The sequence below is a fragment of the Scyliorhinus torazame genome, chromosome 16, assembly GCF_047496885.1.
Source record: "Scyliorhinus torazame isolate Kashiwa2021f chromosome 16, sScyTor2.1, whole genome shotgun sequence".
Lineage (NCBI taxonomy): Eukaryota > Metazoa > Chordata > Chondrichthyes > Carcharhiniformes > Scyliorhinidae > Scyliorhinus > Scyliorhinus torazame.
In genome coordinates this window covers 105332312-105476490 of record NC_092722.1, presented here as the reverse complement: position 1 = coordinate 105476490, position 144179 = coordinate 105332312, and the positions used below count along the sequence as shown (strand labels likewise).

The 144179-nt window shown below is 50.8% G+C and overlaps 1 long non-coding RNA gene across 1 annotated transcript; it reads right to left on the bottom strand.

Annotated features, from left to right (window-relative positions):
• Positions 1 to 43083: 43083 nt before the first annotated feature.
• Positions 43084 to 92438, bottom strand: LOC140392399 (uncharacterized). Its single transcript, XR_011935331.1, has 2 exons — positions 92243 to 92438; positions 43084 to 44562 (listed from the first exon to the last, which is right to left on the bottom strand). It is a non-coding gene; the product is annotated as an uncharacterized lncRNA (long non-coding RNA).
• Positions 92439 to 144179: the final 51741 nt, after the last annotated feature.

Sequence of the window (144179 nt, the reverse complement as noted above, 5' to 3'; positions counted from 1 at the left end):
CGGACAGTGATCCAGGGCTGGGATCGAACCTGGGTCTTTGGCGCTGTGAGGCAGCAGTGCTAACCACTGCACCACCGTGTCGCCCCGTGTTTTAGTTCTTAGTCACTATTAGTACCATGTAATCCAACACTTGTAGCCAGAATGAACAACATCAATAAGGACTCCTTTCTCAGTATAAGGTAGGAATGTGATGTCATGAGAATGTCGCTTTAAGAAATGTTTGGCTGCTTATATTACTGCAGTGGTGTTAGAGTATGGGTGGAGCTGGGCTGTCTATCAGCTTTTTATTTTCGTTTTTCAGCAGGCTGCAGGGTGTGTTTTAGTTTTGTTTTCAGTGTTGGAGCTGAAGCCAGACCAAGCAGGTGTACTGCTGTTCTCTCTGCCATCAAAAGACTATCACTTGATCATTTGGTGAACTCACAATTATAAATATTCTCAGGAGTGAGTGTCAACCTAATGTGCTTCTGTTAAAAGGTGTTTTTAAGTCGTATGGATGTTAAAAGGAAAGCTTAAAGGATTACTTAATGTTGTATTCTTTGTGGGTTGTATTTGAATTAATGGTTGCTAAGATGTTCACTGTATGTTTTAAAAAGGTTAACTTGAGTTCATAGAATAAACATTGTTTTGCTTTAAAAAATACTTTTCCATTTCTGCTGTACCACACCTGTAGAGTGGGCCGTGTGCTCCCCATACCACAATCTATGAAAAGTTGTGGGTCAGGTGAACTCCATGATACACTTTGGGGTTCTCTAAACCCTGGCCCATAACAGTGATCAATAATTTTGAAGGGATTACATACCCCATGAGCTACATTGGCTGAGGGTTAGAGAATGCACCTAACATAACATAAAATAGGGTGTGTGTGTGGTTAGAACACAACTGAAAAGCTGACTTCTATCAGCCACCAGCAGAACAGGTCCAAAACTAATCAATAAAAATCATATTTTTTTAACGCAGAAAATTTACTTCAGAAACTCAGCACTTTCCATCTCTGTTCATCAAAATCCACACAAAGCAATGAATTCCTTTATTCGCTTGGGCGGTTACTTAAACCTCATCGTTCTGCACAGGACCAAATGGGACAGCTGTTTCCCCATCACAGCAGATGTACAGCTCTGGAATAAATCAGGTATTCTCTCCAGAAAAGTCTAAGGCACAATTACAAGGCAATCCTTCATACATAGAGCTTGAAATACTAATTTTCTAATTATTTTTAATTTGCTTCACTGCGTTTGCTAATCAGTGGCTTGTGTACATATTACACATTATCAACACACTGAAAGTTTCATCGAATCACTGAATCGTACAGTGCTGAAGGAGGCCATTCAACCCTTCGTGCCTGTGCCAGCTCCATGAAGGGGCTTTCCCATTAGTCTCACTCCCCTGCTCTTTACCTACAGCCCCACTATTCATCCCCCTGCAGGTATGCATCCAATTTCTCTTTGGGAGTTCCGACTGAATCATGGTTTCTCTACTCTTTTGGACAATGTATTCCAGATACATAGCAACTTATTATGGAAAATAATTTTGCCCCAATGCCCCCTCTGGTTTCTTTGCCAATTGCCTTAAATCTACATTCTCTGGTGATTATGGGCAAGACTTTCACCCCCCCTCCCGTCCTTTGGTGGTGGAGGCGGCCCACAGTTGATTGGCGGCAGGATCTTTCAGTCTCGCCAATGTCTACGGGTTTTGCGTGCCCTGCAGGTGGCCACCGTCGGCAGGACCAGAAGATCATGCCGGTGGGAAGATCCCAAACATTTCGGCCACCCGTTCTGTAGTGGAGGCAAGACAATCAGCAACTCATGTTACTTCTTATGATGTCAATGATGATGAACTACTGTCCAGAAAAACATATACTGTGCGAAAAGCATTGAACTGTTTTGCAACCGGTCTGATTGGAAGTTTGCTGTAGTCATTCAGTTAGGGGATCTGTGCTGGCCTTGGAAAGGGTCCAGAGGAGGTTCACAAGAATGATCCTTGGAATGAAGAGCTTGTCGTATGAGGAACGGTTGAGGATTCTGGGTCTGTACTCGTCGGAGTTTGAAAGGATGAGGGGGGATCTTATTGAACCTTACAGGATACTACGAGGCCTGGATAAAGTGGACGTGGAGAGGATGTTTCCACTAGTTGGAGAAACTAGAACCAGATGTCACGATCTCAGACTAAAGGGCGACCCTTTAAAATAGAGATGAAGAGGAATTTCTTCAGCCAGAGGTTGAAGAATCTATGGAACTCTTTGCCGCAGAAGGCTGTGGAGGCCAAATCACTGAGTGTCTTTAAGACAGAGATAGATAGGTTCTTGATTAATAAGGGGATCAGGGGTTATGGGGAGAAGGCAGGAGAATGGGGATGAGAAAAATATCAGCGATCATTGAATGGCGGAGCAGATCAGATGTCTTATGGTATTATGGTCTTATGGTGTGATTTTGTGAAGAAAACGAATTAGAATCTGTGTGAGTTTTCCTTCCACCGTGAGGTGTCACTGCTGCTGAGGTCGCCCGTTCCAACTTACTGCTTATCTTGATTTCTTGCAAGCTTAAATTCTGGGCAGAGCTCCCTTCAACCAAAGAGCATTCTGTTTCACCAGGACACCTTGTATCATAAACTGAATGTGTAAATAGATGAGAAAGATTAGCAAGAATTCAATACCATATAAACTGCTCACTTTTAATACCATCATTTCCGAGGGGATGCAGCAAGCCAATAATCATCTTTCTTGGTACAACAGGAACAGGCAAACTCTTCAATTAAAACTGATTGCTGATGCTCAGTATTTCTGTCAGGGTAAGGGCAAGTGGGGAAGACCCTAATAATTCTACTGACTTTATTAAACATTTCTCATTATTAAAGACACTTAAAAATAAGAATCTGAAATAAAGAGGCACCATGGTAGCACAGTGGTTAGAACTGTCGCTTCACAGCTCCAGGTTCAATTCCCGGCTTGGGTCACTGTCTGTGCGGAGTCTGCACATTCTCCCCGTGTCTGCGTGGGTTTCCTCCGGGTGCTCCGGTTTCCTCCAGTCCAAAGATGTGCAGGTTTGATGGATTGGCCATGCTAAATTGTTCTTAGTGTCCAAAAAGGATGCTGGGGTTACTGGTTTACGGGGAGCTGTGGGCTTAAGTAGGGGTGCTCTTTCCAAAGGCGGTGCAGACGTGAAGGGCTGAATGGCCTCCTTCTGCACTGTAAATTCTATGATTCTATGGTTCTATTTGGGGGAAGCACGGTGGTGCAGTGGTTAGCACTACTGCTGAGGTGCAAAAAGAGTCTGAAATATATGCAGATTCATAGAATTCTTACAGTGCAGAAGGAGGCCATTCAGCCCATCACATCTGCACCAACACTCTGACAGAGCACCTGAACCCTGCCCTATCCTTGCAACCCCGTAACCCCACCTAACCTGCACAACCCTGGCCACGAAGGGCAATTTAGCATGGCCAATCTACAGAACGTGCACATCTTTGGACTTGCGGGCGGAAACCAGATCACCCGGAGAAAACACAGAGCAGACGCGGGGAGATCGTGCAAACTCCACACAGACAGTTTCCCAAGGCTGGAATTGAACTGGGTCCCTGGCGCTGAGAGGCAGCAGTGCTAACCACTTTGCCACTCCGCCGCTTCTGAGCGGTCATCCACAGGACAAGATTGGAACCTGCGAACAGACAGCAACGAACTAATAATCTGTAAAAACAGACACAGAGGCCTGAATTTTTCCGATGACAAAGGCCTCGCTTCACACCATCCGAAGAGTCGGCGGGAAAATGCAGGGAAAACGAGAAGAAGTTGCGCCCCCATTCCCATCGTCGATAATTTTGAGCAGCCTTGAGAAACAAGGCAGTTCCCAAGCCTGCACCCAGCAGCCCCGACCTTGCCAGCTCCATTGTGGGAGTGGGCATTTTAGATAACCCACAATCTTGATGAAATCAGGCTGGCATCTGAACGTGACATACTTCGCATCATTTCTGAGGTATCGCGTGTGAACAATGGGGGAGCACTTGTCTGGAGTCAGGAACCTTTCGACAGGTAAGTTCAAATGAAATTGTTTTTTTTAATGGTTTTTGAACTGACTGTTTATTTTGACAGTTTTATCATCACTTAACAGGATTTTTCCCCAGTGAACGTTGAATGTATGCTTGTTTACCTTGGTAGTTTAATAAACCTCTCAAAGACTGCTATCATACGGTTCAAGAGTTATGTGTAATGAGGATACTGGATGCATGGGCACAGTGGCGAAGAGGTGAGGGGACATGGAGTATCGATGGTGAGAGGGTATGAGAGCTGATATGGAATGGTGGACTGGGTGAATGGACATGGGGTGAGGGGGGCATGCAGGGCATGGGGGCACGTGAGCATCGAAATGCCATGAATGGGAGGGTCTCCTATACTTCCCCGCTGCGTGTAAAATTGTAGGGGGAGTGTGCAGGTAAGCACCAGGAATGGCACTCGTGAAATTGTGCACAAGTTATTGCTCCTCGCCCACCTGAAAACCTGCTTCCATGGCAGTGTCAAATTCAGCCTGCAATGTCATTGCAACATTGAAGCTTCTGATGCACTTCGCAGAGAAGACATTGAGAGTTTGTTTCTGCTGGCTGGGGAATCTACAACATGGGGGCACAGATTCAGGACAAGGGCCTGATCATTTAGGACTGAGATGAAGAGAAATTACTTCACTGAAAAGGTTGTTAACATTTTTGAACTCTGCATAAGAACATAAAAAAATAAGAGTTGGTCATTCAGCCCTTCGAGTTGCTCCCCCATTCAATGAGATCATGGCTAATCTTCTACTTCAAAACCACTTTCTTGAATTATCCCTGTATCCCTTGATTTATTTAATATGTGGAAATCTACCCATCTCTGTGTTGATCATGTTTTTTATTCATTTACGGGATATGGGAATCGCTGGTTAGGAGACCATCTGTTGCCCACTCCTAGTTGCCCTTCAGAAGTTGGTAGTGAACTGCCTTCTTGAACCACTGCAGGTGTAGATACACCCACAATGCTGTTAGGGAGGGAATTCCAGGATTTTGACTCATCAACAGTGAGGAACAACAATATATTTCTAAGTCAGGATGATAAGTGACTTGGAGGGAAACCTTCAGGTGATGGGATTCACATGTATCTGCTACCCTTGTCTTTCTAAATGGTTGTGGTTGTGGGTTCAGAAGCTTTGGTGAGTTGCTGTCGTGCATCTTGTAGGTGGTACACATTGCTGTCACTGTGACTTGGTGGTGGAGGGATTGCATGTTGGTGGAAGGGGTGCCAATCAAGCGGCCTGCTTTGTCCTGGATGGTGCCGAGCTTCTTGAGCGTTGTTGGAGCTGCACTCATCCAAGCAAGTGGAGAGTATTCCATTATATTCCTGAGTTGTGCCTTGTAGAATGTGGACAGGCTTTGGGTAGTCAGGAGGTGAGTTACTCGCCGTAGGATTCCTAGCCTCTGACCTGCTGTTGTAGCCACAGTGTTAATATGGCTGGTCCAGTTGAGTTTCTGGTCAATGACAATCTCCGGGATGTTGATAATGTGGGTTTTAGCAATGGTAATGCCATTGGTTGTCAAGAGGGGAGCGTTAATTCCTCTTCTCTTCAAGAAATTGTGCAATGATCAGCGAACATCCCCGCTTCTGGGGCGAGATTCTCCAACCCCCCGCCGGGTCGGAGAATCGCCGGGGGTTGGCGTGAATCCCGCCCCCGCCGGTTGCTGAAGTCTCCACCACCGGATATTCGGCGGGGGCGGGTATCGCGCCGCGCCGGTTGGCGGGCCCCCCCGCTCGATTCTCCGGCCCGGATGGGCCGAAGTCCCGCCGCTAAAATGCCTGTCCCGCCGGCGTAAATTAAACCACCTACCTTACCGGCGGGACAAGGCGGTGCGGGCGGGCTCCGTGGTCCTGGGGGGGTGCCCCCACGGTGGCCTGGCCCACGATCGGGCCCCACTGATCCGCGGGCGGGCCTGTGCCGTGGGGGCACTCTTTCCCTTCCGCCTCTGCCACGGTCTCCACCATGGCGGAGGCGGAAGAGACTCCCTCCACTGCGCATGCGTGGGAATGTCGTCAGCGGCCACTGACGCTCCTGCACATGCGTCACCCGGAGATGTCATTTCCGCGCCAGCTGGCGGGGCACCAAAGGCCTTTTCCGCCAGCTGGCGGGGTGGATATTCGTCCGGCGCCGACCTAGCCCCACAATGTTGGGGCTCGGCCCCCAAAGATGCGGAGCATTCCGCACCTTTGGGGCGGCGCGATGCCCGTCTGATTTGCGCCGTTTTGGGCGCCGGTCGGCGGACATCGCGCCGTTTCCGGAGAATTTCGCCCCTGATCTTTTGTGGAACAAAGGTCATTGATGAAGCAGCTGAAGATGGTTGTGCCTTGGACACTCACCCGAGGAACTCCTGGAGCTGGGATAATTGACCCCCAATCACCACAACCATCTGGCTTTGTGTCAAGTATGACACCAACCAGTGGACAGTTTCCCAGAGTCCCATTGGCCCCAGTTTTTCTTGGGGTCCTTGATGCCATAACTTGATTTCAAGGGCAGCCATTCTCACCTCTCATGCTCAATGGCTGAGCTTCCACTGTCCTCTGAGGAAAATAATTCCAAAGATTCACCACCCTTTGATTGAAGAAATTCTTCCTCATCTCAGTCCTAAATGACCTACCCCTGGATCTAGATCTCCCAGCCATGGGAAACATCCTTCCTGCATCAATCCTGTCGATTCCTGTAAAAATTTCATAGTTGGGATTCTCCTCCCCGCGCCGGGTCGGAGAATCGCCGGGTGGGGAGCGAATCACATGATGCCCGTCTGACGCCGGTCCGCTGATTCTCCGTCGTAAAACGATCCGGCGTTCACGACGGCGCCAAAAGATCGGAGAATCCCGCCCCACATCTTTCATTGGTACCACCTCTCATTATTCTAAACTCCAGAGAATAAAGGCCCAATCTATTAAATGTTCCTCATAGGACAATCCCTCCATCCCAGGAATTAATTTGGAAAACCCTTTGTTACACTCCCTCAATGGCAAGTAAATCTTTCCTTAGATAAGGAGACTAAAGTTGTAAACAATCCTCCAGATGTGGCACCACCAATGTTCTATAGAAATACTTTACATAATTGTACCTCAGAAGGTTATGGATGCCCCATTATTGAATATGCTTAAAGCTGAGATAGACAGATTTTTGGCCCATTAGGGAATGAAGGAATATGGGGAATGGACGGGAAAGTGGAATCCAGGCAGAAGATCCGCCATGATCATACTGACTGGTAAGCAGACTCGAGGGGCCAAACAGTCTACTGCTCTAATTTGTATATTTTTTTTGTCTATGCTGAATCTCTGCATGGACAACTTCTTTCCCCATTGCCCAGCAATATTTGTTTCTTCAGATAGTTATCCAATTCTCTTTTGAAAGCCATTATCAAAAGTGCCTCCTCCACACTCTCAGGGAGCACGTTCCTGATCCTAACCACTCGCTGTCTTAAAATGCTTCTCCTCATTTGCCATTCATCTGGTTCTCAAACCTTCCGCCAATGGGAATGGTTTCTCCCTATCTATTGTGTTCAGGTCCCCTCATGATTTTGAATGCTTCCATTGAAGCTTGACTCTTCTTCAAGGAAACTGACCCAGCTCTGCCAATCTAACCTTGTAACTAAGTCCATCATCCTTGGGTCTATCAAAATCCTTTCCTGCGATGTCTTCATATCCCTCCTAAGGTATGGTGCCCAGAATTGGACACAATGGGAGGGATTCTCTGTCGGCAGGATTCTCCGCTCACTGGCTGCGCACCCATGCCTGCGGGTTTCCTGGCGGTGTGGGGTGGCCACAATGGGAGAATCTCATTGGCAGGTAGTGGGAACGGAGAATCACACTGCTGGCGAGGGCGCGCCGCCAAGGAACACGTGGCTGGCGGACTGAAGCATCCAGCCCAGTATTCTAGCTAGTGCTTTATAAAGGTTCACCATAACATACTTGCTTTATGCATCTGGAGTATTGTTGGCAGTTTTGATCTCCTTATTTAAGGGAGGACTTACTTGCCACAGGGGGAAGTACAACAAAGGTTCACCAAACTGATTACTGGGGTGGTGGGTGTGGTGATGTGCATCACTGTAAATACATGTAAGCTAGACAGACACTAGAGGGAGTACCAGAAACATCACACACACACACTCAACCAATAGATAAGTTAGATGGGAGGCGACCAATGGACATTCACGATACACAAGGAGGTGACACGACCACAGGGGGGCATTACACCAACCCATACATAAAGGACACCACACACATGATCACCCCCTTCGGCCAGTGGAGACAGTCAGTGAGGAGAGGCACAGGGTTGATTCATTATCACACCCACCACGTGGAAGACAGCAGCTGGTTAGTCAGTTTAGGTAGCTACAATAGGATTAGCAGTAGTGTCGAACTCAAGTTATAAAAGTGTAGATAGTGTAAATAAATGAGTTGAAGTTATTTACACGTCTCGACCTTCCTTGACAAATGCAACACAAGGAAGCCGCTTATGTTACAAAGGAAACATAACAAAACAGTGGGATTGTCGTTTGAAGAAAAATTTCAGAGACTGGGCCTGAACTCTCTCGAGTTTCGAAGAAGGAACGATGATCTCATTGAATTGTACAAAGTTCTTACAGGGCTTGACGGTGTAGATGCAGGAAGGCTGATTCTCCTGGCTGGGGGGTGGGGGGGGGGGGGGGGGGGGGGTGCGAGGGGAGTCTTGAGCCAGGGGTGAGAGTCTCAGAATAAGAAGCAGGTTATTCAGGACTGAGATGAGGAGGAATTTCTTTACTCAGAGGTTGGTGGATCTTTGGACTTCTCTGTCCCAGAGAGTTGTGGAGGCTCAGTCACTGAGCATGTTCACGACTGAGATCAATAGATTTCTACACATTAAAAACATCAAGATATAGGGATAGTGCAGGAAAAGAGTGTTGAAGGTGGTAAGGACACAGGAGGAGATTTAAAGAGCCCTGATTTCTCCTCTCACCTGCAAACAGATAGCTGTTTTGATTTTGATTTCCCTCTTTATTACCAATGGCGTCTTTCCCAAACCCTTGGCTTTAGTGTGGTCCAATTTCTATTCATAACCCCACAGCACCCTCGAGATACGGTGAAAGTGTCTAGAGGGCAGTTTATTCACACAATCAAACACGAGGAGGGGTCGCAACATAGCCCCCTTTTTCACTAATGCAACAAAAGACTGAGATCGCTAGATTTCTTTTTTAAAAAAAAAATGTTATTGAAGCATTTGTCATTTTCACAATTTAACACATTGACATTTCTAAAACAACCGTGCGGGTCGATGCACAAAATGCCCCCTAAAATAACACCACACAATAACCACGTACCCCACTTCTCCCGCCCTATCCTCAATTACCTGTGTACTAAATTCCCTGTCCTTATTTAACATTACCATGCCTCCTATTTTCCTCCCCCCGCCTTTCTCCCTTTCCCCCCTTACTGCTGACGTTCAGTTTTTGTTAAAGAAATTGATGAAGGGCTGCCAACTCCGGGCGAATCCCTGTATTGAGCCTCTTAAAGCAAACTTGATTTTCTCCAGACTGAGAAGCTCTGCCATATCGCTGACCCACACTCCTGATTTCGGGGGCTCCGAGTTCCTCCATCGCAGCAAGATCCGTCTCCGGGCCACCAGGGAGGAGAAGGCCAGAATATCGGCCTCCCTCCCCCGCTTTGCCCCCCGGATCTTCCGACACCCTAAATATTGATAATTCTGGACTCGGAGTTACCCTACCTTCCAAGACTTCCGACATAACATCTGCAAATCCCTGCCTGAATTCCCTCAGTTTCAGACATGCCCAAAACATATGAACACGGTTGGCCGGGCTACCCTCACACTGCCCCCATCTGTCCTCCACCTCCTCAAAGAACCTACTCATCCGGGCTACCGTTATGTGGGCCCTGTGGACTACCTTGAACTGAATCAACCTGAGTCTGCCCGGCCCACTCGGCCACCTGCAAAAGCTGCAGTAAAAAGGGGCACTACGCAGCGGTGTGCCAGTCCCGTGGGGTCGCCGCTATCTCCGGGGAAGAAATTGGACCACGGACTCAACCCCCCCAGCGACCCACGGGCGGCCAACGGGCGCCGCTGTTTTGGGCCCCGGACACCACGAGGGGGGGACGGGCGCCACCATCTTACTACCCACGGGCCGCGTGCGATCCATGGGAGCGGTCCCGGACGCTCCAGAGGACAACGACAAAGGTGCTGGTGAACGGGCACGAGACGCCGTGTTTGATCGACTCGGGGAGCACGGAGAGTTTTATTCACCCGGACACGGTAAGACGCTGTTCCCTTGTAATTCGGCCAAGCACCAAAAACATTTTCCTGGCGGCGGGGTCCCACTCCATTGCAATCAAAGGGTTCTGCATCGCAAACCTAACGGTGCAGGGGAGAGAGTTCAAAAATTACTGGCTGTATGTCCTCCCCCACCTCTGCGCTCCCACCCTCCTGGGGTTGGACTTCCAATGCAACCTCCAGAGCTTAACATTCAAATTTGGCGGCCCTATACCCCCACTGACTATCTGCGGCCTCGCGACACTCAAGGTCGAACCGCCCTCCTTGTTTGTGAACCTCAGCCCGGATTGCAAACCAGTCGCCACTAGGAGCAGACGGTACAGCACCCAGGACCGGACGTTTATCAGGTCCGAAGTCCAGCGGCTGCTGAAGGAAGGCATTATCCAGGCCAGCAATAGTCCCTGGAGAGCCCAGGTGGTAGTAGTGAAGACAGGGGAGAAGCAAAGGATGGTCGTAGACTACAGTCAGACCATCAACAGGTACACGCAGCTAGATGCGTACATTCTTCCCCGCATATCCAACATGGTCAATCGGATTGCACAGTACAAGGTCTTCTCCACCGTGGACCTTAAGTCCCCGCCTACCACCAGCTCCCCATTCGCCCCGGTGACCACATGTACACTGCCTTCGAAGCAGACGGGCGGCTATATCACTTCTTAAGGGTTCCATTCGGCGTCACGAACGGAGTCTCAGTCTACCAACGGGAGATGGACCGAATAGTCGACCAGCACGGTTTACGGGCCACGTTCCCGTACCTCGACAATGTCACCATCTGCGGCCACGACCAGCAGGACCACGACGCCAATGTCCGCAAATTCCTCCAGGCCGCTAACGCCCTCAACCTCACCTACAACGAGGAAAAATGCGTGTTCCGCACCGACCGTCTAGCCATCCTTGGCTACGTAGTGCGTAATGGAGTGATAGCCCCGACCCCGAACGCATGCGCCCCCTCATGGAGTTCCCTCTCCCCCACTGTGCCAAAGCACTGAAACGCTGCCTGGGCTTCTTTTCTTATTACGCCCAGTGGGTTCCTCAATACGCAGACAAGGCCCGTGCAGTAATCCAGTCCACTACTTTTCCCCTGTCGACAGAGGCCCTCCAGGCCTTCAGCCGCATCAAAGCGGATATCGCAAGGGCCACAATGCGCGCCATCGACGAGTCCCTCCCCTTCCAAGTCGAGAATGACCCGTCCGACGTAGCTCTGGCGGCCACGCTTAACCAAGCGGGCAGACCCGTGGCTTTTTTCTCCCGGACCTTCCACGCTTCAGAAATTCGCCACTCCTCAGTAGAAAAGGAGGCCCAAGCCATAGTGGAAGCTGTGCGACATTGGAGGCATTACCTGGCCGGTAGGAGATTCACTCTCCTCACTGACCAACGGTCGGTAGCCATCATGTTCGATAATGCACAGCGGGGCAAGATAAAAAATGACAAGATCCTGCGGTGGAGGATCGAACTCTCCACCTACAATTATGAGATCTTGTATCGTCCCGGAAAGCTGAACGAGCCGTCCGATGCCCTATCCCGCGGCACTTGTGCCAACGCACAAGTGGACCGTCTCCAAGCCCTCCACGAGGACCTCTGCCACCCGGGGGTCACTCGTTTCTACCACTTCATAAAGGCCCGCAACCTCCCGTACTCCGTCGAGGAGGTCCGAACAGTCACCAAGAACTGCCAAATCTGCGCAGAATGCAAACTGCATTTTTTCAGGCCAGATAGTTTGGACTATAAAGGCCCCCTGCCCTCCACCGATTGCAACACGTACTTTCTTAACGTCGTTGACGAATACTCCCGTTTCCCCTTCGCCATCCCCTGCCCCGACATGACCGGGGCCACGGTCATTAAAGCCCTATGCACCATCTTTACACTGTTCGGTTTCCCCGCCTACATCCATAGCGATAGGGGGTCCTCCTTCATGAGTGACGAGCTGCGTCAATTCCTGCTCAGTAAGGGCATAGCCTCGAGCAGGATGACCAGCTACAACCCCCGGGGGAACGGGCAGGTAGAGAGGGAGAATGGAACGGTCTGGAAGACCGTCCTACTGGCCCTCCGGTCTAGGAGTCTCCCAACTTCCCGCTCCCGGATGCCCTTCATTCTATCCGGTGCCTGCTGTGTACCACCACTAACCAAACGCCCCACGAGCGCCTCCTTGTCTTCCCTCGGAAGTCCGCTTCTGGAACGTCACTTCCGACCTGGCTGGCAGCCCGGGACCCATTCTGCTCCGGAAACATGTGCGGGCGCACAAATCAGACCCACTGGTGGAGAAGGTACATCTACTCCGCGCCAACCCGCAGTCCGCCTACGTGGCGTACCCAGACGGCCGACAGGGCACGGTCTCTCTGCGGGACCTGGCGCCCGCCGGAGCTTCCCACACCCCCCCAACACCAATCACCTCCCCCTCACTTCCGCCGGTGCACCCCACAGCCACCCCCTTCCCGGGGGGATCAGTTCTCCTCCCAGGCCCGTCCAGGAGTAAGGAAACAGAAGGGGACAGCGCGATGCTCCCAGAGTCGACCGGACCCGAGCCAGCACCACCACCACCACCACCCGGGCTGAGACGATCGGAAAGGGCGACCAGAGCACCATCTCGACTCATCGAGTCGACTTAAGATGTATATAATTCAGTGGCCCAGTAAAGCGGCATTGTTGTAAATAGTTAACGCTGCTAATCGGGTAAAATGTGAATAATTCAGTGGCCCAGTAAAAGCGGCATGATTGTATATAGTTCAATGGTTAAAGCACCGACCCTGTAAACCCCTACCACCATACCATCCACCACCCCGCCGGGTTCTTTTTTTAACAAGGGGAGAATGTGGTGGTATGTATTAGGGGTAATACGATACACCATGGATGCCGAGGAGCTATTGGAGGACAGATGCTGGGTCCCGATTGGATCTGCCGCCTACTGGGCTCCACCCAGATAGGTGGGGTATAAGAACCCGGTTTACTTCCCGCAGCTGCATTTTGTGACTGAGCTGCTGGGGAACAAGTCTGAACAAGTCTGCTCAATAAAGCCTCGATTGAAGTTCTCTCCGTCTCGCCTCGTGTGTGATCGATGGTGCTACAATTTATTGAGCAGACTTAAAAAGGAATATGGAGCTCCGGATCGCCCCGGAGTGCCTGCGAATCGGCCCCAAGCAGCTAACGCAACATCGCCGTTTAAGCACTGGCTGGCGTGCTTTGAGGGATACCTCCGAACGGCCCCCGGCAGACCAACAGAAGACCAGAAGATGCAGGTCCTGCATTCCAGGGTGAGTCCCGAAATCTACTCACTCATCGAGGACGTGGAAGAATTCCCAGCGGCGATCAACTTGCTGAAGGAGACCTACATTAGGCCCGTCAACCAGGTCTACGCACGCTACCAGCTCGCGTCGAGACGACAAATCCCCGGGGAATCGCTAGACGAATTCTTCAATACTCTAACGATCCTGGGACGAAACTGCGACTGCCCAGCGGTTACGGCGAACGAACATACGGACCTCCTGATCAGAGACGCTTACGTAGCAGGTTTGGCATCGTCGCAAATTCGCCAGAGACTTTTAGAGAAAGACTCTCTTGGACTCACAGAGGTACGGGCCCTTGCAGCCTCCCTCGACGTGGCCTCCCAAAACGCCCGCGCCTATGCCCACGACCGCGCTGCAGCCCCTTGGGCTCCGTGGACCCCCGCCACGACCGACCTCCCAGCACCCACCACCCCTCCGCAAGCGTGCGCAGCCAGAATCCCAGACCACCCGGGAGGGCCCCGCTGCTATTTTTGCGGGCAGCCAAAACACCCCCGCCAGCGCTGCCCGGCCCGCTCAGCCACCTGCAAATGCTGCGGTAAAAAGGGGCACTACGCAGCGGTGTGCCAGTCCCGTGGGGTCGCCGCTATCTCCGGGGAAGAAACGGGACCACGGACTCAACCCCCCCAGCGACCCACGGGCGGGCAACGGACGCCATTTTGGGCCCCGGACACCACGAGGGGGGGACGGGCGCCGCCATCTTACTACCCATGGGCTGCGTGCGATCCATGGGAGTGGCCATTTTGTCCACCCCCGGCCACGTGCGACCCATGGGAGTGGCCATTTTGTCCACCCCCGACCGCGTGCGATCCATGGACGCCGCCATCTTGGCTGACAGGCAAGGACCCCAGCGTGGACGGCTCCACACTGCCTGAAGACAACGATCTGATGCACCAACCACGTTTGGCATCGGTGACCCTCGACCAGTCGCGGCCCTGGACGCTCCAGACGACAAGGCTGGGGTACAAGTCTGAACAAGTCTGCTCAATAAGGCCTCGATTGAAGTTCTCTCCGTCTCGCCTCGTGTGTGATCGATGGTGCTACAGAGTACCGAGCCGGCGAGAATGGCAGGGGCGCCGTCAGGAAAGCCTCCAGACTCGTACCTTTGCAGGATGCTGCCTCCCCCACCACCCACTTCCTGACCGTCGATATGTTGGCAGCCCAGTAATAGCTAATAAAGCTCGGGAGAGCCAATCCCCCTTCCCCGCGGGCCCGTTCCAGGAGTACCCTCTTTACTTTCGGGGTTTTACCCGCCCATATAAACCTCGATATCGCCATATTAATACTTCTGAAAAAAGCCTTTGGGACAAAAATCTGGAGACACTGAAAAAAGAAAAGCAGTCTCGGAAGGACAGTCATCTTCACCGTCTGAACCCTCCCCGCCAGCGTCAGTGGGAGCATGTCCCATCTACGGAAATCCCTTCTCATTTGATCCACTGTTTTGCCCAAATTTAACTTGTGAAGCTGCCCCCAATCCTTGGCCACTTGAATTCCCAGATACCTAAAACTCCGCCCAACCACTTTAAAAAGTAGCTCCTTCAGTCTCCTTTCCTACCCCTTTGCCTATATCACGAACATCTCGCTCTTTCCCACATTTAACTTATAGTCTGAAAATCGCCCAAATTCCCCTAATACCGCCATGATTTCGGTCATCCCCCCGACCGGGTCCGTGATATAAAGCAGCAAATCGTCCGTATAGAGAGACCCTGTGCTCCACCCCTCCTCTCACTATTCCCCTCCAGGTATTCGCTGCTCTCAGAGCCATTGCTAAGGGTTCTATGGCCATGGCAAACAGTAAAGGGGAGAGCGGGCATCCCTGCCTTGTCCCCCGACAAAGACAAAAGTATTCTGACCGAACTCGGTTAGTTCTTACATTTGCCACCGGGGCCTGGTACAGTAGCCGGACCCACTCCACAAATCCCTGTCCAAACCCAAACTTGCCTAAAATATCCCATAGATACTTCCACTCCACTCGGTCAAAAGCCTTCTCCGCATTCATGGCAACTACCACCTCAGCCTCGTGCCCCTCCGCTGGCATCATAATTACATCAAGAAGATGTCTAATGTTGGATGTCAGGTGCCTGCCCTTTACAAATCCCATCTGATCCTCCCCAATTATCCCTGGGACACAATCCTGTATTCGAGTGGCCAGGATCTTTGCCAATAATCTGGCATCTACATTCAAGAGGGAGATTGGCCTGTACGATCCACAGCTCTCCGGATCTTTGTCCCGCTTCAGGATCAGAGAAATTGATGCCTGTGATAACGTTGGGGGAAGTACTCCCAGCTCCTTGAACTCTTTAAAAGCCTGAACCAGGAGCGGCCCCAGTACCCCAGAGAACTTCTTATAAAATTCCATTGGGAATCCGTCAGGTCCCGGGGCTTTGCCCGATTGCATTGCCCCGGTCCATCTATCACCTCCCCAAGCCCAATCAGGCTCCCTAGGGCCTCCACCACCTCCTTATTTACCTTTGGGAACTCCAGCCTCCCCATGAATTGATTCATGCCCACCTCCCCATCTGGGGGTTCCGACTCATATAGCTGGCTATAAAATTCCCAGAACAATTCATTCACCGCCCCCGGGTCCATCACTGCCTTCCCCCTCAAATCCTTTATTTTCCCTATTTCTCTCGCCGCCTCTTGTTTCCTCAGCTGATGTGCCAGCATCCTGCTAGCTTTCTCCCCATGCTCATATATTGCCCCTTTTACCCTCCTCAGCTCTCCTGTGGAAAGGAGTCCAAACTCCATTTTAAGTCTCTGACACTCCTTCAGGAGCTCCTCATTTGGAGACTCCGAGTATCTCCTGTCCACCTGTAAGATTTCTCCTACCAACCTGTCCAGCTCCGACCGCTGAGTTTTATCCCTGTGGGCTTGAATCGAAATACATTCCCCTCTAATAACCGCTTTCAGTGCCTCCCTGACCACCCCAGCCACAATCTCTCCCGTGTCATTGATCGTTACGTACCCCCGAATGGCCTCTCTCACTCGCTCACAGATCTCCTCATCCGCTAACAACCCTGTATCGAGTCTCCACTGTGGGCGCTGGGACATTACCGTGTCTGCCCATAGGTCTATCCAATGTGGTGCATGATCTGAAACCACAAATGCTGAGTACTCGGTGTCCTCAATCTCTGCTAACAATGTTTTATCTAGCATAAAGAAACCTATCCTGGAGTACGCCTTATGTACATGGGAGTAGACTGAATATTCCCTGCTCCTTGGTCTCTCAAATCTCCATGGATCCACCCCTCCCATGCGCTCCATGAACCCCACAGTTCCTTTGCCATTGCTGATAGCTTCCCCAACCTAGCACTCGACCGGTCCAATCTCGGGTCCAGGACCGTATTAAAGTCACCCCCCATGATCAGCCGGTGCGAGTCAAGGTCTGGGATCTTCCCCAGCACCTTCCTGATAAATGCAACATCATCCCAGTTTGGGGCATATATATTCACTAGCACCACTGCCATTCCCTCTAGCTTCCCACTAACCATAATAAATCTGCCTCCCGGGTCTGCCTCTATCCTCCCCACCTCGAATGTCACTCTTTTATGAATCAGGATAGCCACACCCCTTGTTTTAAAGTCCAGTCCTGAGTGAAACTCTTGCCCGACCCATCCCTTCTTTAATCTAATTTGGTCTCCCAACTTCAAGTATGTCTCCTGTAACATAGTCACGTCCGCTTTTAACTGTCTCAGGTGTGCGAACACACGGGCTCTCTTAACCCACCCGTTCAGTCCACGAACATTCCATGTAACCAGTCTGGTCGGGGGGGGCTTTTGCCCCCCCCTCCCTGTCGGTCAACCATGACCTTTTCTAGGCCAGCTGCTAGCCCGTGTTCCACACCTCGCTTGATCCGCCCCTCGGCGGCGACCGCCATCTGATCTCCATCTCCAGTCTCCTAACTGTCCCTTACCCGTCAGCAGTACCCCCCTCCCACCCACCCCACTCCCCCCCCACTTCGTCATTCCTCAGCTCTCCCCCCACTTTGCTCCCGTGAACCAGCTATCCAGCTAGCACAGCATCTCCCACCCTCTGGCGTCAAAAAACCTGCCGACTGCCAGATTCTATCATACCTAGCAATCTAACAAGCACTCGACGCAGTAACAATAATCCCAAAAAGCAAACATTCTCTCCCCCAACGCGCAGGCAAAGAGTTAAACCCCTCTCCCTTCAACCGATTCTTATCAGTCTTATCACCTTCAAACAGGACCCAACACAAAGGAAGAAGCTTCAAGCAGCTTAAGTGAAATTATGCATGCAAGAATCAACCATCATTCTTGTGGAAACTAAAACAGCCCATCGCAACTTAAAAGTTCTTCCCTCTGTGATATCATACATAAAGCAGTAAATCAAAATCAAATTACACAAGGAGAGAGGAAAGAGAAAAAAATATATTAAAACTCCTAAATCCTTTTCTTCCCGAACATCGCAACTTAACTCCCAGAATTAAAAGACTGAAATTTTAAACAAGATATAGCAAAACACAGAACCATTTTTCGCAACTCCCCGCCACCCTGCCGCTTCCCCCAAACTCAGACCCCCAACGTTTGAGTTTAAAAGTCATTACACCAGATTGCCAGGTTCTACCCCTCCCCCTTTGACTGATTCTTATCAGTCCCATCACTTTCAAAGAGAATCAAACACAACAGAAGAAGCTCCAAACAGCTTAATCAAAACTATGCATGCAAGAATCAACCACCTAAATCAAAATCAAATTACACAAGAGAGAAAAGAAAAGAGAGAAAAACATTTTTAAAAAAAACTCTTTTCTTCCCAAACATCGCAAGTTAACTCACAGAATTAAAAGACTGAAATTTTAAACAAGATAAAGCAGAACATAGAACCATGGGCAAAATTCTCCAGTATCGGCGCGATGTCCGCCGACCGGCGCCAAAAACGGCGCAAATCAGTCGGGCATCGTGCCGCCCCAAAGGTGCGGAATCCTCTGCATCTTGGGGGGTCGAGCCCCAACTTTGAGGGGCTAGGCCCGCGCCGGACTAATTGCCGCCCCACCATCTGGCGGAAAAGGCCTTTGGTGCGCTGCCAGCTGGCGCGGAAATTACATTGCCGGGCGGCGCATGCGCGGGAGCGTTAGCGGCCGCTCACGGCATCCCCGCGCATGGGCTGTGGAGGGAGTCTCTTCCACCTCCACCATGGTGGAGATCGTGGCAAAGGCAGAAGGAAAAGAGTGCCCCCACGGCACAGGCCCGCCCGCGGATCGGTGGGCCCCGATCGCGGGCCAGGCCACCATGGGGGCACTCCTCCGGGGCCAGGTCACCCCGCACCCCCCCCAGGACCCTGGAGCCCGCCCGCGCTGCCTTGTCCCGCCAGTAAGAGAGGTAGTTTAATCCACGCCGGCGGGACAAGCATTCTAGTAGCGGGACTTCGGTCCATTCCGGCCGGAGAATCGCGGGGGGGGGGCCCGCCAACCGGCGCGGCGCGATTCCCGCCCCCCGCCGATTCTCCGGTGCCGGAGAATTCGGCAACCGGCGGGGGCGGGATTCATGCCAACCCCCGGCGATTCTCAGACTTGGAGGGGGGTCGGAGAATCTTGCCCCATGTTTTTCTCCTTCCTGCCACTCCATCCCATCCCTCAAACTCAGCCCACCACAGTTAGAATTTAAGAGTCGTTAATTTAAGAGTCCTTAAGCCAGATTATTGTCTTTCATGAAAGTAACCACCTCTTCCGGAGAATTGAAGTATAGCTCCCGGTTCTCGTAGGTCACCCAAAGACGCGCCGGGTATAACGGTCCGAATTTAATGTCTTTCTCAAACAGGGCCGCCTTAACGTTGTTGAAACTTGCTCTCCTCTTTGCAAGTTCTGGTCCCCAGTCTTGCTACACCCTGATTCTTCCCACATGTACCGTTTTGTCTGCCTGGCCCACTTTGTGATATGTTCCTTGCTGAGGAATCGATGTAGCCTGACCACCATGGCTCTCAGGGGCTCACGACCCTGGGGCTTACGAGCACCCTATGCGCCCGGTCCACCTCCAGCAGCTTGTCAAACACATCGGCCCCGACCATCTCCTGCAACAACTTCCCCACATACGCTCCCCCATCTGATCCCCCCTTCCCCTCTGGCAGCCCGACGATTCGGATATTTTGCCTGCGAAACTGGTTCTCCAAGTCCTCCACTTTATCAATCAATCGTTTCTGTCTGTCCTGTAGTATGCTAATTTCCAAAGCCATTGCAGTGGACTCCTCCTCTCGTTCAGTCGCCAGCTCCTGCAGCTTTAGAATCCCCTGTCCCTGGGTCGTCATTTTCTCCTCCACCCAGACAACCACCTCCTTAATCGAGGCTATCATCTGGGTTACATCTTCTGTACACTCCTTGCGATGCCGGGTGAACTTCTCATCTCGGTACGCGACCCATTGCTCCATCGACCAGTGAGCTGCCGTGGAAACGCTTTGTCTCGTTACCATTATAAGAACATAAGAGGTAGGAGCAGGAGTAGGCCATCTGGCCCCTCGAGCCTGTTCTACCATTCAATGAGATCATGGCTGATCTTTTGTGGACTCAGCTCCACTTTCCGGTCCGAACACCATAACCCTTAATCCCTTTATTCTTCAAAAAACTATCTACCTTTGTCTTAAAAACATTTAATGAAGGAGCCTCTATTGCTTCACTGGGCAAGGAATTCAATAGATTCACAACCCTTTGGGTGAAGAAGTTCCTCCTAAACGCAGTCCTAAATCTACTTCCCCTTATTTTGAGGCTATGCCCCCTAGTTCTGCTTTCACCCGCCAGTGGAAACAACCTGCCCGCATCTATCCTATCTATTCCCTTCATAATTTTATATGTTTCTATAAAACCCCCCCCGCATCCTTCTAAATTACAACGAGTACAGTCCCAGTCTACTGAACCTCTCCTCGTAATCCAACCCCTTCAGCTCTGGGATTAACCTAGTGAATCTCCTCTGCACACCCTCCAGCGCCAGTACCTTTCTCAGGTAAGGAGACCAAAACTGAACACAATACTCCAGATGTGGCCTCACCAATACCCTATACAATTGCAGCATAACCTCCCTAGTCTTAAATGCCATCCCTCTAGCAATGAAGGACAAAATTCCATTCGCCTTCTTAATCACCTGTTGCACCTGTAAACCAACTTTCTGCGACTCATGCACGAGCACACCCAGGTCTCTCTGCACAACAGCATGTTTTAATATTTTATCATTTAAATAATAATCCCTTATGCTGTTATTCCTACCAAAATGGATAACCTCACATTTGTCAACATTGTATTCCATCTGCCCATTTACTTAGCCTATCCAAATCCCTCTGCAGACTTCCAGTATCCTCTGCACTTTTTGCTTTACCAATCATCTTAGTGTCGTCTGCAAACTTGGACACATTGCCCTTGGTCCCCAACTCCAAATCATCTATGTAAATTGTGAGCTTGATGACCTCTGATTCTTGCTTTCACTCATCTCTTGGTTTCTCCTTTTCCGACTCTTATTTGGACATGATTCCATAAATTGAGGGTCACTTCCTTTCCCTCTCCCTTCGATCAACTTATGTTGTGAAATTGCCTGAAAAATCCGGCTTAAACACCATTAAAAAAACACTAAGGGCGAGAGCTGCTGAATGTGCGACCATTTACTCCATGGCTGCCACCGGAAGTCCGAGATCGATAGATTTCTACACATTAAAAACATCAAAGGATATGGGGAGCTTGCTGGAAAATGACATTGCAGTAGAAGATCAGCCAGATCTGGTTGAATGGCAGAGCAGGCTTGGCGGGCTGAATGGCCTATTCCTGTTCTTATTTTCTATGTTCCTGTGAATTCATACCTCTATTGGTAAAGTCCAGGATTCCACATGCCATTTTAATCACTTTCCCAACCACACTGCTACTATCAACAATTTGTGAACATATACACCTACTTGTCTCTCTGTTCCTTCACCCTCTTTAGAATTAAACCTACTCACCTTACTCGATCTGCTCTCCTCGCCCCTCCCACACATACCCTGCTCTCTCTGCTTTGTCTGCTCTCTTTCAGTAAGTATTTACCAAATACACTCCGCAGGATGACAGAAGGAAATTCAGGAAATGTGTGCTCATCAAGTTAGCCCATTCAAAAGTTCTTCGGGAGAGTCGCAATTGACTTTCTGTTTCTCATTACAGGCAATGCATCTTTTCACGATTTTCTCAAGGAGCTCCTGTGGTGCAATGGGTAGCTTTCCTGCCTTTGAGCCAGACGCCCTGGGCTTACATCCCGCCCGACGATTTAATGGCCAGGGAAGGTGCACACATAAGTTGGTCAAATAGGTTAAGTATCCACCTGCAAATCCTTCCAACCACACGCCAATGGCAACATGTGATGGAATAAATGTGCTTTGTTGCAATCTGGGGCCTCAGCGGGGAACTCCCCACCAAGGCTGCACTTCGTCCTGTTTCTTGCACTGGGGAGTTCCTATTGGCGGATTCCAAAACGGTTTTGGCTGCATTGATTACATCAGGCGTGTTCTTCAGGGGTCCTCTTCCTCTGTGAGTGTGAAAGGGAATCCATTAGTTTTTGAAAATCACCGGCAACAGTGCATGCAGCGCAGTAAAGGCAGCTGTACATTGCAGGGAGTGAAGGACACTGCAATGGGAGGATGCCTCCTCGAGCACCTGTAGGAGAGCACCCTGACACAAATCCATGCAATAATAATAATAATCTTTATTATTGTCACAAGTAGGCTTACATTAACACTGCAATGAAGTTACTGTGAAAATCCCCTAGTCGCCACATTCCGGCACCTGTTCAGGTACACAGAGGGAGAATTCAGAATGTCCAATTCACCTAACAGCACGTCGTTCGGGACTTGTGGGAGGAAACCGGAGCACCCGGAGGAAACCCACGCAGACACGGGGAGAACATGCAGACTCCGCACAGACAGTGACCCAAGCCGGGAATCGAACCTGGGACCCTAACGCTGTGAAGCCATAGTGCTAACCACTGTGATACCGTGCCGCCCTGACAGGGTCATTTAAAGGTTAGTGGTATTTCAGGGTATTGGGAGACCATGCCCTAACTGTCAAGTGGTGGTTTAGCCCTTAAAACGGTTGATGGGAATATTTTTGTCCATTCATGGTCTCGATTATTAACCAGAGCCTGCTACTTAAAGATAATTTATCCTGGGGCAGCACGGTGGCGCAGTGGGTTAGCCCTGCTGCCTCACAGCGCCGAGTCCCAGGTTCGATCCCGGCTCTGGGTCACTGTCCGTGTGGAGTTTGCACATTCTCCCCGTGTTTGCGTGAGTTTCATCCCCACAACCCAAAGATGTGCAGGATAGATGGGTTGAACACGCAAAATTGCCCCTTACTTGGAAAAAAATGAATTGGGTACACTAGATTTATTTAAAAAAAGATAATTTATCCTGCTCATCAAGGGGCTAGTGTTGCTGTGTGGGCATTGTCGTGCTTTGTGCGGAACTGGGCAGAAGGCAAGTCTGGTGGATTGAATTCCTGATAGCCTGAGAATTGCCCTGGGAACTCTCTGACTGTACATATCTGTGAGGAGGAGAGGGTGGGATGGGGAGGTTGGAATTCTCGACAAACTCCCATCGGAGTTCAGGAATAACTTAAATCTGCTAACTTCGTAAACCTCAGATGATTCCGATTGCGTTACATCAACAGTTACTCCAAACGGGTTTGCGCAATTAAAACCACTGCTAGCTTCTGATTAAGTGTTGCACAAATCCAATGTTGTACGTACCCCTGCAACCTCCCCCACCAACTGAACTCCCCCTACTCTGCTCGAACCTCAGAGGACTTCCCCCCTCTACCCACTGCCTAAGCCTCCACCCACCCCCAAAGGGTTCCTCCCCCTTCCTCCCTTTCTGTATCTGTATTTCCAGGTGTATTTGCTCTTTTGCTCCATTTAAATCCAAGGATTATGTGTCCTCAGTATTCCTGCTAAAAAACACTCCACACTTTGCTTTAATGTATCATACATCTACCCACTCTGTAAATCCACTTTAGTGTGCCATTGGAAGGTGCATGTTAACTCATAATGTTAAACCTGAACAAACAAGTCTAATGAGGAAGCTTATTATGCTTTAATTAGCCTTTGTGAGGCCAGTTTTGACTTTGAATTGGAGCCTCCATTAAATAATGAACAACAAAAATCACAGTAAAACAAATTTAGTTTGTCTTTTTGAGAAGGCATGGCATTGGGTCATGATGACCAAACATTCATATTCCTATTGAAAGACTGATGCAGGCTCTCTCGGTGTGAGTGGGGATTGGCGATGTGCTAACCCAATTCCATTGATGGCCACCACCCCCACACCCCATCCTGTAGCGTGTTTTCTGGTGGAAGACGAGGTCCACCATTTACAGTTGGCGGGATTTTCCAGTCCTGCCAATGCCTATGGCATTTTGCATGGCTTTCGTGTCCCACTGCCGGGGAACCCACCATGGTGGTGGTGGTGGTGGAGGTGGTGGGGTGTCGGGGATGGTGTCGCCTTTGGGGGAGCCGGAAGATCGCACTGGCAGGGAAGGACGGAATGTCCCGCCCGAACATTGTTGACTTGCCTAATTGTATCACATCAACAGCCTGATTAATGTGCCACCTGAAAGACAAGGTGAGACTGTATCGCTGCAGCCAGCTGCAATGTGAATTGGAAGGATGGGAGAGTGTGTGATTCTCAGTGTTGGGTTTACCAAGCCATGGCCTCTGCCCAGTTGGGCACTGCTCTGTCAGTGTGCACAAGATCAAACCTAGAAACCAGCAGGAGTCATTGAAAGGTTACGTGGATTGGCCATGCTAAATTGCCCGTTAGGGTGAGGCCCCTGGAATAGGTTGGGGGAGTGGGCCTAGGTAGAGTGATCTTTCGAAGGGTCAGTGCAGACCCGACGGGCCAAATGGCCTTCTTTGGCACTGTGGGGATTCTCTGATCCTATGAGGAACTACAGCCCCTTTGTACCCAACCAAAGAATTACATCAACTGGCCACAGCAATTCTTCTTATATCACCTCCTCTGGAATTTCACCCCTGCTGTGAGGTGAAAAAACAACCTGTGGTAGGTAATAGAGAAGATGACAGCTTGCCTGTTGGCATCGAGGTAGAAGCTTTCTAGCTTACCCTTTTGCCCGTTAGAGTTGAGGGGCGTCATTCTCCGACCCCCCGCCGGGTCGGAGAATGGCCGTTGGCCGCCGTGAATCCCGCCCCCGCCGAAGTCTCCGAAGGGAGAAAAGTCGGCGGGGCGTTAATGGCGCCGCTGCCGCGGAGAATGTCACGGGTCTGCGCAAGGCAGCCGATTTTCGGCCTGCCGATATTCTCCCTTCCGGATGGGCCGAAGTCCCGTCGACGTGATGACCGTTCACGTCGACGTCAATCAAACCTCCTTTTCATCGGCGTGACCCGGTGCTCCAGGCTCACGCCGACCAGCGAGGAGGTGAGTGACGGCCTGGGGGGTTGGCTCTGGGCAGGAAATGGCGTGGCCGCAGACTGATTGCCTGAGGAGAGGTGTGTCTCGGCTTGTGTGTGTGTGCGGCGGGGGGGGGGGGGGTGGTTAGAGTAGGCTGGGCTCCGGGGGAGTGCCGGGAGGGGGTCCGTGCCGGGGTGGAGGTTGGGGGTTGTGGAGGGCGTCCGTGCCGGGGTGGAGGTTGGGGGTTGGGGAGGGGGTCCGTGCCGGGGTGGAGGTTGGGGGTTGGGGAGGGGGTCCGTGCCGGGGTGGAGGTTGGGGAGGGGGTCCGTGCCGGGGTGGAGGTTGGGGGTTGGGGAGGGGGTCCGTGCCGGGGTGGAGGTTGGGGGTTGGGGAGGGGGTCCGTGCCGGGGTGGAGGTTGGGGGTTGGGGAGGGGGTCCGTGCCGGGGTGGAGGTTGGGGGTTGGGGAGGGGTCCGTGCCGGGGTGGAGGTTGGGGAGGGGGTCCGTGCTGGGGTGGAGGTTGGGGGTTGGGGAGGGGGTCCGTGCCGGGGTGGAGGTTGGGGGTTGGGGAGGGGGTCCGTGCCGGGGTGGAGGTTGGGGAGGGGGTCCGTGCTGGGGTGGAGGTTGGGGGTTGGGGAGGGGGTCCGTGCCGGGGTGGAGGTTGGGGAGGGGGTCCGTGCCGGGGTGGAGGTTGGGGGTTGGGGAGGGGGTCCGTGCCGGGGTGGAGGTTGGGGAGGGGGTCCGTGCCGGGGTGGAGGTTGGGGAGGGGGTCCGTGCCGGGGTGGAGGTTGGGGGTTGGGGAGGGGGTCCGTGCCGGGGTGGAGGTTGGGGGGGGGGGGGGGTCCGTGCCGGGGTGGGTGATGGGAGGGCAAATGAGTTGGTCCACCTGGCCAGGTGCCAGCCTCCAACAGTTGGACCCATGCGGTCCATGCCACCTGGCTGGGGGGAGGAGGGGATATGGGCAATGATGACATGTCGTCGTTCCCCACCCCCCCACCAGATCGTCATGTTTTCAGATCATCCAGCGATGTTGGCCGCCGTGGTGGCAGCCGCTCATGTCTATGTTGCCCTGGATGAGGAGGAGGAGGAGGAGGAGGAGGAGCGTGCCAGAGAGGCGGCGCAGGCTGCCGCAGAGGGGCAGGCGGCAGCCGCCCAGGCTGGAGGGACACCTGACCGACAGGACGAGGAGGGGGAGGAGGACGTCGCGGCCCCACGGCAACGGAGGCACCCGAGGGCGCCCCGTGTGTACCGGCCCCGGCAGTCATACCAGGACCTCACGGACCGGGAATGCAGGAGGAGACTCCGGATGAGCCGGGAAACCGTGGCACACATCTGCCACCTGCTGGCACACCTGTCACCGCGTGGCACTGGCGGGGGACACCCTCTCCCCGTGTCCGTCAAGGTTACGGTGGCCCTGAACTTTTATGCAACGGGGTCATTCCAGGCACCGAGTGGGGACCTGTCCGGCATATCGTAGACATCGGTGCACCGGTGCATCCGGGCAGTGACAGATGCCCTTTATGCCATGGCGCACCGCTACATCCGCTTCCCCGTGGACCGGGCCAGCCAAGATGCCCGGGCCGTGGGCTTCTCTGCCATTGCCGGGTTCCCCATGGTCCAGGGCGCGATCGATGGGATGCACGTCGCCGTGCGGCCACCTGCAGATAACAGGGCCGTGTTCACTAATAGGAAGGGGACCTATTCGATGAACGTACAGGTGGTCTGCGACCACCGCATGATGATCCTGCACGTCTGCGCCCGTCACCCAGGCAGTGTACACGACTCATTCGTGTTGTCGCGGTCATCCATCCCCGGCATGTACGAGGGACGCCATCCCCGGCTGAGGGGCTGGTTGCTGGGCGACAGGGGCTACCCATTGCGATCGTGGCTGATGACGCCTATACGGAGGCCACGCAATGAGGCGGAGAACCGCTACAATGATGCCCATGTAGCGACAAGGGGAGTGATCGAGAGGTGCTTTGGCGTGCTGAAGATGCGTTTCAGGTGCCTGGACCTCTCTGGGGGCGCCCTCCAGTATCGGTCAGATAGGGTCGGCCGCATCATTGTGGTGTGCTGCGTCCTGCACAACATAGCCCAGCAGAGGGGCGATGTGCCACAGGCAGAGGAGGGCGGAGTGGAGGAGCAGCAGGAAGAGGCCCAGTCCTCCCCAGATGAGGGGGATGGGGGCAATGGTCAGGGCAGACGGGGTAGACACAGACGGGTGGCTGTCCACCGTTACCGGCTGGCCCAGCGGGCACGGGACAGGCTGATCGCCGCCCGCTTCACTGACTAGATGGGCGTGGGAATCGGGTAGTATGGCCACAGACCGCACACCATGACAACAGCCGACCACCCACACCCCCCACCCATCCACCCACCCAGCACCCTCACCCCCCTCCCCAACCCCACACACCCCACCCGCATGCACACCACCCCCCCCACTCCCAATTGCCGATCCACCGGCGGCACAACGGGCCGGGCTCACCCAGTTGCGGGTGGACGCGTGTCTATCGCAGGCCATGGAGAATGATGACAACCCGCCTCCGATGAGCTCCTGGCTCTACATCGTTGGACTATGTCTGACCCATGGCCACAGTACCACCATCCACCCGGACCATCCCTGCATGCGGCTGTGACACTGCAGCGCACGGTCCCGTCCTCTGCCCGGGGGATGTTGATGGCGGCCCAGGGGGAAGGGGGCAGACTCACCTGGGGCTGAGGTAAGACCACCCCTCACACACACACTTGCGCTCAACGTACATGACACCCCCGCACACTTTGGACAGGGCACAAAGGCAGCTTCGGTAGGTGTAACATTGACTTTAATAACCAAAGGAGTTCATGCATGTGCCCTAGCGCCTAAAACTCATCTGTGCCCTGCACCCATGCCAACTTACTCAGTGTCTAATTGTTTAGCCTTACGGGCCCTTTGACTACGTCTACGTGGTTCCCCAGACGGTACAGCAGAACTGGAGGTGGACTCCTGTGATTCCTGCCCTCTGACACTGGATCCCTTTGGCGGCCGTTTCCTGGGGCGTCCTGGCCTAGATGGGCCAGGCTGCGGCCCGGGCGACTGGAATGGCGAGCTGCCAGCCTGTCCTGCCCGTTGCCCACCCGATGCACCTGGGACGGAAGGGGGGGAGTCCGAGGTGTCGCGGTGTACCGGGACCTCCCCTACAGAGGGAGCCGGGACGGACCACACCACCTCCTCCTCCCTCGGGGTGCCCGATGGCCCCCAGGCCTCTACATGGGTGGGGGATGCGAACGGACTGGCCATCCGACGCGCCCCCGACATCTGGCGCTGCCAGTCCTGGAGGCCCGTGCTGGTATCGACAGGGGTCTGCAGGTTTGCAGCCATGGAGCCCAGGGGGTTGTCGAACCCTGTCTGCGACAGTGCGACGCCAGCTCGCACATGGCCACTGGCGCCGATGCCCTCAGCGATGGCCTGCTGAGACTGGGCCATGGCCTGCAGAGACTGGGCCATGGCCTGCAGAGACTGGGCTATGGCCTGCTGAGACTGGGCCATGGCCTGCTGAGACTGGGCTATGGCGTTGAGCACCTCTGCCATCTGGCGCTGGCACTGGCTCATGGCCTCCTGTGAGAGGGCAGCCATTTCCTGGGCCACAGACGCCACCTGCACGGAAGGCCCCAGGCCTCACAAACCGTTCCCCATGTCTGACACCGTCGCACCCATTGCCTCCACCGCGGACGCCACCCGTGCGGTGTCAGCCTGGGTGGCACGCATGACCGGGACCACTCCCAGCTCCTGGACGCGGGTGGACTCCTCCACCTGCGACCGCAGCCGCCGCAAGCCACCCGTCACCCTATTCGCTCGTCTCCGTGTCGGTGGTTGCATCGGATCTATGTGTGGGTGTGGTAACTGCAGGAACCCGGGATCCATCTGGGCGGCAGATGTTCGCTTGGCCTGGGCTGCCCTCCGACCGCCCGGTCCCTCTGCTGCTCCTACCTCCACCTGCTGTACCGGGACGGCTGTGTTGTGCGCACCAGTGAGTGTACCAGACGCCTCATCACTAAAGTGCCCAACCGTGGTGAGTGTTTCTGCGATGGTGGAGGGTGTTGGTGACAGCAGTGGCGTTGTGTCGTGCTCTTCGTCCCACTCTGAGTCCATGGCACTTTGGGGTGGGGGTTCGTCTCCACCCATCCACTCTGAGTCACTGTCCGGTATTTCGTCTTCCCGGGTAGGGGTGTCCTGGGTAGTGGTGTCCCGGGTAGTGCTGTCCCGGGTAGTGCTGTCCCGGGTAGTGGTGTCCCGGGTAGTGGTGTCCCGGGTAGGGGTGTCCTGGATAGTGGTGTCCTGGGTAGTGGTGTCCTGGATAGTGGTGTCCTGGATAGTGGTGTCCTGGGTAGTGGTGTCCTGGCTCGGATGTGACGGGGGCCTGTGGCTGCCCCCCTCATCGCTGGGTGGTCGCTCCCGCACGTGACGGGGGTGTCGTCTCCCTGTTGCTCCAGGTCTCTCCGTCTCCCGTGGTCTCCGAGGGGCATCCTGCGGGCGTCGCATGCTGGAGGGTTCGGGTCTCTCCGTCTCCCGTGGTCTCCGAGGGGCATCCTGCGGGCGTCGCATGCTGGAGGGTTCGGGTCTCTCCGTCTCCCGTGGTCTCCGAGGGGCATCCTGCGGGCGTCGCATGCTGGAGGGTTCGGGTCTCTCCGTCTCCCGTGGTCTCCGAGGGGCATCCTGCGGGCGTCGCATGCTGGAGGGTTCGGGTCTCTCCGTCTCCCGTGGTCTCCGAGGGGCATCCTGCGGGCGTCGCATGCTGGAGGGTTCGGGTCTCTCCGTCTCCCGTGGTCTCCAAGGGGCATCCTGCGGGCGTCGCATGCTGGAGGGTGCGGGTCTCTCCGTCTCCCGTGGTCTCCGAGGGGCATCCTGCGGGCGGTCTGCATCTGCGGGGATGGGTGCCTGGACGTTTGGTCCTGCGATACACAATGAAGCATGCATGGTTAGACATCAGGCAGTGATCAGGTGATACGGGAGAGGGGGATATAGGGGAGGGGGGATATGGGGACGGGCTGTTGGTGGCTCACTTGCTCGTGGGGCCCCGACCTCTGGACCTCTGCATCAGCAACCTCCCGGTCCTCAGGTCCGCCAGCCAGTTCCAGGGCCCTTTCCTCGTGTACGGTCAGTGGCCTCTCATCAGCGGGCCCTCCTCCAGTCCTCACATGCTCCCTATTGTTGTGTGCGCGCTTCTCCTGGGGGGGGGGGGGGGGGGGGTGGTGGCAGGGGTAAAAGGCAACAGTGTTAGGCAGGTATATGAATGCACGCCATCGGTTGCGCGTGCATTGCAGAGGTTAAGGTTAGGGCTGGATTCACTTGGGGATATGGGGGATATGGGGGAGGGGGGACATGGGGGAGGGGGGATATGGGGAGGGGGGGATATGGGGAATATGGGGGAAGGGGGGAATATGGGGGATATGGGGGAGGGGGGATATGGGGGAGGGGGGAATATGGGGGATATGGGGGAGGGGGGATATGGGGGATATGGGGGAGGGGGATATGGGGGAGGGGGGATATGTGGGAGGGGGGATATGGGGGAGGGGGGGATATGGGGAATATGGGGGAGGGGGGATATGGGGAGGGGGGATATGGGGGAGGGGGGATATGGGGGAGGGGGGGTATGGGGGATATGGGGGAGGGGGGATATGGGGGAGGGGGGAATATGGGGGATATGGGGGAGGGGGGATATGGTGGATATGGGGGATATGGGGGAGGGGGGGATATGGGGGAGGGGGGATATGGGGGATATGGGGGAGGGGGGATATGGGGGAGGGGGGGATATGGGGGAGGGGGGATATGGGGGATATGGGGAGGGGGGGATATGGGGGAGGGGGGGATATGGGGGAGGGGGGGATTTGGGGGAGAGGGGATATGGGGGATATGGGGGACGCTCACCCTGCCTGCTCTGACGAGGTCGTTCACCTTCTTGTGGCACTGGGTGCCTGTCCGTGGTGTTAGGGCCACAGCGGTGACGGCCTCTGCCACCTCCCTCCACAGACGCCGGCTGTGGCGTGGGGCAACTCTGCGGCCGTGCCCGGGATACAGGGCGTCCCTCCTCTGCTCCACCGCATCCAGGAGCGCCTCCACATCGCGTGACTCGAACCTCGGGGCTGAGCGACGGCCAGCCATCAAGTCGGGTGTTGCGGTCGGCTGTTCCGGTCGGGTGGGGGGGAGCTGCGCGGCCTTATGAGCCGTCACGCCGTGCAGCGCGTATGACGCTGCACGGTGTGAACCACTGCGCAAGCGCGGATCCCGTTACGTCGCTGCTAGCCCATTTCGGGCCGCAGACTATCGGCCCATTTTTATGACGTGACGCAAGTGGGATTTGCGCCGTTTTGTGCGCCGATCGGCGGAGTTTCCGCCGATAACGGAGAATTTCGCCCGAGGTGTGGTGATCTGGAACTCAGTGCCTGACAGGGCGATGGAAGCAGGTTCAATAATAACATTGACAAAGGGAATTGGATAAACACTTATAGAGGAAAGATTGACAAGGTTACGGGGATGGGTAAGGGTAGACAATTCGGATCGCTCTTTCAAAGGGCTACCAAAACACTGTGTGCCAAAATGTTTCCTTCATTGATTCGCTGATTTTGTGAAGTTTGTGAGTTGTTTGGCTCTCGCACTCTTTAACTGCAGCCGCACCATCTCATGTTCAAAGCAACTCAGGACATCAATTTTTACAGGAGCCAGTTAAGGGGACAAAAATGATTTGGGGCCCTCGAGTGATCCCATCCCAGAGATAGGGATTATTTCTATATACCAGACATACAGGCACACCCATGGAGGTGAAACAGGAGAGGGCAATGAAATGAGATGGTGGACCATGAAGCAGCAGACAGTCACTCCGCTAAGTGGCACCTGAGATCCTTGATAAGACTGAACAAAAAAGATATGGCTATGTAAAATCGACACAGTTGGCTGGACAGCTGGTTCGTATACAGAGTGAGCCCAAAAGCACAGATTCAATTCCTATACTGGCTGAGGTTATTCATTGAAGGCCTCATCTTCTCAACCTTGCCCCTCACCTGAGGTATGGTGACCCTCAGGTTAAATCACCATCAGTCAGCTCTGGCACTGAAAGGGGAAAGCAGCCTCTGGGACTATGGCAACTTTACTTTAATGTCTACATGACAGATAATTGTGGCATCAATGGGCGGGATTCTCTGTTCCTGAGACTAAGTCAAGCCGGGGCATGATTCGTGGACTTCTACAACAGCAAAACTGGCACTGAACCTGTACCGATTCAGCGATAGTTGAGGGACCAGCTCCGGTGCCACGTGAAACACAATCGATTCCAATGTGAAATGGTGCGAAATTCGGCGGGTCGTGATTGACACTCCGGAGGCTGACAAGCTTCTGCCGGATATACACATGACATTCCCAACACACACTTATCCCAGACAACAAGATGGCACTGGTTACACTGGAGAGCACCCATCCCGTTGATTGGTTGGCTGAGGCCAGAGGGCTCTGAGTGGCCTGGGGAGACACCCATACAACCCATGGCACTGGGTTCACAGTGGGCAGTTGGAGGCGTGCGCAGCTGCATTGGTTGCATTGCAGACTGCGGCAATGGTGCTCCATGCCCGTTTACCCCAACACCACAATCCACCACCTGCTCATCCCCCACTACTCCCCCCGGCCCTGGCAGAAGCCCCCTGGCCAGCGGCACACATGTCAGCACACTATGGCGATGTTGGACACTTTCCAAACTGCCTCTCTCCCTATGTGCAATCATGGCGTTGGTTTCATGGTTTTTGAAAGGACAACTGAACCTCGCCCTCGGGAATTCCCCCCGGTGGAGAATCGCGGAGGCCCTGGAGAATACTGGATCAGGCCCGCTAATGATCTGCAAACGGTGTTTGCTGTATGCGCGGAGTGGAACCCATTGATGCCGCTGTCGAGGGACCAGAGAATAGCAATTTGCCGTGAATCTGGCGCACGCCATGATTCCTGCGACAAAACCGATTCTCCGTGCAATCGCCTTTCCCAATTTTAGCATCGGCCAACAGAGAATCCCGCCAATGACTTTTGATTTCTTTCATTTTGAGAGAACACAAAATGCTCCAGGGGGACATAAGATCCATCGGACTTTCAGGGACGAATTTCAAATGGAATTTGTTGTTGAACACAGGGGCCGGAGAATCGACGGGATCGGCACGAATCGCACCACGCCACCCCGATGCCGGTCCGCCGATTCTCCGGAGAGTGGAGAATCAGTGCCATTGGCGTGGCGCGGTCGGCGCGGCGCCGGTCGGGGGCTGCTCTCCGGGGACCCCCCGGCAATTCTCGGCCAAAAAAGCCGAGTCCCGCTGGCGCCGTTCACACCTGCTCTTACCCGGCGGGACCTTGGCGTGGATGCATCCGGGGGCGGCCTGGTGGGGGGCTGGGGGTCCGACCCCAGGGGTGGCCTCCGCTGTGGCCTGGCCTGCGATCGGGGCCTACCGATTGGCGGGCCTGCCTCTTGGGCTGAGGGCCTCTTTTGTTCCGTGCTAGACCATGTAGCCCTACGCCATGTTGTGTCGGGGCCGGCGTGGAGAAGGGAGCCAGCTTGCGCAGACCCACGGCGCCCATCTGACGCCGGGATCGGCAGCTGGAGCGACGTGGAGCAGCCGGCGGGTCATTCCGTGGGGGGCCTATGTTCCTCCGCGCCAGGCCCTTGTAGGGCTCCGCCATAATGCCTGGGGGCCGGCGCGGAGAAGGGAATTCCCGTGCATGCACAGAATCACGGCGGCCGTTCCATTACGTTGACTGTTCCACGCATGCGCAGAAATACGCCGGCCATTACGCGCATGCGCGAGCTCGCACCGGCCGATCTGCGCCGGCTGGAGCTGCGGGGATCACTCCGGCGCCTACCTAGCCCCCTAGGAAGGGGAGCATTTCCCATTATCGGGGACCGTTGACGCCGGAGTGGTTGGCACCGCTTTTCACGCTGGCGTGGGGACATTGTTCCATTATTGTAGGATCCTGCCGAATAGGTCCAGGCTCCAACTCAAGTTATGCAATCTCTTTCCATTTGAGATCTTGCTACATTCCTGCTCTCTCAGCCACCGGAAGACCTTTGGTGTGCAAGTGAATTCCAATAGCTTCAAGCCTGAGAGCAAAAACAGTGGGATAAAAAAGGGATGAACTTGCATTCGTCTAGCGCCTTTTCCAACCTCAGCACTTCCCAAAGCGCTTTACAGCCAAGCAAGCAGTTGTGAAATGTAATCGCTGTTACAGGACAGGAAACTGATCCATCCCAATGACACGCTGGTCCCAATAGGATCCCTAGCTCTATCCTGCTGTCGTAGGGAACTATGAAATATTGCAGGTTCCTAAATCTTTTTTAACCGCATCATCAGACTCACATCTATGAACACTCGGCCTTTGGGTCAAATCGTGACAAATGATGGTTTCTGTAAACTGGAAACTTTCGCACTCGCCTCCTTCCACCTCTGGGGCTATTTCTCATTTGTTTTCTCTTCATGTCACTCTGTCATTCTGAAGCTGCTGTGCAGAATTTATAAGTCTCTATTCTGGAAATAAAGCAGAATCAATAATAGAAGCATGATGGTCATCAATGAAGCAAGCTCGAAAGCAGAATTTGATCAATATACATATGCATACATATAGAAATATTAAATCAGGTGGGAGAAAATACACCCAAGGTGCTGAACACCGCAGATGAAAGGGGTTCTCTTAACCTGATGAGATATATGAAAAATACTCTGTAACTATCTTTTTAGAGTTGATCTGATGAGACGAGACAATTGACCGTGGCGTCAACCAATAGAGGTCATCTGCTTCTGTTTGACCCGACTGAGCTGTGCGAAAATTCATCCGCATTTCAAAACGTAAAGCACAAATTGGTGAGGTCAGGATTTAGCAGCACACTTGCTACCTCGACTCACAGTCCCTGCCTCCCGGGAGATTACTGGAGAGTCATGTGCTGTTCTAGCACTTGCTGCATTACTGACTGACAACCAACATGACAAGCCCATAGCGCTGCCAGTAACCGTTTAATGCCTTCAACTCTGTGCTGCTTTCCAAATGAAGTGAGTCTCACAACAGTGGGTTCAGCTTCACGCTGGAGTGTTCCATATTGACAAAGCCTTAAATATCTCAACGCTCTCATGCAACTGAGACGTCTCATTCGGAAGAAATGTCACCATGTGTGCTAGTTCTATATGTTTTTTTTTAATGTTGGCTAGATGGCTGGAACGTGGTTCAGAACAGCACCAACGATTCCTGTTGTCGCCCAAGTAGACTCGGGACCACCTTTCCTCCCTTGTCTCTGAGAGTGGAAGGCTACGCAGAACTCTTCCTGAGTTCACTGCTCTAAGGGACATCTGACCCATATCCCCATGACCACCATCATGGGTAGGGCAAGGAGACAGGTCCCGACCCATAGCCTCATGACCGCCACCATAGGTAGGGCAAGGAAACAGGTCCAATCCATAGCCCCATGATCTTTCCCAGGGGTAGGGCAAGGAGATAGGTCCCAAATTCACCCCTGTGGAAAAGGGATCAAACCTCATGCTGCTGGCACCAATCTAATCTCCGCCAGCCACCGCCGCGCCCCCCCCCTCCTCCCCCCCCCCCCCCCCCTCCAGCCCCACTCACTAGGTAGAGTGCTCATTCAGAGGGTCTGTGCAAACTCAATGGGCTGAATGGCCTCCTTCAGCACTCAATGTATTCAATGTATTCTTTTCTATAAAGCAAAAGTAAACCACCTTTGGTCAAATATTGTGACAATAATAAAGCACAGTAGTGCTGAAGATGTAATTGCTGTGCCAAATTGCAAGCAACCCATTAGAAGGCTAACAGGCTCTCATGGAGTTGTTAATTTATAAATGCAACAATCGCTGAATGGAAACAGTTTCAGAAAATATATTAAATATTCATCAGAGGATTTGTTGAAATTGGCCTCGGTAATCTGGGCTTCATGTTTTATTAACCAACACCTGCCATTTATAATTTTGCCCGTTTTAAATTTTTCAAAAACAAAAAGAAAACAAAGGCAACAAATATGCAACATTGGAGTTCTGGCCGAGGCTTAGGAAAGGAAATCAAAGACTTTGGGCTGCGACTTGTTTCAGGGACTATGTCCCCACGCCGTGGTGAAAACTGTGGCCTTTTATGCCAGAAAAACTGCTGACAAAAGGCCACAGATTCACAGCCCTAGGGGGTCTAACAGGGAGCCGTCACCTAGTTCCCAACTGCAGCTGCAGATACGGCCCCCCGCACTTCCGTGTCAGAGGCCACACATGCTTACGGTGGCAGCCTCCAGCGGCCGCGTCGTGCGCCATGGCGGACTCATTCCACGGTGCAGGACCACGGAAATAGTGCCTGAGCCGGACCGCCCATTCAAAAATACCCTGGCTCGAATGAGGCCCCCCCTGCCCTCCAAACTGCCCGCCCCTGACCATGGCGGCCACGGACTGAGTCCGCAGCCGCATCGTGAATTTCCCAAACGGCTGGGACCATGTTAGAAATACGCCGTCGTGACTTCGGCCGGTTGGGGGCGGCGAATGGCGGCATCTGCCTCAAGCACTGACCCCAGGTGGTGGATACGTGGCACGGCGTACTTCCCAGGTACGCCGCTTTTCGGGGGCTGGAGAATCGAGGAACCGGCGCCATTCCCGATTCCACGCGTGGAAATGGATTCTCCGTCCCGGCACCGGATGTGATATCGGCGTCAGGGTGCGGAGAATCCAGCCCTTTGTGTTTATGGAGCGCCGTGCTGTTTTCCTGTGCCATCCTCAAACACTTCACCGATAAATTTTATCTGAAGTGTAAAGTAGCAACTATGACAGTAAATATGCGACACAAGTTCACACAAAACATCACCCGGATAACTGACGTAATAATCCGCATTTAAGTGATCGTGTTGCAAGATAAATATTGGCCGAGGACGAACTTCCCCCCCGTGTTCTTTGAAATGAATTCCACATGAGAGATAAGCCTCACCCAAAGACAACACCCCCGGCAGTGCAGCACCCCTCCAGCACTGCACTGGGAGAATCAGACTCCATTACTTGCTCAAGTCCAGAATGCGCTTGAATCCCAAAACTTGGAGCTCGGAGGGCAGACTGATGTCAACTGAGCCAAGCTGCCAGCAGCTGTCAGTCTGTTACTGTGGTACAACTGCAAGTAAGAAAGTAAGTTGTGAAGAGAACATAAAGGGTGGGGTTTTACGGCCCAGGCACTACAGGGGCGGGGCTGCAAAATGCAGCAAGCCATTCAAAATTCCATTGACTTTGGGCAGGACTGGAAGATCCCGCTGGAGGGAGGGGCTCTAAAATTCCACCCAAGGAGTCTGCAGAAGGATATAGACAGGTTAAATGAGTGGATGAAAAATTTGGCAGATGTAGTATAATGTGGGAAAATGTGAGCTTGTCAACTTAGGCAGGAAGCTGACAACTGGATAGGGACAAGGGAGAAGAAGAAGGGGGAAGCCAGGCGAAAATATGGGAGGGAAGAGAGAAGGAGGGCATCATCCTCATATAAACACCGTAAGTAAAGGGCCAAGGAAAGGACCCTGAAATAGTGAAAGGGGGGGAGGGCAGGGACGACATAGAAAGAGAACAACTTGCAAACTGTAACCATTGCATCTACCTTTAACAAGTGTACAGTGTATAAAATGTAAATCTTCAATAAAAATATTTTTTAAAAACTTAGGCTGGAAGAATAGAAAAGCAGCAAATTACTTAAATGGAGAGAGATTGAAGAAGTCTGATGTGCAGAGGGATCTGGGTCTCCTGTTACATAAATCAGGAAAAGTTAGTCTGTAGGTGCAGGAAATCGTTGTCTGTAAATTATCAGACACTTCGACCTGTTTATTATAAAAACGTTTTACCCAGGTGTCCTTACTTGCAAGATGAACAAAGGTCAAACACAGATTCACGATTCAACACAAATTTATTCGCAAAGGCACGAAATGGGCGGGATTCTCCGTGAACCGGCGGGGGGGGCACTCCGGAGCCAAGGAGTGGCGTGAACCACTCCGGTGTCAGGCCGCCCCGAAGGTGCGGAATCCCCAGCACCTTCAGGGGCTAGGCCGGCGCCGGAGTGTTTGGTGCCACGCCAGAGGGAAGGGCCTCCGCCAGCCAGTGTGAGTTGGCGCATGCGCGGGAGTACCAGCGTGTGTTGGCGTCATCCCAGCACGTGCGCAGGGGGATTCTTCTCCGCACCGGCCATGGCAGAGGTTCACAGCGGCCGGTGCGGAGGGAAAGAGTGCCCCCACGGCACAGGCCCACCCACGGATCGGTGGGCCCCGATCGCGGGCCAGGCCACCTTGGGGGCACCCCCTGGGGCCAGATCCCCCCACGCCCCCCCGAGGACTCTGCAGGCCGCCTGTGGAGCCAGGTCCCACCGGTAAGGACCTGTTATGATTTACGCCGACGGGACCCGCTGAAAACGGGCGGCCACTCGGCCCATTGTGGGCCGGAGAATTGCCGGGGGGGGCGCTGCCAGCGGGCGCCGACCGGCGCGGTTCCCGTCCCGCCAAAACCCTGGCACCGGAGAATATGGCAGCCGGCGGGGGCAGGATTCACGCCGCCCCCTGGCGATTCTCCGACCCGGCAGGGGGTCGGACAATCCTGCCCAATGTTTACAAACAGTAACTCTCCCAAATGATCTCAGTATTATTTGCCCAACATTCTAATGCCGTGCCGATGAACTCGATGAGCTGCCGGTCCAGTTCGTTGAGTCTCCGCTGTCTCAGGGTCCTCGTCTGTGAAGGTGGTTTTTGCACACCTCTTCCCTCGGTCTCTGATTCGCCGCCGAGTCTTGTCCGTAGTCTCCGTGTTGAGTCTTTGGGGAAGGTCTCTAGGTGTCCCTTCTTATCTCCTTCTTCGTGCCCTTCCAGAAGCTTCTCTGACCTTCATCCAATGAAGTAACTGAGCGGGGGTCACAACACCCGGGCAGGAGATACAAAAGTCTGAGAACACGCACAAACAGACTGAAAATCAGCTTCTTCCCTGCTGTTACCAGACACCCAAGCTGCCCTCTTATGGACTGACCTCACAAATTCCCTGTGCCTCCTCAGGAAAAGCTCTCCCATAATCGGTGGGAAAGGCCCAGACCGGCGGAGGGGTGCCGGACATAAGAATCCTCACCTCCTTCGAAGAGCGGGCCCTGGAGGAGACCGGTATGACCGACAGCAGATCGGTCAGCCACATGGAGGTTGGCGGATGGTGCAGGGGTGAGAAACCACCAGGCTTCACCCGGCGGCCCCATCTCCTGACTCCAAGGAGAACACCACAGAGGAGAGCTCCAAGGATGCAACCGTAGTCGCAGCACAGCTGTCATCCCCACCAGCGCAGATACACACGCCTGTGCAACATGTTAGTGGACAGGCTTTGGGGCTATAATCTGATGAGTACCACACCGCTGCTGATGTACATCAGGTACGCAGGAACTCTCAGATGAGACAGCAGTCGGAGGGTTGCAGGATTCCAGGACCCAGTTGGGTTCCAGCCTGATGCTGAGCCTGTGGTACAGAGTTACCCGGAGCTGATGTAAATGATCAGAGGGAGATGTCAGCATCAGTCCAGGAGACCCATAGCCGCTTGGAAGAGTCCCAGTATCTAGAGGCGTTGCAGATGGCGTTGGTAATGTCTTGGACCGAGGCCAACATTGCTAAATGGCGACCACAATGGAGAGCCTGGTGCACGACATCAGCACCATGAGCGAAGGTGTCCAAGGCGTTGCATAGTTGTTGATGGCTGATGGTCTCGGCAGAATGTACGACTCGCTGGGGGATGTGGCCGACCTCGAGAGTTTCTGTGGGGCATGTCCTGCTCTCAGATGGGCATTGCCGAGGTGCTGCAGAGCATGGCCCAGTCACTGAGGAGCAGCGTTGAGGGCGTTGAAAGTATGGTGCAGACCATGGTGAACTGCCAGGGCTGGTAGAGCCAAATCATGCAGGGCAGGTAGGGCTCGAACCAGCTGCTCCTCCAGCCTAAGGTGAACCCCAGGGCCCAATGGGCAATGAGTGGGAGAATGGTCCAATGGGCACTGGTGGGGGATGGTCCGAAGGTGGCGCCGGGGCTTACTAGGGGAACAGTATGTGGCAGGCTGGCTCCGGGCACGACCAGCGCCATGTTGCACGGCACGGCCGCTGCAGGGTGCCACCGTGCACGGCCATGGACCCGGCAATTCTCCGGCCGTATTCACAGGTAAAGCCGGGGGGCTTTACGCTATGTGGCTGCGAGCCTCCCACCAGACCGACGATCCGTGCAGCTTTTGGCCGTTTTTACTGGCATAAAACACCCCTGTTCCCACGCTGGCATCGGCACTTAGTCTTCAAACCAGAGAATCCAGTCCATCAAGTTGAAATATTAACACACTGAGCAAACGAAAATTCTAAGTAACGTCTAAAGCATCGAAGCAACACAAAGCTCATCACCCATTTTATATTTACAAATTAATTAACCTGACCTCAGAAACAAAACTAGGCCGAAATTCTCCAGCCGTTCACTGGCGATGGGATTCTCCGGTCCAGGCGGCAGTGCATCCCTGTCCACAGGGTTCCTGGCGGTGTGGGATGGCTTCAATGGGAAATTCCATCGACAGTGGCAGGAAGAGAGAATCCAGACTTCAGCGAACAGCGTGCCGTCTCGCGCTGCCAGGAAACACGAGGCTGGGAGGCTGGAGAATCCTGCCCCTAATCTTCAAACTCTAGCTCTGATGAAACGTCATTGACCTGAGAATGTGCAACTCTGTGGGTGAAACTTTACTGCTGTCTTGGTGTCAGGCTAGGAAACAGGGAGACCATTAAAATGCTGAGGGGTTGGTCAATTTACCAGTGGCAGGACTGGTTACTGACTGACTGGAGACAGACAGCTAATTTAAAAAGTAAGGCCACTTAAGGGGCCATTTTGAGAGCTTCTGACATTGTTCCAGTGACCGAGAAGCACACTGCACCACCCCCTACCCTCCCCCCTCCCCCAAATACCAGAACCACCACATCATTCCCTGTTTCTTCTCAGGGAGGGTGTCTATTGGAGTTGGATGCTCCAAGGCCCAAAGAGGGGCCCCTGGGTGGCAAAGGCCTCCCTTATTGCTCCATGACTGCATGCTGGAGGGGTTACCCTCTGATCCCCTCTCCGTCTCCTTGCTGCCCACCCACCTTCCTGGACAGCACTATGGAGGCTGCAAAGCTGCCATCTCCTGTGACAGGCCTGGCATATGTGGAGAGCCAGCCCACTGTCGCCGGCAGCAGCCAATGAGAGCTCACCTCTGGGAAGATGCCACTGCGATCCCACTGCCCATCTGTGCAGACTTGGAACCTTCATTTGACCCTGATAATGGGACTTACCCATTTTTGAAAAAAAAGTTGCCCTATTTCTCTCTTCAAGGATGCTGACAGACCTATTGGGCTGGATTCTCCGCAGCTCGACGCCGAAATCGTGGCTGGCGCCGGGGCGGAGAATCCAGTTTGTCACCGTAATCGGGCCCGGCACTGGTTCGGCGATTCTACGGGCACCGAAAAGCGGCGTCACCGTGGAGTACACCGCGCCACCGGGGGTACATTTCCTGAAGCCCGCTCAGCAATCCTCCGCTCCCAACCTGCCGAGTTCCTGACGGCATGGAACTAATCACCTATTGCCGGTCGGGATGCTTGTGTGGCGGCTGCGGACTCAGTCCGTGGTCGCCCTGGTCAGGGGCGGGCGGATCGGAGACCAGGGGGGCCTTATAAGCGGCCGGGGATGTAATGTACGGGGTTAGAGGCTCGGGCGCGCAGCTGATCGTGGGGTCTCTTTCTTTGGTCTGGCTCCGCAGCCCGAGTCCGCCATGGCGCACGGCGCAGCCGCTGGAGCCCTTTGACCCGGAGGTACGGGGGCCCAAATCTGCAGCAAAAGCTGCGAGATTTACTCCGGGTCCCTGCTAGCCTCCTGCAGGGCTGAGAATTTGTTTCACGTTTTTGCAGAAATTTCAGGAGTAAAACTCCACCGTTTTTACGCCAGCATGGGGACATTGTCCCAATAAGGAGAATCCAGCCCATTGTTCTTTGCATTTTCTGTTTCTATTGCAAAATCGATCTCTTTTATTTTCCGGTTAAACCATTTTTTCCTTTCATTTGGACCTCTCTTTCCTGCTGAATATAATTAATTGATGATACTTACATTTTGATTCAAAGCCATTGTAAAGGATCTGCTCCGTGTATAAAAATGACTGGTCAAATTTGGAGTTTGTAGTTAGAGTTTAATTAAAATCATCGGGCATAAAAGCCCCGAATCTGCTCCATTGATGGAAAGCTGCAAGTTGCTGACTTGCATCTGGATTATTTTTCTGTATCAACCTAGCCCCAAGATATATCTTTTCCCTTAGTCCCAGCTATGGCAGAGAGCATCCATTATTACAGAAAATTTAAGTTGCTTCTCATAAAGCCACAAGCATGGTTTGGATGTAAGTGTTCCCTTTGGCCTACTTGATTTTGTCTTTCAAGAATACCATTCCTCCGGTCACCCCATCGAAATGAGTCTAATGTCCTCGCCTCAAACACAGATGTTGATCACGAGAAATACTTATTGGATTCTATCATAAACTTGCCTGCCAGAACTTTAATGATGCTGGCGACTATATCATGTGGTGTTCCCCTGTCAATCTGGGATGCCCACAAGACTGGTTAAGAGCTGTATCTGCTGCCATTTATCAGATTAAATTCATCCAGATGCTCTTTCATTTTTTTTTCAGAAGCTGGATGATGGAAGGCAGCCGCATTAACCTCGAAGAATCGAAGGCTTGAGGCCAAATTAATCGTCAGCCCGTGAAGATTCTGGGGACCACTGCCACTTTGTTGTACTCTGCGGGAATGGGAATGTGATAGTTGGGAGTGCAAATACATATCTCTCCCACTCTTTCTAGCATTCCAGAATAAAGGAATAGACAAAAGTGGAGATGATTAACAGTGAAGCATACTTCCATCCAACAAACAGTAGGTATTTGCCTATTTGTTATTTTTGTTTTCACTTTGCCACCTTGGCTGCAGAGTTGGTCAATTTAAGTAATGATATCTGCCGTGCCTAATCTGTGTCTGTGAATTGAAGAGTTAGCTCATCCATAATAATAAAAGTCACACTATTGCAAAAATACCGCCTTTTAATTCACAACCAAATAATTGAATACCATATGGAGACGCATTTGAGAATTGGTTTTAATGCAAACACTGCTGGTAGCATAAAGTCACGTATGGAATTCTGTTTTGGTAATTTATCTCACTAGCGAGAAAGAAGCTTTGATGAAAGGCATTACTTCCTTTAATCCATCTGCTACCACTGCTTAGATGCAGGATCTGACTATCGCAGATTTCTGTTGTGTTGCTCATAACGATTTCAGAGATTCTAACTAGATTCAAATGTATTGTGAGGTTCTAAAGGATCATAGAAACCTAGGTTGGACCACTCAGAATACTGTGCACAGTCCTAACCCCCATATTATAAAAAGGATATTGAGGCTTCAGTGAATGATGCAGATAAAATAATTAGATCGGACAGGTTATAATATAGGGGCAGCATGGTAGCATTGCGGATAGCACAATTGCTTCACAGCTCCAGGGTCCCAGGTTCGATTCCCGGCTTGGGTCACTGTCTGTGCGGAGTCTGCACATCCTCCCCGTGTGTGCGTGGGTTTCCTCCGGGTGCTCCGGTTTCCTCCCACAGTCCAAAGATGTGCAGGTTAGGTGGATTGGCCATGCTAAATTGCCCTCAGTGTCCAAAATTGCCCTTAGTGTTGGGTGGGGTTACTGGGTTATGGGGATAGGGTGAAGGTGTTGACCTTGGGTAGGGTGCTCTTTCCAAGAGCCGGTGCAGACTCGATGGGCCGAATGGCCTCCTTCTGCACTGTAAAGTCTATGTTAATCTTGTATAACACCTGGGTAAATTATTTCTAGGGAAGAGAAGACTGAAAGGTGACCGGGTATAGGTCTTTAAAGTTATGCTTTAAAGTGTTTCTACATCTGGTGAATCCAAAACAGTGGACCATTAATATGAAACAGTCACTAATAAATTCAATAGGGAATTTGAGGAGAAACCTTTTGTACTCAGAAAGTGTCCAGAGAGTGGTTGAGGTGAATAGTCTGGGTATATTTAAAAGGAAGCCAGGTATGTTCATGAGGGGGAAAGAAACTACGTTGATGAAGGGGCTCAGTGTATTGTAGCTGACAATATTCAGATCTGCAAAGCGGTATCAGTTCACACGCCACTGACTGCCCACAGTAAACTTAGGGCCACAGGTTGTGTAGGTGTTCCCCCCGGGCCACCCCCCTAGGTGCCCTCTGGCTCCAGCCGACTCATCAGAGGGATTTGCTCCCTCCAGAGCAACCAGTGTCATTATCTGGGATGGTGTGTGTGGGGAGTGAATTGTGTACATGTTGCTGCAGCTTGTCAGCCTCCTGAGTGCCAATCAGGGACCCAGCAAATCCCACACTGTTTCTCGATGGAATTGATTGTGTTCCAGATGGCGCCGGAGCTAGCCCCTCAATGGTCGCTGAATCAGTCCAGGTATGGCGACAGTTCTTCTGTCGTAGAAGTCCACAAATCCTGCCTTGCCGTCAACACTCTCAGGAACGGAGAATTCCGCCGATTAGGTTCTGCTATGTAGATGCTGGGTGGATGTTTCCACTAGAAATGGGGACACAGTTTCAGAATAAGGGTCTAGTATAAGGAGTTAACAGACGGGTAAATACGAATGCATGACGTAGATGATGGTGTACCATTGGCCAGAGTAATGTGTTAGAGTCTCTCACTGTTTCTCTCTCTCTCTTAATATGGAAGTTGAAATCATGCCTAAGAGCTACGTTCTTACTCTGTAATAAAGACAGAAATGCTGGATAAACTTAACAGGTCTGGCAGCATCTGTGGAGAGAGATCAGAGTTAACATTTTGAGTCTGTGTGACTCTTCTTCAGTATTTTGCTTTTATTTTAGTGCCTATTCTGCAACCTACTTCGAAGTAGTGCCGATAAAGAAGTGTGAAGCAGATATCAGAGTGCGTTTAGAGTCTGTCTGAGAACCCAAGTGCCTCGCCTAGAGTTCTCAAACCCAGAACACTGGAACAGTTCAGAAAAGCGGTGGCAGCAATGGAGACATCAATTTAAAAGACACATCTGAGTTATCAAAAGAAACCACAGCTTGATGAAGCTTGAGAAATAGTGGCGCCCATGCCTCGGCCAGTTGTCAGCCTCGAGGGCATGTAGAGAGGTCAGCAGCGGGAGTTATGGAAATGCCGTTTTCTCTGGTTAACAAGCGGTGTCAGGTCTTTGCAGAAAAGAGTCAAAGCTCCAAGTTACTTTCTTTCTTTGTGGCAAAACTGAAAATTTTAAACATTTCTGCAAATCCAGTAATTTTAATCAAAGTCACAGAACAGCGAATGTTGAGGGAAGACATTCCTTCCGCGAAAAAGAAAGTCCAGAAAATGATGAGCCAAAAGAGATATTAGGGGATGTAGACAATCTTAATCCAGGCTACTGGTCAGTTACAGTCCGTGTTCAAGGCTTTGATATGTATTTAAAAATTAATACTAAAGCTTCTGTTAACATATTAGCAGGCCACCTCATCTGCTGTCAGCCAATGACCCATGAGCTTTCACCCATCAGACATTAAGTTACAAGGTCCAGTGGCTGTAGTATTATCGTAACTATCAGCATTACAAGGGTTAATGTATTACCCTGAATAGCCACTAGAGGGAGCTGCAGATACTACTGTATAAAGCAGTGATGCTAGACCTTAGGGAAGGAGTGTAAGCAGGAGATAGCTGGTGAAGGTCATAAGACCAGTTAGTGTGAGAAGGTTAGATTACAGTTCATACCAGTGAGTGAAATTAGCCATAGATGAGTGTAGTTCAATGTTATTGACCAATTCTGTAGACTAAAAGGATGAAGTGTTAAAACCCAGTTTAGTAGTGTAAATAAAATCATAGCTTTGTTTATGTAAAAGCCATACTGTGGTCTTTGTGAACACTACGCCAACCATCCGAAATAAGCAACACAAAGAACACCACAGTCGTATTGACCTTCTCACCAAAGGCAGGATTTTAACTGCTATTAACTACAAGGAGTGACAGAATTACGATACTCTCTAAATTCTTCCCAATCTTTGTCCCTGCGTATTGCGCACTGATGTCCAAGAATCCGAGAAAAAACAGATGATTCCTACCACTCAGACAATTTTTCATGTCACAATATCCAACCTTTCATTCCGAAGCAGTGGGAATTCAGCCTTCTGAAGCTGAGGGAGTTTGGACGATCAGCAGTAGGTTCTGTTTTTCACAGAGACTCCATCCACTAGATACAGGGTAGACAAGGAAGTTATGAATCCCTCAGTTCTTCACAAAGTGAGACCAGAAATGGCTGAAGCTGACGATGACCATCCCCTTGTCAGCCGGTGGACATGAACTGGCTCTTCTGAGAGAGTGTTGAGGAAGAATCCCTTGCAATACTGAGTGATCTCCTGAAGATTGAGGTCCTGGAGAGGATTCATCTTTCCCATTGATGGATACACTTACTGGCTCCTCTGCTGTCTTCTTCAAAGAATCAGCTGTGCTTTTAGTTGATGAACAGCATTCAGAACTTAGTTCCACTGAATCTACCGATGTATTGCCTTCTTTATCTCCTGTTGTTCACGAAGAGTCTTCCAGAGAAAGTGCTTTGCTCGAGTCCAAGTCGGAGCCCACAGATGATAACATTGCCAAAGAACTGGCACCTTCCTCAGGTGAAAGTCAATTGACACTCATATTTCAGTCTCAGTTGAAAGCCTTCTCCCCCCAGGGCTGGAGTTCAGCACAGAAGCTGCAGCAGAATCTTTAGCACTTCTGAAGCTGCAGAATCCTGTACACCAATCTTGTCCCAGAGATTGATTGTTCACAAGAAATTTGAATCATGAGAGAAGATGAGGTTGCGTTGTCTCCAAAACTCTCAGCAATTGTTCCTGTTGCCCATAGCAACACTCCACAGAGAGGTGTGGTTCTCTTACCACAGCCTTCAGAAAGTAGACGGTCCTCCCGGAATATCATGATGAAATCATCCCTTCTTCATTTTCTGACAGTCTGGTAGAAAGTTGGTCACTTTTCCCTCTGTTGTCTAGTATCATTGAAACCTCAGATCTTCAATGCCTTTTCAGCCCTTGAAGCAGCAGTCGATGATGCAGCTGTGGCAGTCTTCCCAAAAACTGAAGATAATTCTTCTTCTGAAGATTAGAACATAGAACATAGAACAATACAGCGCAGTACAGGCCCTTCGGCCCACGATGTTGCACCGAAACAAAAGCCATCTAACCTACACTATACCATTATCATCCATATGTTTATCCAATAAACTTTTAAATGCCCTCAATGTTGGCGAGTTCACTACTGTAGCAGGTAGGGCATTCCACGGCCTCACTTCTCTTTGCATAAAGAACCTACCTCTGACCTCTGTCCTATATCTATTACCCCTCAGTTTAAAGTTATGTCCCCTCGTGCCAGCCATTTCCATCCGCGGGAGAAGGCTCTCACTGTCCACCCTATCCAACCCCCTAATCATTTTGTATGCCTCTATTAAGTCTCCTCTTAACCTTCTTCTCTCCAACGAAAACAACCTCAAGTCCATCAGCCTTTCCTCATAAGATTTTCCCTCCATACCAGGCAACATCCTGGTAAATCTCCTCTGCACCTGCTCCAAAGCCTCCACGTCCTTCCTATAAGCGGTGACCAGAACTGTACGCAATACTCCAAATGCGGCCGTACCAGAGTTCTGTACAGCTGCAACATGACCTCCTGACTCCGGAACTCAATCCCTCTACCAATAAAGGCCAACACTCCATAGGCCTTCTTCACCACCCTATCAACCTGGGTGGCAACTTTCAGGGATCTATGTATATGGACACCTAGATCCCTCTGCTCATCCACACTTTCAAGAACTTTTCCATTAGCCAAATATTCCACATTCCTGTTATTCCTTCCAAAGTGAATCACCTCACACTTCTCTACATTAAACTCCATTTGCCACCTCTCAGCCCAGCTCTGCAGCTTATCTATATCCCTCTGTAACCTGCTACTTCCTTCCACACTATCAACAACACCACCGACTTTAGTATCGTCTGCAAATTTACTCACCCACCCTTCTGCGCCTTCCTCTAGGTCATTGATAAAAATGACAAACAGCAACGGCCCCAGAACAGATCCTTGTGGTACTCCACTTGTGACTGAACTCCATTCTGAACATTTCCCATCAACCACCACCCTCTGTCTTCTTTCAGCTAGCCAATTTCTGATCCACATCTCTAAATCACCCTCAATCCCCAGCCTCCGTATTTTCTGCAATAGCCTACCGTGGGGAACCTTATCAAACGCTTTGCTGAAATCCATATACACCACATCAACTGCTCTACCCTCGTCTACCTGTTCAGTCACCTTCTCAAAGAACTCGATAAGGTTTGTGAGGCATGACCTACCCTTCACAAAGCCATGCTGACTATCCCTGATCATATTATTCCTATCTAGATGATTATAAATCTTGTCTCTTATAATCCCCTCCAAGACTTTACCCACTACAGACGTGAGGCTCACCGGTCTATAGTTGCCGGGGTTGTCTCTGCTCCCCTTTTTGAACAAAGGGACCACATTTGCTATCCTCCAGTCCTCTGGCACTATTCCTGTAGCCAATGATGACATAAAAATCAAAGCCAATGGTCCAGCAATCTCTTCCCTGGCCTCCCAGAGAATCCTAGGATAAATCCCATCAGGTCCCGGGGACTTATCTATTTTCAGCCTGTCCAGAATTGCCAACACCTCTTCCCTACGTACCTCAATGCCATCTAATCTATTTACCTGGAGCTCAGCATTCTCCTCCACAACATTATCTTTTTCCTGAGTGAATACTGATGAAAAATATTCATTTAGTATCTCGCCTATCTCTTCAGACTCTACACACAACTTCCCATCCCTGTCCTTGACTGGTCCTACTCTTTCCCTAGTCATTCGCTTATTCCTGACATACCTATAGAAAGCTTTTGGGTTTTCCTTGATCCTTCCTGCCAAGTACTTCTCATGTCCCCTCCTTGCTCATCTTAGCTCTCTCTTTAGATCCTTCCTCGCTACCTTGTAACTATCCATCGCCTCAACTGAAACTTCACACCTCATCTTCACATAGGCCTCCTTCTTCCTCTTAACAAGAGATTCCACTTCTTTGGTAAACCACAGTTCCCTCGCTCGGCACCTTCCTCCCTGCCTGACCGGTACATACTTATCAAGAACACGCAGTAGCTGATCCTTGAACAAGCTCCACTTACCCAGTGTGTCCAACACTTGCAGCCTACTTCTCCACCTTATCCCCCCCAAGTCACATCTAATGGCATCATAATTGTCCTTCCCCCAGCTATAACTCTTGCCCTGTGGTGTATACTTATCCCTTTCCATCCTTAACGTAAACGTCACCGAATTGTGGTCACTGTCCCCAAAGTGCTCACCTACCTCCAAATCCAACACCTGGCCTGGTTCATTACCCAAAACCAAATCCAATGTGGCCTCGCCTCTTGTTGGCCTGTCAACAAACTGTGTCAGGAAACCCTCCTGCACACACTGTACAAAAAACGACCCATCTATTGTACTCGAACTATATCTTTTCCAGTCAATATTTGGAAAGTTAAAGTCTCCCATAATAACTACCCGGTTACTTTCGCTCTTATCCAGGATCATCCTCGCCATCCTTTCCTCTACATCCCTAGAACTATTTGGAGGCCTATAGAAGACTCCCAACAGTGTGACCTCTCCTTTCATGTTTCTAACCTCAGCCCATACTACCTCGGAAGAAGAGTCCCCATCTAGCATCCTCTCCGCCACCGTAATACTGCTCTTGACTAGCAGCGCCACACCTCCCCCTCTTTTGCCTCCTTCTCTGAGCTTACTAAAACACCTAAACCCCGGAACCTGCAACATCCATTCCTGTCCCTGCTCTATCCATGGGCGTCATTCTCCGCCGGCGGGAGTCTCCGTTCTGCCGGCGCCCGGGGGTTTCCCGACGGCGTGGGGCTGCCCCACAATGGGAAACCCCATTGACCGGCCGGTGTTACGGAGACTCCCGCCGGCCGGTCGGGGCAGAAATGTGGCGGGGCGGGTAGGAGAATTTCGCCCCATGTCTCCGAAATGGCCACAACATCGAAGTCCCAGGTACCAACCCATGCTGCCAGTTCCCCTACCTTATTTCGTATACTCCTGGCATTGAAGTAGACACACTTCAAACCACCTACCTGAACACTGGCCCCCTCCTGCGACGTCAAATCTGAGCTCCTGACCTCTATACTCTCATTCTCCCTTACCCTAAAACTACAATCCAGCTTCCCATGCCCCTGCTGCATTAGTTTAAACCCCCCCAAAGAGCACTAACAAATCTCCCCCCCCGGGATATTTGTGCCCTGCAGGTTCAGATGTAGACCATCCTGTCTGTAGAGGTCCCACCTTCCCCAGAAAGAGCCCCAGTTATCCAGAAATCTGAATCCCTCCCGCCTGCACCATCCCTGTAGCCACGTGTTTAATTGCTCTCTCTCCCTATTCCTCATCTCACTATCATGTGGCACGGGCAACAACGCAGAGATAACAACTCTGTTTGTTCTTGTTCTGAGCTTCCATCCTAGCTCCCTGAAAGCCTGCCTGACATCCTTAGCCTGAGATTCTTCCCAGGGTCCTTTGAGGGAGCTGCCAGTTCATCAGATTGACCTGAGTTTTTCTCTTCTTGTTCCAGAGGGTCCAAACTTTGATTTTCTTCGGTCTTCTCTTTTGAATCAACCTTTTATTGAAAAGTCTTTGTTGAGCTTACAGTCCAGCCATCCTGGAACCTGCTCTCTGCTCCTCAGAGATGCTGACAGCATTGCTGATATGGTATTATCCTATTCTGCAGATGATGATGTCTTACCAGGATGTGGAAGAAAGCCCTCATGTCTACAAGCCAACTTCCTGAGAAAACTGAGGGTGATTGAATCTCCCAGCACTGAGACTTAGGAAGGGGAAGAGTGGGAGTTGGAGCTGAGTAGAATCAGGAGTTGCAAAAAGGGAGTTACAGGGATACAATGGAAATAGTTAAAAACATGGGGGGGGGCGGGATGTTCCTCTCTATTCTCCGCTGAGCGGGATCGGCGACAGGAGCAGGGAATCTCACGAAATGCCCAAATTGAATCTCACAGCGATGTAAAAGCGTGATGCAGCTGTCCTGCCCATGCCCACCACTGAGGTAACGGAATTCCCAATGTTCAACGTCGGGAAATAATTCCACACATTTACATATCACCATCAGGCCTCAACGTCTGAATCATCCTTCCACATCCCCTGGAAGAAAATGCATTCACTCTGGAGTAGGGCTGACCTGCTTAAAATCTGACTGGTCGTCCACAGAGTGTGCATGCAGACACACACACACACAGACACAGACACTGGCAATACACACACACTGGAACACACACAGGGCTGGATTCTCCATTATTGGGACTATGTCCCCATGCCGGCGTCAAACCGTGGAGTTTTACTCCTGAAAATCCTGGAAAAAAGGGACATGAATTCCTTTCCCTGCAGGAGGCTAGCAGGGACCCAGAGTAAATCTCGCGGTTTTGTTGCCGATACGGGCCCCCGCACTACCGGGTCAGAGGCCGAGCATGGGCACTGCAGCGGCCTCCAGCGAACGCGCCGTACTCCATGGTGAACTTGGACCGCGGAGCCAGACCCTAGAAAAAGACCCCCCGATCGGACGCGCTCGACCCTCAAACCCTACACGAACATTCCCCGGCCGCCTTTAAGGCCCCCCTGGCCTTTGATTCGCTCGCCCCCGACCAGGGCAGCCGCGGACTGAGTCCACAGCCACCACGCGAGTATCCTGACCGGCAATAGTTCTACGCTGTCAGGAACCCAGCTGGTCGGGGGCGGAGGATGTCAGAGCGGGCCTCTGGCAATGGCCCCCAGCGGCGCGGCGTACTCCTCGGTGACGCCGCTTTTCGGTGCCCGAAGAATCGGCGAACTGGCAACGGGCCCGATTTCGGCGTCAAACTGGATTCTCTGCCCTGGTGCCGGCCGCAATTTTGTCGTCGGAGTGTGGAGAATCCAGCCCACACGCACACACTCACTCAACACACTCTCGCAAACACACACACACACACACACTCACACACACTGGCAGACACTCAACACACTCGCAAACACACACACACTCTCGCAAACACACACACACTCACACACACTCTCGCAAACACATACACACACACACACTCTCGCAAACACATACACACTCACTCACACAGACTCTCGCAAACACATACACACTCACTCACACGCACTGGCACACACTCAACACATTTGCACACATACACACTCACTCACACACTGGCACACACTCAACACACGCAAACACACACACACACTGGCACACACTCACAGACACTCACACAAACACACACACAAACATTCTTGCAAACATACCTTCACACACTCACTCACACATTGGCACACACACACTCTCGTAAACACGCATACACACTTACACACACATTCACAAACACACACGCACACTGACACACACACTCTCTCGCAAACACGCACACACACATTTACAAACACACACACACAGTGGCACACACACTCGCACAAATGCACACATACGCTCACACACACATTCTTGCAAACACACATTCACACACACTCACAAACTCATGCACAGTCACTCATGCACTATCACACACACACACACATACACACACTCACAGACACACACTCACACTCAAATACACACTCACATATTCACAAACACACACTCACACACACTCCACAACAGACACACACACATATACACTCATACATACACTCACACACATACTCGCAAACACAAACTCCACAACACACTCACACACAGACTCGCCAAACACACACACATACACACACACACACACACACACACACAGTCACATACTCTCAAGTACACACTCATACACACTCCAAAATACACACTCATACTTACACATACACAGACTCACATGTTCTCATACACACACAATTAAACTCACACACACTCACACACACACACACACACATAGCTGGATTCTCCATCAGCCAACGCTGCAATCGCGAACCGCAATCAGGTAGAGAATTCGGCGTCAGCCAAAAATTGAGGTTGGTGCCGGGCGGAAGCCATGCCTCGATAGCGGCGTGGACGCATTCCACGCCCCGCGCCGGCATGGGGATGCAAATTTTACAGCTAAGGCCGTTGGCATCTCATTAACAGGCCAGACTCGGTAATATCCGGCCTCCCGCGATGCACCGCCTCAGCCAGGCAGAAATAACAATGGCGCGGTTCGCTTGTGGTATTTAAAAATGCGGACCCCTGCCACCCCCCCAGGAACCCCCAGACCTCAGCTGCCCCATCAACAGACATTCGTGGCATAGCACAGCCAGTGTCCACCAGGTGTTGGCACCCCTCAGTGCACCCATCTGTGAGTTTGCCCCACTGCACAGGATGCAGAAGGTAGGGGGTGCCGAGTGCACCCCGAACAGTGGTCGCATGCACCATGGCATTTGCCGAGCTCCCTGGCACACCGCCCTCCTCCCAGTAGCACTACCAGCCATCCCACCCCGCAGGAATACTGGCCGGCACCAGGCCCGGCTTGCCCACTGTGCCCCTACTCCCATTCACCCTGACCCAGGACAGGTAGGCACAACCCTTGCATCATGCAGAGGACCCATGGCATACTACAGCTGCAGTCCCAATCTGTGCCCCACCCCCAGCTCACCCCCGTCCGTGGTTTCTGCCCACATGGAAGCCGCCACGCATGGTGCCCCCCCCCCCACCCCCTCCCCTACAACCAGGTTGTACCTTGACGGCACGGTAGCATGCAGCCCACCCAAGGAAGGCACCCACGGTAGACCTCACAGGAGGGTGCATTCGTCTTGGCGTGCTCGGCGGTTCCCAATACCTTCAAGGCACCCTCCCCCCCGGGTGAGGGATTGGCTCTTCGGGGACAGGGTTATCCGCTGCGGCCGTAACTGATGATGCGTATCCGGACGTCGCAGACCGACGTGGAGAACAGCTACAAAGATGTCCATGCAGTGACCAGGGGCATCAACGAGTGAAGCATCGGCGTCCTCACGATGGCGCTTCAGGTGCCTGGAGCGCTCTGAAGGGGTCCCTCCAGTACAGCGGTGGGCAGGTCTCCCGCATTGTTGTGGCCTGCTGCCTGCTCCACAATGTTGCACTGCAGAGGGGTGTCATGTTGGAGGAGGAGGTGGAGGAAAGGCATGCCTCAACTTATGTGGAGGATGTGGAAGAGGGCCAAGATGGGCAGGATATGGGGCCCGGCCAGGCACAGAAGGCCTCACAATGTGTGCACCTGGGCTGCCGTGCATGGGACCGTCTAATCACCACCAGGTTCACCGACTAGGGGTCCTGGCTCCGGCAGCCCTACCATCCTGTCCCACCCTACCCCACATTCCCACCCTCTCCAAAAAAAACTTTTTCACCCTCCCTGCACCCCCCCATCACCACCGTACCTGTCCACTTTCCCTGCACCCCCCTACCCCATGCTGCTCCATACCTTCCTCACTGCGGGGTGCTGACCCTTGGTTGGTATCATCAGCGGGTCTGGTCCATGGGATGGAGGATGATGACAATCAGCTCTGTGATGAGCTCTGGTGGCTCCGCAGTATCTGACAATGTCTGACTCCCGCCCCGATGACATACTCCACTGCCCTGCCGGATGATGCCTGCATGCATGCTAGCCATTCCATTGCATGGGCCCACAGCCATTCTCGGGGGGGCGAAGGGGATGGCGGGGGGGGAGGAGGGGTGCGGGGGAGTGGGGCTGGAATCCGGGAAGGTTGGGGAATGGGGGGGAGGAGGTGAGCGATGATGGGTCACGAACTGGGTAGGCCCACCACACAAGACCACACCACCCCCACCCCCATCAACCCAACCGGCACACCCCTGAACCCAGCCCAGCCCATTCCCAAACCCTACGGACAGAGGGACAAGGCATTTTGGAGCGTCAGGAAACAGGTGTTTATTGGTGGCAACTTAACTGATGTCTTACTTTCTAGCCGTACGGGCCCTAACTCTTCAACTTGGTGGGTCCCCAGACAGTACATCAGGAGTGGAGGCGGCCTGCAGTGATTCCCGCCCTGTGACCTGGGTCCCATTTGGCGGTTGTCCTCTGCTGCAACCAGGCCTGGATGGGCTCAGCAGTTTTCTGCGTGTACCATGTTCTGCCCGCTGCCCATCAGGTGCGCCAGGGACAGGTAGGACAGCACCTCCCCTGCAGGAGTCAACAGCACGGCCCCTATCACCTTTTCTTCCTCCTCCCTCGAAGTGCCCGTTACTTCTTGGGATGGGGATGCAGCTGGAGTGAGCTCCGTGAGCTCCGCTGTCACTTGCTCTACCAGTCCTGGAGACCTGCTCTCGCCTTGACCAGGGTCTCCATGCTCGCGGCCATGGAGCACAGGGTCTGTGCCACTTCACTCAGTGACTGTGCCAGGTCCCTCTCTGTCTGTTTCAGGTCAGCCAGTACCAGGAAAATTCTGGCTGGGCCACAGCAATGTCCTTGTTGCTCTGGTACATGACTGCCTGTGACAGGATTGCCTTGTGTTGTGCCTCAGCCACCGCCCGCACAGAGTGCCCCAGACCTTGGGCATCCTGACCCATGGCCGATACCTTTTCACTCAAAGCCTCCAGCGCGGATGTCAATCATACGGTGTTGGCCCAGGTGGCATTCATGGTTGGCACTGCCTCTGCCCCTGCAGACAGCTGGACTCCTCCAGCTGCACCTGCAGGCACTGGATGGTTGCTGACACCCCCTCATTTAGTCCCAGGTTCTGCGCCTGCATATCCAGCATTGTTATGACCGTCCTTTCCAGAAGCACGAGTAGTCCCTGGGATCGGGCCGCAGTCCGACCGTCCGCCCCCTCGAGGGCTCCTATCTCCAGCTGTACCGCTGCATGTGTGTGGTGCGCACCGGATAGTGTCCCAGGAGCCTCTTCACTAAAGTGTCCAACCGAGGTGAGTGTCTCTGGGCTGGTGGAGGGTGTCAGTGACGGCAGTGATGGGAAGTCAATGTCGTCCTTGGATGTGTTTTCCAGGGTGTCACGGGGTTGTGGGGGAAGGGGGAGCGTGGGACCCCGGGCAGTCCTGCCCCGTCGCCCTGTGGGTCGCAGGGTTGTGGCTGGGAACACCGGGAGGTGACCCTGCAAGACAAAAGAGAAGACACATGGTTAGACTACGGGTGGGCGTGCTTTGGGGGAGGTGTGACTCACGTGCCATAGGCGTTGAGGCGCATTGGGGCTCACTTGGTTGTGCCATGCTGAACTCCACCTCTGCGACAACCCACTCTCCCAACCCACTGACGAGCCCCCTCTGGTCTTTTCCCACTCCCTGCGGTTGTAGGCCACCTACTCCTGGGCCGACAGATAATCCACAGTACGAGACACCCGGACGCGGGCAGCAGAGTGTGTCCGCGGCTGGTGGCCTGTGTGCACAGCAAGCAGTATGGGTGTCGGCCTGTGGTGCAGAGTGGGAAGCGAGGGGGCTCCTGGTCGGTGGGGTGCTTTCACCGTCTGGGGGAGTGGGGGGGATGCGAGGTGTAGGGCAGTGGCATGTAGGGCAAGATGGTGCCAAGGGCTCGGAGGTGGTGATTCAGCATGTCTGGCTAGAGGGTTGCCCTCGGCAAGCCCTGCTTGCCGGTCCGCCTGCTGGGGGTCCCATAGTGGTGGGGGTGGTGGAGCGTGTGGGACAAGAGTGGTACCAGGGGCACGGTGCTGCCGGTGACTCACTTTGGCCACCCTGAGAAGGTCATGCAGCTTCTTCCGGCACTGCTGCCTGGTCCTGGCAGTGGAGCCCATGGTACCTGCAGTCAGGCTCTGTTAACGTTGGCGGGTGGCAGCCTCCCACCCTGGGGAACAGGGTGTCCTAGCTCTCCTTCACGGAATCCAGCAATGTCGCCAGCTCTGCATCTGCGAATCTTGGGGCCGCTGTCCCGGGTGGCATTTTCTTGTCTGCAATGAGAGTGTGTGGGGAGTGGAGTGGAATGCTTATATGCATCTCCAGCTTGTCAGCCTCTCCAGTGCCAATCACAATCCGTGCCGGGGGCTGTTGGAATTGCACTATTTCCACAGGCGCACGGGCTGGACCATCAGCATGTCCTGAATTGCTCCTGCAGTCGCTCCCACATCGTCAAACTCACACATATACTCACCCGCACACACACTCACAAATATACACACTCACACACACACGAACATGCACACTCTTTCACACACACACACTCCCATACACCCACACACACACTCTCTCACACACATACACACTCACACAGACACAAACACACACACTCACACATGCATATCCTCACACACACACATACAAACACTCACACACACACTCACACATTCACACATTCACAGAAACACTCATGCATATTTCACTCACACACACTCGTAACCTCGCACACTCACATGTACACTCACACACACTCATTCACAGACACACACACTCACACACACACTCACACAAATGCACTCACAAACACATATATACTCACTGACACCACTCATAAACATAGGGCAGCACGGTAGCATTGTGGATAGCACAATTGCTTCACAGCTCCAGGGTACCAGGTTCGATTCCCGGCTTGGGTCACTGTCTGTGAGGAGCCTGCATATTCTCCCCGTGTGTGCGTGGGTTTCCTCCGGGTGCTCCGGTTTCCTCCCACAGTCCAAAGATGTGCGGGTTAGGTGGATTGGCCATTATAAATTGCCCTTAGTGTCCAAAATTGCCCTTCGTGTTGGGTGGGGTTACTGGGTATGGGATAGGTGGAGGTGTGGACCTTGGGTAGGGTGCTCTTTCCAAGAGCCGATGCAGACTCGATGGGCCAAATGGCCTCCTTCTACACTGTAAATTCTATGAAATCTATACACACACTCTTACACATACACACCAAACAAACAAACACACACTCCCACACACGCTCACAAACATACACACAAACCCACAGATACACTCATCCACACAGACACGCACTCATACACACACCCATACAAACACACGCTCTCACGCACTCACGCACACAGTGATACAGACTGAAACATACACACACTCACACACCCTCATACACACATGAAAAATGAAAATCGCTTATTGTCACAAGTAGGCTTCAAATGAAGTTACTGTGAAAAGCCCCAAGTCGCCACATTCCGGCGCCTGTTCGGGGAGGCTGGTACAGGGAGTGAACACGCGCTGCTGGCCTGCCTTGGTCTGCTTTCAAAGCCAGCTATTTAACCCTGTGCTAAACCAGCCCCACATACAGACATCTGGGGCAAAATTCTCCCCCAACGGCGCGATGTCCGCCGACTGGCGCCCAAAACGGCGCCAATCAGACGGGCATCGCGCCGCCCCAAAGGTGCGGAATGCTCCGCATCTTTGGGGGCCGAGCCCCAACATTGAGGGGCTAGGCCGACGCCGGAGGGATTTCCGCCCCGCCAGCTGGCGGAAATGTTTGTTGCCCCGCCAGCTGGCGCGGAAATGCGGCGCATGCGCGGGAGCGTCAGCGGCCGCTGACAGTTTCCCGCGCATGCGCAGTGGGGAGAGTCACTTCCGCCTCCACCATGATGGAGGCCGTGGCGGAGGAGGAAGGGAAAGAGTGCCCCCACGGCACAGGCCCGCCCGCGGATCGGTGGGCCCAGATCGCGGGCCAGGCCACCTTGGGGGCACCCCCGGGCTCAGATCGCCCCGTGGCCCCCCCAGGACCCCAGAGCCCGCCCACGCCGCCTGGTCCCGCCGGTAAATACCAGGTTTAATTTACACCGGCGGGACAGGCAATTTCTGGGCGGGACTTCGGCCCATCCGGGCCAGAGAATTGAGCGGGGGGTCCCGCCAACCGGCGCGGCCCGATTCCCGCCCCCGCCCAATCACCGGTACCGGAGACTTCGGCGGGGGCGGGGGCGGGATTCACGGCGGCCAACGGCCATTCTCCGACCCGGCGGGGGGTCGGAGAATGACGCCCCTGGAGCGGGATTCTCCGACCCCCTGCCGGGTCGGAGAATCGCCGGGGAGCGGCGTGAATCCTGCCCCTGCCGGCTGCCGAATTTTCTGGCTTTGGCAGCGCCCCCCCCCCCCCCCTCCGGCGATTCTCCGCCTCGAGTGGCCGCCCGTTTTTTTGCCAGTCCCACTGGCGCAAATTAGAGTAGGTCCTCACTGGTGGGACCTGGTGGCGCGGGCGGCCTCCGGGGTCCTTGGGGGGGGCAAGGGGGGATCTGGCCCTGGGAGTTGCTCCCACGGTGGCCTGGCCCGCGATCGGGGCCCACCGATCCGCGGGCGGGCCTGTGCCGTGGGGGCACTCTATTCCTCCGCGTCGGCTGCTATTCCTCCGCGATGGGCGACGCGGAGATGAGCCCCCCCCCCACCCATGCGCTGGGATGACGCCTGCACACGCTGGCGCTCCCACTCATGCGCCAACTCGCGCTGGCCGGCGGAGGCCCTTCGGCACCGATTGGCATGGCGCCAAGCCCCTTCTTCCCCGCCGGCCGGCGTGGCGCAAACCACAATACGCACAAATGCACAATCACACATACACTCACACACAGAAGCACCCTCACTCACACAGACTTACATACACTCCTACACGCACACACTCACAAATACGCACATGGACTCAAGCATACTCACACACACACTCACGCATACACACATACAAGTTCACACTCACAAACACACCACACTTGGTCAAATACACACTCTCACACATCCACACACACTCACATATATATTTGCACACACAGGGTGTGATCTAATGGAAATCTTTCTAAGTGTCATTCCAGGCGGATTTGTCTGAGTTTGGCGTGGAGTTTCTTCCCGGCTCTGTCGGCGCATTCCTCACTGCGCGTTCGCACTGTAACCAATCACTATTTGTTGATGTACCATTGTCAATGTACTCTGTCATATATTCTTTTGTCTGCTATGTACGTACTGTGTATGTTCCCTTGCCCACAGAAAAATACTTTTCACTGTACTTTATACATGTGACAATAAATATCAATCAATCAATCACAACTATTCAACAACACTTCGTCACTTTTTTGGGCTAGCCCACACTTAGACACTGGGCTGGCCCACACTTCAAATTTTTTCCATCACTGGGAGGCTTAATCAGAGATCGGGCCGCCATTTTCAAAAGGTGCCTCGATCTCAAAGTGAGCTTGAGGGTCCCCATACCCTTCACCCATTAGCAGTGTCACCCCCCACACACATGGGCATTACACTACACCAACCCAAATGAGGACACCCCGCTGTAGAGTTGCTGAGGGGCCCCCCTTTTAAGGCCTTCCCACGCACCCTTTAGGACGGCCCTCTTTCAGGATCCCCACTCTTCAACCCCCCCTAATCTTCCGGAGGCCCCATCATGCCCCCCCTCATCCCTCCTTTGATGGGCACGGCCTCCCTCAGGCCCGAACCCTTGGCAGTGCTTTCTTGATACTTGGGCACTGCCACACTGGCAGTGCTCTGCCAGCTTGGAAGTGCCATTCAGACACTTACCAGTCTGGCTGTGCCAAGGTTCCCAGGTGCTAGGGGAGAGCCAGGGTGCCACCCTATCCTGTTCCTGACCACCCAGGGCCTTCCAATGGCCTGGGAGAGCGCCCAGATGCCGCTACGCCTCGTGCACATTGCGTGGAAGTTTGCATGGAGCAGTACTAATCGGCATCTGGCTGGGGTCCTCCTGGAGAGGCCAGTAATTGCCGGGAACCAGTTAGATCCAGCGTTGGCACAGTTAAGTAGGTTCCTAAACCCATTTAGCTGTGCGAGACTGGGTCCTGGATCCCACCGCCTCGCGAGACCGGCTGTCAGCGGAGGCCCCTCCTGTCATCCACCGGCTGCTTCCCGACCCCAGACCTTAACTCGAGTCCGCTGAATCGTGTCCCATGCTAGCTTTGTGAAAGTGGATTTTGACCTGTATTGGGCTTTGCTTAATTGGAGATCGAGAAAGTATAAGTAAAAAGGAGGTAGAGAAGGTATAAGTAAAAAGGAGGTAGAGAAGGTATAAGTAAAAAGGAGGAAAAGGTATAAGTGAGCAATGAAAAGTGTTTCCTTTTATTTTAACAATCGTTTAACTTAATTTCAAAGTTATATTCTGTTAATTTGTTTAATCCTCTATTAATAATAAAGTTTGTTTTGATGTAACATATCCCTATGTTTGGTGGAATCGCTCTTGGAGAAGTATCCTTTCTTTACAGTTGTACAAATGGATAAATTATTGGGGTTTCGCCCGGTTTCCCAACATTATTCGGGGTGGGGCTGGGTACTGCAACACCACCTTCCAATCATTAGGTTTCTGAGTTAAGAAAAGAAAGACCTGAACATATTTTCATGACCTCAGGTTGGCCCAAAGCATTTTATAACCAACTTCTTCAGGAGTGTAGCCAATGTTATTATGCAAGGAATGTTTAAATCAATGATGTGTCCCATATCCAGGATTTATTTTGTCCTTTCAATGGGACTTTCAAATAAATTGGAGGTTTAATCCTCAAAAGAATTATTTCAAGCAAGCCTCCCTTCAATATAATGGCATATGTTATTTTTCTATTATGAACTACTCAGTAGATTAGGGCAGGTTGCATAGTCTGGGCTCATATTCCCTTGAGTATAGAAGATTAAAGGGTCATTAATCAAAGTGTTTAAGATGATGAAAAGATTTGGTATGGGGAGCCCAGAACTGTGCATTTGAGCAAACTTGTCCAGGAAGCATTTCTTCGCACAAAGTTAAGTGGAAATCTGAAACTCTCTGCCCCAAAACGTGGTCAGGACTGGGGCCGGGATTCTCCATCGCAAATCCACCCTGTTACTGCTTCTAGCGAGAACAGACAATTTGGCGCTCATCCGGAGAATCCCGCTGCCATGAACGGACCGAGAATCCAGGGAGTCAATTGTCAAACTCAAAACTGGGATTGATAGATTTTTGGTGGGGAGGGATTTGAGGGCAACAGACCCAAAGCAGGGTAAGATTTTAAGGATGTCGAGCAATCAGCGCGTAACGTGCTGCCGACGACTCGTGAACTCCCACTGCCACTTAATGCTCAATTGAGCATTGTTTGGCAGTGGGTGAGACATCTCCCTTGGAAGGAGGTCCCGCCGATGAGAGGTGCCGGCCATCCCCGGCCAAGGCACAACGCTGCAGTGGCCAGAAACGGTACTGCAGTTCTCTGACTGGAACTTCGTCCCAGGACCATTGGAAAGGTAAGTCTCGGGGGTCTCAAGGAGGGTGGTGGGTAGGGGACACCTGTTTCAGGGGGGAGAGGTCAGAAGGGAGACAATCGCAACTGTGGCGGGGGGGGGGGGGGGGCGGGGGGGGGGCGCAGGGGAGAAGTAGAACCTGGAGCTTCAAAGTCTCAGAGGAGGCCTTCGGAGTGAGACAATGCCCCCCCCCCCCCCCCACTTCCCACCTGAGATGGGGAAACATTTTTTTCTCTGTTTCCCCCCCTACGTCTGCCCGCCAGCCTAAAAATTGAGGCTTGGTGGGATAAGGACCTTATGTGGCCATTAGGTGACCATCTTAGGGCCTTTATGGCTGAAAGGGTGGGTTTCCCACCTGAACCCCTGCCTACCCAAGTGTGATGTTGCCCATGGGTTTGAACAAGCAGGGGAAATCCCATCCATTCAATTTTAGCACTATCCCGCACCCCCCGTCCCCGTCCCCCATCTCAGGACCCCACCATGGGGGAAGTGTAAAATTCTGCCCGGTGTCGAGTTGCACATCAGTGATGATCTAATTAACTAGCAGAACAAGCTTATTATTCTTTAACAGGATGTTATTAATCATGTTAGAGGTATCGGATTACTCATTGCCCATCCATAGTTGCCCTTGAGAAGGTGGTGATGACTCACTTTATTGACCACTGAATGGCTTGTTAGGGCGTGTCAGAGTTAGTTTGGAGTTAACCACGTTATCGTGGGTTTGGCGTCAGACAGAGGCCAGACCGGATCAATGCAGCAGATTACCCCAATACCAAGCCTTAGTTTCTACATGGTGTTATGGGTCCGGGTTTGCAGAGCCCCAAAGTGTTTCATGGAGTTCAACGAACCCACAACCTTTAAGAGATTATGGTGTGGGAAGCACACGGCGTACTCTCCAGGTGTGATACAGCAGGAATGGTCAAATGGTTTTTAAAACAAAACAATATTTATTCTATGAACTCAAGTTAACCTTTTAAAAACAAACATTGAATATCTTAACACCCATTACTTCAAAGATAACGCCAAAAGACTACAACACTAAATAATCCTTCAAACTGTTCCTTTAAACATCCAAAAGACTTCAAACCTTCAAAATTTGGAACACATTAGGTTACATTCAATATATTTATAGTCTTTGGATTTCAGAAATCAACAGACCAGCTCTGTGATTCTTCCTGCAGCTCACAGCAAAACACACAGCCACTCCCAGCTGCCTTCTCAAACTGAAACTCAAAAAGGCAGAAGTGAGCTCGGCTCCCCCCACCCTCTGACATCACTTCAGTAATATGATCAGCTCCATTGCTTAAAGGTACATTGCTTAAACATCCATTTCTTAAAGGTACTCTCACATGACAATGGTATCACTCAGAGATTCAAGATCGGGCCAAATCAGGATGTAAAAGTTGGATCAGAAAACACAGGTACAAAACTAATATAGCGAGGCTTCAGAGTGATTGCTACAACCCTGGATCAATTCTGTTTTCATGCTGCTAGTTTAACCACGTGATTAATGCATCCTCCATTGCCAGACGCTGCAGTATCTTTGTTAACATTTGGAAAACAAAACATGGTTATTGAGAATGTATTTCTTTCTCTCCATTGAAAGGTTCAGAAGGGACTTGGCCTGTTTTCCAAATCAGTTAAATCCAGTCAAAATGGGTCTGAATCATTGGCATCCTCTTGGAATGACTGCAGTCCATGCCAGTCACAGCTAGCTGGGTAAAGCATTCAGTTACATTCCTTCTCTTCTAAATTATGTTTCTGGTTTAAAGGTAATAACACTTGAAAGATAAGCAAATACAAATAACCTTTTGAATCTGTTATGAGGAATTTTTGTTTGTTATGGAAATGTATGCATGCTGAGGAACACTTTGTGAACACCATGGCAGGCCCTGGGCCCACGAAGAAAGAAGTCCTGGAATCTTGGAGAATAAGAAAGGGAGATCACAAGGGGCAGGATCATTGGGGCAGTCCTGCGATCTTGGAGGCTGGAAAATAAGGGCTTGAATATTGAAGAGAATCCCAACAACAGGCAGTATTCTTTCTGTTGGCACAATACCCTGTCCCTTCCTCACTGGTTCCTCCATTGTCAGTCAGCTCCTTCTTTTATATTTCTGCCTTCAAATTTTTCTGGCATCTGGGTAATGCCCTTGAATGCAGAAGTGACCCTCAAATGGTCCCATTGTGCTACGAGTCTCTATGATTCAATCTCGCTATAGCCGAATCCCAAATCCCAGGCCTACCTGAAAGGCTGGTAAATCAGTGGCCCTGATAAATCTCCAAGGCGTACCATCCCTACATAATTTCATACTCAGTATGAACAGCACCATGGGTGAGCAGCAATATGTGCACACATCCTGTCAGCTGACACTTAATTATTTCCTGTTGTCACACCATTTCTGTCACAGCTCAACCTGTTGACTCATTCTAATCTCCTCTGCTTAGGTCCTGCATGCCGCACCTCAAAATTGAGCGACACTCTTGCTTATCCAGGTGAACTGGGTTCAATTCCGATCTTGGGGTCACTGCGTGTGTGGAGTCTGCACGCCCTCCCAGTGTCAAGGGTGGGTTTCCTCCGGGTGCTCTGGCTTTCTCCCAAAGTCCAAAGATGTGCAGCTTAGGTGGATTGGCCATGCTAAATTTCCCCTTCGTGTCCAAAGATGTTGGTTTATTGGGGTACGGGAATAATAATAATAATATTTATTGTTGTCACAAGTAGGCTCACATTAACACTGCAGTGAAGTTACTGTGAAAATCCCCTCGTCGCCACACTCCTGCACCTGTACGGGTACACGGAGGGAGAATTCAGAATGTCCAATTCACCTAACAAGCACGTGAATTAGACAATCTGAATTCTCCCTCAGGCTACTGGGGCAGTGGACCTAGGTAGGGTGCTCTTTCGGAACGTCAGTGCAGATGTAATGGGCCAAATGGCCTCCATCTGCACTGTAGGAATTCTATGATTCTATTCTATCTATCTGAGACGTCCCACTGGTGTCTCCAGGAGAGGTAGTGCTCTGGAGGTGTTCTGCACAGAACTTTGGAGCCCCCAACATGTAACCTCAAAATGCAACCCGCGACTTGCACCTGATGACCAAATTACCTCTTCCCCGCCATGATTCTCAGCACACAAATTTGTACATGCGTGGATGGACACCCTGCAATGGCAAAATCTGCAATTCCGAGAGTTGATAGGGATTATCTTCCAGGGCATGAAGCACTTATAAAATCATTTGTTGGGAGATTGTGGCTTAGTGGTAAGATCACTGGACCAGTAATACAGAGACCCAGGCGAATGTTGCGCCACAGCAGCCGGTGAAATTTAAACCCAATTAATAAATCGGGAATTGTAAATAATGGTAACCATAAAACTATCATCGATTGTTGTAAAACCCATCTGGTTCACTAATGTCCCGTAGGGAAGGAAATCTGCCATCCTTAATGTTGTAAGATGTTGTGAGTTGTTTGGATGAATCTCATGAAGAGGTTATCAGTCTTACATAGATAAACAATAAGTGTTTATTAACCACTAGTAGCTATATAGTTCTGTATAGTACAAGATCTAAGCTCGGAGCTGTCTCCATGCTTGCCTCTTACACACGTCTCTGAACAGTCCAGGTCTGCCCCCTCCACTCCGGGTATGTGTTCTTTTACATCACACTGTGGCCGGTGCTGTACCCAGCCCCACATTAATCATTTCTATGCCAGACCTTTATGCTATAGATACCTGGTCTGTGGCTCTAGATTGGTTAGCAAATTTCAAGGGTAATTAGGGATGGGCATCAAATGTTGGCCTTGCCAGCGATGCCCACATCCCATGAAAGAATAAATAAAAATATATAATTACCGATCCTGTGAGCATATTTATCTCAGCTGCTCCATGTTTCCCAACTGCTGGGGGGGGGGGGGGGGGGGGGGGGGGTTCAGCATCATATTCATTGCCCTCCCCACTGATAATCTTTAGATCACAATATACAGTGGACCAATATTCACTTGATTTAGAACAGCTCTTTCAATGTGTGTACAGACACTGACAGAATTAAAGCAGAGATGATTCTTGGGGAAACTTGAAGCCTTGCTATGAAATACCAGCTTCGGATTGCTGTGGAAATACTGGCGAGTTTGATTCTCTGGGACCACATTGAAGGATAAACAGATGGCGACAATATAATTTGATAGCTTCTTACCTTGGGGCTTTTGGGACCTAAAGATCAATGATAATTTCAGGACGGCGAGAGGTTTAAGCCAATTTGTGTTACACAAAGTTTCAGCAGGAGGTGCCAAGGTCCATGCACATTGATTTATTCCTCCTGATTTTTCGTAATACACATCATAAGAGAGGGTCTCTCAAAGTTACCTTGGCGACTTGTTGCAGTGATTTCCACAGATTGTACAGTGTGCACCTACCAGTGGTGGAAGAGAGGTGGCAGGAGTGCAATCAAGCACATTATTCTGCCCCAGATAGTGGTGAGATTCTTGAGCGTTATCGTGCCTGCACCCATCCAAGTGAGTGGTTACTCTGTGGTACACTTGTCGGCATCTTGTTGAAATATTTGGTTCGGTTAAGGTTCTCGTCAGTGGTAATATCCAAGATATTGGGCTGGATTCTCCGATTCTGAGGCTGTATCTCCACGCCAGCGTGGGAACGCTGGTGTTTTACACCAGAAAAAATGGCGTAGAACGGCCACCTATTCCCCATTTTGCTGGGGGCTAGCAGGATGGCAGCGTAGAGCACCCGGCTCTAGCTGCGATATGGCCCGGAGAATTGCCGGTCCGTGGCTACAATGTGCATGGCGGCGGCCTGCTGGGGCCACGCCGTGCAACATGGCGGCGGCCGCTCGCGGACCCGGCCCGCGAAATAGTGCCTCCCTTCGTCCGGCACGTGCACCACAATGCACCTCCGGCAGTACCCCCAACCACTGATGAAGTCCCCTCCTGCTGCGAATCAGCTCTCCCCCGACTGTGGTAGCGCTAGACTGAGTCTGCAGTCATCACGCCGAGTTCCCGACAAATGAGATAACACCCGACAGACGCCGTCAGGAACTCGGCCGGTCGGGGGCGGAGCATGGGGGGGGGGGGGCCTCAGGCACTGTCCTGAAGCCGTTGATACAACTAGAGTACGCCGCTTTGGAAGGGGAGGAGGATCGCGAAAGCGGCGCTGCCCCCGATTAGGTTGGGAACTATGATTCTTGGGCTGTTTCTCCGGAGAATCCAGCCCAATGTTTGGTGGTGGTGGAGATCTTGAAGGTTGGGGGAAAAGACTGGATATTTCCCACTTTGCAAAAGTCATCACCTGACATTTGCTTTTATTGTCTTTTCAATGCAAACACAGATTTTCTCCCGGTTCTGCTCCAGGCTGCCAGGAGCTGCTCCATTACTGGAAAAGTTATGAATGGAGTTAAACACTGTGGAGCTTTCAAGAGACAACCCCATTCCTATGCTGGAGACAGGTTTTGATGTTCCTTCGATTGTTCATAATAGGCAGAGTACAGACCGCAACCAGCCCGCGCTTACAAAACCCAAAACGAAAGGTCTGCTGTCAGATGTGATTCGGTGATTAGGCAGCACTTGCTAATAGCTGCACTAACAACCAATTAGAGATAATCAGTCGTGCATGCAACCTTGCTCATTTGCATGTGCTAGAAGTGACACACATTCATTCGCAGGGACCCATTCCCTGCAAGCAAAAGGAATATGTTCAAGACTTCCACCTTTTTGAATTACCCAGGAGCTTGGGCAGCCTAAAGTTCACCATTGCTTTCTCCATGGCAACATTTCAGCCAATCAGATTTGTCATTTTCCCCGTGGTGTAAATTGTTGCGATGGTTTGAAATTTGGTGTTCTTTCATTTGTCCTGATGAGTGCAAGACAAAAAATTTTGACAACACTGCATTGTTAGTTATTAGTAATTCAAGTATGGAGATAGCCTTGAGATACCTAGGGCTGGATTCTTCGTTTTTGGGACTAAGTCCCCAGGCCGTCATGAAAACTGTGGTCTTTTACGCCAGGAAAACTGGCGTCAAAAGGCCACAGATTCACCGTTTTGCAGGGGGCTAGCAGGCAGCTGTCGTGGAGCTCACAGCTCTAGCTGCCGATATGGCCCCCAGCACCTCCGGGTCAGAGGCCACGCATGCACACGGCAGCGGCTTCCAGCGGCTGCGCCGTGCTCAATGGTAGACTCAGCCCATGGACCTGAACTGGCAAAATAGTGCCCCGTATCGGCCGCTCACACGCCCTGGACCACCCGCACATATTGCCCCCAGCCCCGAATGAAACGCCCTCTGCTCGCCGATCGGCCCTCCCCCGACTGTGGCGGCCCCGGACTGAGTCTGCAGCCGCCTCGCGATAGTCCCATGAGAGGTCCACACCGTCGGGAATTCAGCCGGTCGGGGACAGAGCATCACAGGGCGGGCCTCAGGCAATGGCCTGAGGCGGTGGATAATCGGCTAGAGTACGGCGATTTTCAGAGGGCGGATAATTTGAAAACCGGCGCTGCTTCCAATTTTGGCGCCAAAACGGATTCTCTACCCTGTCGCTGAACGCGATTTCGGTGTCGGGGGGGGTGGAGAATCCAGCCCCTAATTTTTGTTTCTGTTGGCCATTTGAGCTGTGCTGAGTGAGGATTGAGGGATAAGGGAGACAAGTATCAGAAAGGACTGGGGCCACTGGCCAATCATTCCTCAGAGTCGCTCCCTGCCCTTCACCATAACTTTGCTGGAAGTGTGGCAGGGAACATGGGCTTCATTTTCAATTTAATATAGTGGGAATGCACATTCAGTCCAGGTTGATCTAATTTTGACAATGGCTGTGCTGCTGATGGATGCAACAAAAACAAGGCAAGATCTTAAAACTATCCAATTACTGAGACATTCAGTAAAGCAGCAAAATGATTGCAAATTGTTATTCACTCGACTTTGAAAGGAAATGGGACTTGGACGTAACAGTAAAAAGCCTCGATGTGTTTTTGCTCTGCAGGGTACCTGGAATTTTATGTTGAACGTAACTGGTATTATTCTTCATTGTCCAAAATGTAATTGCTCCAATTTATTTTGATGAGCGAAGCTTTATCTGACAGTTCCTGTGAACATGGCCCGGTGGAAATAAATCAGCTACACACTTTACTATCAAGGGTCTGTCAAGGCTAATGGGGAGAAAGGAGAGAAAGGAGGCAGGTGAGAAGAGGAGAAAATAGAGATCAAAGAGGATAAGAGCGAGCAAGAGCAACAAAGGGAGAAGGAGAGAGAGGATGAAGAGTGTGTGTGTGAGAGAGAGTAAAAACATGGAGCTGGGACACCCTCGTTTTTTTTCCTTCTTTATTATTTGCAGCTTTTAAAATGTTCTTCCTCAGGATTTGGGAGTCCCTGACTATCACAGTATTTATTGCCCAACCCGAATTTCTCTTGACAAGTGTGATGAGCTGCATTTTTGAACCGCTGCAGTCCATCTGGTGCACGTACACCGCTGCCATTTGGGAGGGTGTTCCAAGATTTTGACCCAGCGACAGTGAAGTAAGATGTGTGTGGTTCTAAGTCATTTTGGAGAGTGATTTGGAGGGGAGCATACAGGTAGTGGTGTTCCCATGTGTCTAATGTCCAACAAATGTAACAAATGTAACAAATGTTACTTGCCACTTATTAGAGGCTGTTTAGCACAGGGCTAAATCGCTGGCTTTGAAAGCAGACCAAGGCAGGCCAGCAGCACGGTTCAATTCCCGTAACAGCCTCCCCGAACAGGCGCCGGAATGTGGCAACTCGGGGCTTTTCACAGTAACTTCATTTGAAGCCAACTTGTGACAATAAGCAAATTTCATTTCATTCATGTCCTTGTTCTTCTAGGTGGTAGAGGTTAAAGGTTGGAAGGTGCTGTCTAAGGAACCTTGTTGTGTTACTGCAGTGCATCTTGTAGATGGTACACACAGCTGCCACAGTGTGTCGGCAGTGCAAGGAGTGAATGTTGTGAAATGGGTGCCAAGCAATCGGGTTGCTATGTCCTGTATGGTGTCAAGCTTCATCAGTGTTGTTGGAGCTGCACTTATTGAGGCAAGTAGAGAGTATTCAAGAAAGCTCCTGAATGATGCCTATAAGATGATGGGCAGGCTTTGAGGTGTCAGGAGGTGAGTTGCTCAGAGAAGAATTTCCAATTTCTGACCTGCTCTTATACCAAATCATTTATATGGCTGGTCTGGTACAGTTTCGAGTAATTCTCAGGATGTAGATGGTAGTGGGTTTCAGATTTGGTTATGTTACTTGCCACTTATTAGTCGAAGCCTTAATGTTGTCCAAGTCTTGCTGAAATGTCCACAAGTTGCTTCAGTATATAAGGAGCCATGAATGGTGGTGAATGTGTGCAAGATGTTGTGTGAGGTGATGGATTGAGTGGGGGTGGTATGGGTGGTGATGGCGTCGGTGGTGAAAGTGTCGGTGGTGATGGTGTCGGTGGTGATGGTGTGGGTGGCGATGGTTGGGTGGAGATGGTGTCGGTGGTGATGGTGTCGGTGGTGATGGTGTGGGTGGTGATGGTTGGGTGGGGATGGTGTGGGCGGTGAAGGTGTGGATGGGGATGGTGTGGGTGGGAATGGTGTGTGTGGTGATGCTGTGGGTGGTGATGGTGTGGGTGGTAATGGTGTGGGAGGTGATGATGTGGGCGGTGATGGTGTGGGTGGGGTTGGTGTGGGTGGTAATGGTGTGGGAGGTGATGGTGTGGATGTGGATGGTGTGGGTGGGGATGGTGTGGGTGGGGATGGTGTGGGTGGTGATATTGTGGGTGGTGATGGTGTGGGTGGTGATTGTGTGGGTGGGGATGGTGTGGGTGATGATGCTGTGGGTGGTGATGGTGTGGGTGGTGATGGTGTGGGTGGTGATGGTGTGAGTGGGGATGGTCGGGGTGGCGATGGTGTGGGCGGTGATGGTGTGGGTGGGGTTGGTGGGAGTGGCATTGGTGTGGGTGGTAATGGTGTGGGTGGGGATGGTGCGGCAGTGATGGTGTGGGTGGTGATGATGTGAGTGGTGATGGTGTGGGTGGTGATGTTGTGGGTGGTGATGGTGTGGGTGGGGAGGGTGGGAGTGGCAATTGTGTGGGTGGTTGGTTTGGCTGGTGATGGTGTGGGTGGGGCTGGTGTGGGTGGGGATGGTGTGGGTGGGGTTGGTTTGAGTGGTGATGTGTGGGTGGGGATTGTGTGGGTGGGGTTGGTTTTGGTGGTGATGGTGTGAGTGGTGATGATGTGGGTGGTGGTGTGGGTGGTGATGGTGTGGGTGGGGTGGTGCGGGTGGGGATTGTATGGGTGGGGTTGGTTTAGGTGGTGATGGTGTGGGTGGGGATGATGTGGGTGGGGATGGTGAGGGTGGGGTTGGTTTGAGTGGTGATGTGTGGGTGGTGTTGGTTTGGGTGGCGATGGTGTGGGTGGGGTTGGTTTGAGTGGTGATGTGTGGGTGGGGATTGTGTGGGTGGGGTTGGTTTTGGTGGTGATGGTGTGAGTGGTGATGATGTGGGTGGTGGTGTGGGTGGTGATGGTGTGGGTGGGGTGGTGCGGGTGGGGATTGTATGGGTGGGGTTGGTTTGGGTGGTGATGGTGTGGGTGGGGATGATGTGGGTGGGGTTGGTTTGAGTGGTGGTGTGCGGGTGGGGATTGTGTGGGTGGGTTTGGTTTGGGTGGTGATGGTGTGGGTGGGGATGGTGTGGGTGGGGATGGTGTGGGTGGGGTTGGTTTGAGTGGTGATGTGTGGGTGGTGTTGGTTTGGGTGGCGATGGTGTGAGTGGTGATGATGTGGGTGGTGGTGTGGGTGGTGATGTTGTGGGTGGGGTTGGTGGGAGTGCCAATGGTGTGGGAGGTGATGGTGTGAGTGGTGATGATGTGGGTGGTGGTGTGGGTGGTGATGGCGTGGGTGGTGATGGCGTGTGTGGGGATTGTGTGGGTGGGGATGGTGTGGGTGGGGTTGGTTTGGGTGGTGATGGTGTGGGTGGTGATGGTGTGGGTGGGGATGGTGTGGGTGGGGATGGTGTGGGTGGGGTGGTGTGGTTGTAGATGGTGTGGGAGGTGATGGTGTGGATGGGGTTGCTTTGGGTGGCGATGGTGTGGGTGTCAATGGTGTGGTTGGTGGTAGTCTGACAAGTGACTGTGTGGACTAACACGCCTTGAGCATTTCCAGTATAGGCAGTGATGGAGAGTGAAGAGATTGAGTGTGCTCGTGCCCAGTTTGGGATGGGAGAATTTGATGTTCCTGGCGGAGGGTGGTGGAGATGTTTGGCGTACGGGTAGCTGGAAAGAGTAAAGTTGCCGTATGTGCTCAGAGCATTGATATTCTCCTGTTGTTGAAACTTGTGATTTATTTTCACCTCCTTCTTCTGTCAACACCACAAACTATGTCGTATTCTGCCACTACTTATGGGTAGTACCAGATATGGGGTGGGATTCTCCGATAATGGGGCTAAATCTTGACGCCGTTGTAAACGCCGGAGCTTCTGGCCACTAGGAGCAGCGATCCTGTGCCGCACAAGGGGCCACACGGCACTGGAGCGTTTCACGTTTCTCCAGCTGCTGATAAGGGCCCCAACATGGCTGGTGCGGTTCCGCGCCGGCCCCCACGCAATATGGCGGAGCCCTACAGGGGTCCGGTGCAGACTAACATAGGCCACCCCCCGGAATTAGCCTGCCCGCCGATCGGTAGCCCCCGATCGTGGGCCTGGCCACCATGGAGGACCTCCCTGAGTCAGAACCCCCCACCAGGACGTCCCCCGCAGCCAGAACGCCGAGGTCCCGCCGGGTAGGACCACACATGAACAACGCCGGCGGGACTCGGCTGAACTAGGCGGGCATTCGGCCCGTCGAACCCGGAGAATCGCCAGGCCGACCAGCGCAACGGCGACCGCGCCGGTGCTATTGCCGCTGATTCTCCGGTCGGCAGAGAATCGGCGGCCCGGTGTCAGAGCGGCGTCACGGCATTCGCGAGCCCCCCCGAAGATTTACTGACCCAGCGCGGAATCGCAGAATCCCGCCAATGATCTGTTGAGATGATAGTCCTGGCAGTGAAAACTTTTTAATGGAGATAATCGAAAGATGGTTCTTGAAGATTTCCAGTGATGGGGCTGTGACTATTTCATTTGCCACCTTGTTCCATTGTGGGATTTTCCTCGGGAAGGAAGATGGTTGATACATGGGGCGAGATTCTCCGACCCCCCGCCGGGTCAGAGAATCGCCGGGGGCTGGCGTGAATCCCGCCCCCGCCGGTTGCCGAATTCTCCGGCACCGGATATTCGGCGGGGGCGGGAATCGCGCTGCGCCGGTTGGCGGGCCCCCCCCCGCGATTCTCCGGCCCGAATGGGCCGAAGTCCCGCTGCTAAAATGCCTGTCCCGCCGGCGTAGATTAAACCACCTACCTTACCGGTGGGACAAGGCGGCGCGGGCGGGCTCCAGGGTCCTGGGGGGGGGCGCGGGGCGATCTGGCCCCGGGGAGTGCCCCCATGGTGGCCTGGCCCGCGATCGGGGCCCACCGATCCGCGGGCGGGCCTGTGCCGTGGGGGCACTCTTTTCCTTCTGCCTTCGCCACGGTCTCCACCATGGCGGAGACGGAAGAGACTCCCTCCACTGCGCATGCGCGGAGATGACGTGAGCGGCTGCTAACGCTCCCGCGCGTGCGCCGCCCGGCAATGTCATTTCCGCGCCAGCTGGCGGGGCACGAAAGGCCTTTCCTGCCAGCTGGCGGGGCGGAAATAGGTCCGGCGCGGGCCTAGCCCTTCAAGGTTAGGGCTCGGCCGCTCAAGATGCGGAGAATTCCGCACCTTTGGGGCGGCGCGATGCCGGACTGATTTGCGCCGTTTTGGCACCGGTCGGCGGACATCGCGCCGATTACGGAGAATTTCGCCCCAGGTGCGGAGCATCGGGGAAGGGTGCTCAGGTGACGCCCTGAGGCCTTCCCAACGGCGTGCGGCCGTTGATGCCGATTTGGAGGGGGAGGAGCTCCTTACAAACAGCACCGCCTCCGATTCGGCCGTTAAACAGGGATTCTCCGCCCGACCGCCGAATACGATTTCGGCCAACGGAGAATCCCACCGTGACTGAATCGGTGATGTTCAATGACAATTGCTGTCATTCCCAGTTCAATCCACCAACTGTTAAGGGGCTAGCTCTGGCACCATGTGGAACACAACCAATTTCAATGAAAAACGGTGTCTGCTTTGCTGGATCAGGATTGACACTCGAGAGGCTGAGCTGCAGCCGCATATTAACGATCCACTGCCCACACACACCCATCCCAGGAAACAAGCTGGCACCAAGGAGAGTGGCACCACGGTTCAGCAGCACTGAGCTGGAAACCATACTAGACTCAGTGAAGGACCGATTGGCCTCCCTGTACCCCAGGGTGGGGAAGTGGTTGCCACCCTTTGACCTGCACCGCCATTAACGTTGTGGGCAGCATTGCTAGCACCGGACAGCAGTGCCAGGGTGAGGAAGCAGAACCTCTGCCGATGGCACTAACCCCCGTCCCACACACCTGTAACCCCCCCCCCCCCCCCCCAGCCCACACAGGGGGGCGCGAGCGAACCCCCATCCTGTGCCACCTGCCAGCTCCCATTCCGGCTGCCATGGCTGGGTGCCCTGGCCATGGAGGCCACCAGCCACCCATCCCCTGTGCTGCATGCATCTGACTGACTCACACTGTGCATTTTCTGCCTCTCTCCACCCTCAGGAGAAGGTGGTGCACAACCGCCCCGAGCGGGAGAAAAGCCGAGGGGGAACTGCTGGGCCTGTGGCCCTTCACCTCAGCAGAGAAGTGGGCCCTGGACCTGATCGGCGGGCCCGGGAAGTGGGCAGTCGCCAAGGTGGAGGTCGGCATCGGGTGAGCAAGTGAGACCGCGGTTACATGCGGTTCCCCATGGCACCCACACACCCACCAACACCACTCCCACACCACACAGCTCCCTCCACCACCACACGGCCCCCCACACTGCCCCCTCCAACCCCAGCCCCACACTGCCCCGTCCACCCCCAGCGGTGCAGCAGGTGGAGGTAGGAACACCTGAGGGTGCGGACAGTCGGAGGGTACTCCAGGGACTAGCTGCCATCTGGAGGGATTTGGGGTTTCTGGAAAGGGTGGTCCCATCGATAGTGGAGATGCAGTCTCAGAACCAGAGACTACATGAGGGGGTGTTGGGAACCTTCCAGAGCCTGCAGGTGCACTTGGAGGAGTCGAACTACCTGCACGAGCAGGAGGCAGTGCCAGCCATGCATGCCACCCAGGAAAACATTGCACAGGTGGCATCCGTGGTGGAGGCCCTGTGAGCAAAGGTTTTGGCCATGTGTCAAAATGTCCAAGGCCAGTGCGGGCAGTGGCCGAGGCCTAGGACAGGGCTGCCCTCTCACAGGTGCCAGGGTCACCTGGACATTACAGCGGCGCTCCTGAGTATGACCCAGTCACAGTGGTCCATGACTGGGAGCCTCAGCGGCATTGCTCAGTCACTGGCCGGCATTGCACAGACGTGGAGGGCGATGGCACAGTCACTGGCTGATGTGGCATAGGCCCAGAAGATGGTGGCACAGTTGCAGAGTGATGTGGTGCTGTCCCGGAGGGAGGTAGTGCACTCCCTGTGCTCCATGGCCGCGAGCATCCTGAACATAATCAGGGTGAGCGTGGGGCCTCCAGCATTGGCAGCACCAGGTGGCGGGGCACCTATGGGGTTAGCTCCACTTGCATGGAGTCCCATGGAGTAGCCCAGGGACCATCGGGAGGGAGTGCTGGAGCCTGTGATGTGACTATCACCCTCCTGTCCTTGGCACATCTAGTGGGCAGCAGGCAGAACAGGGTGGCACCACACCACCTGGGACACCCGAGCAGCAGCCGGGCCCATCCAGGCCTAGTCGCGCCATAAGACAGCTGCCAAAGGGGTTCCATGTCATAGGGCTGGAACCACAGCATGCCAACTCCACTCCTCATATACTGCCTGTGGATCCACCTATATGTAGCGTTAGGGCCCGTAAGGCCAGAAGGTAGACACCAGTTAAGTTGGCACGATTTACGGCATAGGGTTAGGGGATAGGACACAAACCTGTACACTCATAAGGTTGGTGTCACTCTGTATGACAAGGGGCCACAGTGGGCAGTCATTGGGGTGGGCAGCAAGATGGCTGCCTTAAAGGCTGTAGCAATGGTGGTCCATGCCTAGCACCCTGGTGCATTGGAGGGTCCCCCAACCCCACGGCCCAAATCCTAGTCACCCCCAGCACCTCCCACTGCCCCGCCCGGGCTCGGTGGAGGCCCCCCGGCCCCCTCCCACCTCATCCCCCCCCCCTCCCCCACCCCAGCCCTGCCAGCGGCAGCCTCTGAATGTCCTAACTCCTACCTCTCCCTTGCCAGCCACTGTACCTGTTTCCCGATTTTTAAAACCGTCGTGAATTTCCCCTGGCGGTGGTGATGGCCCCGGAGAGTATCGGGTCAGGCCTGCTAATGATTTGCAAATGGCGTTTTCTGTACTTGCGGAGTAGAACGCATTGCCATGCTGTTGAGGTGCCAGAGCATTGACAATTAAGGTGCGCCCGGTGCCCAACATGATTTAGGCTTCACCACCAATTCTCCGCCCAATTGCCTTCCCACATTTTGGCGTCGGCCCACGGAGAATTCCGCACCTGGGGCGAAATTCTCCCCCAACGGCGCGATGTCCGCCGACTGGTGCCCAAAACGGCGCCAATCAGACGGGCATCGCGCCGCCCCAAAGGTGTGGAATGCTCCGCATCTTTGGGGGCCGAGCCCAAACATTGAGGGGCTAGGCCGGCACCGGAGGGATTTCCGCCCCGCCAGCTGGCGGAAACGGCGTTTGTTGCCCCGGGTGGCGCATGCGCGGGAGTGTCAGCGGCCGCCGACAGTTTCCCGCGCATGCGCAGTGGGGAGAGCCTCTTCCGCCTCCGCCATGGTGGAGGCCGTGGCGGAGGCGGAAGGGAAAGAGTGCCCCCATGGCACAGGCCCGCCCACGGATCGGTGGGCCCCGATCACGGGCCAGGCCACCGTGGGGGCACCCCCCGGTGTCAGATTGCCCCGCGCCCCCCCCAGGACCCCGGAGCCCGCCCACGCCACCTTGTCCCGCCGGTAAATACCTACTTTAATTTACGCCGGCGGGACTGGCAATTTCTGGGCGGGACTTCGGCCCATCCGGGCCGGAGAATCGAGCGGTGGGGCCCGCCAACCGGCGCGGCCCGATTCCCGCCCCCGCCGAATATCCGGTACCGGAGACTTCGGCAACCGGCGGGTGCGGGTTCACGGCGGCCAACGGCCATTCTCCGACCCACTGGGGGGTCGAAGAATGACGCCCCTGGTGTTTATAGTTTGTGTGGATGCTTACCTTGTGTTTCTTCATTGCCGAGGGCGCCAACTACTTGTTTCTGTCAATTCCCACCAGCCCATTCCATACTTTATAGAACATGGTCAGTTTCCTTTCTCCCTCCTTTTCTGCAGTGATTCCCATTCCAAATCCTTGATGAAGAATGTGACACTGGTATATTTCCCACTCTGATTGGAGCAGAATCATCCAGTGCATCTATACTGTTGGTCAGGCCTGGGTCTGAAAGAATTGGGGTTGGTAGAAGTGTGTGTGTTCACTTGGCTCTGCCTTGAGGGACAGAAGCTCTGGGAGGGTTTGGCAACTGCCTTGTACTTTAGGTACCCGCTTGTAGTTTCTCATGAGAGATGCTGATTGGGCTTTATACTGGCTTGGTGTCTAGCAGGCACGCTGGTTCCTAAAGTGGTCACGGTGGTACCAGTCTGGACTGTCATAATATACACCAGTATATCATGGTGCAGACACACACTGATGGACACACAGTGGGACCAATCAACACACACAACACCGCAGCCAATCACCAGTTAGAGCACACGCACTATAAAGACAGGGGGCATCAGAGTTCCCGCTCATTCGAGTTGCAGCTAGCTAGGAGGACAGAGCTCACAGCCTGCAGCACAGACATTCACCATGTGCTGAGTGCATCGACTGGTTAGGACAAGGCAAAGGTCTTTAGTTAAAGCTAGTACCGTGTTAACCCACAGTCAGAGTGTGTTAAACAGTTAATGATTCAATAAAATAGTGTTGCACTATTTCAAGTGTTGGTGACCTGTATGTGTCCTATGGATCCAGAACACCCAACATATCATGGACCAATGTCAGAGGTGACAGATGATGCCAAGTGATTTAGTGGAACGTGCCAATTGCTTTGCTGACGGGCAGAATTCAGCTGTTGTTAGGTTTATGCAGAGTGCTTTGAAAGAATGAATGTTTTGCTGTACAGAGGTCTCTTGGGGAGGGCCGAATGGACATCACTGGCACAGTGGTTAGCACTGCTGCCTCACAGCACCAGGGACCCGGGTTTGATTCCGACCTTGGGTGACTGTCTGCGTGCAGTTTGCACATTATCCCCGTATCAGCATGGGTTTCCTCCCGATGCTCCGATTTCCTCCCACGGTCCAAAGACGTCCAGTTTAGCTGGATTGGCTATTCTAAAATTGCCCATTAGTGTTCTAAGGTGTACAGATTAGATGGGGGTGACGGGGTTCCAATGGCGTTCATTCAGAGGGTCAGTGCAGACTCGATAGGCCGAATGGCCTCTTTCTGCACTGTAGGGATTCGATGGATTAATTTACAGAGTTTCTCCATCCAAGTTGCACCAGAGATTCAATCAGCAAATAGATGTGTCAGTCCATCAGATGATGAGGAGTGTATCTCACGGACAAAACTACGGCACAGCAGTGGCAAAGTTGACCTGGAGGAAACTCGCTGACAGGCTAGGGGACGAAAACTGCACGCTCCAGAATTTGTGAACTGAGGGAGACTATTGTACTACATTAATTTGTATTTGAATGCCACTAATCTCTATAAAACTCATACAGGCTGAAAAAGTACTGTATAACCCATAGTAAAATGAAGGTTGAAATTTCATGGGTTTAGTGGGTGAGTAAGCAGTCACAGAATTAAAACCTCCACTAATATTTTTCAATCCCATTCAACATTTTACTGCCAAAGCTGCTTAGAATCTCAAATGAGTGGAATGGGAAAACGCAGCATAACACAGAGAAAGATAGCGCTTTCTCCAACATGAATTATGGGGTGGGCATATGGGAAAAAAAAAATTCAGGCTCTCATTAGTGGATTCGCACCTGACAGTTGAGTGGTGTTGGCCGCTTTAACTATCAGTAAGTCAAATGAAACAACCATCACCACAGTAAAATTAAAATCCTCATTAAATGAATGGATTATCTGCTTTTGTGGCACTCACTGTAATCTTTTTTAACAAGGCACCATCCATTTATCAGCGAAACCGGAGCAGACATTCCAATTCTCCATTCCTTCCAACTGCAATTACAGCTCACAAAACGCTACTTCTGTTAATTGGTCGTGGATCTAATTAAAATATCCAACCTCAAGATTCCTCTGTCCTACAAGGGCGATAAAATTAAAATTCATTGTCAGCCAACACCCTGGCCAGTACCAGTGACAGGTGCGCATGCCCTTGATCACTCCTGTGTATAGTGGGGTTGAGGAATGATGTTGCGCCAACACTGACCTTCTGCGCTGCTAGTTAAATGAGACAATTTGAACAAGGCTTTCGCTGGAATTTAAATTCAGCATCGACCTGTCGGAATTTTCAGCAGCCCCTGAAGCTCACTTTGAAACCAGGGCGGGAGTGACTGCAGGGCTTATGCTGCTTATTAAAAGTCAGGCATGTAGATATTGATTAGAGTGCAGTGTCCAAAGCTTTCTTTACAGGATGTGGACGTCGCTGGTTAGGCCAGCATTTTGTTGCTTATCCCTACTTGCCCCTTCAGAATGTGGTGGTGCCTTCTTGAACCGCTGCTGTCCCAGAGGTGTAGCTACATCCTGACAAGTGGAGAGGATTCCATTTCATTCCTGACTTGTGCCTTGTAGGTGGTGGGCAGGCTTTGGGGGGTCAGGAGGCAAGTTACTCGCCGCAGAATTCAGAGCCTTTGACGTCCTCTTATAGCCACAATATTTAAATGGCTAGTCCAGTTCAGTTTCTGGCCAATGGTAACCCCTAGGATGTTGATTGTGGGGGATTCAGCGGTGGTAATACCATTGAATGTCAAGGGGCGATGGTTAGATTCTCTCTTGTAGGAGATGGTCATTGCCTGGCACTGGTGTGGCACAAATGTAACTTGCCACATGTCAGCCCAAGCCTGGATATTGACCAGGTCTTGCTGCATTTGGACATGGACTGCTTCAGTATCTGAGGAGTCATTGCTTTGTTACTTTGCACTGGGAAAAGGTTCTCGGGGGTAGCTATGTTGATAGGCTCAGTTGCGCACCTTGGAGAGATCAGGACCCAGGATCAGGGTGGGTGATGTAATGGCTGCCACTGATTGGATCTGGGTCAAGGAGTAAGATGACCTTCAGTTGCAGTAGCAGTTGGCTGTGGAGAGATCTGTAGCTGATCAGAAGAAAGGGTTAGGGTGTGGGGGGGGGGCGGGGGGCAGTGGGAGATGGTGGCATCACTCGATTAGTAATCCCAAGGCCTAGGTTAATGCTCCAGGGAACAAAAAGAGAAAATGCTGGAAGATTTCAGCAGGTGTGGCAACATCTGCTGAGAGAGAAACAAAGTTAATGGGTGTGACCTGAAGCGTCATCAATCACCCCACTATTCAACGGCATTTGTGTGTCCTCGGAGAGATTCTCTCCGCCGAGGCCGCTTATAGAGGGATTTCCTGTTGGTGACCTCCCCAATCTTTCCCCTCTCCCTGCCGTTTTTCTGATCCCTTCCCCACACCCCAACCATGGGGAGGCCCACAGGAACGCCTCTCACCCACCCTCCCTTTCAGTCCCTGTTGTCCTAAGCCTGACCCCTGGAAATATACCAGTATCAACCTGGCACCCAGGCACCATGACAGTGCTGGGGTGGTAGTGCCAGGGTGCCTGGGCAGTGCCAATGTACCAGGTTGGCAGTACCATAGTGCCCCAGTGCCACAGGAAGTGCAATGGTGTCACCCTGCCCTGAACCCTGGGAGACGCCGCCAAAGGTGCTATTATGACTGGTTCCACCTTTGTGTGCCTGGCGAGGTATCCCATGCGCAGATGGTGAATCCCGGGCCTCGGATATATCCGGCGAATGTATCTGGTGAGAGCGAGAGTGTGATGCCTTGCGAGATTCAACAGCCTCGTCCCGACACCAAGTCGGGCACAATGAGGTCGCTAAAGCGCACCCAACATTTTGGGTCCGTTTCAGAGCTCTGGGGGCAGGGGTCCAAATCCCACCAAGGCAGCTGGTGGAATTTGAATTCAGTTAGAATAATAGAATTTACAGTGTTGAAGGAGGCCATTCGGCCCATCGAGTCTACATCGGCCCTTGAAATTGCACCCTACCCAAGCCCTCGCCTCCACCCTATTCCCGTAGCCCCGCCTAACCTTTGGGCACTAAGGGGCAATTTAGCGTGGCCAATCCACCTAACCTGCACATTTTTGGACAGTGGGATGAAACCAGAAACCCCGGAGAAAACCCACACAGACACAGGGAGAAAGTGCAAACTCCACACAGTCACCCGATGCCAGAATTGAACCCTGGCCCAGAGCTGTGGGGCAGCAGTGCTTACCACTGTGCCACAGTTCCATTAATAAATTTGGAATCAAAGTGTCTCGTGTCAATTGCCGTAAAATCTCAGCTGATCAATTTATGCCCCTTGAGGGAAGGAAATCTTCCACCCTTACCTGCCCTGGCCTACATGTGACTCCAGATCCACAGAAATGACCTACCACCTCACTCAGTTCAAGGGAAATTAGGGATGGGCCACAAATGCTGGCCTTGCCACACAGAGAGTTGACCTGCCATTCAGTCACGAGGGAAATGGTTTTATAAAAAAGGAAATTGTGCTTGACAAATTTATTTGCGGATTTTGAGAAGTAACTAGTGACCCTTCCTTGGATCGCCACCTTGCCGTGGTGGAGAGGCTTGAATGTTCCGTTGATCCCGAGAATGATGCCGTCGGGAGTCTTAAACTCCTGGCAGGGTCACCCATGATGGTCAGGTCGAAGGGGAAGAACCAGACAAAGCGCAATCCAAGTCTTCACTGGTGGACCAGGCGGAATACACTTGTATGGTATCAATGGCTGCGATGTCGGATGAAGGCTGCAGCATTGGGGAGATCCGCAGTTATCGGATAGGGAGCACCTGGAGGAAACCCACGCAGACATGGGAAGAATGAACAAATTCCACACAGACAGTAACCCAGGGCTGGAATTGAACCCAGATCCCTGGCGCTGTGAGGCAGCAGTGATAACCAATGTGCCACTATGCTGCGACTGAAATTCCAACAATGTCTTCTACAAAATCTCCGAAGTGTTCATTCTAATGGGGTGGAGGAAAACTGGAAAGAGCTGAAGACAGACATCATCTCAAGCTGTGAAGAAACCATTGATTCCAAGACCAGGAAACACCAACACTGGTTCGAGGATGACCACACCACCCAAGACTTCATCGACAAGAAGACAAAGCTCTCCGTGCCTGGCACAATGACGTTGCCAGCAAGGAAAAGAGGAGAGCTCATCACTTAACCAAAGTGGAGGTACTGTCATGTGAGGGTACCTTTAAGAAATGGATGTTTAAGCAATGTACCTTTAAGTAAACAGTGATGTCAGAGAGTGGGTTGAGCTGAGCTCAGTTCAGCCATTTTGAATTCTCAGGTTTGAAAAGAGCTTGGGTGTGTGACTGTGTTTGCAGTGAGCTGGATCTGCTGTGATCTCTGCCATGAAAGACTATCTCTGGATCATTTGGGTGATTTAAACTCATAAAAGTAAAGCCTTTAACCTGATGTGTTTCTGTTTAAAGATGTTAAGTCTCTGGGATATTGAAAGGAATAACTGAAGGATTATTTAGTGTTGAATTATTTTTGGGGTTCGAAACAAAGAGAACAAAGAAATGTACAGCACAGGAACAGGCCCTTCGGCCCTCCAAGACCGTGCCAACCATGCTGCCCGACTAAACTACAATCTTCTACACTTCCTGGGTCCATATCCCTCTATTCCCATCCTATTCATGTATTTGTCAAGATGCCCCTTAAATGTCACTATCGTCCCTGCTTCCACCACCTCCTCTGGTAGCGAGTTTCAGGCACCCACTACCCTCTGTGTAAAAAACTTGCCTTGTACATCTACTCTAAACCTTGCCCCTCTCACCTTAAACCTATGCCCCCGAGTAATTGACCCCTCTACCCTGTGTAAAAGCCTCTGACTATCCACTCTGTCTATGCCCCTCATAATTTTGTAGACCTCTATCAGGTCGCCCCTCAACCTCCGTCGTTCCAGTGAGAACAAACCGAGTTTATTCAACCGCTCCTCATAGCTAATGCCCTCCATACCAGGCAACATCCTGGTAAATCTCTTCTGCACCCTCTCTAAAGCCTCCACATCCTTCTGGTAGTGTGGCGACCAGAATTGAACACTATACTCCAGGTGTGGCCTAACTAAGGTTCTATACAGCTGCAACATGACTTGCCAATTCTTCTCAATGCCCCGGCCAATGAAGGCAAGCATGCCATATGCCTTCTTGATTACCTTCTCCACCTGTGTTGCCCCTTTCAGTGACCTGTAGACCTGTACTCCTAGATCTCTCTGACGTTATCTTTGAAGTAAGAGGTGTTAAGAGATCCAATGTTTATTTAAGAGGTGAAGAATGGAAAAGCCACATGATTGGATGGGATTACAGCGGAGATTTTCAAACTTGGAGGAGGTCAGATGACCCGTCATCATCACCATCATCGGTTCCTGAAAATCCGTGACGGAGAAGAAATTCCTGCTGACGTTAGGGATACCTTCATCGCCAATATCTTCAAGAAAGGAGACAAAACAATCTGTGGAAACTACCGAGGAATCTTCCTACCCTCCATCGCTGGGAAGATCATCACCCAAATCTTCGCCAGCCGCCTTCTGTCAGTGTCTGAAGGGAGATCCCTTGGTTGTGCCCAGAGTGTGCTTTGTTTTCTTCCCTGAAGATGATGGCATCCCTGAGGTTGGCAGCAATTTCCCCTCTGTCTCAGATTTTCAGGAACAACCGATGGAGATGGCAGGTGATCTCTTCTCCTCATGGAAAGAAGAGGTGACTATGAATTAATGGAAATAATCGGACTTTGCTCATTGCTGATGTTAAGAATTGGGGAAAACAGGGAGTTGACAAGGGGAACTGTCTGAAGAGATTTTGAGATGTGCATTAGTGTCTCAGTAAGAAAAATAAATGTTTAAGAATGTGACTCACACAAATGTCGCAAGCATCCACAATCAGTTTAAACTGTCATAATTTGATACGGCTAAGACCGGCGTTGTCAACACAGTTTTTAAAAGTTAGAATGCAGTTTGGCAGTCCCGTCCAGTTAAATTTCTTGGAGTTTCAGGAGTTCTGTTAGATGTGCTACCACACTGTTAATGTTCGGCACAGACGTACGGTAAAATCCACTCACTCCCAGAAATCTTAAAACATCTTTGCTTGTTGCAGGTTCTGTAAAATCCGAAATGGCCTGTATTTTCACATCTCATGGAGTCATTTGACCATGTCCCACAATATGCCCCAAGTATGAAATTTCAGCTTTGGCAAATTGGCTCTTTTGCCAAATTCATGACTAGAGTAGCTTCTTTTAAGCATTCAAACAGTTCTTTTACGTGTTCAGGTATTCTTCCTAACTTTGACTGAACACCACGTAATCATCAATGTTGGGCGGGATTCTCCGGCCGCGCCTACCCGGTGACCGGAGATTCCTACCCGATGTCAATGGTCTTCTCCATTGTCTGCGGCTTGCGGTGGGCGGGGTGGAGGAATCCAGCCCACACACTCGACAGTGATTCAGTTCTTGAATAACTTAATTTGTTAGTCTCTGAAATGTTGTGGTTGCGTGCTTCATCCCGAACGGCGTAACTTTAAATTGATAAACTCCATTTGGTGTCATGAATACTAAAATTTCATTTGCCCTCTCAAACAAAGGTACTTGCCATTATCCTTTTTGCATTTTTGAGGTGAATTTAGACTGTCCATCTCTTTTGATACAATCCTCCAACCCTGCTATAGGAAACAAATCCCTCATGGCAATGACATTCACTTTCCTGTAGTCCATAGAGGGTTTTTGTGTTCCATCCGACTTCGGCACAATTACGCTAGATGAACTCCAATCACTAGAATTCAATTCAATAATGTCATTTTGTAGCATATATTCAGTTCCTTCCTATATGGATGTTGCTTTATGGGAACTGTTTCCTCTACATCTACATCATGCATCGCTATCTCTGTTTTACCGAGTTTATTCCAACAAATACATTATTTGACTGCAGCAAGAGAAAATGCTGGAAAATCTCAGTAGGTCTGGCAGCATCTGTAAGTAGAGAAAAGAGCTAATGAGACCAGATGACCTTTTGTTATCTGGACTTGAAACGTTAGCTCTTTTCTCTCCTTGTATGAACAATTAATAAAGAATATTTATCAACTTAAAAGAAATAACAACACATGACGAGAGATTATAATACACTACAACACTTAATTACACTGATGGCTATACACACACCGTATTACATGAAGTTACCCCTTGGTTCCCAAATACATTCCCTGTACTATGAGACACCCCTTTGTTCCAAACAGACACCCAATATTATATAACTCTATGAAATAAATCCAGCAGATAGTTGCAGTGATGGCAAAATCTGCTACTCCTTTTCGGGTGACTGTTTCTGCAGCTGGGTGTGACTGCAATGGGAGCTCTGTCTGTGTCTCTTTCCCTAGTCATCGTGCAATGGATATATCATTCTTTCCCTTTGATGTTACCCAGTGGAGTCGGTTTTTGGCATATCTGTGTCAATTTCCTTACCTCTCCACTTTGAAGTTACCTCTTCTATACCACATTGTTTTCCTCCAAATGCAAATATAAATGTTGCCACAGTCCGGAGCTGAACTGGTGGTGAATTAACCAGAAGGACCACCACACCTCAGGCAAGGGGCAACATTGAGAAGGGAATCTTCATGAATGCCCTCTTCTGGTATGGGAATTGAATCCGCACAGTTGACCTCACTCCTCATCACAAACCAACTGTGTAGTCAACTGAGATAACCGCCCCCTTTCTTAATGTTGAAATTAAATCAAGTCAACATGGTCAAGTGTTATATGAGTATTTACGTTTGAGGCATTATTTCTGTCACCAGGAAACTGTGCAATTCCAGCCTATCCATTCCTGCTGGCCAAGGACACAGAGGGTGGGGTTTTCCGCACACCCTGGATTGGATTTTGTTTATTGTCACGTGTACCGAGGTACAGTGAGAAGTATTTTTCTGTTAGCAGCTCAACAGGTCATTCATTAAGTACATGAAAAGAAAAGGCAATAAAAGAAAATACATAATAGGGCAACACAACATATACAATGTATACGGTGTATACTACATAAACACCGGCATCGGGTGAAGCATACAGGGTGTCGTGTCAATGAGGTCAGTCCATAAGAGGGTCATTTAGGAGTCTAGTAACAGCGGGGAAGAAGCTGTTTTTGAGTCTGTTTGTGCGTGTTCTCAGACTTCTGTATCTCCTGCCCGATGGAAGAAGTTGTAAGAGTGAGTTAGCCGGGTGGGAGGAGTCTTTGATTATGCTGCCCGCTTTCCTCAGGCAGCGGGAGGTGTAGATGGAGTCAATGGATGGGAGGCAGGTTCGTGTGATGGACTGGGCTGTGTCACGACTCTCTGAAGTTTCTTGCGGTCCTGGGCCGAGCAGTTGCCATACCAGGCTGTGATGCAGCCAGATAGGATGCTTTCTATGGTGCATCTGTAAAAGTTGGTAAGAGTTAATGAGGACATTCCGAATTTCCTTAATTTCCTGAGGAAGTATAGGCGCTGTTGTGCTTTCTTGGTGGTAGCGTCGACGTGGGTGGACCAGGACAGATTTTTGGAGATGTGCACCCCTAGGAATTTGAAACTGCTAACCATCTCCACCTCAGCCCCGTTGATGCTGACAGGGGTGTGTACAATACTTTGCTTCTTGAAGTCAATGACCAGCTCTTTAGTTTTGCTGGCATTGAGGGATAGATTGTTGTCGCTGCACCACTCCACTAGGTTCTCTATCTCCCTCCTGTATTCTGAATCGTCATTATTCGAGATCCGGCCCACTATGGTCGGATCGTCAGCAAACTTGTAGATGGAGTTGGAACCAAATTTTGCCACGCAGTCGTGTGTGTACAGGGAGTACAGTAGGGGGCTAAGTACGCAGCCTTGCGGGGCCCCGGTATTGAGGACTATCGTGGAGGAGGTGTTGTTGTTTATTCTTACTGATTGTGGTCTGTGGGTTAGAAAGTCGAGGAAACCCGATGCAGAGTGAGGAGCCAAGTCCTAGGTTTTGGAGCTTTGATATTAGCTTGGCTGGGATTATGGTGTTGTAGGCGGAGCTGTAGTCAATGTGGTAGTCACCACTGATGTATCTATTGTATATATTGGATGTTAATATAGGTGCTTTATGGTAAGGCCCCTGTACTACAGGTACAGGGGTAGATCCCTGCCTGCTGGCTCTGCCCAGTATGCGCTAACTCGCAGTGCGCCTACGTAGCGTACCCCGACAGCCGCCAAGACACAGTCTCCCTCAGGGACCTGGCACAGCTGGATCCACCCCCCCCCCCCCCCCCCTGGCGCACCCCACCGCAGCGCCCGCTCCGGGACAATCCGTCCTCCCCTTGCTCACACCCGGGGATGAAGAGGATTTCGACATGCTCCCGGCGTCACCGAAGACCAAGCCGCCGCCGGAGTCCCCACCAGCACTGCGGCGCTCTCAACGACAGATCAAGGCACCGGACCGCCTGAATTTGTAATATTATCTGTATTTTTAAAACACAACTTTCTGTACATAGTTCTCCACCTCCCCCGCCGGACTCATTTTTTAACAGGGGGTGAATGTGGTAGTTACCACTGGTGTATATATTGTATATATAGGATATTGATATAGGTGCTTTACGGTAAGGCCCCTGTACTACAGGTACGGGGGTAGATCCCTGCCTGCTGGCTCCACCATTTCGTCAGCTGCTATAGGAAGCCACACATCTCAGTGCAATAAAGCCTCGATTACATCCTACTCATCTTTTTGTAATTGATCGTGCATCAGTCACTAAATAGGAGTCTGGTGTAGGAGCCCTTGTTGTCGAGATGCTCCAGGGATTAGTGTAGGGCCAGGGATATGGCGTCTGCTGTGGCTCGGTTGCGGCCGTATACGCTTTGCAGTGGATCAAGGCGTTCTGGGAGTATGGAGGTGATGCGCCTCATGACCAACCTCTCGAAGTACTTCATTACGACTGAAGTCAGGGCCACTGGATGGTAGTCATTGATGCACATTGCCTGGTTCTTCTTTGGCACCGGTTTGATGGTCGTCTTCTTGAAGCAGGTGGGGACCTCGGAGCAGAGTAGGGGCAAGTTAAAGATATCCGCGAACACATCTGCCAACTGGTCCGCGCAGACTCTGAATGCACGACCAGGGTTCCTGTTTGGACCCGTCGCCTTCCGAGGGTTCACTTTCAGGAAAGCCAATGTGACTTTGGAAGCTGTGATGGTGGGTATGGGTGTGTTATGAGCTGCTGGGGCACTCGACTGCGGATCGTTGGTTTCCTGCTCAAACCGAGCATAGAATGCATTGAGTTTATTGGGGAGGGGTGCGCTGCTGCTGGAGATACTGCTCGGCTTCGGTTTGTAGCCCGAGAGTCTGTAATACTAGTCTGTGGCTCTAGCTTGGTCTGATATTCTCTCTTGGCATCTCGGATGGCTTTGCGGAGGCCGTACTTGGATTTCTTGTGCAGGTCAGGGTCGCCTGACTTGAATGCCCCAGACCTGCCCTTCAGTACGAATGTGTTTCGCTGTGGTGGAGGTGGCCCGCCAATGACTGGCGGCGAGATCGTCTGGTCCCACTGTTGTCAATGCAGTTTCCTGTTGAATGCATCCCTCGCCTCCGGGAAACCGGTGGTAGGGGTGTGTCGTCATCGGGACCCAGAAGAATCCCCCTTCCCTGAAAACCCCCACCCCCATCCTGAACCGAAAACTCCCAAACCCATGGCCAGACCCGACACCAGCAAACCCCCACAACACAACTAGATCCGACACAGCCCCCTTCCCCCGGCCTGACGACCCAAAGCGGCCCCCCATTACTCTCCCCACCCCACCCAACTCTCCGTGTCCCAATCGCCCAGAACGCCACCACTCCTCCCACCTCCCCCAGATCTGACGCCTGCCCCATCCCAAACCCTCCCTGACTCAACCCACCTCCTCAACCCAATCCCCCCCATTTGACCCGACATACCCCCTTTTCATGTTCCCTTTAAACTGACCTGCTTTACAGCAGCTAGTCCTGTAAAAAGGTGTGTCCTGATTTGCTCGGCTATTTTTACACTTTGTCACTGGAGACCCCGGCCTTCTTCAGTGCTTTGGTCACCCCGGAGGTGGACCTCCTGGGGAAGGCAAAGAGACATTCATGGGGGGTTTAGTTGGTCATGGTACACAGGAGCGACCGAATGGAGTGAAGTGCGTCGGGGAGGACCTCCTTCTAGCGGGAGGCCGGGAGATTTCTGGACTGTAGGGCCAGCTGGATGGCCCTCCAGACCGTTCCATTCTCCCGCTCCACCTGCCCATTTCCCCTGGGGTTGTTGCTGGTCGTCCTGCTTGAGGCAATGCCCCTGTTGAACAGGTACTGGCGCAGCTCATCGCTCATAAATGAGGATCCCTGGTCGTTGTGGACGTATGCGGAGAAACCGAACAGAGCGAAGATGGTGTTGAGGGCTTTGATGAGGGTGGCAGACGTCATATCGGGGCATGGTACGGCGAAGGGGAATCGGGAATGCTCGTCCACCACATTAAGAAAGCACGTGTTGCAGTCGGTGGAGGGGAGGGGTCCACTGAAGTCCACTCTGAAGCGTTCAAAGGGGTGGGAGGCCTTCACCAGGCGCGCACGGTCTGGCCAGTAGAAGTGCGGTTTACACTCCGCGCAGACCTGGCAGTCTCTGGTGACAGCCCTGACTTCCTTGATGGAGGATGGCAGATTGCGGGCCTTAATGAAGTGGTAAATGCGGATGCCTCCCGGGTGACAGAGATCGTCGTGCAGTGTCAGGAGTTAGTCCACTTGTGCGCTGGCACATGTACCTCGGGACAGGGCATCGGGGGGCTCGTTGAGCTAAGCGAGGCGATACAAAATCTCGTAATTGTAGGTGGAGAGCTAGATCCTCCACCTCAAGATCTTATCATTTTTGATCGTTGTTAAACATGAAGGCAACCGACCGTTGGTCAGTGAGGAGAGTGAATATCCTGCCGGCCAGGTAATGCCTCCAATGTCGCACAGCTTCAGTGATCGCTTGGGCCTCCTTTTCGATGGAGGAGTGCCGAATTTCGGAGGCGTGGAGGGTGCGGGAAAAGAATGCCACGGGCCTTCCTGCCTGGTTGAGGGTGGCAGCCAGAGCGATGTCTGATGCATCACTCTCGACTTGGAAGGGGAGCATCTCGTCGACCGCGTACATCGCGGCCGTGGCGATGTCGGCCTTGATACGGTTGAAGGCCTGGTGAACCTCAGTCGTCAGTGGAAAAGAGGTGGATTGAATGAGTGGGCGGGCCTTGTCCACATAGTTTGGGACCCACTGGGCGTAATACGAAAAGAACCCCAGGCATCGTTTGAGGGCCTTGGTGCAGAGGGGGAGAGGGAGTTCCATGAGGGGGCGCATGCGATCGGGATCGGGCCCTAGAACTCCGTTCTGAACCACATAGCCGAGGATGGCTAATCGGTCCGTGCTGAACACACACTTCTCCTTGTTGTAGGTTAGGTGGAGGAGTGTGGCGGTGTGGAGAAATTTGGAAAGGTTAGCGTCATGGTCCTGCTGGTCGTGGCCGCAGATGGTGACGTTGTCCAGGTACGGGAAAGTGGCCCGTACCGGACAACCATTCGGTCTATCTCCCGCTGGAAGACCGAGACCCCGTTGGTGACGCCGAAGGGAACCCGAAGGAAATGGTAAAGGCGGCCGTCTGCTTCAAACGCAGTGTATGGGGAGCTGGTGGTAGGCAGATTTCAGGTCCACTGTCGAGAAGACCCGGCACTGTGCAATCTGATTGACCATATCAGATATGTGTGGGAGGGGGTACGCGTCGAGCTGCGTGTACCGATTGATGGTCTGGCTGTAGTCAACGACCATCCTGTTTTTCTCCCCGGTTTTCAACACTACCACTTGGGCTCTCCAAGGGCTGTTGCTGGCCTCGATGATACCTTCCCACAGCAGCCGCTGGACCTCAGACCTGATGAAGGTCCTGTCCTGGGCGCTGTACCGTCTGCTCCTGGTGGCGACGGGTTTGCAATCCGGGGTGAGGTTTGCAAACAGGGAAAGCGGGTCGATCTTAAGGGTCGTGAGGCAAACAGTAAGGGGTGGTAGGTGTGGTGATGTGCATCACTGTGGGTACATGGGGGGTTAATGTAAATACATGTAGGCTAGCTAGATACTAGAGGGAGCATCAGAGACATCGCACACACACACTCAACCAATAGATTAGTTAGATAGGACACAACCAATGGACATTCACGATACACACAGAGGTGACACGACCACAGGAGGGCATTACACCAACCCATATATAAAGGACACCACACACATGATCTGCCTCTTTCCAGTGGAGACAGTCAGTGAGTACAGACACAGGGTTGATTCAATATCACTCCCACCACTTGGACTGCAGCAACTGGTCAGTCAGTCTGGGTAGATATAGTAGGATTAGCAGTAGTGTCGAACCCGAGTAATTGAAGTGTAAATAGTTTAACAAACGTGTTGAAGTTATCTCCACGTCTGAACCTTCCTTTGTCAAGTGCACCAAAAGGAAGCCGCTTATGCTACACCTAGAGCATAACAAATCAGTAGGGGCCCGCCAGATTTCAGGGTTAGGCTCTGGAGGTTGCACTGGAAGTCCAGGCCGAGTAGCAAGGCCGCGCAGAGATTGGGGAGGACGTAGAACCGGATGTCGCTGAACTCCATGCCCTGGACGGTGAGGGTGGCGGTGCAATACCCCCGGATCACCAAGGAGTGGGATCTGGATGCCAGGGAGATTCTTTGGTTAGCGGGGTGTACCGCGAGGGAGCAGCGCCTTACCGTATCGGGGTGAATGAAGCTCTCAGTGCTCCTGGAGTCCAGAAGGCACGATATCTTGTGCCCGTCGACCTTCATCTTTGTCGAAGCGGTCGCGAGATTGTGCGAGAATGGTCGATCGTGACCGAGGCGAGACATGGCTGGTCGTCGCCGGTTGCAGGCGATGAGCGGCCTCTGATGTGCCCGACGGGCAGGGGTCCTGAGGCGGGTAAGATGGCGGTGACCACGGGCCGCATGTGTCCTGGGGCAGGCAAGATGGCGGTGCCCATTGGTCCTGACGCAAGCAAGATGGCTGCACCCACGGGCCGCACATGTTGTGAGTGGAGCAAGATGGCAGCGCCCACGGGCCACACGTGGTCTGAGGAGAGGAAGATGGCTGCGCCCACTGGACGCATGTGGGGGGTGCCGGGACAGGAGGTTCGGAGTGATTTCTCTTTGCCCTGAAGCTTGCACAGGTGTTGCTGATGCTCTTAAGTTAGGACTTTATTTGAGCTGGAAGGGAAGGTAATGAAGTGGTGTTAATAAATGTTTCCGCATTTTCATAACTAAATTAAACAGCATATGTGAGATGATATAACACATTTCTGTAATTAACCTAATTGACGTATACAATTAAATGAACTGGAAAGCCATTTTTCCCCAAGAATAAACAGGAAATGAAACATTCACAAAGCCAGAAGATATATTTGCCACAATGATAGAAGAAAACACGTTGAATTTGTTTTTTAGATACAATTTAATTAAATAATTAGATCCTTCAAGAACAGACCACAACTGTTTCTCTCTCGCAGACATCGATTTGATTTTATTGCATCCCCTGACAACACAGTGTCTGTCACATCCTTACTGAGTCGGACATTAACTGAATTATTGCTGCATGCACAATGGTCGCTAGGACTGGAATGAGTCTCCGGGAATGCAGAACTAAGTCAGGGTGGAAGTCAAATGGGGCCAAAAGTACATTGGTTCCTGTCATCACATGGGAAATAAATAATCTGTTACTGTCAACACACTGAAATACTATAGGGTGATATAATATACTTTATTGTCACAAGTAGGCTGAAATTAACACTGCACTGAAGTTACTGTGAAAACGGTATTACTGAAACAGGAATACCCACACTGTGTTACTGTCTGAAACAGGAATACCCACACTGTGTTACAGTCTAAACAGGAATACCCACACTGTGATACTGTATAAAACAGGAATACCCAAACTGTGTTACTGTCTGAAACAGGAATACACACACAGTCTTACTGTCTGAAACAAGTATACCAACACAGTGTTAATGTCTGAAACAGGAGTCCCCACACTGTGTTCCTGTCTGAAACAGAAATACCAACGCAGTGACACTGTCTGAAACAGGAATACCCACACTGTGTTACTGTTTGAAACAGAAATACCAACACAGTGTTACTGTCTGAAACAGGAATACCCGCACGGTGTTACTGTCAGAAACAGGAATATCCGCACTGTGTTCCTATCTGAAACAGGAATACCCACACTGTGTTGTTTTCTGAAACAGGTATACCAACACAGTGTTCCTGTCTGAAACAGGAATACCCACACAGTGTTACTGTCTGAAACAGGAATACGCACACTGTGTTACTGTCTGAAACAGGAATACCCACACTGTGTTCCTGTCTGAAACATGAATACCCACACTGTGTTACTGTCTGAAACAAGAATACCCACACTGTGTTCCTGTCTGAAACAGGAATACACACACAGTGTTACTGTCTGAAACAGGAATACCCACACTGTGTTCCTGTCTGAAACATGAATACCCACACTGTGTTACTGTCTGAAACAGGAATACCCACACTGTGTTCCCATCTGAAACAGGAATACCCACACGGTGTTACTGTCAGAAACAGAAATATCCACACTGTGTTCCTGTTTGAAGCAGGAATACCAACACAGTGTTCCTATCTGAAACAGGAATACCCACACTGTGTTACTGTCTGAAACAGCAATACCAACAGAGTGTTACTGTCTGAAACAAGAATACCCACAGTGTTCCTGTCTGAAACAGGAATACCCACACTGTGTTACTGTCTGAAACAACAATACCAACACAGTGTTACAGTCTGAAACAGGAATACCCACACTGTGTTACTGTCTGAAACAGAAATACCCACACAGTGTTACTGTCTGAAACAGGAATACCACCACAGTGTTCCTGTCTGAAACAGGAATACCCACACTGTGTTACTGTCTGAAACAGCAATACCAACACAGTGTTCCTGCCTGAAACAGGAATACCCACACTGTGTTACTGTCTGAAACAGGAATACCCACACTGTGTTACTGTCTGAAACAACAATACCAACACAGTGTTCCTGTCTGAAACAGGAATACCCACACAGTGTTCCTATCTGAAACAGGAATACCCACACTGTGTTACTGTCTGAAACAGCAATACCAACACAGTGTTCCTGTCTGAAACAGGAATACCCACACTGTGTTACTGTCTGAAACAGGAATACCCACACTGTGTTACTGGGCAAAATTCTCCCGAAACGGCGCGATGTCCGCCGACTGGCGCCCAAAACGGTGCCAATCAGTCGGGCATCGCGCCGCCCCAAAGGTCCGGAATGCTCCGCATCTTTGGGGGCCGAGCCCCAACATTGAGGGGCTAGGCCGACGCCTGAGGAATTTCCACCCTGCCTGCTGGCGGAAACGGCCTTTGTTGCCCCGCGGCTGGCACAGAAATGACATCTCCGGGCGGTGCATGCGCGGGAGCGTCAGCGGCCGCTGACAGTTTCCCACGCATGCGCAGTGGACAGAGTCTCTTCCGCCTCCGCCATGGTGGAGACCGAGGCGGAGGCGGAAGGGAAAGAGTGCCCCCACGGCACAGGCCCGCCCGCGGATCGGTGGGCCCCGATTGCGGGCCAGGCCACCGTGGGGGCACCCCCCGGGGTCAGATCACCCCACGCCCCCCCAATAACCCCGGAGCCAGCCCACGCCGCCTTGTCCCGCCGTTCAAAAGGTGGTTTAATCCACGCCAGCGGGACAGGCAATTTATCGGCGGGACTTCGGCCCATCCGGGCCGGAGAATCCAGCGGGGGGGGGGGGGGGCCCGCCAACTGCCGCAGCTCGATTCCCGCCCCCGCCGAATATCCGGTGCCGGAGACTTCGGCAACCAGCAGGGGCGGGATTCACGGCATCCCCCGGCGATTATCCAACCCGGCGGGGGGTCAGAGAATGACAACCATCTGTCTGAAACAGGAATACCCACACTGTGTTACTGTCTGAAACAGGAATACCGGCACAGTGTTACTGTCCGAAACAGAGATATCCAACCTGTGTTCCTGTCTGAAACAGGAATACCCACACTGTGTTACTGTCTGAAACAGGAATACCCACACTGTGTTTCTGTCTGAAACAGGAATACCCACACAGTGTGACTGTCTGAAACAGGAATACCCACACTGTGTTCCTGTCTGAAACAGGAATACACACACTGTGTTTCTGTCTGAAACAGGAATGCCCACACTGTGTTCCTGTCTGAAACAGGAATACCCACACTGTGTTTCTGTCTGAAACAGGAATACCCACACAGTGTGACTGTCTGAAACAGGAATACCCACACTGTGTTTCTGTCTGAAACAGGAATGCCCACACTGTGTTCCTGTCTGAACCAGGCATACCCACACTGTGTTCCTGTCTGAACCAGGAATACCCACACTGTGTTCCTGTCTGAAACAGGAATACCAACACAGAGTTACTGTCTGAAACAGGAATACCCACACTGTGTTACTGTCTGAAACAGAAATACCCACACAGTGTTCCTGTCTGAAACAGGAATACCAACACAGTGTTCCTGTCTGAAACAGGAATACCCACACTGTGTTACTGTCTGAAACAGGAATACCAACACAGTGTTACTGTCCGAAACAGAGATATCCAAGCTGTGTTCCTGTCTGAAACAGGAATACCCACACTGTGTTACTGTCTGAAACAGGAATACCCACACAGTGTGACTGTCTGAAACAGGAATACCGACACAGTGTGACTGTCTGAAACAGGAATACCCACACTGTGTTACTGTCCGAAACAGGAATACCAATACTGTGTTACTGTCTGAAACAGGAATACCCACACTGTGTTCCTGTCTGAAATAGGAACACCAACACTGTGTTCCTGTTTGAAACAGTAATACCAACAGAGTGTTACTGTCTGAAACAGGAATACCCACACTGTATTCCTGTCTGAAACAGGAATACCCACACAGTGTTACTGTTTGAAACAGGAATACCCACACTGTGTTCCTGTCTGAAACAGGAATACCCACACTGTGTTGTTTTCTGAAACAGGTATACGCACACTGTGTTACTGTCTTAAATAGAAATACCAACACAGTGTTACTGTCTGAAACAGGAATACCCGCACAGTGTTGCTATCTGAAACAGGAATACCAACACAGTCTTACTGTCTGAAACAGGAATGCCCACACTGTGTTACTGTCCGAAACAGGAATACCAATACTGTGTTACTGTCTGAAACAGGAATACCCACACTGTGTTCCTGTCTGAAATAGGAACACCAACACTGTGTTCCTGTTTGAAACAGTAATACCAACAGTGTTACTGTTTGAAACAGGAATACCCACACTGTGCTCCTGTCTGAAACAGGAATACCCACACTGTGTTGTTTTCTGAAACAGGTATACCCACACTGTGTTACTGTCTGAAACAGGAATACCAACACAGTGTTAGTGTCTGAAACAAAAATACCAACACAGTGTTACTGTCTGAAACAGGAATACCCACACTGTTACTGTCTGAAACAGAAATACCCACACAGTGTTACTGTCAGAAACAGGAATATCCGCACAGTGTTCCAGTCTGAAACAGGAATACCCACACTGTGTTCCTGTCTGAAACAAGAATGCCAACACTGTGTTCCTGTCTTAAACTGGAATACCGACACAGTGGGCGTCATTCTCCGACCCCCCGCCGGGTCGGAGAATGGCCGTTGGCCGCCGTGAATCGCGCCCCCGCCCCCGCCGAAGTCTCCGGTACCGGAGATTGGGCGGGGGCGTGAATCGGGCCGCGCCGTTTGGCGGAACCCCCCGCTCAATTCTCCGGCCCGGATGGGCTGAAGTCCCGCCCAGAAATTGCCTGTCCCGCCGGCGTAAATCAAAGCTGTTATTTACCGGCGGGACCAGGCGGCGTGGGCGGCTCCGAGGTCCTGGGGGGGGTGGGCGCGGGGTGATCTGACCCCGGGGGGTGCCCCCACGGTGGCCTGGCCCACGATCGGGGCCCACCGATCCGCGGGCGAGCCTGTGCCGTGGGGGCACTCTTTCCCTTCCGCCTCCGCCACGGCCTCCACCATGGCGGAGGCGGAAGAGACTCTCCCCACTGCGCATGCGCGGGAAACTGTCGGCGGCCGCTGACGCTCCCGCGCATGCGCCGCATTTCCGCGCCAGCTGGCGGGGCACCAAACGCCATTTCCGCCAGCTGGCGGGGCAACAAACGCCATTTCCGCCAGCTGGCGGGGCGGAAATCCCTCCGGCGCCGGCCTAGCCCCTCAATGTTGGGGCTCGGCCCCCAAAGATGCGGAGCGTTCCGCACCTTTGGGCCGGCGCGATGCCCGTCTGATTGGCGCCGTTTTTGGCGCCAGTCGGCGGACATCGCGCCGTTGGGGTGAATGTTGCCCAGTTTTCCTGTCTGAAACAGGAATACCCACACTGTGTTCCAGTCTGAAACAGGAATACCGACACAGTGTGTGGGTTAATCTGTTTCAAAGAATAAGGGCTGGATTCACCGTTTCTGAGGCTAAGTGTTAATACCAGTGGAGGAACTGTGGCATTTTAAAACGAAAAATCGGCGCCGAACCCTCACCAATCCTGCGACCGGTGAAACTCCCGGCTGCCACGACTAAACTGGCAGGAGAATGTGGCCGTACATGTGCTGGGTGACGACCTGCAGCGGTTGCGCCGTCATACATGGTGCTGGCTGTGTGCGGACCCGACCTTCGACCTTCGAGGTGCTACCCCCCTGGCCACCACCTGGCCACTACCTGGCCACCCCCCACCAGTGTCCGCAGCCCTCGCAGAAGACCCCCCCAGCCATCAGCACGGTTCCTGGCTGACTGTGGCGGCACTGGACACAGTCCGCAGCCGCCACGCCGGGTTCCCGACCGCTGAGACTAGAAGTGAACCATGGCGTTGGGAACTCGGCCCATTTGTGGTGGTGAGAATAGAGGGCCAGGCCCGCTGATGATATGTCGATGCCGCGCGGCAAGTGACACATTTACACCATTTCCGGGGTGTCGGAGGATCCCGATTTGGCGTCAAACCAGCGCCTACCGCGGTTTTGGCATCAGAGACTATTCTCCGCCCAATCGTGTTTCGCAATTCTGCGGTCGGCTGACGGTGAATCCCTCCCTAAGTGTCTCGAAGTGATTCAACAACTGTAAATGCGCAAACACGGCGCCACGTGGGACACGAGCAATTCCAATGGGAGACAATGTCCGATTCGCCGGGATCAAAAAGCTGACAAGCTGCAACTGCATATTAGCACTCCACTGCCTCACACGCTCATCCCAGCCAACAAGATGGCAACATGCAGAGCAGCACCCTGGTTTGCGGACGCGGAGCTGGAGACCCTGCTGGATGCTGTGGAGGAGAGGAGGGCCACCCTGGGGTGGGAAAGAGCCTGCCATTTGCCGCCATGCACTGGGACTGGGCGCAGGTGGCAGACATTGTGAGAGCGTGGCTGTTCATCAAGTGGAACCCCTTTCAGTTCGTGAAGACCGGCCTGTCATGCATCCTGTTGATCACTCCCTGGACTTTGGGCATCTCAGCGATGATGGTGAACCCTGCTGCCGGCATCCTTGTGGGCTTCGTCCAAATTGAATTGGATGTATTGTGCTGGCCGGGCATATAGGGCCTCCATGACGGCGCAGATGCACCTGTGTACTGAGCTCTGTGAGATCCCAGACAGGTCCCCACTCGGCGCTTGGAAGGACCCTGTTGTGTAAAAGCTCGAAGCGACCAGCACCTTGACAGCCACTGGGAGCTGGTGCCTTCCCCCATACCCAGCAGATATGTTGCACTGTCCTCCTGCTCAGCCGGAGTCTTCGACGGCATGTCCGGTCCGGCAGGTCCTCGAAAAACAGGTGCTGCAAGTACACACAAGGCCTGATGTGGTGTCTCCTTCCCACCTCCTCCTCGGCCTTTGGGGTGGTCAGCTGTCCATCGTCACCGACTGCCTCCTGTTCCTCTGGGGCAGGCTTGACTGCTGCAGTGTTCTCCTCGTTCAGTGCCGGGGAACCGGCGGCGATGGTGCACAGTCAGAGGGATGTGAAGATCCTGCCAGAGTGAAGAGCTGGAAGATCGCACCCAAAATGTCAGATCTGTAAAAGTGGCACCAGAATCCTGAACCCAGTAAGATATGGTTGAAGAACGTGACAGCTGCTCCCTCGGCTACGCTGGAGGCTTGAAGAGTCAGAAAAACGTAATTTCAAAGCCACACAGGGCTGCGCAACATCGCCTGGTGGGCTGTGAAAAAAATAACAATCCAGCGATCGTTGGCTTCAAGTCAGAGAACCAAACAAAGATTCTGGGCGGGATTCTCCGCCCCTTCACCTCAGCGGGATTCTCCAGTCCTGCCATAGTGCATGGGCGTTTGGCTGAGTGCTAAATCCTCCCTTCTCGTTCGCAGCGCTAACGGGGCAGACTGGGATCAGAGAATCCCGGCCCTTAGGTGAGCAACCCTTAAAAGGGGTAAAAGATTATCTGAACAGCGCACTTGACAGGCAGCTCTGGGAAAAAAAAAAGATTCCCAGAAAGGCCTGCAGCCTGTTTCCAAGGTCAGCACCTTCACACGTAGCGACCGTGAGACGGTGCAAAAAATAGAGGAAATAAAGCTGCTGCAAATAATTGTTGCTGCTGGGGAAGGGAGTGAAGAGATTATCGAAATAACTTAAAGCAAACCATTTGTAACTGTTTTGCAGCTTTCAAGAAATAAATACTAAAGTGGAGCTGAGAGATCCCCCAGGGAGAGAAGGCAATGACTGCAGCAGGTCTGGCTGCCTGACTGAGCAGCATCAGAAAGCTTCAAATGTTGGAAAGAAAATTTAAAACTCTGGAAAAGGGATCTAAAGGCTTAGAAAACCACAGATCTTAAATGCTCACAACTGAGAGGTTTGGACTCATGGAAGAACCAAATCAAACTCCAAACTGGACACTTCGGAACAAGGGATTCATGAGGTTCTGATTTGCTTCAAGATTCGACATTGAATCTGGAGTTGAGCAGGTCAATACATTACTTTACTCCATAGGAACAGTAGCAGATGATATCATTGCAAAACAGGGTCCCAATGCGACCTCATAATTTTGGAGAGGTCTTAAAAACCTTCAATATCTATTTGAATTTGATGAGCATTATGACTCTGGAAAGGCCCAAATTTAACAAAAGGGTCCAGAAATCAGGTGAACCAATAAATGCTTTTGCGAATGACCTTTACAGGCTGTTTGAAGGATGCAAGTATAGTGACGTAAAAAGCGAATTAATACAAGTCCACATTGTCATTGGTGTTACTAATGATCCTCGATCAGCCTTACTGCCATCTAATGAAGACCTCAGGTTGAATTCTCCGACTCTCCAGCTGTGTGTTCCTCGGCATTGCGCCATCACCGGCAGCGAGATACTCGGTTCCCACCGCCAGCTAATGGGATTTTCCACTGTGGCATTCATCATAGCGAGACAAATAGATGTTTGTAAACAGAAAAGGGAAATGAGAGGTGAAGAAAATCTTTGTCGCAGGGAACCTCCAGTATCCGTACAGTTCATGAAGCCCAGGAATGTAGAATAAGCAGCAGAAACGGAGGTACAACCTGGAGTGTAAGACACCGTAAAATGCTGCCAATGCTGTGACACCAAAAAGACCAACAGATGCGACCAGTGTCCTGCAAACATTGCTGAATGCGTTCCCTGCAGAAGAATTGGTCAGTTCCGGAAGATGTGTGAAGTAAAACCTATAAACAGGTTTGAAAGAAAATGAGAGGGAGTCTCCATAGCCGGATACCAAAATCGGGAACGGCGATCGGGCGGAGAATGGCTCCCGTCACCAGAATCGGGGCAGGCACCAGTTTGACGCCGGGTCGTGATGCTCCGCCCCCTCCAAATCAGCGTCATTGGGATGCACGCTGCGCGCAATCGCAATGCCATTGGTACGTCATCAGCTGACCCACCCACGATGCTCCGCCTCCGTGTTCCAGACGGCGCAGGCCACGTGTGGTCCCAGCGGTCGGGAGCCTGGTGTGCCGGCTGTGAGGAGAGAGAGAAGGCATGCGGACAGTGTCCAGTGCCGCCACATTCGGCCCAGATCCGTGCGGCTGGCTGGGGGGCTTCTGCCAGGGCTGGGAGGAGTGGTGGTGGGTTGTCAGGAGCTGGGCTGCGGGGGTGGGCAGATACGCAGTCCAGCATGGCCGGCGCCATTTTTTCCGGTGCGACTGGTGCGAGTGTGTGGAGTGTAGGCATGCGCGGCTGCAGCTTGTCAGCCCTGCGCATGTGCAGCACGGGACCTGCCGATTCCCTGACCATTTTCCGCACGTTCCACGGGTGTTTCACGCAGTGCTGGTGCGAGCCCCTCACCAGTACCGGAATAGGTGAGGGTTTTGCGCCGATCTTCCCACCGTGAAACATCACGGATCCTCCATTGGCATCAGCACGTAGACGCAGAATGGAGAATCCAGCCCAATGTCTTTGCACAAAAGGCTATTAATGAACTACATCTTCTGCCAGAAGAGGAAGAAAAATGCTTAATACAAGTCCACATTGTCATTGGTGTTACTAATGATCCTCGATTCTGGGTGAGGTCAATGACCCAAATCCAGCATTAATAAACACAGATGTCTATGTGAACAGACATTTCACTAACTTTAAACTAGATACTGGAGGCAATATGATAGCTCTTTCAGACAATGGACTGTGGTTACCAATGTGTTGTCTGCAGCCAAACGAAAGCCAGCTATAGGGTCCGGGCGGGTTTGAACTAAAAGTCAAGGGAAAGTTACAGACAACGCTCCAGGATAGGAAAAAGCAGATATTGTACAAGTTTTATGTTCTACAGAATCAGGAATTGTCTCTTTTCAGTCGAAGAGTTTATTTGTATCATGGAAGTGGAAGAAGTCAGCACGAATCCAAGGCCAACTTCAGAAACAAATCCTTGAAACCACCTGTCATAACCCCCACGAGGCTCACGGGGAAACCATTAACGATCTCCCCATGGGGCCTGTGGAGTACGAGCTTCCCACCCAGCAAGAGCTCGTTAAACCCAGCATAAAAGCGGGCCTGAGCAGGGACCGGCATGTAGGTTGTCCCAATGGGGACTGTGATTGTGGGCAGACTTCATGTTAAAGTAAAACAAACCATCATTCCTCCTGCTGGCTACCTTGGTCATTAAACTACCCAACTGCAATGAAGATATGGGGCGTCATTCTCCGACCCCCCGCCGGGTCGGAGAATGGCCGTTGGCCGCCGTGAATCCCGCCCCCGCCCCCGCCGAAGTCTCCGGTACCGGAGATTAGGCGGGGGCGGGAATCGGGCCGCGCCGGTTGGCGGGACCCCCCGTTCAATTCTCCGGCCCGGATGGGCCGAAGTCCCGCCCAGAAATTGCCTGTCGCGCCGGCGTAAATCAAACCTGGTATTTACCGGCGGGACCAGGCGGCGTGGGCGGGCTCCGGGGTCCTGGGGGGGGGGGGGGGGGGGCGCGGGGAGATCTGACCCCGGGGGTGCCCCCACGGTGGCCTGGCCCGCGATCGGGGCCCACCGATCCGCGGGCGGGCCTGTGCCGTGGGGGCACTCTTTCCCTTCCGCCTCCGCTACGGCCTCCACCATGGCGGAGGCAGAAGAGGCTCTCCACACTGCGCATGCGCGGGAAACGTTCAGCGGCCGCTGACGCTCCCGCGCATGCACCGGGAAACTGTCAGCGGCCGCTGACGCTCCCGCGCATGCGCCGGGAAACTGTCAGCGGCCGCTGACGCTCCCGCGCATGCGCCGCATTTCCGCGCCGGCTGGCGGGGAAACAAACGCCATTTCCGCCAGCTGGCGGGGCGGAAATCCCTCCGGCGTCGGCCTAGCCACTCAATGTTGGGGCTCGGCCCCCAAAGATGCGGAGCATTCCGCACCTTTGGGCCGGCGCGATGCCCGTCTGATTGGCGCCGTCTTTGGCTCCAGTCGGCGGACATCGCGCCGTTGGGGTAGAATTTCGCCCCTGGATAGTGACTGTTTGACACTCTTCACAGAGATTGATCATCGAGCTGTTTTGCAGGAGGTCACCTAGGAGTGCGGTGGAGGGTGGAGCGTGTGGGTGTCCACTCAAACACAGTGAATGCACAAGTGTTACAATTAGACCAGAAAAAAAACCAACAATGAGAATGATCTCCATCACTCTGAGGTATTGCTTCGAAAGCGGAAGATGGAAACCTGGGATACTCTGTTTAAATAGCAGATTCATCCAACTGTGGTGACCTCCACAGAAGTGCATCTGTACCCATCCATCCACTAAATGCAGTCATCAAGGATGTTCGCGGTCAAATAAATCAGAAGCTAGAGATGGAACCGAGGCATGTAATGTTCCATGTGAGAAGAAAGTGATAAGCCAGGTCTCCTGGATTCAGAGGGAAGCCAAGTCATTGATTAGGTGGATGCCTCACATCTTCCCATCCTGTCCAAATCGTTAATTGCAAGGTCAGAATTTCAGGATGATCTGAAAGTTCAAGAATGAGAGACCGCAGGGTCTCATCGCTCCAGAAGTATGAAAGCACAGAAAGAAAAACAAAGGAAAGAGGGCGTGATGAATGTAGGAATTTCAGATATATTTTAGATTTAGATTAATTGTCACATGTACGAGGTACAGTGAAAAGTATTGTTCTGCATACAGTCCAGACTATCGTTCCATACATGAAAAAACATAGGACATACGATAAATACACAATGTAAATACATAGACATAGAAATTGGGTGAAGCATTCGGAGTAGAGTGCTACAACAGCAGAGAAGATGTGTAGAGAGATCAGTTCAGTCCATAAGAGGGTCGTTCAGGAGTCTGGTAACAGCGGGGAAGAAGCTGTTTTCGAACCTGTTCGTGCATGTTCTCAGACTTTTGTATCTTCTGCCCGATAGAAGAGATTGGAAGAAAGAATAGCTCGGGTGGGAGGGGTCTTTGATTTTGCAAGGCAGCGGGAGGTGTAGACAGAGTCAATGGATGGGAGGCGAGTTCGAGTGATGGACTGGGCTGTGTTCACAACTCTCTGTAGTTTCGTACAATCTGGGGCCGAGCAGTTGCCATACCAAGCTGTGATGCAGCCAGATAGGATGCTTTCTATGGTGCACCTGTAAAAGTTGGTAAGAGTTGTCATGATATTCAAACACACACATCATGATAGACACACCAACAGACAAATCAGAACACACAACACCACAACCAATGACAGAAAGATATAAAAGCACAGACACGACCCCTGGTGGTCAGTAAGAGCTGCAGAGGAGAACCAGGACACAGCTATTGCCAAAGACACTCAGGGAGACAGCACGTGCAGAGTATCCAGAACGAACTGTATTATAAGAGTTATAATAAAATAGAGTTGTACCACATACAACTGTGTTGGCTCATCTGTGCACCAGAGCACCCAACACCACAAGAGTCACTGTGGACATGCCGAATTTCCTTACTTTCCTGAGGAAGTATAGGTGCTGTTAAGGGGCGTGATTAACGGAAATATTTCAATGTGCTGTTTCGGGCACATTTGGTAGGATGTTTTGCGATGACTGCAATACTGGGATGGAGACCACTATTCAACAAAACTTAGCCATTTTTTTGGTCTTGGGGAGTTTCTTCCTGGTCCAGGTCACACGCTGAAATTTTTCTGAACTCACTGACAGGACCGTCTCCTCAGAAATCGGGGAGCCATTTTGAAAGGCATCCTGATCTCTACACCTCCCTTTCAGGATGCCCCTTTCAGGAACCTCTTTCATCTCCCACCAAGCCTTCGTACCACCTCATCCCCTTAATTGGCATGCCCCCCCCCCCCAGGCCCTGACCCTTGGCAGTGCCAACCAGGCACCCTAGCAGTGCCAACCAGACACCCGGCCAGGGTGTTCGGGTGGCATTTCCAGCATGCCCAGGTGGCACTACCAGGGTGCCTTGGTGAAAGGGGGAGTGCAAGGGTACTACCTTGCCCTGCCCTGAATACCCAGTGAGCTCTAATGGCCTCCAAGAATATGGTGCCGTCACGCCTGGTCCATGCTTGTGGAAAACAGTACTAATCAGTGCCTTGTTGAGGCCTCGCTAATGGACATTTATTTATATTAAGAGTTTTTTTTTTTGTACTCAATTTAGTAAGATGATTTGGTTAATGTGGGGGGGCAAAGGGCTGAATCTGTCAGGGGTTAAGTTTCAAAGTTTTAGGGCTGGAATCTTTTGCCCGCCCACCACAACATCTCCACGGGCGAGACGCGGACAATGAAAAAGTCCATTCACCTGAGGCGGGATTCTCTGGTCACCGGACGGGCACAGTCCGCGAATCCCACCCTTAGTTTTTGGCTGGAGGTTGAGCTGAGAAGGTTTTCTGAAGAAATACAGTCAGAGTTTCTGCATTATTCTGACAAGGTGTCAGGTCTCTTTCTTTCAAACAGTCTCAAAATACCTCTGTTTCTCAAAGTCCCCAAAACTTCTCTTTACAGCATGTATTCCTGAGTCTTCTAACTAGTTAAAAGTGGATCGGAACGTGAGATGGTATTGAGTGGAAATAAAGATAGCAGTTAAGGGTTATTGTGTAACTGAATTATTTAATATTGTTTTCGTGGAGGGCAGCACGCTGCTGCTGTGGTCAACACTGCTGCCATATGGCGCCGAAGTCCCAGGTTCGATCCCAGCTCTGGGTCACTGTCCGTGTGGAGTTTGCAAATTCTCCCCGTGTTTGCGTGGGTTTCGCCCCCATAACCCAAAGATGTGCAGGGTAGGTGGATTGGCCACACTAAATTGCCCCTTAATTGGAAAAACTGAATTGGGTACTCGAAATTTATTTAATATATATATATATATATGTTTTGTTTAAGTGGTAATTGTTAACAATTTTCTTATGTGATATTAAAGATATTTTAAAACTGTGTTATTAATAAAGTTTGTTTTATATACCATATCCCTATTTTGCGTGAAATAACTCCTGGAGCGAGGTATCCTTTCCTCACCGTCTTACAAAATTAAAATAAAATATTGGGGTTTCTGTCCAATATTCTAGCCACTGTTGGAGTCAGGTCACCGGAGAATCGGCAGCCTGGCCTTGGAGCGGCGTAGCGGGATTCGCGCACCCCCCCCCCCCCCCCCCCCCACCCCCGACCCCCCACCCCCGGCGATTCTTCAACCCAGCGTGGGATCGGAGAATCCCGGCCATAGTATATCAAAGCAAATGTTATTCCTAACATAGCATTAAAATATCTTTAACATCAAATGGAAAATAGCTTATAATTGCCTCTTAATACTAATCGATACAGTGAATACAATGCCCTTAGCTGACATTTTTATTTCCACTTAAACAAAAAGAAAACAACCATCTCCGCTTTCAATACACCTTAAATACCAATGGAACAGAGGAATACTTGCTTTATATGATATTTTGTTTGAGAAAGAGATCTCTTGACACTGCTTTACAGAAAATATCTGACTCCTGTCAGAGATTTTGGCTGTATGTCTTCAAAATTTGTTTCATCTTGCTTGTTTCAGTTCCCCTTGTTCCCAGGCAAGTCTGACCACTTTAAATACAGTTAACCTCTTTTAACTGACCTACACTGAGAATAGAACTGTCTCACTGTGGACACAGCTTCATTCAGGGCTGCACTGAAAATGCTTTCCCAAAAAGCCTGATACCTTAGCTCCACGCAGCAGTGACATCATCTCACCAAGCTGCAAACAAATGAACTCCCCAGAGAATCCCCTTAATCAAACAACACTTCATTCGTCCAAGCTTTTTACGATGGTCAATTGCACCTCCACCTCCCAAACTCTTTGTAGTCTTTCAACCTCATAATCTTTTGAAACATGATTTCAGCAGTCAAACGCATTGCAACCCAGGCTTTTAACCCTTACTTCACCAATACTTACAATACAGCGGGCGGGATTCTCTGTCGGCGGGATTCTCCGGGGGCGAAGAATCCAGTCCAATGTATCTGAAATTCCTACATTCATCACAAAAGAAAAATGAACAGTCAGAGAGATGACAATCAACAGATTTTATTTAGTACATACCTCAGAGGGGACTAACTGAAGTAATCTTATTTCTTTTCGTCAAAGACGGCGATCAGTTATACATTTGGAAAACCCAGCTATTCAGTCAGAAATGAATAAAGTATTCCTCACAATGACCATCAAAGTCACAAAAAATAAGTTCAAAAGGAGACTGATGGTCCTCCAAATCTGAGAAGAACATGATCAGGGAGAGTTGTACATCGGCCTAATAGATTGAATCTGGAGTGTCACAGACCTGTGGAAAGATGGGATCGTATGTAATAATAATAATCTTTTAGTGTCACAAGTATGAAGTTAATGTGAAAAGCCCCTCGTCGCCACATTCCGGCACTTGTTCGGGTACACAGAGGGAGAATGTAGAATTCTCAGTTGGTACGGGAATTGAACCCGCGCTGCTGGCCTTATTCTACATTACAAACCAGCTGTCTAACCCACTGATCTAAACCAGTGAAATGTGAAAGGAAATGTGCAATGACTTGGGGGAGGTGGAGTATTCGGGTTTGTAAGGGTTGATGTGTGGGGTGATGTAAATCGCACCTCCTGTAACAATAATTTAAGAGAACACATGACTAGGAGAGTAGAGGAAGGATTTTCATGCCTTCAGCAGCCAGTGATAGCTTTACATAGTCCAGTTGTATAACACTTTGTTTGAACATACCAATGTCTCAGAAATCATTCTGAAGTCAAAATAAGCAATACATAACCCCTGTCATCACAGATGGGCATAACAGATTTTGTTTAAGTGTCTCTTCACACCCACACTGTTTTCTTTTGTCCCTATGGGGAATAGTGGGGGAGGGATCCCCGTGCTGATAATCAGCCTGTTGAACCACGTTATGAACACTCCTGTGGCCCGAAGCATCTGGTCCAGCGGTAGCGATGCTTCCACTGCGCCACAAGGCCACCAGCATAAAATATCCCATGTCCCTATTTGAACAAGAGCTCTCCCTCTTGGCTGTCCTGGCCAATGTTTGCCCTTCAACTAACATCAACAGATGGCCTGACCATTATCACACGGTTATTTCTGGGATCTTTCTGTGCATTAATTAGCTGCCATGTTTCCAATATTGTAATAGTGACAACACATCGATTGTACTTCGTTCGGCCTGAAGCACTTTGGGGTGTTCTGCAGTTGGGAAAGAATCTCATTTCGCTTTACCCAGTAAAAAAAAAGTCACCGTGTCATTGCGAAGAGTTCAACAGAATAATTTCCTGTGATAAATCGCAGAGCAAATGAACAATTTAATGAATTCAGTGTACCCATAATTGGACAGAGCAAAGAGTTTTAACCTCACTTTAGTGTTTGAACTAATGTTGTTTTAATAAGTTGCCTAGAGGAGAACAGAGAACTGTAATGCAAGATCATACTAATAATGTCACAGTTGCCTTAGGGATATAGCGTGCTGTACAAGAATTTTAAGTATGATCAGTATTAATTCTAATATGCATATGTTTAAAATGTGCATATCATTATCAGTTCAGGCAAGGAAAGGGTTGAGTAAATACTTAACCCGTAGCAGAGTGGAGCTACTGAGCTGGGAAGATTCTTTTTCTCTACTTTTATAGTACTGCTGGATAGCAGGCTTTTAGATTTTATTTGAGACAACAGTAGATGGCAGATTCCCTGCTCCTGGCAACAGTTGTATCTCAAAGTGCCTTTTGTCTGTGGAAATCTGCAAAATGAAAGTGAGGTAAATCCTAACCTTTTTGTGTACTGCAGGAGTGCTGCACTGCTACAAGTGCTGTCTTTCAGAGTGAAACGTTAACTTGGGGCCCTGACTGACCTCCCAGGACCTAGTAGAGCACATGGGACTTTTCAAAAAAAGAGCAGCGATATCTCCCTGGCGACCTGGTCAATATTTATTCCGGAATAAACTTGATTTAAAATAGTTAATCTGGACATTTTTCACATTGCTGTTTGTGGGAGCTTGCTTTGTGCAAATTGGCTGCCCCGCGTCCTACATTACAACAGCGACAGCACCTCAAAAAGTACTTAATTGGCGGTAAAGTGCTTCGAGGATGTCCTGAGAATGTGAATGGCTCTCTAGAAAAGGAAGTATTTTTTCTGTCACATGCATGTTTTAATTTGCTCTATTATCAATTTGTTTCACTAAAGATGTTGAAAATGCCCAAAACCTGTGATTTGCCCTTTCATTCTACCATCGGGTTTGATTGAAACCTATGGAGCAAAAGACCTACAACAAGTAGAACACGGTGAGGGGTTCTTTGGGCCTCTGGGCAGCAAAGACAGCTCACCAGCTCAGCACACTGAAAGAAGCTGAGGCACTGGGTGGAATGTGGTGGGGTGGTGTTACAGTACAGTTTTCTTTGTTCCAGCAGGATACACAGGATATGTATATCCCGACGAGGTGTGAGGGTGGGTACATTCACCTGGCCCGGCCAAGAGGCAGTCATCCCCAAAGAGTGGGTGCCCTCTAGAAACAGGGTTCAAGAGTCATATTGTTACAGACAGGCTGGGAGGGACATCCCTGTTCCCTTCTGAACTCTCCACAATCAGTCAGGTTTTGAAAGGAAGGTATTTTTTTTAACCCCTGAGTGTGTGGACAATTTAAACAACCAGCAGCAAGCTTTTTTGTAGGTTTACATGAAGAGGATTATTTACTTAAGCGTCAACCCCAAAATGTAACACTACGGCACTCATCACACACACAAACACACTCAAGGAAAGTACAGTTCAAGAGAAAAGTGCACTTTTACTGGTTATAGGAAAAAAGAATAGTTCATAATTCACGAGATTGTCCAGTTCTCGAAAACTAATTTTGCACGCTTGATGAAGATACGACACGTATGAAAGTCTTGAGTTGGTTAGTTGGTATCCTGGTTTCATATTTTTAATTTGTCGGCTTCCAATAAGCCTTGATTTGAAATACTTAGCCTTGTTTCCAAATCCCTCATGCCTTGCCCTTTCCTATCTTTGTAATCTCCTGCAATCTTTAAACCCTTGGTGATCATAGAATCATGGAATTGTAACAGCACCAAAGGAGGCCATTCGGCCTATTGAGTCCATACTGGCTCTCTGCTGGAGAAATTTTGTGCTACTTCTCTATCTTTTCTCCCATTGCTTTGCAATTTCTTTTCACAGATAATGATCCAAATCCTTTCTGAATACCATAAATGAATCTACAGAACAGATATAACGATAGCTCCACATTTCCAATTCCGGCCTCTTACGTATCTTCAATTTATATCATTCCATCTTCAGCTGCCGAGGCCATAAGCTCTGGAATTCCCTCCCTGAATTCTCTACCTCTCGCTCTCCTCTTTTAAGATGCTCAGTAATAACATTTGATCTAGTTTTTGATCAACTACCTGTTCTCCTATCTGTTAATGTGGTTCTTTGTCAAACTATTATCTAACTGTGCTTCTTGTGAAGCGCTTTGGGACATTTTACAAAGTCTTGGTGTGTGATTAAAAAAGGAAAGGAAGTATAGGAATAGAGTTGGAGGACAGGTTCGGATATGTGCAGTTTGCAAAGCCTAAGTACCAGGAGCCCCATGCTTGAAGTGGAAGGAGTCGCTCTCTCTCTTAAGTTACAAAAATCACGATCACTACAGTATAAAAATCGGAAAGGACCTTTGGAGAAACCTATTAATTTTTGGGAGTCAGAACACGGAATCAAAAGAAAGGAAATTGCCTCCAGCAAAGTACAGTTACTTGGACTCCAACTCAACTCCAGGATTTTAAAATGAGCCTGTTAACTTCAAACAGCTGTAACATTCAACAATCTATGCCTAATGTACAAGCAAAGGACTTACTTGTCTATTCTTTTAACTTTTATTTGGACTTTAACTTTTCTTACTTCTGAAAGGTGGGTATGTGTGTGTGGTGGTGTGTGGGTGTGTCTGTGTGTGATCATGTCTTTTATTATTTTTCCTTTGGTTTAGTAACTAATAAACCTACTCAAGAAAAGCTGGTTTGATCGGCTCCGTGTTAAAACAATAAATCCCTTTTGTATTGGAAAAGGCATCTATGGCGCAACCGACCAAGGAGGCAAAATAAAGGGGGTTCAGTTTGTCCCTCCACACCCAGTAGTAACACCTTTGACTGCGGAACAGTGACAAATGTCTCGATGTTCAGAGGGAGAGAAGTTAATTCTGAAGAACAGACAAAACATTTTCCAGAGAAAAGAAAAAGAGAGAAAGAAAGAGTTACAGTGCACCCATGACCAAAACTATACTGAACCTTGCTCTCTTTACGATAGATAGATATTTATTGGTCTCTCACACAGTCAGCATCAGTCAACCCCACTGAACTGCAGGCCATAGGCAGGATGCAGCAGAATTTATCTTCAACACTTATTTGATTCTGGGAAATATTCTGTGTTTCCTCTCTCTGGACGACACAGGCACTGACAAAATTGATTTAAAAACTCAAATCTCCGAGTGGGACCAACATGTCTTTAATTATGGCAAGTTAGATTAATTATTGAAAGGCAAAGCTCCCATCTGTTAACCATTGTAATTCTCTTCTTCATTCATGAACTATTTCTGAATAATTGACCACACGTTAGGTAACAATTGTGAATTTGGGTTACTGACAGATTTCTTTCTACCGCACTTGCTCAGTTGGTAGCACTCCTGCCTCTGACCCAGCAGGTTAAGGGTGAAAATCCCGCTCTAGGTATAGAAGCTTATGTTCCTTCTCCAGCCAGTTTGCAGGCGAGGGGAGAGATTCCGTAAAAATCTTCAGATGCTCTTTCCACCAGGCTCCTACTCAGCCCTATCTTTCCGCCATTTTAAGGTGGGACAGGCAAGCCCTAGGCCGGCCCTCTCACCCTTGCCCGAATTGAGGCCCTTAAGTGGCCAATTATTGACCACTGTAGGGGCTTTTTCCACCTAGCCTCAATTTTCAGATTGGCGGGAGGAGTTCAGGGGCAAATTATTCAGGCCCACAAGTAACTTGGCTCAGGCCTCTGGCAGGATGGTTGTTGGGAGGGATAGTGGGCACCTTAATCAACAGCTTCCTTTGAACATCGGGTGACTCCAACCCCCCACCCTCTGCCCCCTGCCCCCAAATGGTCTGCCCACTGTGGGTGCTCACTCACCCTCCGACCTCTTTATCAACGCACCCAGCACCCTCCCCCTACTCGAGGCCCTGAACCTGACCTTCCCTCCCCACTCTGGAGACTGTTCTCAGTCCTGTCCACAGCAGCATCCAGTGCTGTTGGGTCTAGCAAGCTGCCAGCCAATCTGATTTATGGATAATTTGTACTCGTACGATTCAAAGGAAAAACAAATTACCCATAAGCAGTCTTCTGCCTGTGTATCAAACCCCTGTCTCTTTCTGCTTCACTGTTTCTCAGGAATTATTGCTGATTCTTTACTTTACAGCTTTAGAACTAAGGGCAAGCTACTTCTAAACAACCCCCCCCCAAATGGTCCAGCAAGTCACTCAGTTCAAGAGCTGCCAGTGGTGACCAGGAAATAATTTTTTTAAATGACCGACAGGAGTGTTGCAAGAATGGGTTAGTTTTCAGGTGCAGATGATATGTTATGTCTCCTGTGCCACTGATACCCTTTGTCACCATTTCCAATCACAGCAGAGCTCCCACTCATTGCATTATAATTCCATTTCCCACCTCAGGCATGCATGTGGACCTACTCAAAAAGATCTCCAGGTCAATGTAAAATCTGATTGTGTTGCGGGCCAGTAGCCACCAGGAACTGGGCTAATACGCCCCAAATTCAGCAGCTGAACATGGGCTTTTTACAAACCCAGTTCTGAGAGATGCAGAGGCAACAATAGAGACACTTGTATAACTTTCTGCACAAACTGAGCCCAATGTTCTCTCCACCTGATTGGATAAAGCCATCTTGCACATGATATTGGGTCTTGAGCCATGTGTAAAGAAGGCTGACGAGGTGTCGAGCATTCCCAGGCAGCTCGCAGGTGAAGGGTTTTCAAATTATAGGCCATTGTGATTTTATTGTGCTTAGCGAAAACTATAGTATGAAAAATAAATAAAAGTCATAAGCATGTGGGTGTTGCTTAGGGTCTTGTAAGGTAGAGAAGCTTTTACGTTTTAGTTTCGCTAATTTGATTGCAGTTGAAGATAAGCAGTGAGCGAGAAGGCAGTTCTCACAGTTCTGCTAGAAGCAGTTGGCTAGAGAGGGAACATCTGTTTCAGCAATGATAAAAGAAAAGCCATACCTTGAAGAAATGGTTAAGGAAACTAGAGAAATTAAGATAAGATTCCAAGAAGTCAGAGGTTAAATGTACTAGGGCAGATAACTGTTCAGTAAAGACTGACAGAACTTAGAAGAAGGCTGAGATGGCAGGAAGATATCTGAAGTGATTTTCAGGTTTGTGAGATTTTAATACATCTTGTGAACGTGAGTTGACATAACAATGGAAATCGGTGGATAGATCTTGGAGTTTGTGTAAAAGCAGTTAAGATAAAGTCGTCTGAAAGGAGAGGTGGAAAAGCTGGTAAAAGGTTCCCTGTAAAAAGTGAGGTGGAAGCTTGGGTTATAAGAGTCAAAAGCGGGAATGGCAGACCAGTGCTTCTCACATCAGTGGTAGGGAAACAATTGGAAACAATTCTGAAAGAAAAAATTAATCTCCACTTGGAGAGGCAAGGCTTGATCAGCATGGCTTTGTCAGAGGGAATCTATGCCTAACAAATTTGAATTTTTTAAGGAGTGATTGGGTGTGTAGATGAGGGTAGTGATGTAGTTTATATGGATTTCAGAAAAGCCTTTGGCAAGGTTCAACTGATAAAGAAGCGTCCTGAGTAACTTGGCAAGTTGGAGCCAAAATTGGCTTAGTGATAGGAGAAAGAGGGTCGTGGCAGATGGCTGTTTGTGTGACTGGAGGCCGGTGTCCAGTGACGTGCCATAAGGATCATCGCTGGGTCCCTTATTGTTTGCGATATATATAAATGATATAGAAAAAAATGTGTGTGGGGGGGGGGGGTGATAAGTAAATTTGCAGAAGACACAAACATTGGCAGGGTAGTTCATCGTGAGGAAGAAGGTGTTAGGTTGCAGGAAGACGTAGGCGGGTTGTCAGTTGGACAGATCAGTGACAGATGGAATTTAACCCTGAAACGTGTGAGGTGATGCACTTTGGGAGGAGTAACAGGACAAAGGAGTACTCAGTGAATTACAGGACATTAGGAAGCTCAGAGGAATAGAGGGATCTTGGGGTGCTTATCCACAGAACCCTGAAGGTGGCAGGACAGGTTAATAGGGTCGTTAAGAAGGCATATGGCACACTTGCCTTCTTCAGTCATGGCATAGATTATTAAGCAGAGAGGTTAAATTGGTTATATTGGGCTGTATAAAACTTTGGTTAGGACACAGCTGGAGTACTGTGTTCAGTTCTGGTCACCGCCCAATAGGGAGGATGCGGTTGCATTGGCGAGAGTATAGAGGAGATTCACAAGGATTTCGCTTATGATGGAGCATTGGATCTATGAAGAGAGGCTGGATAGGCTCAGGTTGTTTTCTTTAGAGCAAAGAAGGCTGAGAGGGGACCTGATTGAGGGGTATAAGATTATGAAGGGCTTGGGCAGGGTGGATAGAAAACAGCTATTCCTCTTATTTGAAGGGTCAATAACAAGGGGGCATAATTATAAGGTGAGGAGCAGGAGGTTTCAAGGGGATTTGAGGAAAGCCTTTTCATAGAATCATAGAATTTACAGTGCAGAAGGAGGCCATTTGGCGCATCGAGTCTGCACCGGCCCTTGGAAAGAGCACCCTACCGAAGCTCACTCCTCCACCTTATCCCCGTAACCCCACCTAACCTTTTTTTGGTCACTAGGGGCAATTTAGCTTAGTCAATCCACCTAACCTGCACATCTTTGGACTGTGGGAGGAAACCGGAGCACCCAGAGAAAACCCATGGAGACACGGGGACCCAAGCCGGGAATCGAACCTGGGACCCTGGAGCTGTGAAGCAATTCTACGAACCACTATGCTATCGTACTGCCCCGGAGGTTGGTGAGAATCTGGAATGCACTGTCTGGGAGGATAGTAGAGGTAGGAAACCTCATAACCTTTAAAGAGTATGTGGATGAGCACTTGAAATGTCAAAACTTTTAAGGCTATGGGCCAAGTTCTGGAAAGTGGGATTAGTGTAGTTTCAGTGTAGTTTTGTTGGTGCCGACTCGATGGACCGAAGAACTTCTTCTGTACTTATGGCTCTATGACTCTATTTGTAAAATGTGGACTGGATTATGGAATGCAAACCGCAAATGAAAAGCATTGTTATGAGAGAAGATTTTACAGTGTGTTTTGGGAATGGAGTTTGGAAATCCGTATGTGATCATTATCTGGAGGGATTCTGAGGAGAAGTCCATAGACGCTAACTTGAGTTCAGAGCAGAGTGGGTGTTTGACCACAGTCATCTTCCTCCTAAAAGGGACTTTTGATATTAATGAGATAATTGTAGCTTAAGATGTACTTTGTATTCCATGTTAATCTTTAAATCTGTGTGTATTTTTGAAGCTAAGGGGGCTGGAAATGGGTATTGTATTATAATCCAATTTTTCCATGTTTAATAAATGTTTTTCTTCTTTGGCGTTGAACCTAATTTGTGGTCCCGTTCATGTTTATAAAAGAAATTAACTTTACAGTGGGTGGGAATCTCTGTCGGCCGACAGAGGGGGTGGGGGACATGCGAGGGCAGAGTCCGCAGTGCTAGCTGGGGCCACCATGTAGCTCGTTGGACCTGGTTGGGCCGGGGGGTACGCACCATGCTAACATGTCGGCCTTTCACCCTCTGCAGACAATAGAACACAGAACATAGAACATAGAAAATACAGCACAGAACAGGCCCTTCGGCCCACGATGTTGTGCCGAACCTTTGTCCTAGATTAATCATAGATCATCATTGAATTTACAGTGCAGAAGGAGGCCATTCGGCCCCCTGAGTCTGCACCGGCTCTTGGAAAGAGCACCCTACCCAAACTCAACACCTCCACCCAACACCAAGGGCAACTTTGGACACTAAGGGCAATTTATCATGGCCAATCCACCTACCCTGCACATCTTTGGACTGTGGGAGGAAACCGGAGCACCCGGAGGAAACCCACGCAGACACGGGGAGGACGTGCAGACTCCGCACAGACAGTGACCCAAGCCGGAATCGAACCTGGGACCCTGGAGCTGTGAAGCAATTGTGCTATCCACAATGCTACCGTGCTGCCCTTAAGAACAAATAAATCTACACTATATCATTTTACCGTAATCCATGTACCTATCCAATAGCTGCTTGAAGGTCCCTAATGTTTCCGACTCAACTACTTCCACAGGCAGTGCATTCCATGCCCCCACTACTCTCTGGGTAAAGAACCTACCTCTAATATCCCTCCTATATCTTCCACCTTTCACCTTAAATTTATGTCCCCTTGTAATGGTTTGTTCCACCAATGAATCTTGGAATTCAAACAGCAATAGTGGCCTTCCTGCTAGTCGCCGCAGACCTGCGGTATAGACTGCGGCTGTACAAGCTGGAGCTGCTCGAGGAGGACGATACTGCAGCAGCGGATCAGGCAGCAGAGCGGCAGGTGAAGCCGCTGAGGATGGTGAGCTGGCCGCCGAACAGGAGGAAAAGGTTCAAAGGATGCGCCGCATGAGGCCTCATGTGTACCGGCACCGCCTGTCATTCGAGGACCTGCCGGACCGGACATGCCATCCAAGACTAAGCGGGGACAGTGCAACATACCTGCTCGATCATGGTTCATCTGGCACTGTGGGGGAATGGCGGAGGACACTCAAACGGGTGCCCGTCAAGGTGACAGTTGCCCTGAACCTCTACGCCACAGGATCCTTCCAGGCGGCAAGTGGGGACCTGTCTGGGATCTCAGAGCTTGGTGCACAAGTTTACAGATGATACCAAATTAGGTGGGAGGGTGAATTGTGAGAAGTATGCAAGGATCCTACAGCAAGATCTGGACAGGTTGGGTGAGTGGGCAAACCAATGGCAGATGCAGTATAATTTGGATAAGTGTGAGGTTATTCATTTTGGAAGCAAAAACAGGAAGGCAGATTACTACCTGAATGGTTGTAAATTGGGAGAGGGGAGTGGGACCTGGGTGTCCTTGTGCACCATTCGCTGAAGGTAAGCAAGCAGGTGCAGCTGGTGGTAAAGAAGGCTAATGGTATGTTGGCCTTCATTGCAAGAGGTTTCGAGTATAGAAGCAGGGATCGTACAGGGCCTTGGTGATGCCACACTTGGAGTATTGTGTGCAGTTTTGGTCTTCTTTTCTGAGGAAGGATGTTCTTGCTCTCTCGAAGGTTTATCAGACTGATTCCTGGGATGGCGGGACTGTTGTCATGTGAGAGTACCTTTAAGAAATGGGTGTTTATGAATGGGTGTGTATATAAATATCTGCAGTGAGAGTACCTTTAAGAAATGGGTGTTTATTACTGCAGTGATGTCAGAGAGTGGGTGGAGCTAGGCTGTCTGTCAGCTTTTTACTTTTGTTTTAGGCTGTTTGCTGCAGGGTGTGTTTTAATTTTGTTTTCAGAGCTGGATAGCTGCAGTCACAGCCAGAAGATGTATGACTCTCTCTCTGTAATCTAAAGACTGTAATTCGATTCTGGTGATTTAAAACTAATAACAGTAGTGACTTTAACCTGATGTGCTTCTGCTAAAAGGTGTTTTAAGTCGTATGGATGTTAAAAGGAAAGCTTAAAGGATTACTTAGTGTTGTAGTCTTTGGGGGTTGTATAAGAATTAATGGTTGCTAAGATGTTCACTGTATGTTTTAAAAAGGTTAACTTGAGTTCATAGAATAAACATTATTTTGCTTTAAAAAATACTTTTCTATTTCTGCTGTACCACACCTGTAGAGTGGGTTGTGTGCTCCCCATACCACAATCTATTAAAAGTTGTGGGTCAGGTGAACTCCATGATACACTTTGGGGTTCTCTAAACCCTGGCCCATAACACTATCATGTGAGGAGAGGTTGACTAGGTTGGGATTGTTCTCGCTGGAGTTCAGAAGAATGAGGGGGGATCTCATAGAGACGTATAAAATTCTAACAGGACTAGACAGGGTAGATGCAGGGAAGGTGTTCCCAATGATGGGTGAGTCCAGAACCAGGGGTCACAGCCTGAGGATTCAGGGTAAACCATTTCGGACAGAGATAAGGAGACATTTCTTCACCCAAAGAGTGGTGAGCCTGTGGAATTCATTACCACAGGAAGTAGTTGATGCTAAAACTTTGAATATATTCAAGAGGCGGCTGGATATAGCACTTGGGGAGAATGGGATCAAAGGCTATGGAGAGAAAGCAGGATTAGTCTATTGAGTTGGATAACCAGCCATGATCGTGATGAATGGCGGAGCAGGCTCAAAGGGCCAAAAGGCCTCCTCCTGCTCCTATCTTCTATGTATCTCTGTATCGATGTATGTATGTTTGTTACGATGGCCCAGTATGCCCAGCCAGTACAAAACATCCATTTCAATGTGGACTGAGCCCACCAGGATGCCGGGCAGTGAGCTTCGCCGCCATCGCCAGGATGCGCTGGTTTGAGGGAGTGATCTACAGGATGGTTGTCGTCCTATGAGCACCTGCAAATGACAGGCCGGTCTTCACAAATCGAAAGGGCTTTCACTCGGTGAATGTGCAGCTGGTGTGTGAACATGAGATGCACAACATGCACGTCTGCGCCTAGTACCTGGGCAGTGTGGAAAATGCTTTCATTCTGGCACACTCGAGTGGTTCCTAGCCTCTTTGAGTACCTCCAACCTCCCCTGGCTGGGGGTTGGCTCCTGGGTGACAAGGGTTATCCACTGCGGTCATGGTTGATGACGCTTATTTGGAGGGCACAGACTGACGTGGAGACCCACTACAATGACACCCATGCAGCGATCAGGGACATGATTGATCGGTGCGTCGGCATCCTGAAGAGGCGGTTTAGGTGCCTGGACTGCTCTGGAGTGCCCAGCAGAGCCTGAGAAGGATGTCCCACATCATGGTGGCCTGCGGCATCCTCCACAACATTGCGCAGCAGAGGGGGAAACGTGCTGGCGGAGGGTGAATGCCAGGCCTCATCCGATAAGGAGGATGCGGGGAAATGGCAGGATGGGCAGGACAGGCGGCTCGGGCGGGCTCAGGAGACCGCACAACATGTGCTTGATAAGATCTGCACTTCTGTTATTGCATATTTCTGTGACGCCGCACATGCAACTAAACATGCTGAAATTTTGACTACACGCCTTGGGTGCAAAATAATTTATTTGTGTATCTATTGATCAATTATAAAAGGAGTTCTTGCTACAGAATTTAAAATGGTCTCAATTTAGCCCCTGTCTGCAGAAGGCTTTTTCGAGATGATTGTTCTTATTAATTACAGATAAATTGAATTCAAAATACAGTAACAGTTCTTAGGCACAGTTCAAGACAAGCTGCGCAGTTTACGATAGAATGAGAGACTAGCAAATAGATAAGATAGGATAGTCAATTGTAGAGAATGATCCTAGAATAGAATTTTCAGTCCGGTACCATGATTTTTAAGAAGTTTATTATCAATCTAAAAGTCAATCTAATCCTTGCCCCTTTAACGCGTTGATTGGTTTCAATCAATCTTTTTTTAAAAACGCATTTTATTCAAACTTGTATCAAAATTGGTTGCAGCAAATAAACACCCCGGGAAACATTCTTCCCAACAATCAATTACACAGTTTGTTCAGATTTTTCTCCTTTTTCACCCCCCCCCTCCCCCATTCCCCTGCGACGAACAGCTCCTCAAACACAGTCACAAACATCCCCCACCTTTTCTCAAACTCCCCTGCCGAGCCCCTTAACTCATACTTTATCTTCTCTAATCGAGGAAGTCATACAGGTCACCCAACCATGCTGCTACCCCCGGTGGCGATGCCGACCGCCACTCCAGCATAATTTGTCACCGTGCACTCAGAGAGGCGAAGGCCAAGAAATCGGCCTTCCTCCTCTCCATGAGCTCCGGCTTCTCTGAAACCCCAAATATCGCCACCAAAGGGTCCGGGTCCACTCCCTCCTCCACTATCCTGGCTAAGACCGCGAACACTCCCGTCCAGAATCTTCCCAATTTTTCACAACCCCAAAACATGTGTGCATGATTTGCTGGCCCCCGCCCACACCTCTCACACTCATCTGCTACCCCCTGAAAGAACCCACTCATTCTCACCCGAGTCATAGGCACCCTGTGCACCACCTTAAACTGTATAAGGCTCATCCTTGCACAAGAGGAGGTCCCGTTTACCCTTCGCAGTGCCTCACTCCTGTCATGATATTCAAACACACACATCATGATGGACACACCAACAGACAAATCAGAACACACAACACCACAACCAATCACACACAAAGACAGGAACCATATAAAAGCACGAACACGACACCTGGTGGACAGTAGGTCTGGGGACAAGGACACGGACACGACCTGTTTTAACATCACAAACAGGGAATCCCCACGTGCAGAGTATCAAGACAAAACTGTACATAGAAAGTTTAAATAAAATAGCGTTGTACCATATACAACTGTGTTGGCTCATCTGTGTGTCAGAACGCCCAACACCACAACTCCTACTCCCCAATTGATCTCCATTTCCAACTCCGCTTCCCATTTCTCCTTGATCTTCACCACCCGCTCGCCTCCCTGCTCCCCCAGCCACTTATATATATCCCCAATTCTTCCCTCCCCTTCCACATCCGGAAGCAGCAGTCGCTCCAGCAGGGTATATCCCGGCAATCTACGGAACCCCTTCCAGACCTTTCGTGCAAAGTCCCTAACCTGTAGATACCTGAACTCACTACCCCTCGGCAGCTCTACCCTCTCCCTTAGCTCCTCCAGACTGGCGAACCCTTCCTCCAAATACAAATCCCTCACCTTGACCAGCCCCACTTCCCTCCACCTCCTGTATTCATCCCCCCCGGCTCAAATCCATGATTCTCACACAGCGGCGTTAGCACCGACATCCCGTCCACCCGGAAATGCCTCCTCAGCTGATTTCATATCTTCACCGTGGACTGCACCACTGGACTCTCTGAATACCTACTCAGAGCCATTGGCAATGCTTCCGTCACCATAGCCCTCAAACTAGACCCCTTACAAGATTCCTCCTCCATCCTAACCCACTCTACCCCTTCTCTTTCCCACCACCGCCGCACCATGTCCACATTCGTCGCCCAATAATAATGAAGCAAGTTTGGCAACGCCAACCCTCCCTGCTGCCTCTGCCTCTGTAGCAGGATCTTCCCCACCCTCGGCATCTTCCCCGCCCATACAAAGTCAGAGATGATTGTGTCCACTTTCCGAAAAAGGGCCTTTGGTATAAAGATCGGGAGAGCCTGAAAGATAAACAAGAACCTCGGCAGAATATTCATTTTCACCACTTGGACCCTCCCCACCAATGTTAAGTGCTGTGTATCCCACCTCTTGAGATCCTGTCTGGCCTCCTCCACCAGCTTCGTTAAGTTCTGCTTATGGAGCCCTGTCCATTCCCTCGCTACCTGAATCCCCAAGTACCTAAACCTATCCCTCGCTACCGTAAATGGCATTCCCCCTAAATTAGCCCGCTGCGCCAGCTCATTCACCGGGAATACCTCGCTTTTCACTACATTCAGCTTGTATCCCGAGAACCCTCCAAACCTCCCCAACAGGCCCATAATCCTTCCCATACTTTCCAACAGATCCGAAACATACATCAAGAGTTCATCGGCATAGAGCAACACCCGATGCTCCCTCTGTCCCCTCATTATCCACTGCCACTCTGCCGACTCCCTGAGAGCCATCGCCAATGGCTCTATGGCCAGCGCAAACAGCAGTGGTGACAGCAGACACCCCTGCCTCGTACCCCTGTGTAAGTCAAAGCTTTGTGAGATCATATCATTCGTCCTCACCCTCGCTCTTGGCGCCACATACAGCAACTGCACCCATGTCACAAATCTCGGCCCAAACCCAAACCTTCCCAAAACTTCGAACAAGTACCGCCACTCCACCCGAATGCTTTCTCTGCGTCCATGGACACCACCACCTCCGGTACCAGAACTCTTGACGGATTCATCACCACTTTCAACAGCCATCTTATATTACTTGCGAGCTGCCTGCCCTTCACAAAGTCTATTTGATCTTCTGCAACCACCCCTGGGACACAATCCTCCATCCTCCCCACCAACAACTTAGCTAATACTTTCACATCCGTGTTCAATAGTGATGTACGACCCACATTCCACCGGATCCTTCCCTTTTTTGGGGATTAGTGTGATTACTGCCTGCTTCATCGTCTCCACAACTCCCCCTTCTCCTGTGCGTCATTAAACGTCCCCAACAGATGTGGTGCCAGGTCCGCCGCAAATTCCTTATAAAATTCTGCCGGGTACCCATCCAGCCCAGGGGCCTTCCCCGACTTCATACCCCTGATACTATCCAGCACCTCCCTCAGCCCCAGGGTCTCCTCCAATGCCTGCCTCTTTGCTTCCTCCACCTGGGGAAATTCCAGCTCGTCCAGAAACCACCCTATGCCCCCCTCCTCTCCTCCTGAGTCTGCCTCGGAAAGTCCCTGGTAGTACTCTCTAACTGCCTCATTTATCTTCCCTGGCTCTGACACCACATCCCCAGCCCCAGTCCGGATCTTCAATATTTCCCTGGATGCAGCCTGCCTCCGCAGCTGGCTCGCCTTCTCCCCATACTCGTATTGCCTTACCCTCTTGCCCTACGCAGTTGCCCTACCGCCATCCCCGTTGTCAGCCTGACAAATTACCCCTGCAACTTTTTCCGCCTTGCCAATCCCTCCACGGTGGGCACCCTCGAATATATCTCGCTATCTCGCTCACTAGACGGTCATGTTATGCCCTCCTTTCCTTATTCACACGAACCGTAAATGAGATAATTTCTCCCCGGACCACTGCCTTTAGTGCTTCCCAAAAAATGCCCGTTGACACCTCCCCATTCTGATTGAACTCCACATAATCCATAATCGCCAACCGCACCTTGTCACAAAAACCTCCATCCGCCAACAATCCCGAGTCAAACCTCCACTCCAGCCTCTGCTCTCGTCCCGTACTGAACCGAATGTCCAGGCAGTGGGGTGCATGGTCCGAGATAACTATCCCCGCATACTCTGCCCTCTCCACCCCAACCAAAATCTCCCGACTCACTACAAAGTAATCAATCCTCGAATACATCTTATAGGCGTGTGAAAAGAAGGAATACTCCCTTCCCCCTGGGTTCTGAAAGCACCATGGATCCACCATACCGATCCTCTCCATAAACCCTCCCCAGCTCCCTTGCCATTCGTACCCTACCCATCGACCTGGGGCTCGATCTATCCACCCTCGGCTCCAGGACACAGTTAAAATCTCCTCCCATGATCAACTGCTACGTGGCCAAATCCGGGATTGCTGCCAGCAACCCCCTCATAAAACCCACATCATCCCAATTTGGGGCATACACATTTACCAACACCACTGGTGCCCCTTCCAATACCCCACTCACAATCACATATTTCCCACCTGCATCCCTCACCTCCTTCGCACTCACAAATCCCATTTTTTTGCTCATTAAAATCGCCACACCCCTCGATTTCAATTCAAACCCCGAGTGAAAAACCTGCCCGACCCACCCCTACCTTAACCTAACCTGGTCCTTCACACGGAGGTATGTTTCCTGCAAAAAAAACCAACCCCCGCTTTCAAGCTCCTGAGGTGCGCCAACACCCGCGACCTTTTAACTGGCCCATTCAGTCCCCGGACGTTCCACGTTACCAACCTTACCGGAGGCTTGCGTCCCCAATCCCCTCTACCGTCCGTCATCATCCCCACTTAACTCCTGAGTCTTTAATTCCACTCTGTACCTAGCCCATCCCAGATGGCCCCTTTCTTCACCCTTGACGAAGAAACCCCCCCTCCCGCTTTTCCCCTTCCCCTTCTTCCCCCCCCCACTTCCCCTTTCCCTCCTCCCCCCGGCCACCCCTCTTTTCCTTCTCCCCCACCCCCTCACCAGCATAACCTGGTAGTGCGGCTGCCCCTGCCCAAAGGCACATTCTAATGACCTCCCCCTCCCTCCCCTCCCCCCCCCCCCCACTCCTCAGCACAAAGGAGAAGGCCTCCGAACGTCACCCATAATTTCGCCGGGTAGAGCGCCCCAAACCTGATCTGCCGCCGGTACAGCACCGCCTCGGCCTTGTTGAAACCTGCCCACCATTTTTGCCAACTCGGCTCCGATGTCCTGATAAATCCGAACGTTATTTCCCTCCCAGATGCAGCTATGCTTCTCCCTGGCCCACCGTAGAATTTTCTCTTTCTCCACAAATTTATGGAGTCTCACGATCACCTCCCGCGGCGGCTCCCCAGCTCTAGGCTGTTGCCTCAGAGACCTATGCGCTCGGTCCACTTCAGGTGCCTTATCCAGCACCCCTTCTGCCACCAGCCCCTCCAGCATCTTCGAGACGTACCTCGTGGCACTCACACATTCCACTCCTTCTGGCAGGCCCACTATTCGCAGGTTCTGCCTTCTCAAGGTGTTCTCCTCCACCTCCACCTTTGCACTCAGCGTTTTACAAAGGTCTCCTAGGGGCCCCACCTCCGCCTCCAGAGCCACCACACGATCGCTGTGGTCCGAGATCACTCCTTCAATCTCCTGAATCTGTGGCCCCTGCACCGCCAAACACCTCTCCATCCGCTCCAAAGTACTCTTCAGGGGTGCCACAGCTTCTGCAATGGCCGTTGCATGATCCTCATGCATTTCTTTCCTCTGTTTATTGAATTCCTCCTTGATAAAACTCATCAGTTCCTGTATCTGGGGCCTTACAGCTTGCCCCTCCCCCGCCTGCATGCTGGAAGAGACTGTCTGTGAAGCACAAGACTGTTGCAACTTTCCAGCCAAACCTCGCACTGTTTTCTGCCGGGTCCAGCGATCACAAGACATACCATTCCAGGGGTAAACTACTAACTCTAACATTCACTACGCCTTTTCATCAAAATTCCCCCGGATCTGGGTAAAAAGAGCCCTTTTCTGTGACTTTGAACAGGAACAGCCCTTTGTGACCAATCACTCCATGGTCACAGGCGGAAGTTGGGGAGTCGGTTTCAATCAATCTTTAATACATTTGATTTGATCAGCGTGTTTGTCAATCCAGTAAAAGAAATATTATTTCATCAAACTTAAAATTAACATTTATGTTGCTTCTGGTAATTCTTCAGTGGGGCTTTATTATATATTGGCATATATTGGCATGTGACAATTGTGCTTACCATATACTGGCATGTGTTTTATCCAGGGCACGTAATTGGATGATGGCCAATTCTTTCTTTCGGACAAAAGATCGATCATATGAGTTCTGGTGTCAACCTGACCTTGTTAGAAATGTTGCATTTGCCTAGTTCTTTTGCAAGTTGTCTGCTTTTTGCAAACAGATATTTATTTTGCACAGTCATGAAGGAATCCATTTTGAATGGCTTATGATAGAGCTTTTAAATCAATTATTAATTCAATTATTAATTAACCCTCTTTTACCTGTAAGAAATAGTTAGTTTCCTTCATTGTGCCAGGGCCAACGCGCACGGGTCGCTCTGACCGCCTGATCACTGATAGGGGGACTTGCCAGGGGCATGGATATCGCATCCCATCCCCACATCCTCCCATCCACAGCCACCCACTCCTATGAAAACCCTCCCTGTGTTCCCCGCACCTGCCTTGAAACCCCCTCCTTGATTCCTACCTGCCTCACTATGGATCGCGGGCCTGGGTTGGCAGTAACAGTGGGTCTGGCCCATGGTATGGAGGATGATGATAATCCAGTCTGGGATGAGCTCTGGTGCTCCGCATCATTTGTCAATGGTGACACTTCCACTGTCCACCAGGGTGATCCCTACATGCGAGCTAACTATTCCATCACACGGTCCCACCCACAATATGTTCCCATCCCCCCCCCCCCCCCCCTCACCCCCACCCTCATCCCCCTTTCTGGCCAGCCCAGACCAGCAGATCCCCACTCTCTTCAGACAGAGGACCAAGGCAGGTTGTAATGTTGTGAAAAGGTGTTTAATATGAACAAATATAAACAGGTTTGTGGCCCAGCTGTTAAAGCAAGACTGTGCCCTGCACCCCTGCCAACTTAACTGGTGTCTACTTTTCGTGCCTTACGGGCCCTAACGCTATGTCGAGGTGGATCCCCGGGCGGTGTAATATTTTTGTTGGATGGCCTGATTTATCACAAGAACACTTGTAGTTGAAGTTATAAATTATTTATTGACATTAACTGGGAGTAAACTATATATATACAAGACAACAGATGAACAACAGCAAAATCATGCGCATGCAAGCTCCCTCTTTTACTTCCTCCAGTCTGGGTGGTCAGCTGACTTTAACATTCACTATATACTAGTGAGACACCTAGTGGTCTTTGCTGAATTAGAACTCAACCATAATATCACTACATCCCCTTTCCTTTGAAAGAACAAATTAACACATTATCATCAGTATATTTACATGTGATATCATGAGCCTAACAGTATGATTTAAAAAAAAAAACTGGTTTAGCAACTATACATATATATATACACAAGTTTGTACAAATAGTCCAAATCTGCAAATTGAGTCGATCAGGTTTTCTTCTGACTCTGGTTGATCGTCTCAAAGTTTGACCTTGCTGCTCAGAACTTGCAGATTCAATGTTCTCCCTGACATTCTCATTCTCAGGAACTGCGGAACTATCTGACACTGCAGCTGATGTTGATTCTGACGTAGATTCGTCATCCATCACGTTGTTGTGACAGTCTTTTCTGGTTTTCAAGAGCGTGCAACAATTTCTTCTTAAAAGCAACCCTTCCTCTACCTGTACATTGTGGGAACGAGGTGCTACTTCTTCAAGTACAATGGCTTTTCTCGACCAATGGCCTGAATCTTCTACTCTCACAATGTCATCACTACTCAGAGGTGGTAAAACTCTCGACACTCCATCATAGAACTGCTTTTGTTTCTCTTTAATGCTTTGCACTTCCTGAAGTACCGCTGCATTCGCCCCCTTATTTGCCAAGTATGGAATTGTGGCATACCTGCTGTTCATGAATAAATCTGCTACCGATCTACCATGTGACAATGATGACGCGTAAACAAATACAAGACAACCGATGAACAACAGCAAAATCAATGCACATGCAAGCTCCCTCTTTTACTTCCTTCAGCCAGTCTGAGGGGTCAGCTGACATTAACATTCACTCAAATACTAGTGAGGCTCCTAGTGGTTAGTCAGTGAATTACAAGCAACCATGATATCATTACAGGCAGTAAATCAGGATTGGAGACAGCCTGCTGAGGTGACCTGGGTCCCCTTTGGCAGCCGTCTTCTGGGGTGACCTGACCTGGCTGGGCCCGGCTGCTGCTCGAGTGTACCAGGTGGTGTGGTGCTGCCCTGATCTGCCCATTGCCCACCAGATGTGCCAAGGACAGGAGGGTGATAGTCACCAGCACGGGCTCCAACAACCACTCATGTAGTCCCTGGCTCTTCAACTGCATCTCCACAATCAATGGGACCATCCATTCTAGAAACCCAAAACCCGTCTGGACGGCAGCCAGTTCCTGGGTCAGCCCACCTCCGACCAACCACTCCTTCAGGAGTTCCTATCTCCACCTGCTGTACCACAGGTTGTGTGTAGTGCGCATCAGATAGTGTCCCAAGAGCTTTTTTACCAAAGTTTCCAACCGAGCTGAGTGTGTTGGAGACAGCTATGACAGAAAGTCGGTGTCTTCCCTGGATCTGAGCTCTGGGATATCACAGGATGCAGGTCGAGGGCTCCCGTCGGTGTCGGTGTCATCGCTGCTTGACGCCTAGGGAGGTGGTTGGGGTCAGGGACACCAGAAGAGCCCGACTGATCATCATCAACTCCTGCAAGACACAGGACATGATTGGGGGTGTGTTTGGGGAGGGGCGGTGTGTGGGAGGCGGGGGGGGGGGGGGGGGTGATGAAGAGGGAATGTGGGGGGGGTGGGGGGAGGTGGAGGCGGGTGACACATGTGCCATGGGGAAACCACTATTTAGTAGGGTGTTACCTCATTGCCAGATGCCGCCCTCCGCCCTGGAGACTACCCTTTCTTTGGACCCTCCACACACATCCAGTGCCCTCTGTTCTGCTGTGGTAAGGGACCACAATTCCAACAGACCCCCTCCAGTTTTCTCCCTCTCTAGGCAGCTGTGTGCGGCCTTCTCCTGGGGAGGGGCAGGGAGGGAACTAACACAGTGATAGACTATCCGACTCATGCAGCACAGTGAACAGGGCAACCGGCCATGTCATCTGGTATGGGTGCCAGCATGTGGTGCAGGGGGGGGGGGGGGGGGCGTTACGGGTGTGTGGGATGGAAGTTGGTGCCAGGGGCACAGTGCTGCCCAATCACCCTGGCCGCCTTCAGGAAGTTGTGCTGTTGGCTCTGCTGGCCGGTCCTTGCGGTGTTGCCAACTTGTGCCACCTGCGTCCTGGCCCGTCGAATGGCGGCTGCTGGCAGCTGCCTTCCCACCCTGATGTACAGGGTCACTCGCCTCTCCTCCAGCTCTGCATCAGTAAACCTTGGTGCCGCTCTCCTCGCTGCCATCTTGTTGTCTGGGATGGTGTGTGTGGGGAGTGAAGTATGTGTATATGGTGCTGCCGCTTGTCAGTCTCCTGAGTACCAATCCCAAATCTTGTGAATCAGACACGGTTTACATTGGAATCGGCCGTGTTCCACGTGACGCCGGTGCTGGCCCATTAACGGTCGGTGAATTGGTCCTGGTGCGACGCCAGATTTGCTGTCGTAGAACTCCACGAATCCTGTCCCTGCATCAACACTTAATCTCGGGGCAGCACGGTGGAGCAGTGGGTAGCACTGCAGCCCCACGGCGCCGAGGTCCCAGGTTCGATCCCGGTTCTGGGTCACTGTCCATGTGATGTTTGCACATTCTCCCCGTGTCTGCGTGGGTTTCGCCCCCACAACCCAAAGATGTGCAGGGTAGGTGGATTGGCCACACTAAATTACCCCTTAATTGGAAAAATGAATTGGGTACTCTAAAGTTAAACACTATAAATACACTTAGTCTCAGGAACTCAGAATCCAGCTGACAGTCTCTTGAGCCAGGTTCAATTGTGGGATCTTCCCATCCAGTTATAACATCAACTGGAATCGTAACAATAGAAATATGAAAATCTGTGTTTTTAAAGTACTTTGTAAAAATTTTATTACATGTGCTCATGTAGATTTCTGCCAGACAATGATGAAAGATTCAGGCAAGCCTCTCTTCCTGAATACTCCTCAACATGTACCCCTCTCTTCTTCTCCACCGCACCACACAGTAAACACCTCTCCCCCACACATACGCTTATCAACCCATCCTGACCCCACACACACAGATCAGCCTATATACTCCCTTCCTCTCATTCCCCCAACATACACATCAAGCATCCTCTCTTCCACCACCAACCTTCCACACACATTGTAACCAACATTCCCATCACCACTCCTCCACGCTGAGTTACTCTTGACTGCTTCTGTCTGCACCAAGTTGGTGCACAAACCTTCTGGGCCTGCTGCACACTCACCACCACAAGTGCTTCCTCAGGTTAAAGGGTGTTTTGGACTCACTGGCCGTCCCTTTGCTGTATAGTGGCATTGATAAATGGAATAAATGGGTCTTTTTCCAATTGGCAGGCAGTGACTAGTGGGGTACCACAGGAATCTGTGCTATGACCCCAACTGTTCACATTATATATTAATAATTTGGATGAGGGAACTAAATGTATTATCTCAACATTTTCAGATGATACAAAGTTAGGTGGGAGGGTGAGCTGTGAGGAGGATGCAGAGATGCTTTAGCAGGATTTGGACAGGCTGAGTGAGTGGGCACATGATTGGCAGATACCGTATAATGTGGATAAATGTGAGGCTATCCGTTTTGGTGGCAAAAATAGGAATGCAGAATACTACTTAAATGGGTGTAAATTGAGAGAGGTGGATACTCAGCGAGACCTTGGTTTCTCGGACATCAGTCGCTGAAAGTGAGTGCACAGGTACAGCAGACAGTAAAGAAGCAAACGGCATATTGGCCTTCAAAGCGATAGGAATAGAGATGTTTTACTGCAATTGTATAGGGCATGGGTGAGGCTACATCTGGAGTATTGTGTGCAGTTTTGGTGTCCTTATTTGAGGAAGGATGTTCTTGCTATGGAGAGAGTGCAGCGAAGATTTACCAGACGGATTTCTGGGATTGTGAAATGAAAAAATGAAATGAAAATCGCTTATTGTCACAAGTAGGCTTCAATGAAGTTACTGTGAAAAGCCCCTAGTCACCACATTCCGGCGCCTGTTCGGGGAGGCTGTTACGGGAATTGAACCGTGCTGCTGGCCTGCCTTGGTGTGCTTTCAAAGCCAGCGATTTAGCCCTGTGCTAAACAACCCCTGGAAAAGGCTACTGTCAGGAGTGGGATTGTCAAATGAGGAGAGACTAAATCGGTTAGGATTAGATTCTTTGGAGTTTAGAAGAGTGAGAGGGGATCTCATAAAAACGTACAAAATTCTAACAGGATTAGATAGAAAGAATGTTCCCGATGCTGGAGGAGTCCAGAACTAGGGGCCATAGTTTGAGGATAAATTTCTTCACCCAGATCGTGGTGAATCGGTGAAATGTGCTACCACAGAAAGTAGCTGAGGCCAAATCTCTGTGTAATTTCAAGAAGGAATAAGATACAAGGGATCAAGGGATATGGGGGTAAGGTGGGGTTAGGGTATTGAACTTAATGATCAGCCATGATCATAATGAATGACGGAACATGCTAAAGGGCTAAATGGCCTGCTCCTGCTTATAATTTCTATGTTCCTATGATCCAGAGGTCCAGGGCCGTTCCACCAGAGTCTCCTCGCTCCAGTCACCATTGTTGCCTCAGAGGAGGGGAATTTGTGGCCCAAAATGCTGTTTCTGTGACCCCCATCGGGGTCACGACCTACAATTCAGGAACCCCTGTATTAAACTACCCTGTCTACCTGCTCCCCTGGATGCAAAGGTTTCCATAGTATTTTTCAAAATAATCAGCAGGGGAACTCTGCCAACTCCATGCTCAATATTTATTATTACTATTATTATTATTATTATCACTCAGACAATACCAGCCGAGTAGATTATCTGATTGCTGTTTGCGGACTATATTGTGGGGGAATTGATAACCATGTTGCCTACAATATGACAGTGAGTACATGTCAAGAGTGATTCATTGGACAAGAAGTGGGTATGAAATTTGATTAATGAAAGCAGGTTTTTTTTCCCCTGTAACAGTCCTCCCATCATTCCATGTGCTTGTGGTGTGGGTAAGAGCATTTGAAATGGGGCACCACAGTGGTTAGCACTGCTGCCTCACAGCTCCAAGGACCCGGGTTCAATTCCAGTCTCGGGTGACTGTCTGTGTGGAGACTGCACGTTCTCACGTGTCTGCGTGGGTTTCCTCTGGGTTCTCCGGTTTCTTCCCACAGTCCAAAGATGTGCAGGTTGGGTGGATTGGCCATGCTAAATTGTTCCTTAGTGTCTGTAATTGATAATATGGAAAGGTGTGTCATTTGAAACATGGAAGTCTGGCAATATCTGGTCTGAGAGAAACATGAGAGGATACAGGGAAAGATCCCACAAAGGGTTAACAACAGCTGCAAAGAGCAGGATTGTAAAATCCTTGGTCAAGCAGGCTTAGCAAACAAGACAAACAGGATTTTGAATGAAGCCAAAAACAATGGCTCACACCTTCATTGAAATTAACTATCTTAGTAAGCATCTGGAAAAGAAAGGATGAGGTTCAGTTGAATTTGGTGATAATTCCAGGTGTGAAATTTTGCTAATACCAACTAAATTAAAGAAAACTGGAGACTATCAGTCTACGAGAAACATAATTCAAAGCCAAAATCAAACTATAGAAATGACAGGAACCAAACCAAAATTCACACCTCTTGAAACCAAAGCATTTTGAACATCACAAAGGAAACAATGTAATCAGAGACCTGAGAGCTGAGGTCATGTCAAAATGAGTACTTAGTTGGATTAGAATGTTTAGATCAAAGATATTTTTTACAATCAAAGAAAATAAGTGTTACTTTACAATAAAGTCACAAAAACGTAATAACTGTTAGAAAGAGAATATAAACCTAGAGACCAGAGCAGGAACTACCAGAACCAGAACTCAGAGGGAGAGAGAGAGAAGCAGAGATGGAACAAGTAGCTCAGAGTCAGCTCAGAGACAGCCAGCAGAGTCAGCTCTCACAGCTCGGTACATGGGAAAGATAGGACAAAGCAACCGAGCTAACCAGCGAATACATCTAAAGAAGACCAGGCTTTAAAAAGACGATTGATTGTCAAGGTGGGCCTGAAGGTCCCTTCAACCAACCAGAAGGATCCAGAAGCAAGATCTTTTTCCTTTCTGTAAAGAAAGTAATTGCAGCTTTTAAAAGAAAAAATATAATAATAAAAAACTTAATTTAATCTGAAATAGTGGTTAGTCCAAAGTCTACTTTACTTACTTAGCAATGCGGGACCCAGGATCGATGTGGTAAGTATGGGTTATACCGGGGGATAACTTGTAAATATAGTTTGACCTGAATAGCACCCACTGAAGCCTGCATCAGAGTCGGGGAGTGAGAATCCCTGTTCACTATTTAGAATGTCGGCCCTTTTTGGTATAGGGGGACTTCTAAGAATAGAGGCGAGTTTTCAACAACATGTCCAAAAGGTTAGGTAGGGTTACTGGGGATAGGGCGGAGGCGTGGAGTAAGTAGAGTGCTCTTTCCAAGGGCCAGTGCAGACTTGATGGGCCGAATGGCCTCCTTCTGCACTGTGAATTCTATGAAATGCCTGGTGAAATGGATCATCTCCATCAGGGTCACGCACATCCTTTTGACAGGTTCAATGATGTCATTGCTGGTCTCAATCCCAGACCTCAATCTCTGCACCCAGCCTGTTTTTACCATTCTGAAATCAGCAACTTGTTCAGCAAGCTTAGCTTTTCCTCTTCAGGTGAGTTCAGCAATCTTCCACTGAAAGACCGCAACACGGGAAAGTGTAACTAAGGCTGGACCTGAGGTGTGGCTGGTTTCTTCCACTCTCAACACAACTGTAACATACTCCTCCTAAACTTTACAAATACCTGCATTTCTGTTTTTGTGAAAATGTTCCTTCTAACCTTCTCACTAAACCAAAACATTCCAGGCGTTACATTTTCTTTCCACCTATAGGATGGTATATGTCGACACCGTTCAGTTCCAACTTGAAATATGACAAGACTCTTTGTTCAAACTCTGCTTTCTCAAAATCAGACCTCTGGTACAGTACGTTGTTTGGCCTTAGCTCCAACAGCACCAAATCTACCAATACAATGAGTATGTGCAACCCAACCACCGTGAGTGTTTTGTTGAATGTCCAATCTCTCTTCCAGTTGCGTGTGCAGTATGTGAAAAAACTATTTCTAATCACCTCAGTGAACCTTTTTGTATTTTCACCCCATCTTTCTACCTCCATGTTGACCAAGTCCCCAAATATGGGTCTTCATCTCCCACACAGATGGCCAACCCCATGTGGCTAACCTCAGTGGGAACATATTATGCTCAGTTATGGCTTGTGAATACTTTTGGGTGCGGTCTTGCTGATTATTCCATGAACAGTATTCTATGTTGCAGTATATTGCATGCAATCAGACCAGCCGCAATTGAGCCTGGACAGGTAGCTTAGCATGCAGTTTTACCTAAATGTAACACTCAAATGTAACACTGTGGATAAGCGGGCTTGATCAGCAGGTTCTTGCCCATGAGGTAAGGCTATACCTCCAATGTCACATCAAAACCACTTGCCTGACCTCCATCCCTCCCTCTCTCCCCCAGTTGCTGTCCCCCTATTCATCCTGCCCTCCCTTTCAATTGCTTACCCCCTCTCCCCTTCCACCCTGATTGATTATCCCATTCTAACAATGGAATGGAATTGTCTTTAGCAGCAGGCACCTGAAGCTCCTTGGTCAGGTATAAATGAGGCCTGGCATCCAGCATCAGGTGGGAATTGGGTTTACTTGTTACTCCCTGCACCCAGATTGTGTTGGCAGGCCTCGCACCCCAATGTCTAGGCCTTTGCGTTCGGTCCCACATCTGCATTCAGATAAATGTTGGCCTAGCCTTTGGAGAATGCTGTCCGGATTTCAAGTGATCCTGGGTTTCAGATGAGGGGAAATGAAATAAAATCAATAAATTCTCATCCCCAAGCTGTGCCTGTTGGAAGCTGGAAGATGATAGCTGAGGGAAAGATGGGGCTCAGCTGTGTTGCTCCCTGAAATCCAACAGTTTCTGGAGAGGATAGGGTTGGAGAGACAGATTTGTACAGGTAAAGTGCAAATTATTGATGGTCCAATGATTTCAAATGATTCCACAAGGAACTTGGATTTATAAGTGCCCCTTTCACAAGTGGAGGACATCTCAATGTGCTTCAAAGGCAATGGAATGTAGACACTGTTGTGATGTAGGGAACTATAGCAAACAATTCACACCCAGCAAAATCCCACAAATGGGCAGTGAGTCAATGGGCAATGAGGCCCAAGTTAGAAGTAGAATGGAATACTCGCCACTTGCCTGGATGGGTGCGGCTCTAACAACACTCAAAAAGCTCGACACCATCCAGGACAAAGCACCCACTTGATTGCTCCCCTTCCACAAACATTCAAACCCTACACCACTGATGAACAGTGGCAGCCGTGTGTTTCATCTACAAGATGCACTGCAGGAACTCACTGATGCACAATCAATGACCACTAAAGCGAGGTTGTAGTCCAACTGAAGGCTTTAATAAGCTAGATGTTTTCCCCAGCAGCTCAGGTACAGAATGAAGGCTGCTGGGGCGGCACTGGTTCTTATACCCCGCCTAGCAGGGCGGAGCTATCATACATTCTAACTAATAGAAAGCACCAATGGTGCTTTAGCCTATCAGATACTTTAATACCTATAATACCACATTCACCAAGGTTCCTTAGGCTGCACCTTCCAAACTCATGACCACTACCATCCAGAAGAGCAGCAGACACCTGGGATCTCCACCACCTGGAGTCTCCCCTCCAAGTCGCTCACCACCCCAACTTGGAAATATATCGCCACTCCTTCACTGTCGCAGGGGCAAAATTCTGGAACTCCCTCCCTAACAGCACTGTGGATGTACCTACAACTCAATGGTCATGAAAGCAACTCATCACCAACTTCTGAATGGCAATTATGGATGGATAATAAATGCTGGCTGAACCAGTGATGCCCACATCCCGGAAATTAATATTTTAAAAAAATTAGTGGATACGCTGTTTTTTTAGTTGAAGGATGAATATTGGTTCGGAAAGTGGGGAAAGTCCAACTACTCACTTAGTACCGCACCAAGTATCAGCTGAGTAAAACTCTGAAGTGTGACTAGACCCCCTGACATTTTGATCTAGTGGTGAGAGTGTTGCTGAGAGGGGAGGTCAAGGCAGAGACATTTAGAAGCAGTATATTCAAACCAGATTTAAAAAGAAAATCGGATTCACTTAATCCTTATAGGCCAAAGCCAATAATTGCAATCATCAACGCTGGTGTCAATTTGTCTGCTGGTGGTTCCAAGGATCCATAACATCACATTCGGAACGGAGAAGAGTTGATTGAATATGATAATTCTGGTTCAGTGCTCCTGGAATGCACACATCAAGACAAAGTGCCATTGTTTATTCAAGAACTCTTGCTTTAAGCAAGATTTAGCCAACTGCTCCATTTTTCATCTCATTTCAAATTCGCTGCTCATCATGTAATCTTTCCATCATTACATATTCAGTTGCACTCTGAATAAAATCCTTAAATAAACACGAGTTAATTAGATACAAAGCATCCAAATCGAAAATGTAATTATTGACACCAGGACCATTTAACAACTCTTCAAATTCAAGCTGGCGTGATCACTGCGGTATTAATTGAATTTATTATTCCGAAGGGTGCAGTGCACATAACAAATTGTTTAGTGTTTTAAAGTCTTGGGGGAAACCAGTCTGATCAGAATATTCACCAGATTATGTCGAGGTGACTCACCACCAGCCACCTCTGTGTGAATACACTTCTCTGTAAAACTAAAAGGACCAATATTACAGCTCATTCTGTTTTCCAAATCCGTTCAGTGAAAAGAAAATTCTGGAATATGACATGTGATAACCGAAGCTGCTGTGACCACAGCTATTGTTCACCCACCCCCAACCTGAATGTTTTCCTGACATGAGACTAGATTAATATGCAGTGGTCTAAACTGGATATTATATACAGCCCACTATAACACGATCACTGCTGTATTTTATCACTGTTAGTCTAACTGATAGGTTCAGACTGTTTCCATTTTTGTTAATGCACAGAAATGTGGGGCAGGATTCTCCATTCAGGAGACAAGACAATGGGCTGGATTCTCTGATTCTCAGGAGATGCCAGCGTGGGAACGGTGGTGTTTTACGACCAAAGATTCAGCGTAAAATGGCCACCCATCCTCCGATTGGCTGGGGGCTAGCAGGAAGGCAGCGTAGAGCAACTGCCTCTAGCTGCTGATATGGCCCGGAGAATTTCCGGGTCCACGGCCGCGCATTTGCATGGCGGTGGCCTGCAGCGGCCACGCAGTGCAACATGGCACCGGCCGCGCGCGGGCCAGGCCTGCAAAATAGTGCCCCCCCTTTGTCCGGCTCGCGGGCCCCAGACCACCCCGCAAAAGTGCCCCAAGCCCCTGACAAAGTCCGCCCGACCCACGGATCAGCCCTCACCCGACTGCAGCAGCGCTGGACTGAGTCTACAACTGCCACGCCGAGTTCCCGATGGATGATAGCACACGTGACCGATGCTGTCGGGAACTCGGCCGGTCAGAGGCAGAGCATTGGGGGTAGGCCTCAGGCAACATCCTGAGGCAATCGGTACGGCGACGCCGCTTTGGAGGGGGCGGAGCATCACGAAAGTGGCGCCACCCCGATTTATCGGAAACGGGTATTATCTGGCTGATCGTCGAATGTGATTTTGGTGTCAGCGACCGGAGATTCCACCCAATGTTCTCGAGCTGGAGTAGAATCGCTCCTGGTCTCCGCTGGTGCTAGGAGCGCCGTCAAGGAGCGATTCCCTCTTGCTTTCCACGCAAATTTATGCATGGCAGGGAGCTCGCGGTATTCATTTTTGAGGGCTGGCGGCTGGACCCCCTCCACTCAACAACGCAAATCCTGACCCCCGCTGATGAGTAGGAGCATCCTTACCCACGGAATTACAGGTCACCACCCCACAGCACCCATGCATGAGGGTGACCTTACCCTCCCCCAACCCACCCCCACATCAGACCCCTCCCTCAGACCCCCATCAGAACCACCATCAGGCCCTCAACAGAGACCCCCTCCAGCAGACTACCCAACAGAGACCCCCAACAGAGACCACCTGTAAAATTTTACCCCCCCCCCCCCCGCCGCAAGACCTCCACATCAGACACCCACCTCAGACCCAGGGATTGCCAATCATATCAAGAGTGTTCATAAACATTGTGGTTAGCATCAAAGCAGGGTAATGGATATGCATTCAAGTGAGAAGAGAAAACCAATGTACAATTCACAAATCAGCTGTCTCTGACGTAAAAAACTGTCAATCATTGACTAATATAATGCTTTGCTGTGTGAAATTGAATGGAAGATCTGCATTCCAAAGGTTGTAAAGGGAATTCAAGCCCTTAGAAGTGTATTGGGCTTTCATGGAAGCCTCTGACACTTGTAGCAGCTGCTGCTTTGAATATTTCTGTCTGAGGCAGCAGGTGTTCGGAAAGGGTAAACGAAAATGCAATGATTCTTCACCCAACGGCCAAGACTTGCCTTCAGCTTACAGACAGCGGTCTCTGAGGGTGGTCTGATGGGGGGGGGGTCTCTGTTGGGGTTCTAATGGGGGAGTCTGATGAGAGGGTCTCAGTTGAGGGGTCTGATGGGGGGGCCTCTGTTTGGGGTCACTGTTGGGGTCTAATGCGGGGGTCTCTGTTGGGGTTCTGATGGGCGGGCTGGGGTGTGGGGCGGGCAAAATCTGCATTGTGGGTGGAGGGCGTGCTCTGATGGACTTAAGGGCACCTATGTTACAGACCTACCACCTTGACTCACCGTGGGGTCCATCACATCAGGGCCACACATGAAAATACTTGCCTGAAAAGTCTGAGAGCCGACATAGTCTTCTTCCAGGAAACCCACCTGAGGGAGAAGGACCGACTGCGGGTAAGAAAGAGTTGGGCGGAACAGATGTACTATTGGACATTCCAATTGTGGGGGAAGAGAAGAGATGGGGCCTGGAAGCACCATGAGAACTGGGAGGAGTCATGGAGAGGATCAACTCCATGCAGGCGGGGAAGAAGCCAGGGCCGTCTGCAAAACATTTGTTCCAGCATTGGCTCTGCTGTGGGAAATGTTCTCAGACTCGTTAGTTAGGGGCACCCTGCCACCGACAGAAGCCTCAATATTGCTGATACCCAAAAAGAACAAAGACTCATCTGAATGTGGGTCCTACTGTCCCATAACACTGCTCAACAGACAGGCAAAGATCCTGGAAAAGGCCCTGGCAAAGCAGCTGGACAGCTGTGTGCCAGAGGTAGTTGCAAAGACCAGATGGGCTTTGTCAAGTGCAGGCAGGTGGCAGCGAACATCTGGTGCTTGCTGAACATGATCATGATGCAATCTGTGGAGAGGACACCAGAAGTGACCATCTCCCTGAATGCAGAAAAGGCCTTCACCAGAGTCGAATGGATGTACCTCTCAGAACGGTTTGGCTTCGGACTAGTGTTCACCTCCTGGGTGAAACTACTGTACAGCACTCTTGTGGCAAGCATACGGACAAACACCACCAGCGCTGAATACTTCCAGCTGCACAAGGCACGAGGCAGGGGTGCCCACTGACCCTGCTGCTGTTTGCTCTGGCAATCAACCCACTGGCGATCGCCTTCAGAAGCTGAAGGGGTGGAGAGGTATCCAAAGGGGGCACAGACAGTATAGAGTTTCACTCTACGTGGATGATCTGCTCCTCTACATTGGAAACTCCGGGCCAGTATGGAAAGGATAATGAGACTCCTAAAAGAGTTTGGAACCTCCTTAGGTTACAAACTTAGCCTGAGCAAAAGTGAGGGGCGGCATTCTCCAGTCCGCCAGCCGCGTTTTCCATCAAGGCACGCCCCCGCCGGCAGCTGGATTTTCCGTTCTCCCAGTCGGCCAATGGGGTTTCCCATTGGGCTCACCTCATACCGTCGGGAAACACGCGGGTGTGGGTGCACTGCTGGCGGACCTGAGCATCTCACGGATGAAGATCTTCCCTGTGAACCCGCAGGGGGGAAGCGACAGAGCTGGGAGGACTGCCATTCAAACAAGCTTCGACCAAATTCCGCTACCTGATCCAAATAATCAATGACTGGACACGGATCCATGAACAGAACCTGATGAGTTTGGTGGAGGAAGTTAAAACGGACCTGCAGAGGTGGGACACACTCCCACTCTCCCTGGCAGTGAGAGTGCAGCCAATCAAATGAATGTGCGGCCCAGGTTCCTCTTCCTGTTCAGATCTGTCGTGAAACGCCACCGTTCCCACGCCGGCTTAGGGACATAGCCCCAGAACCGGAGACTCCGGCCCAAGAAGTATGGAAGGTCTGGCTCTCCCAACCCTACAGTTCTACCACTGGGCGGCCACAGCAGAAAGAGTGGGGGATGGGTGAAGGAACTGGGAGCAGAGTGGGTAGAATTGAAGGAGAGTTCCTGCATAGAGATGTGCCTCCGAGCCCAAATCACAACCATTCTCCCAACCGCCCCGGCCAAGCCCAGTGGACGAGTATCCCAGTGGCCGGAGCATGCTCCGGATATTGTACCAAATGAGGCAACACTTCAGCCTAATCGAAATGTCCACATGGCCCCTATCTACAACAACCACAGGTTCACTCCTGCAATAATGGACGCCAACTTCAAGAGGTTAGACAGGACGAGGGGACACTGACAATTAGGGACATGAACACAGACGACAGATAGCAACCCTGGGGGATCTCACGGAGAGGCTCCAATTGCGAGATGGAAACAAGCTAAGACACATACTAGTCAAAAGCTTCCTCCATAAGGACATGACAACATATCCCAGATACCAGGACATTCGTTAGTTGAAGAACTGCTGGACGCGGGCGACCTAGGGATGGGAATCTGTTGGGACTTGTGTGGGCAATGTTGGAGGAGGTATGGTGCCCCCTGGACAAGACAAGTGAAAAATGGGAGGAAGTACTAGGCATAGAAATAGGGGGAGTACTCTGGATTGAAGCACTGCACAGGGCGAACTTCACCTCCACGTGCGCACGACTGAGCCTAACGTAGCTAGAGGTGGTGCACAGAGCGCACCTAACCAGAACTCGAATGAGTAGATTCTGTGCAGAGGTGGAAGACAAATGTGAACAGTGCCAGGGAGGCCAAGCTAACCATACGTACATGTTCTGGGCCTGTGCAGACACTCTGGGTACTGGACAACCATTTTTGTGGCAATGTCCAGGGTTGTGGGAATGAGGGTGGAGCCATGCCCAAAAGTGGCGGACTTTGGGGTTTCAGACCAGCCAAAACTCTTTGTGGAGATAGGGGTCGACGCACAAGCCTTTGCCTTCTCGATTGTCCGCCGGAGACTCCTACTCACACAGGATGTGGAAGCTGTTCAGCAACTTGTTCCAATAGAGTAGGGGGGGGGGGGGGGGGGGGGAGACAAAAGAGTCATTGGATAAAGATGAAAACAAAAAGGGAGGGAGGGGAAGAGAGGGAAGACACGCACGGAAAATGAAAGGGACAAGGACCAAAACTGTAGATAGACATCTGTAAATACACGCCCGGGCCAAATTAGGAATTACAACAAAAGGTACGCCGACGAACATGGGGGTCACGGCCACAGCAGGAGGGAAAGCAATTGTATGTAAATATCTGTAATGATTCTGCCTGTCTTTTTACCTCCTTTTATATCTTGCGTGCTTTTTTTCTCCCTCTTTTCAGCGAGGTTGTGTAAAGTACAACCTCTTGTTGTGTAAAGTACAACCACTTGTGTAAAGTGTAACATATAAATTGTTAAATACAAAATGTGAAAAAAAACCCAAAAAGCAAATACCTGCACCAATCGACACCTATGTGAACCCCAGCTGAGAGGGCCAGAGCTTCACGGGGGCCTGGAGAATCGGGTTTCCAGCACATTAATTGGATACAAATGGGTTCAAACGATGCATTTGCATCATCCTGCCGGTGCGGGGCGTGTAGGTCGCCACTGACGGGGATCGGAGCATCGGAACGGGGCGCCCATCACTCACTTTTTTAGACTGATGCTCAATTCTCTGCCACATCAGGAATCCCTCTACCGGTGAAGGACGACGGAGAATCCACCCCATGACCTCAGTCCCGAGCTAGTTTTTGGCTTGTCACCTGGCATTCCTCCATGTTGCTTAATTCTGATTGTAAACTTGTTTCACTGCTCCTCTACTTTATCTTCTATTTGTTTTTTTAAAAATGTTATATTTTCTCAGTTTCTTTTACTGTTCTAATAGTGACGTCAAAGATATTGAGAATATTTAGGGCAAAATGTTAATTCAGAGCGGACACCCAGCGCATGTTCAACTATATGCACCTCACTTAAAGTCCAGCGGACCAAGTCCCACCCAAAACAGGCGTGAAGAGAACTCAGTGTTGCCTTTTAGTAGCCTGGGGGTGGGACGAATATGTGGCAGAGTTCAGCTGGGGAGGCCACGATCTTCTTTGTGATGAGTTGGAGGAACGGGGTTACTTGAAGGGGCTTCAGACCAACCACTGACGTTCTTGTGGCAAGCATGCAAATACTTTGTTCAGCCCTACTGCATCGAATCCACAAACTGAACAAGGCCCCGAGATATACCACTTTGTAAGTTTAAGTAACCTGCAGTTTAATGTCACAAAGTGTGAGAAATGGCTTGGGTCTGAGGGATTAAGTAACCTGCTCACTTTTAACAGCCTACTCAACAGGTTTCCACTGGGCGAAAACCAGCATTTTATATCCCTGTGTTTCATTTTTCTTTATTTCAGCTCATTAATCGTCCCGGGACCTTTCTTCGACCCAAACTTCAGACAGCATGTGAGGATTGTGGGGGACTAGCAAACTGCTAATTAAAAGGCCTTACAGCACAGAAGGAGAACATTCAGCTTCTCATACACGTTCTGAGTTGTAGAAGCACTGTCCTATTAATCTCACTCCCACTCTTTCGCCAGAGTCCAGCACATTTTTCCTTTCAAATATTTATCCCCAATTTTGCTTTCAAACTCCGGAATCTGTTTCCGTCACATTCTGAGGCAGTGCATTTTTGATCTCAAAAAATTTCTTGTGCAAAAGTACTTTCCTCATCTCCTTCTAGTTCTGTTTTGTGAAGGAAGGCTCCAATCACTCCCTGGTCTAGTTCATTCCAAATGGTTTAATTTGGAAGCATTAATTTATACCAGTGATGTGATTCATTAATGAATGATGGAGCACCTTAATGGTTGGTTAATTGATATTCAGTGACCAGTGTTCGTCAGGTTGACTCTACATCAACATCTCTCACTTCAGGAGGAAGTCCCTCTTTAGTTCAATGTTAAGTGTTTGTGGTCAGGAGGGTGCGGGGTGTCAAACCCTGGGGAAGAAGCTACATTAAAACCTGTAAATAAGCTCAGGGGGATACAAATAATAAATAATAAATTCCATTGTAATATATGAAGGGGATCTTCTTCAGTGTTCAACCCCATCAAGGTTCTGTGTTTGCCTACATAGTGAAGATACCTCAGATGGTTAGGACCTTTAGGTTTCTCTGTCCCAGAGGGTTGGAGATGCTCCAACATTGAATTTATTCAAGGCCGCGATTAACAGATTTTGGACCTTTCGGGAAATCAAGGAATCTGCGAGGTGCGGACGGGGAAATGGAGTTGAGGCAGAAGATCCATTTTTATTGTACTGAATGATGGGGCAAGTTTGAGGTGGCATGTAGAAACATAGAAAATAGGAGCACGAGTGGGCTATTCAGCTCTTCGAGCCTGCTCTGCCATTCAATATAATCAAAGCGTATCCTTAATCTCAACTCTACACTTATTCTCTCCCCATACCCCTTAATGCCTTTTGAGTCTAGCAATCTACTTCCTTCTTAAATACATTCAGGGACATGCCCTCCACAGCCTTCTGTGGCAGAGAATTCCACAGGCTCACCACCCTCTGAGTGAAGAGGTTTAAATGGCCGACCCCGAATCCTGACACTGTGACCTATTGTTCCAGATCCCCAACATCCATGCATCCAGCTCTGACAGACTTTTAGTTTCAATTAGATCTCCTCTCATTCTTTTAAATTCCAGTGAATACAGGCCCAGTCAACCCAATCTCTCCTCAAACCGCAATCCTGTCATCCCAAGAGTCTGCACTCCCTCTATGGCAAGTATACCCTTTCTGAGGTAAGGAGACCAAAACTATACACATTACTCCAGATGTGGTCAAACCAAGGCCCTGACAGCTGTAGTAAGACTTTTTTGCTCCTGTAGCCATGTCTAAAGTAGGAAAAAAGCAGGAAACTATAAACCAGTTAGCTTGATCAATGTGGTGGGGAAGTTCCTGGAATCAATCATTAAGGAGGAGATGACTGAACATTTGGAAAGACAAAGCTCAATCCACCAGTGTCAGCATGGTTTTATGAAGAGTAAGTCATGCTTG